General features: G+C 48.6%; 2 protein-coding genes across 2 annotated transcripts; one reads left to right on the top strand and one right to left on the bottom strand.

Annotated features, from left to right (window-relative positions):
- The first annotated feature begins 38,420 nt into the window (after window positions 1-38,420).
- On the top strand, window positions 38,421-139,085 carry LOC124522842 (mucin-16-like). Its single transcript, XM_047094497.1, is given in 64 exon segments — window positions 38,421-40,946; window positions 41,144-41,342; window positions 44,384-44,488; window positions 47,736-47,846; window positions 48,896-66,472; window positions 67,081-67,197; window positions 67,200-67,337; window positions 67,681-68,226; window positions 70,364-70,477; window positions 74,004-74,360; window positions 74,682-75,985; window positions 76,052-77,927; window positions 79,006-79,145; window positions 79,240-79,307; window positions 81,452-81,624; window positions 84,478-84,513; window positions 84,983-85,054; window positions 85,442-85,566; window positions 85,663-85,730; window positions 86,977-87,149; window positions 89,099-89,134; window positions 92,544-92,668; window positions 92,761-92,828; window positions 95,813-95,985; window positions 96,603-96,638; window positions 96,826-96,906; window positions 101,349-101,387; window positions 101,531-101,652; window positions 102,009-102,076; window positions 103,926-104,098; window positions 104,432-104,467; window positions 104,722-104,760; window positions 106,266-106,390; window positions 106,607-106,674; window positions 108,769-108,941; window positions 109,102-109,137; window positions 109,549-109,736; window positions 110,168-110,235; window positions 110,819-110,991; window positions 111,108-111,180; window positions 111,363-111,543; window positions 111,648-111,683; window positions 113,120-113,147; window positions 113,244-113,368; window positions 113,463-113,530; window positions 113,987-114,159; window positions 114,446-114,481; window positions 118,050-118,174; window positions 118,267-118,334; window positions 120,242-120,414; window positions 121,783-121,818; window positions 122,967-123,032; window positions 124,655-124,776; window positions 124,860-124,927; window positions 125,086-125,258; window positions 126,652-126,782; window positions 127,128-127,195; window positions 127,976-128,124; window positions 129,210-129,373; window positions 129,695-129,762; window positions 134,289-134,455; window positions 136,303-136,344; window positions 136,544-136,623; window positions 138,990-139,085. Coding segments are annotated over 64 exon segments (30,168 nt in total).
- Window positions 139,086-141,430: 2,345 nt separating this feature from the next.
- LOC124523294 (methyl-CpG-binding domain protein 3-like 1) lies at window positions 141,431-142,021 on the bottom strand. Its single transcript, XM_047095156.1, has one exon. The coding sequence runs from the start codon at window positions 142,019-142,021 to the stop codon at window positions 141,431-141,433; it is 591 nt and encodes a 196-aa protein (XP_046951112.1).
- Between the last annotated feature and the right edge of the window lie 2,158 nt (window positions 142,022-144,179).

The raw sequence follows: 144,179 nt of genomic DNA, 5'->3' as shown, positions 1-144,179 counted from the left end.
GGGGCACCTGGGTGGCTCAGTTGGTTGAGCATATGGCTGAGGTTGTGATCTCACGGTTCGTGGGTTCAAGCCCCGTGTTGGGCTCTGTGTTGACAGCTCAGAGCCTGGAGCCTGCTTCAGATTCTGTGTCTCCCTCTCTCTTTGCCTCTCCCTGCTTGCTCTCTGTCTCTGTCTCTCAAAAATAAACAAACATTTTTTAAAAAATTTTAAAAAGGAATGTACTTATATGAAGACCCTACAAGGGCAACATTCATAGAGACAGAAAGTAGATGCTGGGAGCCAGGGGCTGGGTCGGGGGGATGGGGAGTCAATACTTAATGGGGGCAGAGTTTCAGTTTGGAATGACAAAAAAGTTCTAGAGATGTGGGTGGTAGTGGTGTTTGTACAACTGTATGAATGTGTTTAACACCATTGGACTGGACACTCCAACGTGGTTAAGGTAACAAATTTGATGTCATGTGTATTCTACCAGGATTGCTTTTAAAAAAGGAATTAGTCCGGTGTCTGCCATATTGGTCAAAACTAAATGTTAGCTTTTGTTGAGAATGTGGACATCATTCCATTGTTATTAATACTGGAGTTTGAAATGGTGCTAACCCAGTAAGCACAAGCAATCCTAAAAGCATGGTGGTATTATGATTAACTAAAACTGTTTGCTTTGTGCTGGGATTTGTGCTAACTAAGCCTTTTGGCCCATTAGTCTTGCCAATGACCCTCAGAAACAGGTGTTACCATACATAACTCTGACTTACCAAAGGGGAAACACGGACACAGAGCAGTTGAATGCCTCGTCCAGACCCGCACAGGATTTGAACACAGCATTGATGTCAGAGCCCACTACGTTGCTATGAAATTATAACAAACTGGGCCATCCTGGCTGGCTGTATAGCTTAGAAAAAAGTAGGAAGTGACATGCAGATTTTGGGGAAATATAATTTTAAAAACCCCATTAAATCATAAGCATTAAACCAGAATGTGGTGCACTTAACAGGCAGTCAGCTCAGAGATTGAATGCATGGCAGAAGGGAACTCTACCTTTCTATAGAGCCAAAACATGCAACTATTACCCATATGGTTTCAAGAAAAACGATAATTAGTCCTCAAGCCAGAAGACTTGAAACACCATTTATTACACTTAGGTCATCTGAGATTCACCCTGGTAATTGGGGTGACCATCTACACTCCCTGACTCTATCCACAAGAAGGCCAAACTTCTATCTTAATGACAGGACGTGATTTTGAAATTTGGAGAAGGGTACCCACTGAAGTTAGTCCCCTACCCTCCCACAAAGACTGGGAGACAGGGAGATTTAAGCCTCTTATTTATTTATTTTCTTAATTTCTTAATGTTTATTATTTTTAAAATTTTTTAATATTTTTATTGTTGAGAGAGAGAGAGAGAGAAAGAGAGAGAGCATAAGTGGGGAAGGGGTAGAGAGAGAGGGAGACAAAGAATCCAAAGCAGGCTTCAGGCTCCTAGCTGTCAACACAGAGCCCGACGCGGGGCTTGAACCTGTGAACTGCGAGATCATGACCTGAGCTGAAGTCAGACACCCAACCGACTGAGCCACCCAGGTGCCCCTAATGTTTGTTTATTTTTGAGAGAAAGAGACAGAGAGAGAGTATGGGAGGGTCAGAGAGAGAGAGGGAGGGAGACACAGAATCTGAAACAGGCTCCAGGCTCTGAGCTGTCAGCACAGAGCCTGACGCAGGGCTCAAACTCACGGACCGTGAGATCATGACCTGAACTGAAGTCAGACACTTAACTGAATGAGCCACCCAGGTGCCCCTTAAGCTGCTTTTTTTTTTTTTTTAATGCTTTGTTTATTTTTGAGAGAGAAACAGAGAGTGAGCAGGGGAGGGGCAGAGAGAGAAGGAGACACAGAACTAGAAGCAGGCTCCAGGCTCTGAGCTGTCAGCACAGTGTCCAATACAGGGCTCAAACTCACGGACCGTGAGATCATGACCTGAGCCAAAGTTGGATGCTTAACAGACTGAACCACCTAACTGCTCCAAGCCTCTTATTTTTAATTTTTATTTGCCCTGACACAGATCAATCCAGGATATAATGTCAAAGGAATGTAACACAGAAGCAGAGAGAGGGGCGCTTTGCCTTGTTTTTGTCATCCAGGGGACGGCGAAAGAATTCACAGGAATTAGGTCTTACAGGAACAAGAGTGAAAAGGGCCTGGGGTGAGGGCAACTGGAGCCTGAAAGGCACCTGGGATGCTTGTAGACCACGTCCCACTCTCATGGTTATGCCCCAGGCTCCTGTCCTCCAGATAAAATGCTAACTTCTCACCATGTGTGTCCTATAATCGGGTCCATTCTGCTCTTCTGCCCCTCAGCTCCTTCCTGCAGCTACATCTGGAGAGGTTTGGGCCACGGGGCCTTTGCACTTGCTGCCCATTCTGAGTGCTCTCTGTCGTTCTCCCCGAGGCTGGTGTAGCTTCTCAGAAAAATAATACAGGAAAATACCCTGTTTTAGAGTCTTCAGAGCATTTAAATATCTGAAATTACCTTGTTTGCTTAATGATTCTGTTTCCTGCACTAGACTCTACCTTCAGTGACAGTGGTGAGCTGCAGGGTGGTAAAGAGTGCTGGTCTGAGGCCACACAGCTGAGGTTCAGATCCTAGCTCTGCTGCGTGACTTGAGGCCTCCCTGAGCCTCCACCAATGGGGAAAACCAAAGAGCTTCAAGAAGGATTAAATAAACAACTGCTAGGACATGTAGGTGACACAGAATAGGGACCATAAAGGGGTTTGCTGTTTTTGTTGTTATGACAGTAATAATAATCGTCTACAGGAGCTTCCCCCTTATCCACGGTTCTGCTTCCCGAGTTCCTGGTGGGCAACCGTGGTGGGGAAGCAGATGATCCCCCTTCTGAGGAATGGTCGGGAGGCTGTTGTGGCCTGCCCCCTGCCCCCGCCCACCCCCCACCTCTGCATCTCATCAGTATGCATTTTATCATCTCCCATCATCACAGGAAGAAGGGTGAATATAGCACAATAAGATACTTTGAGAAAGAGACCACATTCCCATAACTTTCATTACAGTATATTAGAATTGCTCTGTTTTATTAATGTTGTTGTTAATCTCTTCCCGGGCTTCATTGATAAATCAAACTTTATCATCGGTACGTGCGTCCGGGAAAGCACACAACACGTATAGGGTTCGGTTCTATCTGTGATTTTGATGTCAGGCATCCACTGGGGGTTTGGGGACATGTCTTTCCCACCCCCCACACACCCCCCTTCGCCCCCCCCACCAGATAAGGGGGGACTCCTGTCATCTTTAGCTTCTAGCATAGAATTTAGCGCACATTAGACACTTGGGGCACTTTTATTGGATGGGTGGACAGGTGGTGGGCAGGTTTCTGAGCTAAGGACATACTAAGCCCTTTCCACACTCCTGACGTGGTTTCTATCAGGGAGCCTTGGGTGGAGAGGGGATGGGGGTGGGGGGGGCTGCGCTGGGCTGGGCTTCTCATACCCCTAGCTCCCAACCTTCCCACTTCAGAGTTCAAAGGTCAGATCAAACAAATGGAGAGAAACACTGTCAGGAAGGGAAATCTCGTGTGTCTTTGAGGAGGTGAAATCTTGAAAACCAAGTTTGCTCTTCAAGGAGCCCCTGCTGACTCAGCTCTCTGCTGCCTGAGAGAGAGAGAGAGAGAGAGAGAGAGAGAGAGCGCGCGCACACAGCCCTTGGCTCACAGCCAGAAAATTACCATCGTAAAGCTTCTATTTGTTCTAGTCCCTTTATTCTCCATAGATTTTGGAAGGAAGAGAAGGCTCCCTACAGTGCAAAGCGTTGCAGGGAGGAGAGGGGGCCCCCCACTTGTGTCAGTTCTATCGTTTTTTCCCAGGGCTGCTTTAGTTGTCTGGCAGCAGGAAATTATGCAGGAGGTTGCCTGCAGCTCTGCAAGCCTCGTGACGGATCCTGTTTGGTTAGGATTAAAGAGTGTCAGGACTGCTCGGCTCAAGCCTTTGGAAGACGTGCCAAGAAGTCATTTATCTCCTTCAGGCCTCTAGGTGTGTCGGGGCTCACGAGTCAGCAAGAATGAAGAAGGGACGACCACAAATAGGGGCTTGTGGTCTTTCCCTTCGGGTGACAGATAGGAGGCGTGACAGGTATAAAAGGGGAGAGATAGAGACACAGAAAGATACTGAGAGAGAGAGAGAGAGAGAGAGAGAGAGAAGCGAGCTACCTGTTTCCCTGCATTTCTGTCCCATTCATCAAGTGCCCACTAAGTCACAAAATGTGACTAATGGACCAAGGCAGCAAATGGACCAAGATATTTAGATCAGTGGCTCTCAAGCCCGACTGCATATCTGAATGCTCTGGAAGCTTTAAAACACAATCCTGTGTCAGCACGCCGCCCCACGCTGGTATTTTTCTTTAAAAAAAAAAAAAAGCTTCAGCAGATTTTTAACTCACAGAGGGGTCAAGACCCATTGATATACATCAGAGGTTTCCAAATGATGACCTAGGGCTTGACTCAGGCCTAAGGAGGTGTTTGTATTGCTACACAGTGTCTTAAAAATATTTGTATTTATCATCAATATTTTATTTATTTTAATTTTTTTAATGTTTATTTATTTTTGACAGAGAGAGAGAGAGAGAGAGAGAGAGAGAGAGAGAGAGAATGAGTGGGGGAAGGGCAGAGAGTGAAGGAGACATAGAATCTGAACCAGGCTCCAGGCTCTGAGCTGTCAGCACAGAGCTCAACGCGGGGCTGGAACTCACGAACCGCGAGATCATGACCTGAGCCAAAGTTGGATGTTAAACTGACTGAGCCACCCAGGCGCCCCTGGGATCAGAATTTCTATTTGTGTAGTTTTGTAGTTGAAAACAAGGCTCAGAAGGATTTGACAACTTGCCCATGGAAATGCAGCCAGTAGGTGATAGAGGGGAGCTTAGGGGTTTAAGTCTGGGGGGTCCATACCACTCTTCGGTAGGCTGAAGTGTTTTCAAGGAAGGAGAGAGGAGTAGGGGAGAGCATTTGGGCATGGCTAAGGGGAGGCGGACGATCCAGGGTGAAGGGAGAGACAGGACAGGAGACAAAGATTGGAACAGAAGCCCTTTTTCATTCTACAAACATTTATTGAGCACTTACTGTGTGCTAGGCACTGCAATGGGGATGCAGTGTTGAGCAAAATGGACATCACCCTTGCCTTCTTGGAGTTGATGTTCCAGAGGAGAAGGGGCCAAGAAACAAGTGAAGATATGTATCATGTCTGAGGGTACTAAGTGCTATGGAAAGAAGAGAAGAGAGAGAGTGGGTGACGGGGGTGGCATGGGGGTAGGGGTGGTCCTTGAAGAAGTGACATCTGAGCAGATGAATGACTGAGGGGACAGTGGGACCATATAGATATTTAGTGAAAGGATGTTCCAGTCAGTGGGACAGACAGTGCAAGGGCCCTGAGGCAGGTGTGAGTTTGAAACAGCACAGAGATCAGAGTGGCTGACTGAAGTGGAGAGAAGGGATTAGGGGAGGGACATGAGGCGGGGTGGGGGGACATATCAACAGGTCCTCATCAGGACTTTGGCTTTTTCACTGACATAAATGCAGGGCCATACTGCTTTGGCTGATTGTGCTCTGTTCTTATTTTTAGCAACCGCCTTCTGGCTGCTGCTGCGTGACAAACAGACCAGCAAGAGGAAGGGGAGGAAGGCAGGGAGGCCGGTCGGAGGCTACTGCCTCATCCGGGAGAAAGGTGACTGCAGGAGACTAGGTGTGTGGTGAGAAGCCGTCCACTTGTGGGTGGATGTTAAAGACCTTGAAGGGTGTGCTAACAGACTGGCTTTTGGGAAAGGGGGCAAATGCGTCACAATGCAGGGGATTCAGGTGGTTGAGAATGGAAATCAACAGTGCCTCGAATTAGTATTTACAGAAAGGTGTCGGGTGAAAACCCACAGTACAGAAAAGGAACAGCTCATGCTCTGTATCACTTTCACAGAAGTAGGGAAAAGGCTTTGCTCTGGGGAGATGGGAAATGGCCTAAGTCTGTGTCACATGGTCCGACAGCCTTTTGGACAGAGAGAGGGAAAGCTCTGGGGCCAGGTCAGTGTGGTGGGTGAAGAGCTGCGGCATTCTGGACCGTCTAGGGTGTGTGGGGTCGGGTTAAGAACCACAACCCCAGCTGCCCTTCATCAAGCGCTAATTAGGGTTGGGCCATTCATGGAAGGATGTCAGGAAGACATTAGCTCATTTAATGCTACCCCCGAGCAGTATGGGAGCCACATTCATTTCCATCTTCCAGATGAGTAAACTGAGTCAGGGCACGTAGGAAGTGCACCCAAGTTAACAGCCTCTTTCTGGCTCAACAAAACAGATATGAATCTGGAGCGATGGAGGTGGGGGGCCGGGGAACAGAGAGTAAACAAAGATGCAAATAGATAACGTCCGGTGCAAGTCAGGGATTTGGAAGGAAAGAGAAGCGGGTGGTGAGTGATGGAACAGACCCGGAATGAAAGCAGAGGAACCACAGAGTCACGGGATTTCTGACACCTCCTGCCTGAAGGTCTGCGGCCGGCAGGTGCTAGCTCCTGGCAGGAGGTAAGGACAGATCTGGTCCCTAGGGTGAGTGCTGCTTCACACCCAGTAGAGAACAGAGTGGAAACATCCTTTCCTTCTGGCAGTGACCCAGTGCTCTCGGCTTGCTGGGGGCCGGTCCCTCTCTTGCCAGCTCACCTGGTACCCCTCGCTCCCCCCGATGGCCCTCGTGTTCTTTCTGGGCTGCCCCTGAGGTTTGGGTCCACTGGCGAGAGCCGCAGGGTCCGCCCCAGCAGCCTCCAGCTTCCAGTGGCCACTCCGCACTTGCTGGTCCAAACTGAGAGGCGCCAGAAGCATAAAGCAAAGGCTTAGTTAAAAAAAAAAAAATAGAATGAAGGAATGTAAAACTTCTCACTGATATATTTTTTAATGTTGTTTATAAGGCAAAATGATAATGTTCGGGGAGCATTGCATCTGATACAATACAGCATTAGAATTAACATCTTCTAGGGGCGCCTGGGTGGCTCAGTCGGCTAAGGGTCAGAGTTCAGCTGAGGTCATGATCTCACGGTTCATGGGTTCGAGCCCCCTGTTGGGCTCTGTGCTGAGAGCTGGGAGCCTAGAGCTGCTTCGGATTCTGTGTCTCCCTCTCTCTCTGACCCTCTCCCATTCTCTCTCTCTCTCTCTCTTTCTCTCTCAAAAATAAAAAAAAAAAACATCAAAAATTTTTTTAAAAAAGAATTAACATCTTCTGTTTCTTTTTAAAAAACGTAGCCAACAGTGACAAAGACTCTCTCCTTGACCAAATTGTTATCAGACTCTTCTCATCAAGGCCTTGACCTTGGCCTTCTGCCTCCACTCTGTCCTTGATCAAGCCTGCCTACCCCAGTCTGAGCAAGAACACGGCTAAGTCAGCTTATGGAGAATCCCCCCATCCTTCACATCTTATCAGCTTCCTCATCCTTCAATGTGCAAATCCTTGACCTGACTTTAGTGGCAGAGTGGGTCAATTTAGTGAGAATCCCCAGCTCTGATGTCTGTTTTTAGTCACGTTCCATGCACAGACCCCTCACCCTGCCCCTTGGCTGTAAATCCCACTTGCTCTGTTCTATGCTGAGTTGGTCAGTCTCCCTCCCTTGCTGTGATTCCTCTACTGCAATGGTCTTGACTTAAGTCTTCCTCACCATTTCAACAAATGTCAGAATATTTTGTCCTTTAACCATAGAGAATTAAAAAATCATCTACACGGCTTGCATTTGTGGCTCGCGTTATATTCCTAGCGAGCAGCACTGCTCTGGGATTTGGCACAGAATCCTCCCCTCCTACCCCCGGGTGATTTTCCTACACCTCCTGGATCTCCTTTCATTGCTGACTATGAGCTTGTGTTTCTTCCTTCCATCCATCAGTCTACCTCTCCACTCTGCTCAGCATCCCTAGCTAAAGTTACTGGCTGGCACACTGAGTTTTGAAGCATTGCTCATTTATTCATTCATTCTGCCAGTGTTAAAAACAAACAAACAAACATTTAATGACCTGAGAGTATGGAAAGGAAGACGTTATCCAAAGGGGTGGGGGACTATCAAGGTAGGTATAGGGACCATCGTAGTGGGATTTTCCAGTTGGGGAGAGAGATTGGGCTCAACTCTGAAAACTTTACACACAGAGTTGGCATTTACAGAAATCAGTCTCTCAGTCCTTAGGTTTGCATGAAATTTTCTATTTTCTATCCTCAGGTTCCATTTCAGATTGAAATTCTTTCACGACTTCCAAATGGAGAAGTCAAGCGTATAGTTTGGTACAGGAGAATGGAGCTCAGTGGAGACTCGGTAGCAGAGCTTAGGGCTAAAGCCCCTCCCTGGCCCACCAGATGTGTGCACCCTGCCCTGAGCCCCATCTCCCTTCATCTGTCATCCTGGCTTGCTCCAGCCACAGTGTCACCTTTCTGTTTATCACAGAAATGTGATATAATGTCCATAATGGCTTTTTTTTTTTCTGGCTCAGGATCTAGTGAAAGATCATGCATTTCATTCAATTGTCATGCCAATTTATTCTCCTTTAATCTAGAATAGCGTTCAGCCTTTGACTCTCATGATATTGACATTTTTGAGAGATCAGGACACTTGCTTTGTAGAACGGTCCTCAATGTAGGTTGGTCTAATGTTTCTTCATGATGAGATTCAGGGTATGCATTTTGGTGGGTACCATAGAAGCAATGCTGTGTCCTCCTCAGTGCATCATATCAGGAGGCACGGGATATTGGTTTATTCCATTCCTGATGATATTAATTTGGACTTCCTGGTTAAGGTGATATCAGCCTAGTTTCTCCACTGTCAATTTACTATTTTCCTCTTTGTAATTATGAGTAATTTATGGGGAGACTCTCCAAAACCATGTCTTGTACCTCATTAAATCTTTACCTACTGGTTTTAGCACCTGTATTAATCAAAGTTCTCCAGAAAAACAGAATCAACATATCCATATATATCGAGACAGGGAGAGAAATTAATTTTAAGTAATTTGCTTATGTGATTATTGAAGCTGACCAGCCCCAAGATCTGCAGGGTGAGTAGGCAAGCTGGAGACCTAGAAGAATCAGTGGTGTAGATTGCAGTCTGAGCCTGAAAGCATGAGAACCATAAGAACCAGGAGACTCTGGGGTATAGTTCCAGCATGAAAGCCAGCAGGCTTGAGATCCAGGAAGAACCAGTGTTTCAGCTTGAGGCTGAAGGCAGGAATGTCCCAGTCCAAAGGTAGCCAGGCAGGAGGAATTTTGTCTTAGTTGGGGGAGTGTCAGCCTTTTTGTTCTAGTCAGGCCTTTGACTGATTGGATGCAGCACACCCACATTAGGGAAAGCAATCTGCTTTACTCAGTCCACCATTTCAAGTGTTAATCTCATCCAAAACACCCTCACAGGATAATGTTTGACTAAAGGCTTGTGCTCCCTGCAGCCCAGTCAAAGTGACATGTGCACTTAAGCATCACAGCATTCATTGGTGATTCCTGCTGAATCAGTTATTCCCATGATGGTTGCAAAATGTTGATTTTCTAGCTCTGTCATTACTTCTACATTTATTCACTGGCATGCTGCTATAAGGGCAGCTTTCTCCTCCCTCATTGAGGTATTTGTTTATGTAGATGCCCAAATTATCCCAGGCTTGGCCAGTGGGGGGAGCTTTTTTGTCCTATCGTGGTACCCTATTTATCTCTGAGCATCTTCCTTATTTTCTGGTACAAGATATTCCAGACTTTTTATATATTTTCCAAGAGAGAAATCTTTGTTTTCTTCAGTGATGTTTATTTTTCAATTTAATTTGATTTTCTTTAGAGAGAGGGCGCAAGTGAGTGAGGCTGGAGAGAGAGAGAATTCCAATGAGGGGCAGAGGGAGAGAGAGAGAGAGAAGTGGGGCTCACCTGAGGCAGGGCTCATGCTCACCCAAAGCGGGGCTTGTGCTCACCCAATGTGAGACTCGAACTCACGAACCATGAGATCATGACCTGAGCCAAAATCAGATGCTTAACAGACTGAGCCACCCAGGCACCCTTCAGTGATGTTTAAATGTTTAAAACAGGGCCTGGTACACAGTGTGTGTTGGTTGAAAGAATGAATGAATGAATGAATGGTCCCTGGCTAGGGCTTGAGAGGCATCAGGACACCCCCTGCTTGTCTACACTCTTGGTGTATATTTATATATATTTGTTTCTTCACTAAGGTCTAGATGTATCAATGGGTAGCTAAGGGTGTGTGGGGGTGTATCTATGAATTGGTATGTGTCGATATGTACACTTCTGTATGTCTTTGTGGTTAAATCTGTGGGCAGGTCAGTTGGTAACTGGTGCTACTGTCTTTCAATTTGGGGATCAGTTCCTGGTGCTGCATGTTTGTGGGTATATGTTCAGGGAGCTGTGGGTGCTTGTATATAGGATCTGCTGGAAAAATGTTTTGATTAAGGGGACTGAATGTCTGCACATACATTTGAGAGTGAAGACTTGTTTATTTTTTCTTATTTTTTTCTCGGAATTTATGTTTTATTAAAAAAATTTTTAATGTGTATTTATTTTTGAAAGAGTGAGACAGAACGTGAGCGGGGGAGGAGCAGAGAGAGGGAGACATGGAATCCGAAGCAGGCTCCAGGCTCTGAGCTGTCAGCACAGAGCCCAACATGGGGCTCGAACTCACAAAACCTGAGATCATGACCTGAGCTGAAGTCGGATGCTTAACTGACGGAGCCACCCGGGTGCCCCAAAAACTTGTTTATTTTTAAAACTGAGATATAATTGACATACACCATGATTTTAGTTTCACATGTACAACATAATGACTCAATATTTGTATATATTGCAAAATGATCGCCAAGAAGTCTAGGTAACACCCATAATGAAACATAGTCACACGTTTTTCTGTGATGAGAACTTTTAAGATCTAGTCTCAGCACCTTTCAAATATACAATACAGTACTGTTAACTGTAGCCACCATGCTGGAAATTATGTCCCCAGGACTTATTTAGTTAAGGGGAAGTTTGTACCTTTTGACCTGCTTCACCCATTTTGCCCTCCCCCGAACCCCTACCTCTGGCAACCAGCAGGCTGTTTTCTGTACGTATGAGCTTGTTTTCTCTTGTTTTTGGATTCCACGTATAAATGAGATCATACAGTATTTCTCTTTCTTTGTCTGACTTATTTCACTTAGCATTATACCCTCTAGATCCATCCATGTTGTTGCAAATGGCAAGATGCCATTCTTTTTTATGGCTGAGTAATATTCCATTGTATATATATACCACATCTTCCTTATCCATTTACCCACCAGTGGACACTTAGATTGCTTCCGTCTCTTGGCTGTTGTAAATAAGGCTGCAATAAACATGGGGGTGCAGATATCTTTTCGAGTTAGTGTTTTTGTGTCCTTTGGATACATACCCAGAAATGGAATTGTTGGCTCATAGGGTAGTCCGATTTTTTTTTGAGGGACCCCCACATTGTTTTGCATCGTGGCTGCACCAGTTTGCATTCCCAGCAACAGTGCACAAGGAGAACCTGTTTACTTTTGCTTGTTGGCATTATTACTGCTATCTATTGCTATGTTTTTTTAAAAAATGTGGCAGCTTAAAACGACAACCATCTTTGGCTAAAGTGAGAAGTCCATGTGTCCACGTTGTGTTGACTGAATCTGCGGTCGTGTAAAGGCTGGACTGGGCCTTCAGGATGGTTCTCTCTTCTGGGTGAGAGCGTTGCTGTCCCCTTGGTGTGGCTTTCCCCAGCACAGCGGATCGTGGGATCGAGCCCCACGTCAGGTTCTGGGCCACCGAGCATGGAGCCTGCTTGGGATTCTCTTTCTCTCTTCCTCTGCCCAGCTCCCCACTTGCTCTCTCTTTCACTCTCAAACACAAATAAATAAACTTTGAAAAAAAAAGTCGCAGGACCACGCCCAGATTCAAAGGGTGGCGAAATAACCTCCACTTGTTAACGGAAGGAGAGATTTGTGGCCGCCCCACCCACAGCGGTTCTTGACGTGACCACACTTCACCAAAGTGACGATGTTTCCTTGATGTCCTTTTACACCCAGTCCACGCCCAAATGTCCTGGTCATCTCTGATAGGTCCCCCCCCCCGCCCAGTTTCTTTTTAAAATTTTGACTCCTGTAGTAACATACTAGTTTAAATATTAGTTTCAGGTGCACAATTTAGTGATTCAACACTTCCATTCATCACCCAGTGCTCATCACGAGTGCACTCCTTAATCCTCATCCCCTATCTTTTTTTTTTGAAAGAGAGAGAGAGAGAGAGAGAGAGAAGAGGTGCAGAGAGAGAGGGAGACAGAGAATCACAAGCAGGCTCCATGCTGTGAATGCAGAGCCTGATGCAGGGCTCGAACTCACAAACCGCAAAGACATGACGTGAGCTGAAATGAAGAGTTGGACACCTAACTGACTGAGCCACCCAGGTGCCCCAATCTTCATCCTCTATTTAACCCATCCCCCACCCACCTCCCTCTGGTAACCATCAGTTACTCTGTAATTAAGAGTGGGCTTCTTGGTTTGCCTCTTTTTTCCACACCATGATCATTTGTTTGGTTCTTAAATTCTACATATGAGTGAAATCATACGCTATTTGTCCTTCGCTGACTTGTTTCACTTAGCACACTGCTCTGTAGGTCCAGCCATGTTGTTGCAAATGGTAAGATTTCTTTCTTTTTTATGGCTGAGTAAAGAAAAAAACCTTGCCATCTGCAACAATGGGATGGAAGAACACACACACACACACACACACACACACACACACCCCACATCTTCTTTATCCATTCATCAGTCTATAGACACTTGGGTTGCTATTGTAAGTAATGATGCTATAAACATACGTGTGCATGTATCCCCTTGAATTAATGTTTTTGTACTTGTTGGGTAAATACCCAGTAGTGCAATTGCTGGATTGTAGAATAGTTCTATTTTTAACTTTCTGAGGAATCTCCATGTTGTTTTCCACAGTGGCTGCACCAGTTTGCATTCCCACCAACAGTGCAAGAGGGTTCCCATTTCTCCACATCCTCTCCAGCATCTATAGTGTCCTGATTTGTTCATTTTAGCCACTCTGACAGGTGTGAGGTGACATCTCATTATAGTTTTGATTTGCATTTCCCTGATGATGAGTGAGTTGAGCATTTTTTCACGTATCAGTTGGCCATCTGGATGTTGTTTTTGGAAAAGTGTCTCTTTATGTTTCCTGACCATTTTTTTTAATTGGGTTATTTGCTTTTGGGTGTTGAGATTTATAAGTTCTTTATATATTTTGGATACTAGCTCTTTATCAGACATGCCATTTGCAAATGTCTTCTCCCATTCCATAGGCTGCTTTTTAGTTTTGTTGATTGTGTCCTTTGCTGTGCAGATGTTTTTATTTTGATGAGGTCCCAATAGTTCGTGTTTGCTTTTGTTTCCCTTGCCTCCAGAGATATATCTAGAAAAATGTCGTTATGGCCAATGTCAGAGACATTACTGCCTATGCTCTCTTCTAGGATTTTGATGGTTTCTTGTCTTACATTTAGGTCTTTCATCCATTTTGAGTTTATTTTTGTGTATGGTGTAAGAAAGTTGTCTAGTTTCATTCTTCGGCACGTCGCTGTCCAGTTTTCCCAACACCATTTGTTGAAGAGATTGTCTTTTTTCCAGTGGATATTCTTTCCTGCTTTGTTGAAGATTAATTGACTATATAGTTGTGCGTCCATTTCTGGGTTCTCTATTCTGTTCCACTGATCTATGTGTTTGTTTTTGTGCCAATACCATACTGTCATGGTGATTACAGCTTAAAGTCCGGAATTGTGATGCCTCCTGTTTTGCCTTTGTTTTTCAAGATTGCTTTGGCTACATGGGGCCTTTTGTGGTTCCATATACGTTTCGGGGTTGTTTGTTCTAGCTCTGTGAAGAATGCTGGTGTTATTTTGATAGGGATCGCATTAAATGTGTTGATTGCTTTGGGTAGTGTAGACATTTTAACGATATTTGCTTTTCCAATCCATGAGCATGGAATGGTTTTTTTTTTTTCCATTTCTTCATGTTGTCTTGCATTTCTTTCATCAGTGTTTTATAATTTTCAGAATACAGGTGTTTCACCTCCTTGGTTAGGTTCATTCCTAGGTATCTTATTATTTTGGGTGCAACTGTAAATGAGATCATTTTCTTAATTTCTCTTCCTGTTGCTTCATTATTAGTGTGTAGAAATGCAACAGGTTTCTGCACGTTGATTTTGTGCCCCGTGACTTTACAGTTGGTTTCTCTGAATAGAGGAACACAAGGTCCACACATCCGGTGGGCGTTTTTCCTGGGTCTTTAACTGTGTTACAGACCTGGGGTGACTGTGGTCTGTGAGGTAGCCTGAATACTTACGAAGAGTCCTGCGGGTCTGTTTCTGATTGTGTGTTTCCTGGGAGAGGATGCAGTTGTAGAGGCAGATAGCAGTGGCAGTATGTTTCTAGGTGGGTGGGGCAGGGTGGTCAGCGGGTTTGCGTGAAGATCCTGTTGAGGTATGTGAATGAGCTCCCGTGTCCCTGAGGGAGATGCCAGTGAGGGGTGAGGACCCGAGAGTGGCCGAGCCTGGGTGTGTACTGCCAGTTTGGAGTGGGTGAGTCTGGGTGTGGATTGTCTCTAACCGCAGGTCAGTTTGCTTTAGTGACAGGTGAGTGTGGCTTTAAACAGAAGGTATCTAGAGGCAAAGACAGTTGACATTTCTCTTCCAGTTTTTTCCGGGGAGGCTAGTAGTTGAGGTCCCAGGAAAGGTCCTGAGTCTCAGTGACTCTGGCCAGCTGAGGACCCTTCTGCTTGGGACAGGTGTCCCGGGAAGCTGGGTGCTGACCTTGGCTCTATCCCCAGGGCCAGCCACACTCAGAGAGAGACACACACAGAGAGAGAAAGAGAGAGAGAGGGCTTTGTTTGCTTTAAACCCAATCATCCGCAAACGCAATTGTGTTTTGTTCCACACCTCACTGTTTCTCCCACTAGATGCTCACAAATGTTTCCCTCTTGGTGTGTTATGGGGCTCAACATGAGGACGATCGAGATCCGCCCTGGATGGAAATCTGTAGGGGAAAAGACAGACAAGCCCAAACGTGTTGTTCGACTTCAGCCTTTCTCTGTCCAGGGCAGACAGTCTTGGTATCTTGGTGCAAGGGTTCCTTCCTTGAGGCGGAGGGTGGGGGCTGGTCTCTGCCCCTCAAGTACTCCCTTTCCCACAGACTTCACCACTTATATATGAGGGACGTTGGGGCCAGGACAGTAGCTAAGTGCCCTGACTTTGCAGCCACATGCTCCAGATTCAAATCTGACTCAGCTACTCACTAGCTGTGTTACAACAGACATGTTACTTAACCTCTCTGTGCCTTGATTCGCTTCTGTGTAAAATGAGAGTAATTATAGTATGATACTGTCCGATAGAAATATATTGCGGGGCACCTGGGTGGCTCAGTCGGTTAAGCGTCCAACTTCAGCTCAGGTCATGATCTCACAGCTTCGTGAGTTCAACCCCCCACATAGGGCTCTCTGCTGTCAGCAAAGAGCCCACTTCAGATCCTTTGTCCCCTCTCTCTGCCCCTCCCCCACTCACATTCTTTCTCTCTCTTCAAAAATAACCTTAAAAAATATATATATATATATATATTTATATATGTATATGTATATAGTGAGCCCGTGGCCCTTAAGTGTTTGGAGATCAGGGAAGGGGGAGCCTTTTGTAGTGGCAAAGATTGCAGAATCTAGGCCAAGAGGCGAGGTCAGGGTTTCAGCCCCGATTGGACTGATTTTAAAGCCCGAAGCTAATTCTCGGAGCGGCCGGGAGGGAAAAGGCAGATGCACCCCTCCCCCCACAGAAGTGACAGCCCTGCTGAGCTCCCCAAGTAACTGGAAGGGGGTTCTCTATGACACCCGCCCCAGCCTGGGGCCCGCTACCCCGGGGGAGAAAGGCCTGGGCGCCGCGGCTGTTGGTGACTCTGATTTTGCTACGTCTCAGTCACTGTGAGCCTCCCCTTTCTCCCCACACCCTGGAAGCCTTCGGGTTTGTGGTTCTTCCCTTTCCTGGGCTTTACGGCTCTACGGAGCTACAATGGACCTATAACATTGTGTAAGTTTAAGGTGCACATGTGCTGATTTGATACATGATGTGCTGCAAAACCGTAAAGGCCCAGCCTCAGCCAGCACCTCCATCACGCCGCGTGGGGCCGTTTCTCTTCTGCGGTGAGGTCACTTGAGACCTACTCTAGCCAGAAAAAAAACAAAAAAAAAAAACAAAAAAAACCCCAAAAACCAAAAACCAAAAAACAAATGATCTGATTGAAAAGGGGGCAAAGAAGCCGAACGGACATTTTTCCAAAGAGCACATACGGACGGCCAAGGCACGTGAAAAGTTGCTGGACGTAACTCATCGACAGGGAAATGCGAATCACAACCACAATGAGGGGTCACCTCACACCCTACAGCTAAGTGTTGGGAGGATGCATGTGACCCTCAGGGGACATTATCTGTCCCCATTCCTTCTGCTTTCTCAAGAACCTGGACCCTGGAGAGGGGGCATTATCTTGTTCCAGGAACTGTACTTCCAAAGTTAGTTTTTTTGAAGTTCATTTAATTTGAGAGAGAGAGAGAGAGAGAGAGCAAGCGGGGGAAGGGAGAGAGAGAGAGAGCAGAGAGAGAGAATCCCAAGCAGCCTCTGCACTGTCAGCACACAGCCCGACGTGGGGCTCAAACTCACAAGCCACGAGATCATGACCTGAGCCCAAGACGGATGCTTAACCGACTGAGCCACCCAGGCGTCCCCAAAGTTTAATGTTTAAAAAGGCTTCCACTTCAAATTGGGTTTTACAGCTTCTCAGTGTCTGCAGAACCCAGTAACTTCCCAGGCCTGTGTGTGAGTCGCTTATCTCCCGGGGAGGAAAGTGGTGGGACGGTCCCCTGGTAGGAAGGGGCCACGGCGGGGGGGATGGACGCGTTGTTCTAGAATAGGTCCTTTCTTTCTGGGCCCCCACACCTGCGCTTGCTTCCCGCAGGGCTGTGCCAGCCCCGAGCCAGGTGGGTGGCTGTCCTGCCTGGGAAATCCTTTTCCTCTGGTTGCAGGGAAGTAAGTCTCGCTGACTTTGAGACGTGGGCCCCAGATCCGTTCCTCACAAGGCCGCATGTCTCCTGCCTGGAGCACCTCCTGTTTCTGCAACTCTTACGCCTTCCCGGGGATGTGAACATACAAGAAACAGCGTGCTGACACAGTCTTGTGTGACCCTGGCACGTCTTCCCCGAGCTTCGGTTTCCTTCCCTGTGAGGTGTCCCTGGGTAATGCCCATCTACCTCGCTGGGCGGTTGTGACGATTATTATAATTAAGTGATAAGAATGACCTCTGCCCAGCTTCTGCTCTCCAGCAGGTACCGCATTAGAAGGCTGTTTAAAATTTTTATTTATTTTTATTTGCTTATTTTTTTTTATTTTTTTTAACGTTTTTATTTATTTTTGAGACAGAGACAGAGCATGAACGGGGGAGGGGCAGAGAGAGAGGGAGACACAGAATCAGAAACAGGCTCCAGGCTCTGAGCCATCAGCCCAGAGCCCAACGCGGGGCTCGAACTCACGGACCGTGAGATCGTGACACCTGAGCCGAAGTCGGACACTTAACTGACTGAGCCACCCAGGCGTCCCTATTTGCTTATTTTTTAATGTTTGTTTTAGTTTTGAGAGAGGGAGAGACCGAGTGTGAGCTGGGGGAGAGGCAGAGAGAGAGGGAAACACAGAATCGGAAGCAGGCTCGAGGCTATGAGCTGTCAGCACAGAGCCCGACGCGGGGCTCGAACTCGTGAACCGTGAGATCATGACCTGAGCCGAAGTCGGACGCTTAACCGACTGAGCCACCCGGGTGCCCCACAGACTCTGCCTTTTAGGAAGTGATTCCCAAGTGGATTCAAGTTTGAGAAGCACTCCCGTTAGTATTAACCAATACTGACAAGAGTTGTCATAAAGGGTGGGAGCCAGCACCATCAGTGCACGCTGGCGATCCAGTAAATGATAAATGATAGTGCCACCGTGTTCCGTGTGTATGATTGCAGCTTCCAGAACGGGGCTGATCCTGGGCTAGCCGTTTGTTTGCAAGGATCTTTTGCAACCAGGGGCTATTTGTTCCTCGGGGACTGTTCACAGAGGAATGCTAATTCCAAAATACATTTGCGGCTCAGAATGTTCTAAGTTACCAAAGAGGTAACACGGGCTCTCCCCCACCTCTGTGTTCTTTATACATTTCAAGACAGCCAGTGCACCCTGGCTGGGGTTCTCCTGGTCTGGCCGCACCCGAGCCCTTCCTGGCAGTCCTGCCCAGCTGCCTCTGTGGTCACTTGAGATTAGCAGCCTGTCACGGTGTTACCTGAGCCCGCTGACACCCACAGGTGTGGCCAGGAGACCATGAAGAACCGTAGGGCATGATGGTCACTAGACCAAGCGGACGGCGGGAGGGAGTCCTCCTGGCAGGCGGGATGTGCCCCCCAGCCTCCGCGAGGGGTAGAGGAAGTGCAGGCTGACCCCCGCCCGCCCAGCCAGCAAGAGCTGGGCAGGCTTGTGGTGCCGGACGTGATAGATCCCACTGTTACTTTGTTTTCTAACTCAAAGCATCAAGCAGATGCGTCTCCTTTGCAACAACTTCATTCACTCACTCACTCAATTGGCAAGTATTTATTGAGCACCTGCTTTGTGGCCATGCTCGGGCCGAGTGCGAAGGGTACACAGCAGGCAATGCAGTTAAGGTCTCTGCTCTCACGGAGGCAGAACATCTAGAAGGTTACAAAAAAGCGAACAGAGGTCCGGGTGAGCAAGGGGCTGGAGGCAAGTACAGGGAAGGTGGTCACCTAAGAGGTGACATGTGAGCTAAGACTGAAAGGGTGAGAGGGATCCTGCAGGAGGAAGGGCATTTCAGGCAGAAGGAACAGCCTCTGTGAAAGCTGTTCTTGGGAGAGAATATGTGTGGCATGTCCGGGGGCTTTAAGAAGGCTGGGGGGCGCCTGGGTGGCTTGGTCGGTTAAGCGTCGTACTTCGGCTCAGGTCATGATCTCATGGTCCGTGAGTTCAAGCCCCGCGTCAGGCTCTGTGCTGACAGCTCAGAGCCTGGAGCCTGTTTCAGATTCTGTGTCTCCCTCTCTCTCTGCCCCTCCCCTGTTCATGCTCTGTCTCTCTCTGTCTCAAAAATAAATAAACGTTAAAAAAAAATTTTAAGAAGGCTGGAGTGGCTGGGGTGTGCGAACAAGGAGTCAGAAGAGGTCAGCAAGGTAGGCAGCGGCCAGCTTGGGTGGGGCGTTTGTATCAGGCATCTGTTGGTACGTGACAAATTACCCCACCCCCAAACTTAAAGGCTTGAAACATTTGTTACCCCAGTTTCTGTGGGTCAGGGATCGGGGTGCAGCTTAGCTCCTCCATCGGGCTCCCACAGGCTGTAGTCAGGGTATCATCTCAAGGCTCAGCTTGGAAAACATTTGCTTCCAAGCTCACTGTTGGCAAGATTCAGTTCCTTGTAGCTGTTGGATTAGGGACCCTCAGTTTCTTGCTGGCTGTTGGCAGGAGACCACCCTCAGTTCCTCACCCCACGGTCCTCTCCCACATGGCCATTTGCTTCATCAAACATGCAAGCAAGAAAGGCAGCAGAGAGGGTATGACAAGAGAGAAGCCATATCTTGTGTAACCGAATCACCAAAGGGCCTACTGTCACACTGGCCATATCCTGTTCATCAGAACGGACTCGTTAAGTGCAGCCCACATCCAAGGGGCTCCACAGGACGTGAGGGGGGTCATTGAGGGCCACCTTTGATAGTTGCCTACCGCAACTTCCTCAGCCAGTGTGTGGCATTTGGATCTTAATCTGGGTGCAGTGAACTGAATAGACACTCACATGTACTATTTTGCAATCTGCCTCTGGTTGAAGAAAAAGCAAGAGATTGCATGTTGGAAGAGACAAGACTTTGTAGCTCTAGCAGTCAGAAGGAAGTTACCAACAGAGGGAAGTTGTCATGATTGATCATGAGAGTTGGGATTACTCATGCGAGTTGAAGAACGTAGTGAGCTCACCATCACTGGAGGCATGCAAGGAGAGGCTGCAAGTCTCCACGTGGGGAATGTTGCAGTGGGGCCTTATAGGTTAGGAAAACCCAGGCATTTTCACATAATTAAAATCTGTCCCCGTGGCACTATCGAGAAGACCACTCTTGGGAAGTTCCTTCCCGAAAGAAAACAGTATAGTACTGAATCCCTCAGTGATCACCTGAGATTTGTGCCCCTTACCCCCACCCTTGCATATCGGGGCTCAAGGTCCCCTCAAAGATTCCCTCCCAGACGTGTCACTGTGGCCACCTCCTTGGAGGAAGGTCCTTGGAGAAGGACATCTCAACTGCAGGATCGTGGGTGCTTTTCTTGGCCCATTCATCTATGCTAACAAACACGCAGTGAAATACACTGCGGGGAGTGCACGTGTGCAGGCTCTGGGCTTGGACCTGCCCGGGTTCAAATCCCGCGTTGGCCTCTGTTTCACTGAATGAGCAAGTTGAATGATTGCTCTGGGCTGTGGTTTCCACATCTGTGAAAAGGGCAAAATAGCCCGTGACTCTGAGATTTTTGCTGTGAGGTTTAAATAAATAAAACAGGATCCTGCTGGTAAATGCTCAAAAAGGGTGCTGGTGGCGATGGGGACAAGGGCTGCTGGCCTGTTGGTTCATCTACGCACATAGCCCCCCCTCCGCCCCCCAACTGGCGCTGTGAAGTCCCTCCCAACCAGCCCATGATGTACGAGTTTCCTATGGCCACTGTACCAAGTCACCACAAACTTAGTGATGGGCAGAATCAGTTCCTTGCCTCTTCCAGCTTCTAGAAAGTTGTCCACATTCCGCGGCTCACGGGTCCACCCTCTGTCTTCAAACCAACAAGTGGAGCGGCTTCAGATCTGCCTCTGACTCCGTTTCCCTCATCACATCTCCTCCTTGGACTCTGACCCTCCTGTGTCCCTCTTAGAAGGACTCTGTGATGACAGAGGCCACCGGGTCATCCAGGAGCACCTCCCCATCTCAACCTCCTTAAAACTCAAGTACATCTGCAAAGTCCCTTTTGCCACCCAAGGTCACGTTCACGGGTCTGGGAATCAGGATATAGACATCGCGGGGAGGTCATTATTCTGGGTCCACCTGGGTCCATGGCTTCTGGGCCCTACCACCTGTCTCTCCGGATTCTCCCTGGGCCTTTCTCCCCCGGAAGGCAACTTCTGTCCCAGCTCACTCTGGCCTCTGGTCTGGCATACCATGCTGCCTGCCTACCCGCCCCTCTGCCTTCCTTTCGTCCATCACTCACCCTTCAGGTCTCGACCCCCACCCCCGGGTTTCAGCAAGCCCCAGGCTCGATTAAGTCCCCACTTGCAGGTCACCGGACGTCACAGTGGCAAGCGTGCTATTCCTTCTTGCCTGCCTCCTTCAGTCACTCTAAAGTCCCCCTAGCAGTGGAGCTGTGGATCTTGGTCCCTGATACCCACTCCTACCTGGCCCAGTACCTGGGACATGGAGGCTCCTGGTAAAAACCTGTCAGGTGTTTTTTTGTTTGTTTGTTTTTCATTTTATCTTATTTTCATTCCAGTGCAGTTGCCAGCCAGGGTTATATTAGGCTCAGGTGTACAAGATAGTGATTCCACACTTGCACACATCACCCAGCGCTCATCATGACAAGTGCACGCCTTCATCCCCATCACTTATTTCGCCCATCCCCCCACCTCCCTCTGGGAACCATCAGCTTGTTCTCATAGTTAAGAGTCTGTTCCTTGCTTTGTCTCTCTCTCTCTTTTCCCCTTTGCTCATTTGGCTTGTATCTTACGTTCCACATATGAGTGAGATCATATAGCATTTGTCTTTCTCTGACTTATTTCACTTAGCATTGTCCTCTCTAGCTCCGTCCATGCTGGTGCATCTGTAGAGGAATGGATAAAGAAGATGTGGTGTATGTATACAACAGAATGTTATTCAGCGGTAAAGAAAACCTGTCAGTTTGAATTGAATCTTCGCCCCCTGCCCTCTCGCCCTGCTTCCTTGTTGCTATTTACAGGTGTATTCTTCTCGTAGGGCTGACTTGTAACAAAGTGTCACAAACTGAGCGTCTTCAACAAGAGAAATGTATCACGCTTCTGGAAGGTAGAAGTCCCCCGTCAGTATCCATGTGTTGACAGGGTTGATTTCTTCCGAGAGCTTTGGGAGAATCCATTCCCCCCCAAGGGATTGCAGAAGGTGTCTTGTCTCACTCATGCTCCCAGATAAGCACGCTTAGTGTCATCTCTTGGTGTCGCTCGCTTGTTAAGGGGCACAAGACATCACATTTCAGCCTCAATAGCAATGTGGTGAGGTAGGTGCTGTCATTGCCTGTATGAGCTGCACAGGAAGAGAGGTCATTGTCCAAAATGACCTGACAAGTGGTGGAACCGTGATTTGAATCCTGTGTCCGACTCGAGAGCTGGTACCTGTAAACTCACCTCGATAAATCACCACTGCAACTTGATGAGAGAGAAAGCAGGTTCAGAGGGAGAAAAGGCACAGCTAGGCCAGAGGTGAATCTGAACCCACAGCCTTACAGACTCCTATTTTGTCCTTTTTTAAGGAATTAGAACTTAGGCACATCGACAGCACAAATTTAAGCGTACATCCCAAGGCATTGTTTTCCATCATCTTGTTGTGAAAAATGTCAAAAATACAGCAAACTTGAAAGAATGTTGCTGTGGACTCTTTAATACCCAGTGTGTAGATTCTGCATTCACATTTTGCCTTGTTTGCTTTATCTCATATCCATCCATCTTTCTATCCACCTTATCTAACCATCTTATTTTTTATGCATTCCAAGGAAGCTGTATTATCAGTACTCTCCCTCCATAAATAGTTCACCATGCAGAGAACTAACTAAAGTTTAGTATTTGTGTGTAGATCTTTATCTTTAAAAAAATTTTTTTAAAAATGTTTATTAATCTTTGGCAGAGAGCGAGAGAGAGAGAGAGACAGACCATGAGTGGGGGAGGGGCAGAGAGAAAGGGAGACAGATTCTGAAGCAGGCTCCAGGCTCTAAGCCGTCAGCACAGAGTCCAACGCGGGGCTCGAACTCACGGACCGTGAGATCATGACCTGAGCCGAAGTCGGACTCTCAACCGACTGAGCCCCCCAGGCACCCCTAGATCTTTATCTTTTGATACAAAATTTACATCAGTGAAATGTACAGATTTCAGGTATTTTTTTAAGTTTTTATTTTCATTTCATTATAGTTAACATACAGTGTTAATTTCAGGTATACAGTATAGTGATTCAGCATTTCCACATAGTGCCCCATGCTCATTACAACAAGTGTTCTCCTTAATCCCCATCACTTATTTAACGCATCCCTCCCACCCCCCTCCCCTCCAGTAATCGTCAGTTCCCTATAATTAAGAGTCTGCTTCTTGATTTGCCTCTTCCCTCCCAGCCCCCTTTAATCGTTTGTTTTGTTTCTTAAATTCCACATATGGGTGAAATCATGGTGTTTGTCTTTCTCTGATTTATTTCACTTAGCATAGTACTCTCTAGCTCCACCCATGTCATTGCAGATGGCAAGATTTCATTCTTTTTATGGCTCTGATTAATATTCCATTGTATATATATATACCACCTCACCTCTTCCTTATCCATTCGTCAGTCAACGGACAGACACTTGGGCTATTTCCATATCTTGGCTACTGTAAATAATGCTGCTATATAAACCTGGGAGTGCATGTATCCCTTTGAACCGGTATTTTTGTATTCTTTGGGCAAATACCCAGGAGTGTAATTGCTGGGTCCTAGGGTAGTTCTATTTCTAATTTTTTGAGGAACTTCCATATCGTTTTCCTCAGTGGCTGCACCAGTTTGCGTTCCCACCAACAGTGCATGAGGGTTTCTTTTTCTCCACGTCCTAACACTTGTTGTTTCTTGTGTTGTTGACTTTCGCCATTCCGACAGGTATGAGGTGGTATCTCATGGTAGTTTTGGTTTGTATTTGCCTGATAATGAGTGATGTTGAGCATCTTTTCATGTGTTTGTTGGCCATCTGGATGTCTTCTTTGAAGAAATGTCCATTTAGGGGCGCCTGGGTGGCTCCGTCGGTTGAGCGTCTGACTTCGGCTCAGGTCCTGATCTCCCGGTCTGTGAGTTCGAGCCCCTCGTGGGGCTCTGTGCTGACAGCTCAGGGCCTAGAGTCTGCTTCGGATTCTGGGTCTCTCTCTCTGTCTGCCCCTCCCTGACTCTGGCTCTGTCTCTTCCTCTCTGTCAACAGTAAATAAACATTTTTTTAAAAAAATTAAAAAAAAAAGAAATGTCTATTTGTATCTTCTGCCCATTTATTTTTAATGTTTATTTTAGGGAGAGAGAGAGAGAGAGACAGACAGACAGAGTGTGAGTGGGGGAGGGGCAGAGAGAGAGGGAGACACAGAATCCAAAGCAGGCTCCAGGCTCTGAGCTCTCAGCACACAGCCCCATGCGGGGCTTCAACTCATGAACCACGAGATCATGACCTGAGCTGAAGTCAGACGCTTAACCGACTGAGCCACCCAGGTGTCCCTCTTCTGCCCATTTTTTAATTGGGTTATTTGTTTTTGGGTATTGAGTTGTATAAGTTCTTTATGTATTTTAGATACTAATCCTTTATTGGATATGCCATTTGCAACTATATTTTCCCATTATGTGATTGTCTTTTAGTATTGTTGATTGTTTCCTTCACTGTGCAGAAGTTTTTATTTTGCTGTAGTCCCAATAGTTTATTTTTGCTTTTATTTCCCTTGCCTCAGGAGTCCTATCTAGAATCAAGGATAATGTGCTAAGTTTGGACAAATGCAACCCAAACTGCTATCGAGATATAGAACATCAGCATCACCTTAAAAAGATACAGAATATTACCTTCCCTTTTCCTTTTCTATGGAGGTACAATTTATACCCAATAAAGCCCAAGAATCTTAAGTGGATAACTCAATGAATTTTTATGTGAACCGTAAGCTTTTAACCACTGAGCTGTAGAAGTCGTGACTACGTCTCTTCTTGATTTTGTCTTTGGGCCGGATTCTTTGGTATTGATATAAATCTGTGGTTCTCAATTAGGAGCAATTTTGCCCCCACAGGAAAGTTGGCAGTATCTGGAGATATTTCACTTGGCACCACTGTGGGGGGAGGGAGAGGGGAGAGGGTTGCTACTGGCATCTGTGGGAGGAGGTCAGGAATGTAGCATTTCCTACAGTCCATAAGACAGTCTTCCACGGCTGAGGATTATCCATCCCCAAATGTCAGTAATGCCAAAGTGGAGAAACCCTGATAATAATAGACCTCACATCCATCTATCTGTCCTCCACAATCACCCAGATCTGTTTTAGATTTGAGATGGAATCAGCTTAGACTCCATCACGGGGGTCCTATGAACCATATACAAAGAACTACCCACTGAAGTCAGAAGGAGGATGAAGCACCAAAGGGGTATAGAAAACACAGGGCAAACTGAAGGTTGATGGGAGTGGAGGGTGGGGGGGGGGCGGAGAAAATGAGCGATGGGCACTGAGGGGGGCACTTGTTGGGATGAGTCACAGGACTCTACTCCTGAAGCCAAGAGTACACTGTGTATGTTGTATATTTGCCAACTTGACAATAAATTATTAAAAAGAAAAACACAGAGCAGGTGCAGTGGATAGGTAGAAATTTATTTGCTTTTCCAGCCACGTCTGTCTCATTCATCTCTTTATCCCCAGTGCTTAGTGTCTGGTGAGTGGTCAAAAAAATGAATGAATCAGTCAGCAAACTTTTGTTTGTTTGTCTGTTTTTGTTTTGCAAATCTCCTGCGTGTATCTGGTACCCTATATGGTATTCATGAATCTAGGAGCTGTAAGAGATAGAAACACAGATAGAAGATCATGTGGTCAGTCTCTCTCCCAGAGGAAGTTACAGAGTGGTGGGGGTGGGGAGTAAGCATTCCGTCTGTGGGAAGCAGGGGTGCTTCATGGATCACCGTCATGTAAGCAAAGCCTCTGAAGGAATGTGTCAGGTGAAGACTGGGAGGCCATCCTGGCAGAGGGAACAGCCATGGAGAGAAGCCATGTCAGACATGGTGGGGAAGGATGGGTTTTTGGCAAGGCAGAAGCGCTGGTGTATGGGGAGATCGAATAGGGCCAGGTCTTAGAGCAAGGTGGGCCCGGGAGCCAGGTTGCAGAGTTTGGACTTGATCCTGAGGGCGATGAGAAGCCTCCAAAGAATTTAGACCAGAGGCGGGGCATGGCCAGTTTGCATTTTTGAAAGGTCACTGTGTAGTTGGGAGGAGGGAAACGCAGGGACGGGGGCATAGGATGAGTAAAGAGGTTATTTCGAAAAGTCAGAGAAGACAAGGGGTTGAACTAAGGTGGGGTGGCTGGCAGAGAGTCAAGAATTACGTAGAAGTTTCCGCAGCAGGAAGGGAGGGGTCCGGGACAGCGTTTCACAGAGTGTGCCCCCAGAAGGCTGGTTCCAAGGCTGCCGTGACCTCGCATAGCTGAACTAAATGGAACAGGATTCCCTGCTCAGCCCCAGTGAGGAAATCTTAGCACTTTAATTCCTTTTTTTAATTCAACAAATGTTTGAGGGCCTGTTGTGTGCCACTCATGGGGATACAGCCATGACCAAGGCAGACCCAGCCCCTGCCCGCCAGGGGAAATAGAGGCAAGTGAACGCATGAATGATAAAATAGAGGCTCAGAAAGCTGGCATGTGCTAAGGAGTAAATAAGGAGGATGGCCAGGTGGTAAGCGACAGGGCAGCGGCAGGTGGAGAGGGCAGGGCAGTTTGGGGTGGTGAGGGCAGACTTCTCTGAGTGGAGGCTTGAGGAATGAGATGGAGCCAGTTGTGCAGGAAGCCAGGCAGAGGGAAGAAAGAGCATGTGCAAAGGCCCTGAGGTGGGCAAAGCTATCACGTGTGCAAGTTCCAGCACCGAGGCCGGTGTGGTAGAGCGGAGCAGAGACGGGAACATCCAGAGGTGGCTGGAGCCAGACCCCAGAGCTTGGAGGTCACAGTGAGAAATTCAGACTTTGCTCCAACTGCAGTGTGAGGGCCTCGGAGGGCTCTGAACACGTGAGCTGTAGAGAAGGCTTTGGAGGGAACAGGAAGGCAGGCAACCGGCCCAGTGAGCAGGGCGCTGTCACTGTCCATGTGAGAAAAATAGTATGCAGACAGGCCTCAATTCAGCACCGCACTCTGCCGATCGTGGTTTTGAAATTGTAAGTTAATTTTTTTTATTTAAAAAAATTGTTTTTAATGTTTATTTTTTAGAGAGAGAGAGACAGAGACAGAGACAGCGTGAGCAGGGGAGGGTCAGAGAGAGAGGGAGACACAGAATATGAAGCAGGCTCCAGGCTCTGAGCTGTCAGCACAGAGCCCGGTGCGAAGCTCGAACTCACAAACCGTGAGATCATGACCTGAGCCGAAGTCAGACGCTCAACCTACTGAGCCACCCAGGCGCCCCCACGTCTTCTTTATCCATTCATCTGTGGATAGACTGTGTTGTTTGGCTATTGTCAATACAGCTGCTACAAACATAGGGGTGCATGCATCCCTCTTTTTACTGTCCTGACCGCCATACTGTTTTCCAAAATGGCTGCACCAAAGTACGTTCCCACCAACAGAGCACAAGGGTTCCCCTTTCTCTCCATCCTCACCAATAGCTGTTATCTTCTTTTTGATAGCAGCCATCCTAGCAGGTGTGAGGAGATAGCTCATTGTGGTTTTGATTTGCGTTTCCCTGATGATTAGTGATGTTGAACACCCTTTCACGTACCTGTTGGCCATTTGGGTGTCCTCTTTGAGATTATCTCTCACTTTTGATGCCAAATGTCCCCTGGGTGGGAGGCATAACTGGCCCCGACTGAGAACTGCTGCTCTAGAAGTTTCCCTTGTGCCCCTTTTCCAGGCACTATTCCCATCCCCAGAAAATTATTTTGATTTCTATCCCCATCCATTAACTTTACTGTTCTTGAACATGTCGTGAATGGAAATGTATAGTGCCTCACTGCACGGTCTTGTACGAGTTATATGGTGTCTTTGTGCCTCAGTTTCTTCCTGTGTGCAATGGGTCAATGACCACATCACCTCATGGAGACACCATGAGAACCAAATGAACCATTGGGGTCCATGAAAGGCAGGGCTCAGAGAAAACATTGCACAAATGCTACTTGTTAAATGCTGTGATTTAATGTTAGCACCTTTAGTTCCTGGCACCCTTCTTCCTGGTTCCCTGATGCCTGGCATACAGTAGGCGGCTAGTAAACATTATTAATATCATTGTCATTGCCTTCTAAGCTGGATAATCTGGCATTCTTCTTCACGGAAACTCCCTTCTCAAACATCCCTGATACCTTCTTCTGAGCTTCCTTTTTTAATGATATTTGTCTGGGGAAGTTCTCCCTTGTCCTAGAAACCCACTCTTCCCTCTGGTTCAGTGGTGACACTGTGGGTTTCTTTGCTCACTTCTCTGACTGACGACCCTGTCTCTGCCACTAGCTTCCTTCCCTCTTTCCCCGGCCAGTCCAGCTACAGCAGGAGACAGAGGCCGATTTGCTTCGTCTCTCATACTGCCGTTCTCTCCATGCACCCATGGAAAGGTGGGCAGAACTCTGGGAGAGGAGAGCACCCAGAGGCCGGCCCTGTCCATCCCTAATCTCCGAGCGGTCCTGCTGACATATCTACACACCCTCAGGGGCAGAGAAGGGCACATAAGTTCCACCCCATCCCTGTCATTGGTGCAGGAACCACCCAGCTGGGCAAGACAGAAAAAAGAGAGGTGAAGTCATTTATAGTAAAGATGATTAAGATTCAGCAATTCAGGGGCACCTGGGTGGCTCCGTGGGTTAAGCGTCCGACTTCGGCTCAGGTCATGATCTCGCGGTTTGTGAGTTCAAGCCCCGCATCGGGCTCTGTGCTGACGGCTCAGAGCCTAGAGCCTGCTTCGGATTCTGTGTCTCCCTCTCTCTCTGACCTTCCCCCGCTCATGTTCTGTCTCTCTCTCTCAAAAATAAGTGAAAATATTTTAAAATTAAAAAAAAAAAAGTACACGCACAAGCCTGAGCTGTTCCAAGCCTACACACAAATTTTCCATTAACGGAACTGAGGATTGGGCTTTTAAATTAAGATGAAATGAAATGAAAGGTCAGTTCCTCATTTGAACTGGCCACCTTTCAGGTGCTCAAGAACCCCCTGTGGCTCACCGTGGGTGGCCCTATCCGGCAGCACAGGCGTAGCACCTGAACATTATCCCAGAAGCTTCTGCTGGATGACAGAGCAGCCTTAGACCAGGGTTTCTTATCGGTGGCGCTATTGAGATTTGGGACCAGATAATTCATTGTTGAGGGGGCTGTCCTGGGCACCATACGGTATCAGCCAGCATCCCTGTCCTCTCCCCGCTGGAGAGGACTCCCCTCTCTAGTGTCATGACAGCCAGAAATGCCAAATGTCCTCTGGGGGAGAAAAAATCACCCCTGGATAAGAAGCACTGCTCTAGATCAAAGCTGAGTTCAAATCCTAGCTCTGCTATGTGCTGTAGCTCAGTGACTTCGGGTAAACCCCCAAGACTTGGTGTTTTCATGGAGCCCTGGAACCATAAATAGCAACCCCTTTACAGAATGGCTGTGAGGGTGAAACCCAGCCTCAGTGTCCTGCTGGTGACTGGAAGCCATGCCGAGCGTATAGCTGGGGGTTCAGCAAACAGTGACGCCATCACCCGCTGCAAATCTGGACGCATTAACCCCCGTGTGCCCCCCCGGAGAGCAGGGCAGCTCCTGGACCTTGATGGTGCTTGGGAATGCTCGTTGTCACATCCTAGAGAAAGAAAATTTGAATTGCTTAAATGAGAAGAGTTTGGGGGAATCCAGGGGTCTGGGGTGTGGTCCCAGCTCTGTCACAAATCTGGTGCTTTGGGGTGCCGTTTTCCCCTCCTTGAGGTGGGGGGGGGTTATACAGTGATCCCCTTCCAACAGGACCCACTGGCTTGGCCTCTGTTTCTCTGTGATTGTTTTCTTAAAGAAGGTGCTTGAGTAGAGAACCCGGGTGGTTTCCTGCTTCCCCCTTCCTGCTGCCTCCAGTCTTTGCTAACACTGTGTCTTTTCTCTGGAACACTCCCGTCCCCTCTCCCTACCCTGTCTGGCCCAGCTGACTCCAGCTTATTCTTCAGGTCTTGGTGTAGTGTAGGCGGCACTTCCTCCAGGAAGACTTCCCTGATTTCTTGCCCCTTCTGAGACGGGTGTCTCTTGCCAACCTCCATTCCAGCTTGATCACCTGCACTTGTGTGTGTCCATCTTGGCCAGGCTGCGTGCCCAGAGTGGAGTTGGGGCTCAGGGTGCACCTGTCCTAGAAGCACGTGAATGGGAGCTGGACGAGAAGACAGGAGAGTAAGGTTAGCAGGAAGTCACATGGAGCACGGAAGGATCTGGGGGTTTCTGATGAGTCTGTCCCGGCCACAGGTCCGTGGAATTCGGTGCCGGATACAAGATGCAGGAGAGATGTGAGGCCCCGTAGGGCGTCCACTGCTCACAGGTTCATGGAGTTTGGCTCTGGATAAAAGAATCAGGGGAGATGTGAGGCCCCGTCGGGGGTCCACTGCTCACCACCTTCACACCAGGCACCGGCATGTGCCTTCCCCTAGGCAGAATTCCAAATCCCCCACCTGCCTCCCACGCCAGCTCCTCAGGCCCCCGGCAGGGACAGCTGCAGGGCTCGGCTCCGGGGTGCGGGACTGCAGACCCCGCGATGGCCACGTGGGGCAGAGCTGGGGGGGGTGGGGCAGGGGTGGTATGGATGGAAGAGGCCCAGCCCTCGGCCCCCCTGGCCGCCGGGGAGTTCCCGCGTGGGAACGCAGTCTCTCCTCTCGACTCCCACACATTCCAAAATGCTCCGAGCCAGCCGTGCCTCCCCCGGGGAGGGTCCACCCAGCTCCAGTCTGCTGGTACCAGGTCCTGAGCAGGAAGGTGTCCCGTAGACGCCCGGGGCTTCAGAGAATGCAACAGGTCCATGCCTCGGTCCCTGCCCTCCTTAAGCCACGTGGACCCACGGACAGCAGACTCGGGAGCCAGGCTTGGCTGGGGGGGCGGGGGTCCCCTCCTGCCCCTCCTCACAGAGGGTGTCGGTCTGCAGGTGTTAGTCACTACGCGGGCACCGGATAATGCCAGCCGACCTTTGCCAGCAGCGAACCACTCTTCCCCCAGGGCAGGCCCTGCCCCTCTCGGGCAGCTCAGCAAGGCGTGTCCTCAGCACCCTCCCAGGAGCCGGGCCCAGCCGGCTCAGTCACCGGGACCCGTTCAGGGGGTGAGGAGCACAGCCCGGGGCGGCCAGGCAGGAGCATGGGCTGGGAGGGCCCGGCACCCCGGGGGTGCCAGCGTAGGCACCTGCTGGTTCTGGCCGTCAGCCTCCTCCTCACCTGCGGGCCAGGTAAGCCGGGCTGGGCTGGGGCCAGTAGAGGACAGAGCAGACGTGACACGTGCCTGAGGCTTCCAAGCCCCTCGCGGTCGGCAGAGGTCTTCTGCTTTCTGGCAAAGGCCCAAGTCACAGCTGGCCAGATGAGGCTGCGTGTTCCGAACTGACAGGCAAGTTCACCGAATCCCTGTGCCACGAATTCGATATCTGCCAGGCTCCGTGTGGAGACGGCCAGCCGTCCATTCCTTCATCCACGGGCTCGCTCACACCCTCACTGGCTGGGGGGCTGGTTCTGTAGACACCCGTGCCTGGCCCTCAGGTGGGAGATGACCCAGTCACAGCTTTGGGCTTCCAGAAGCTCCGGGCTGCTGGGCAAGGCGGGCGGCTGCCCAGTCATTAGGGGTGCACGGTTGAGCAGGAGCACTGAGGGCAGGGAGTTTCCCTAAACTGCAGGGTGGCATTGGGGTCGCCAGGGATTTCTACGGGCACGATCAGTGGGAGAGAGGGAAGGGCAGGGAGAACTGTGTGTGCACAGGCCAGGAGGCAGGAAGCTGCCAGGTGTGTCTGGGATAGTTCGGTGTGATGTGAGTGTATTTGGGCTGCATGATAGGGGGATGTGCAGGGGAGGGGTGGAAGCCGGAAGGCAGCCTGTGAGGTTTCGGGGAGCTGTGTTCTTCGATCCCAAGGGGTCTTTGCAGGCCTGTTGGTCATTTTGGAGGATTAGCTTGGGCCCTTGCTGCCTCGAGGAAGCCCACCGGCCTCGGGGAAAGGCAGGGGTCCAGCTTGGTGTGTTTGCATGCTGTGGGGGGAGGCCAGACTCTCTCCTCTACAGAGAGAAGCTCCAAGGTTCTCCACATGTGGCCCCTGGGGTGTCCAGACCCCCGGACTGTTTTACACCAGCCGCTTCCTTGGGCAGGCATCCTGGGCTTTCTAGCCAAACCTCTGGTGTGCAAGACATCCAGAGGCTGGTAGAAGGGGGCATCTGCCCTCTGCCAGGTGCCTAAGTAGCTGTTCCTTTACTCGTCCCAGGAGAAAGGACCGTCCTCAACATTTAGCTTGGAAACAGAGGCCACCAGGGCCAAAGGGCAGTCGAGAGGGCCTTCCCCATCCTAGAAGGGCGTGAGACCCTGGACACTGGCAGCCTGGGAGCCGGCTCGCCCTTCCCTCACCCAGGCCAGGCTGCAGCTCCCTGAACAGGTGGGGAAGGCTCCCCAGCCCCCCAGCCCTGAGTCACTGAGGCCCGGCTCTGGCCCCAGGGAAGAGCTTTGTGGTTAGACGTCATTGTGAGGCATCCACACAATGACCTGAATGGTGGGCGGGTTTGTACAGGACAATCCCACCACCTCCGATGGGGCGTGTCCCCCTGAGCTGTCCCCAAAGCACTAGCCACAAACAGAGGCTGTTTAACAGCTTTTGTCCCCAAGGTTCACTCTGGGTCTGATGCAGGGGGCTGTTGGAGCTGTGTGACTCCTGCTCCTGTCCCAGGGAGTACTGGTCACCCGGACTATGGGTTGACATCCCTCCCCACTGCCCCATCACTTCCATAGTACCTGGGACACATCTCATGGCAGGGATTCCCCTGGAACCAATCCGGACACCCTCCAGGACTTCTGACTTAAATGTCGGAAAGGACTCCCTTAATCCCTGGGCAGAGGTGAAAAGAAATCTAAATCTAGCACTGACCCGCTTTGTGTTCTTGGGCCAGACACTTACCCTCTCTGAGTTTCCAACTCCTCAAGAGTGATTTTTTTTTTTTTTTTTTTTTTTTTTTACAAATTCCAGAGCTGGAGGAAAAGCATTCCTCACTCACCTCTCCCTCTACGTTGGACCCCGTCCATGTTCTTCCTGCGCTCTCTCCCACCTTGCCCCTGGGGCTGAGACACCCCAAGATCCCACAGGACCTTGGTGACCATCATCTTGTATTGTGCACATCCTGTGTGCCAGGGTTTTACCTGCATTATCTTGATTGAGCCTGCGTGGGTGAGAACAGGGCCACTGCTACCTCCCGTTTGATGGAAGAGGAGACAGGCTCAGAGAGGTCAAGCCTTTTGTTTAAAGCCACACAGCAAGGGTCCAGATCTCAGTGTCTGGATGATTCCTAAGCCCCGACTTCACCCTCTGCCTGGGAAGAGGGTTGACAAAGACCACTCGTGTCCTGGGAGTTTCCCGGCACATGGGTACCTCCCCCAGGGGAGATGAGCGGTTCTCCTCTGCTGACCCCTCCCAGCAGGGCTCCCCAAGGGCCAGCACAGCATAGAACGTACAACGCTCTCACCATGCTCTGCTGAGTGCCTTTCCTGGGTCCCTGGACAGTGGCCAGAGGGTATTTGGAACTCAGATGTGGGCCCCTGAGTCTAACCCGCTCTGGCCAGAATTTCAGCTCATTTTTCACCACTTATGACTCATCTCCCAGAAAAAAGGAAAGATTTGTTCATGTTTCCCCATGGGTCCAGGCAGGTGGGGCAGCCCCGGGCTTCTTCATGTCCAGCTTGTCACTGGATGTTCCTGGGGCTTCTCCCAGGTGGCCAGTCTGAGCAGGTGAATGAGCCCCTCCCACCTTCTGGGAGAGTCAAGGCCAGACATAGTGGCTTACACAGGGCCCCACCCACTCTTGACGGTAGATTCAGTGGTCCAGGTTACCCTCCCCATTTCACAGATGAGGGGACAGAAGCTCAGAAGAAGGTCCCCCATGTGGCTGGGGGGGGGGTGGGGACAGCTGTGCCTGGAAGCCAGGGTGTCTGACTCTAAGCACCACACTCTGCATCACCTGCCACTATTTAGATCTGGCTTCTGGATGTGGGTACCAGCCTGGGTACCGGCCTCATCTTCTGGCTCCCTGCTCAGACCTCAGAGCTGTCCCCAGAGGCCTTAGTGCATCACAGGCCAAGGGTTGCAGGGCCATGAATGCTGGGTCAGGAGGACACATCCCAGGAGGGCGACCAGCCAGCCATCCTGGTTTGCCAAGACTGAGGGTGTTCCTGGGATGTGAATCTTTAAGCGCTAAAATTGAGAAAGTCCAGGGCAAACCCCGACAGGTTGGTCACTGTCCGTCCTGGCCCCTCTCCTGTACTCACTCTGTTCCTGGCACATCTCCTCTGCCTCACTCATGAATATTGGCTTCCCTGAGGACAGGCAGGAGGGAGAAAGCCTGGCCCTTATCCCTCTCCCTCTGACCCTCCTGACTGCCAGTCTACCTTCTCTGTCCACATCTGCACTCGGTCCTGGAGGCAGGGGTGCAAGTGGGTCTCAGCCTGGACCTGGCCATCAGCTCTGGCACACACAGAGGCAAGTTCCCTGCTGCTGGGGCATCTGGTGGGATGTCCCCTTGGTGGGAACCAGTGTAGACAAGAAGAGGGAGTTTGAGGCTGGAACTCTATCTGGGTTCTTCATGCCGCCCGCCGCTCCTTGACCCTGGGCGATGGGTCTTCCCCATCCCAGAGTCTAATTTGTTCCCTATATTTGAATGGCAAAGATGCCACATAGCAGGGCAGTTAGCAGTACAGACACTGGTGCCAGACGGCCTGGGTTCAAATCCTGCCTCTGCCACTTCCTGGACAAGTGAGGTAACCTCTCGGAGCCCCCAGACTTGCATCTAGAATGTGAGAATAAATGTGTGATTGAGTAGATGTGAAATCTAGATTAAGTTAGATGATGCCTCCAAAATAGTGGTTCTCACCACGGTGTGATGTTGATTCTCTGGGGACATTGGCAATGTCCGGAGATATTTTTGGGTGGACAACCAAGGGGGCAGGGGCTACTGACATCCGGTGAGTAAAGGCCAGGGATGCGGCTAAACATCCTGTTCTAGCTCCTTCCAGTCCATTCTTTTTGCAGGAAGACTGCTCAGTGCCTACTGTCCTCTGTGCTGGGCTTCTCGTGCTGGGGGCTGTGCCTCCTTGGGAATACTGGTCCCATCCACTTCTGTCAAGTCCTCTGGGATCATTTGTACCAGTTTCTGGCTTCTGAGACCTGCCACTGAGACCTCTCTGTGCTCCAGTCCCCCAACCTGCCTCCATCTCTTTAATTGCTTATAAGATGGTAACCTTACCTACTCGGTCCTAAGGGTTCCTTGCCTTCTAGGTCCAGCAAGCTTTCACAGTCCTGATCTTTACTCTGTTTTGAGACTTCATTCCTTACCAATTGGAGGACAGAAAGCCTGTGTAGTCTCAGCTTTTGGACTTTATACCAGAACCTTCTCAAAAAGAACTCTCTGGAGAAAGAGTGAGCTGATGAATGTACCTTTGATCCTTATACCTTCTGTTGCCTCATGTAGAGAGCATAATGCAAAGCTCATTTGAAGGAGGGAGTGGAGGGGTAGCTGGTGACACTCAGGTATTGGAGAGAGCTGTGTGTACCGCGGACTATGAGAAAAAATGATCTTGGGGCGCCTGGGTGACTCAGTCGGTTAAGCGTCCGACTTCGGCTCGGATCGTGATCTCACGGTCCGTGAGTTCGAGCCCCGTGTCAGGCTCTGTGCTGACAGCTCGGAGCCTGGAGCCTGCTTCGGATTCTGCATCTCCCTCTCTCTCTGCCCCTCTCCTGCTCATGCTCTGTCTCTCTTTCTCTCTCAAAAATAAAACATTAAAAAAATTTTTTAAAAAGTTTCTTCAGGTTGAGGGCTTAGTCCTATCAGACTGCCCCCCTGCCTGCTCCCCCACACCAGATGCCAATTGCAAAGTCCAGGCTGTTAGCTGTCCTTCTGACCAACCTGCTACAAATCAGAGGCTCCAGTGACCCCCCTCCAACTCAGGATGCCAAATGCAAGACCAGGTGGCTGCTTGTACTTCTGACCAACTGACTGTAAATGAGAAGTTCCCACAACCCCCTCCTTGGGTTCCATTAATTGGCTAGTGCTGCTCACAGAGCTCAGAGAAACCATTTACTTACTAGGTTACTGGTTTCTGATATAATTCAGGAACAACCAGATGGAGGAGACACAGAGGGCAAGGTGTGGGGAAGGCTCAGACCTTCCATGCCTTCTGCAGGGGACCACTCTCCCATCCCCATGTGCTCATCAACCCAGAGGCTCTCCCAGCCTGCCCTTTGGAGGCTTTATGACACAGAAATGATTAAATCACTGGCCATTGGTGGTTGAACTCAACCTCTAAACCCTCTCTCTCACCCTTTGAAAGTTCCAACCCCCTAATCACCTGGTTGGTGCTCTTCTCTAGCCCTCATCTGCCGCCATCATTAGGTGTGGTCCCAAACTCACCTCATTAGCACAACAAAAGACACCTTTATAGCTCCCTTCACTTGGGCAATTCCAAGGGTTTTAGGAGCTCTTTCCCAGAAACAAGAACAAAGATCAAATATATACATTTCTTATTACAAATCACAATATCCCAGCTTCAAAGAAGACCTTCCAGAGGGGGAGATGATTAAACTGTTTTTTAAAAGTCACTTTATAGAAGAAAAAATAAATGAGCAGTGATATTTATTCTCCTTCTCAGACTTTCCTGAAAATTCCAGTGGAAGTAATGTGGTCTCATTGTAGAACACTTAGAAATTTCAGTAAAGAGAAAACACAAGGTTGAACTGAATCTTTTTTTTTTTTTTTTTAGCTTTTTATTTGAGAAAGAGAGTGTGAGTGGGGGAGAGGGACAGAGAGAGGAGAGAGAGAGAAATCCCAAGCAGGCTCCACACTGTCAGCATAGAACCCAACATGAACTCAATCCCACAAACTGTGAGATCATGACTTGAGCTGAGATCAAGAGTCGGACGCTTAACCAATGGAGCCACCCAGGCGCCCCTGGACCCCAGCCTCTTGACCATTGGCGTCCAGTATTCTTTGCAGTGGGGGCTGGCCTGTCTTATGGGGCTGGTAGCCGCATCCCTAGCCTCTGTCCACTAGGTGGCACCAGAGCACCACTCATCGTAACAAACCAAACCTGTGGTCCCTTTCTGGAATATTCCCCGGGGGGGGGGGGGGGGGAGGGACATCAGACCCGGTTGAGAACCAGCGTCAGAGGGAGAGACAAGGTGGATCGTTAAGGACACGACAGGCAAACGAATAAGATTCGAAGGAGGGGACTGATACGGTCAGATTTTTATTTTAGGGAAATTCCTGTGGTTGCCACATCCTTTCAGAAAGGCTGCCCGATTTCCCCCAAGCTCCCACGTGCACAGGGGTCATCTGGACCTAAGTGTGTCCGGGACAAGTGCAGAGATCCCAGTTACATCGCCCGCCAGAAAAAACTGCAGGGAGCCCAGTGGAGGATGCCAGCAGCCGGCTTGGCTCTCCGAGGGCACATCTTAGACCCGCGTCTGAAAGGCAAATGCTGACGCATCCCTGCTTGGCCCCATGGGCCTCCTTGGGTCCAGTGCTCCTACCCTGTCCTGTAACACAGCAGGCAGTAGTGCTGAAACCACCCAGGACACGCACGTTACCAGTTTATCACGTGAGGTTTCCGCAGCTGTGGCCACCGTGGACAAAAGTGCCCTGTCTTTTACTTTCCCAGCTGAGACCGCGACCAGTGTCTCTGCTCCTGGAAGAGAGAACAGTGTGACTATCACCACAGCCTCCAGCCCTGACAGCAGGGTGACAGGTGGGGCTCCGGGGTCCTCATCTGACCCAGAGGGGGAGCTCAGAAGCACGGCTGCCGGTGGGAACCCTGAGCCCTCCAGGGCACCCCTCTCCAGCACCCCAACAGCCGCGTCACAGACCCAGGCAGGCTCCGTTCAGGACGCGAGTGAATCCCAGCGCACGCGCTGGACAGAGACAGATCCTGGGGGGTCCTCAAGCATTCTGGTAACCTCTGTCAGCCCTTCCCCCACTCCGGAAGTCACTGCAAAGAGCAGCCCCTCCAAAGGAACTTCACCCCAAGAAACCTCGACAGACACACTCTTCACAGAAGCCACAGGCGGCCCGGCCACCGATCAGCTGACTGTCCCCAGTGGGGTGGGAAACAGCAGCACCAGGAGGAGTTGGACCACAGCCCACCTCCCCACAGAACATACGGCTTCATCTGAGACACTCACGGGTTTGACTCAGACCATGAGAAGTGCCCCAGTCACTCCAGCCGAGGTGGGGGCGGCTGGTAATCCAAGTACTCCGGGAGCCACACGCTTGCCCTCCAAGACGGTCTCTTCTACTTACCCCGAGACGTCATCTAGAGAGACTCCAGATTCCGGGGAGCAAAGGAGCCCAGGACTGCCTCGGTCCAACACGGAACATCACTTTACCTCCCCTGAGCTTGGTTCTGAGGGAGACACCACGCTAACCCCCAGTGTTTCCCTGCTGTCACCTGCTTCAGATCTGGGTGATAAAGTGCCAGGCTCCAGCACATCCTCAGTGCAGACAGTTACCTCTTCCACGACCACGGGGATCCCGGGGAGCCCAGAGAGGACGGAGCCAAACACAGCTGTCACGTTTCCCATAACGGCAAGTAATCCAGTGGCAAGTGCTGGGAGGGTCAGAAGTGCCACCTCTACCCTGGCCCGTCCATCTACCCCAGGGGAAGAGACAGCAGGGAGCATGCTCCCCCTCAGCACCTCCCCCGAGACCCCAGACCCGCCCAGCCTCCCCGCAGCCGGGACTTCGGCTTCGGAACCGTCGGGTGGCCCTGGAACCCTCAGCATCACCAGTGTGTCTGGAATGAAGACTTCATTTTCTCCATCCCCCTCCTCTGCCTCAGAAGAGACAAACACCCTTTTATTTACTACTGGAGAGGATTCAAAGAAACCTTTAAATCCATCTGTGTCTCCACCTGAGACCTCTGTTTCCAGAGACAAGACCACCTTGGCCTTCACCTCTGTGCCCATGCAAGCCCTCTCAGCCGTGGACTCCTGGGCTACACGCTCAGGTGAGTACCGCTCATCCCATATAGCGAATGCCTTCAGGGCCACAAACAGCACCTCCATTGCACAGTCAGCCAACGCCACTCTTCCTAAAACTTCTCAGTTGACGAGGACCCCTGCTTTTATTTCTGCAGCCGCCATGTCACAGACCAACACTGTACTTCACAGCAATGCTTGGCCGGAGACGAGTCCCAAATTTGCAACAAGGTCGCCTCTGGCACGAAGCACTGTGTCAGCGACTGCCCCTCTTCTTTCTGCGGCCGGCGTGGTTCCTGGATTCAGTTCCCTAAAAACCAGCTCCACGGAAGGAGTGTCTGTGTGGGAGCCTTCAACAGACAACCCAAGAGGTCCAGCCACCGTTCCTTCCCGACCTTCCACCAGGATGCAGCCCACAGAGGGAAATGGTGGGGAAAGGAAGTCGGGAACAACCCACCCGCCCATTGGAACCGCATCTCCACCTGAGACATCCACACATGCCTCCCTGGCCAAGGAAAGCCGTTGGGTCTCAATGAGTGCATCTCAGTCCACTGGTGCTTCCAGCTCAAGGACTGTACGAAGGACAAGCCACTTGGCTGGCCTCTTGTCTGGGGCCCCCTATGATTTGTCCTCTGGGGGGCTTACAGTTTCTGGGGACGAAACCAGCCCACCTCTGGCTCCAGAAACAACTGCAGTTCACTCGCCTGATATCTTGTCTTCATCTGCTGCTTCTGTTGCCCCAGTCCCAGTGGCCACCACATTTTTAGCCCAGGAGGTCACCGCAAGCACTGTAGCCGGCACAGCTGAGGCTAGTAAATGGGACATGCCCATATCTTCTAGGACTTCCTCATCACTTAGCAACTCCCCAGCCAGTGCGGACACATGGAGGGGCGTCTCTGTTCCCCTGGCTACTCCATCGTCAGCCCCGTCAGTGGAGCCATCAGAAGAGAGCGTTGCTACCTCTGGCACCCGCCCAGAACCAACAGACTCATCCGGCGTCCTCCTCAGAGAGGTGCAAACCAGTCCAGAGAGTCACACGCCCCTTGTCTCACCCTCGGTGAAGGCCACCGCGGCTGTATCAATAGCAAAAATGGAGACTGATGAAATCTCTTACTCTTCTGGGTCGCCACCTGTGATGTCACTTCCCGGAAAGATCGGCACCAGTGGACTGGGGGCCTCCGCCACATACGTCCCCCCTCCGGATCCCATGGTGACACGTTCAGCTCAGGTCTCTTCATCCCATTTGGTGAAGGAGCTCAGAACCACAGACACTTATGCAAGAACAGAGTCCGCCAGTCCAGCTGCTCATGCTGGAAGTCCTCAAATCCCAAGGACACCCAGTCCCACTAGCCCGGACACGATGGCAGGGGCCAGCACAGACACAGCTGAACGCTTCACTGGATCCCAGGGCACAGATCCGGCAGAAAAATCCCCTGGATTCGGGACACGGTCAACCCTAGGACCAGTGTCTGTCGTGGCCTCTGCCTCCCCTCCCTCTGGAAGCAGCACACTGGAACTGACCTCTGATGCCTCAGGTGAGTCCTTGACCCTGAGCACCAGTAACGAGAGCACAATCACTTCTTGGCTCCGGGCTCTCAGTACGTCTCTCCCCATGGTAACGTGGCTGAGTACCAGCTCAACAGAGGAAAGGGCCTTAAATGCTCCCGATGCTTCAAGTCCAAGTTCATCCAAGACATTTGCTACATTTACACCTTCTGTACCTTCCCATGAACTTGCAGATCCAGGGGTAGACACCACTGTTCTCCAAAATACAGATTTGAGCACCGTGGGCACGGGTGGGGACTTAACTCCCCTCACAGCCACAGCCTCCCACCAGCTGAGCATGAGTCCGTCCGCCGCGTTGATTCATTCACCCTCAGATCCTACAACCGTAGCTATCACAGCCTCAGGGACGAGGGACAGCACCGATGTGTCTGCTTCCAGATTTCCAGGCCTCTCCAGCACAGAAGCCGGGCAGAGCTCCTCTCGGCCCCTCCCCATTACCTCTCCATCGACAGAGCCCACATCCCCAGCGGCACTGACCACCTCAACACCCAAGAGAAGACTCACATCAGAGGCAACAAGACCAGCCGGCTCCGTGTCTCGAGACGAGACGAGCTCGCCCCCAAGGCGGACTGCAGAGGTCCAGAGTCTTGCTGCCGTGGGTAGCTCTGTGGAAACCAGCAGGGGGGTCGCTCAGACGTCTGACCGTGGAAAAACCACAGTCAATCTGAGAACAAGTTTAGTTGCCCAGTGGAATTCATCTCTGCCTTTAACACACAGCACTGTGGGGGTCCCGGCTTCCTCTGAGGCCACCACTCCTGGAAGGCAACGTGGCCCCTGGTCAGAATCATCAGTGACCACAGAGAGAGTTGGGCCAGAACCCTCTTCTTCAGTCTCCTCTGCGTCCCCTGAGGTGACCACTGCCTTCGGCTCTGCCCCCGCAATGCCGGAAACTGTGGGCTCCACCTCATCCATCCCTAAGTTTAGGGAAATACCGACTGAGAAGGCATCAGCTCCCTCCCTGGCCTCTGTACTGCTGGGTGGAAGCTCTCCCCCGTCTCCCCCAGAGGCCACATCTTCCGTGGGCACCGGGGAGGGCGCAGGGACAAGTCCACTCATGTCAGAGGCCAGCTCATCTTCCGGAAGGGAAATTGACCCCTCTGCTTACTCATCCTCCAGCATCAGCCACAGTGCTGATTCTTTTGGTCCGTCCGCCAGGGGAGTGACCGGGGCCTCTCCCCTAGACCCCACGGCCTCGAGCTGGGTCTCCTCATCAGCACTTACTGACTTTCAGGCACAGACAAGCCAAACCTCTCCCAAGACTCCTTCCTCCTCAGGGCCAGAGCACACCAGCCTGGGAGAGGAGAGTGGCCTGGCCAGGACCTCATCAGGAACATTTACCTCTTCTGAAGCCAAGGGAGAGCCCTCCTGGACGTCTGTCTCTGTACCGTCAGAGGCTCCACCTGACAGAGGTGAGACTTCTGGGTCAGACCATCTGTTCCTGATCTGGATAGCTTGCCCCCATCCATAAGTAAGGACCTGCTCTTTCTGCCCCCTTGGAAATGGCTTTGTTCTCCTTGGTTTGGCCACTGAAGATGGTAAGAAATCTCCTCGCCTTTTTTTTTTTTTTAATTTTTTTTTCAACGTTTATTTATTTTTGGGACAGAGAGAGACAGAGCATGAACGGGGGAGGGGCAGAGAGAGAGGGAGACACAGAATCGGAAACAGGCTCCAGGCTCTGAGCCGTCAGCCCAGAGCCTGACGCGGGGCTCGAACTCACGGACCGCGAGATCGTGACCTGGCTGAAGTCGGACGCTTAACCGACTGCGCCACCCAGGCGCCCCATCTCCTCGCCTTTTTTTAACAGGATATATGACTTGTCTTGCATCAGGATTCCGGTTTCAGGGAAATGTCCAATTGGCTAGGGGGCCACTAGAGCCCCTGGGTCTGGTTTTCTACCGGTAGTATGGGGTTGCCCTTCTATAGTGTGCAGTGTAGACTTCCTGATGAATCTCACATTTTTTAAAACCTTTTTTTTAATTGAGGTAATATACAGTTCAGTGGCATTAAGCACATTCACACTGTTGTGTAACCATCCCCATCATCCATCTCCAGAACTTTATCTTCCCCAACAGACACTTTATTCCCATTAAACACTAAGTCCTCTTTTTCCCCTTCTCCTAGCATCTGAAATCACCATTCTACTTCTGTCTCTGTGAATCTGACTATTCTAGGTACCTTATATAAGTGGAATCATGTAATATTTGTCCTTTTGTGTCTGGCTTATTTCACTTAGCATAATGTTTTCAAGGGTCATCCATGTTGTAGCTTGTATCACAATTTCTTTCCTTTTTTTAATGTTTATTATTATTTTTTTTTAAGGGAGAGAGAGACAGAGCATGAGCAGGGGAGGGGCAGAGAGAGAAGGAGACACAGAATCTGAAGCAGACTCCAGGCTCTGAACTGTCAGCCCAGAGCCCAGTGTGGGCCCTAAACTCATGAACTGTGAGATCATGACCTGAGCCGAAGTTGGCCGCTTAACCAACGGAGCCACCCAGGCGCCCCTCTTTCCTTTTTAAGGCTGAAAAATAGTTCATTGTAGATATATAGCGCCTTTTGCTTATTCATACATAGATGGACATTTGGGCTGTCTCCATGTTTTGCCCATTGTGAATCAGGCTGCTGTGAACATTAGCGTACAAATATCTATTTGAGTCCTTTTGATTCTTTGGGGAAAAATACCTAGTAATGGAATTGCTACATAATATGGTAGAATAGTAAATTCTTATGTTTAGATTTTGAAACTTCTTCTTGAGGTCACCTGTTCTCACCCAGATAAGAATCGGCCCATCATGACTAAGCTTCCCTAGGTATCTCCGATTGGTGGTCTGTCTCAATAAGACTAGTGGGAGGGCGCCTGGGTGGCTCAGTCGGTTAAGCGTCTGACTTCGGCTCAGGTCATGATCTCACAGTCTGTGAGTTTGAGCCCCGCATCAGGCTCTGTGCTGACAGCTTGGAGCCTGGAGCCTACTTCAGATTCTGTGTCTCCCTCTCTCTCTGACCCTCCCCCGTTCATGCTCTGTCTCTCTCTGTCTCAAAAGTAAATAAACATTAAAAAAAATTTAAAAAAAAAAGACTAGTGGGAATAGAAGTATGTGGCTTCTGTGTCTGTCTTGTCTCCCTGAGAGGACTGATCACATCACCTTGGTCATCACTGGTTATAAAACAAGCAGGTTCCTATCAGGAATCTGACAGCCTTTCCTGACACTATCTGGCATATGCCCTCCTCTATGTCCTATTAGGATATCTGACTTGAAGTCACCTGGACAGATCTGCCTCACTCTTTGACAATCCCATTTTTTATGGACTAGACCAGCACTTTGATGTGATATCCGTGATCCCAGACTTTATGTGGATTCTGTTGATTCTGGGACTAGAGAGAGAAGAGGCTCAATTATTGCCCATTAATATCTTATTTCATCGTGCTTGTTCACGGCACAATTCTCACGCAGAGCTGGTGTTCCAGTCCCCCAAATCTGTGTTCTCCTGTCTCTAGCCTTTGAATAACATTTTCTTATAAATAAATGTCTTTGTTTCCAAACTGGGCACATATTAGTTTTTCTCAGGTGCCTTCCCTCTAAACTGACCAGTATCCATCCAACCCACCTGTCTCTCCTACAGGCACTGATGGGACTGTGGTGTCCGTTACTCACTTCCCCACATATGAAAGTTCCTCATGGCTGAATAGTGACCCTTCAACACCTGTGACCGTGGTTGATTCTGCAGGTATGACAGCTGCTGCTAAACTTTGTCTCTCTAGGAACCATGTTTTCTATTCTCTGGCAAGTTGTGTTTCTGCTAGAACTAGCCTGAGATGTTGGTACCACCTGCATTTCTCCTAAAAAATGTAGATCTCTGGGCCCTATTTCTCCAATATGGGACTTAAATATCTCCAAGGACACAAGAGACCATTCAATGTTCAGGATGTTTTCATTAGTATATGGGTCTTATCGAAAGAGGTCCAGAGCTAGCATGATAAGGATTGGTCAGGGGTGGTTGATAGTTCCTGGAATGAGCCCTACATGAGAAAAAGTCACTATCTTGGAGGATGTGATACCATGAGCAAGTCAACTCTGTGTCCTGGAGGTTTTCCTAAAAAGGAAATGGTTCTCTCTTGTCAGGTAGAAGCGATAGAGGTTTAGAGACTGACCTATCATTTTATAATCTAATCTTCCCTGCCCTTAGATTCTCTTTAAAGGCCAAATAGGAGTTTCCAAAATAAGAAATAATAAGATAATATACAAATTAAATTATGCCCTAAATCTTTAGAGATAATATCCAGTAATCCAGGGCTTCAGGTGGGGAAGCAGGGACCACAGGCACTTGGTAAATAAGGGTCAGATATGGGGAAGGAGCAGTAGATATAGAAAAGGAAGGACAGACTCTCCCCCATTGGTCAGAAACAGGATTTGTTAAATGTTCTCTCCAAGCAAACTCACAGAGATCAATCTAATAATCATAGAAACCTTACCATAATCACTAATACTTCCTAAAATCATGAGTACACGTTTTAGCAATGGAGGGCTTGGGGGGACAACTACACTGTATCATGTCACAGCTTCTCCTGGTGGCCAGCAGATGACCACTATGTTTGCTGAGACTTTAGAATGAGTCAGACTGCTGAAAGCCCTGAACTGACAACTCTATACATTTCCATTGCTTCTTCTGAGAAGCCAAGCACACAGCCTGATGTAAATGGTCCCTTTCTCTGCCTGGCCCTGTATATACCTTGATCTTGACAACTAGTACATATCCATCATCTGCAACTATTACCAGGTCAACTTCTCATAGAGACACAAGTTCTCAGGAACTCATTCTGGAGCCCAAAACCAGCCCATCCATCTCAGTATAAGCCTTCTCTTCAGGGTCCAGGACGGGTAAGGTCAAGCATCTTTGGGTGGTCAGCAGCACAGGAGTGGCCATCATGTCCTTACCAGCACCAGTCCTTACCAGCATGGAAGGCAAGCAGAGCCCTCCCTCAACTCTTCCTACAGCATTCACAATGTCAGGGCATAAGTACCCAGTAGCAGTGACCCCTCCTGAAGGAAATCTGACTCTGAGTACAAGTTCCAAGGGACAGAACTTGAAGTCTCCTACACTAGAGATGACAGTGTAAACCATTTTCTGAAGTGAGACACCACTGAGATGATGGGGTCACTCACCGGGTCTAGTGAAAACCAGATCGCCGGTGGGTGTGAGCACAGAAATTGGGAGGAGTTCTCCAAGTTGGATCAGTACCTCAGTGGAGACACTGGCTGCTTCTGAGACCACTACAGACACAGAGGGAATTCATCCTTTTACAGTTTTACTGGTAGACTCTGTCTGGGCAACCAGTTCTGGGGCTGGTCATGTTCTCCTGTTCCTACCCACTCAGAATCACACAATGTCACGCCACCAATGGTTACACCCTTCATTCCAGAGGCAACCAACCTTTACACTTCAGCCTCCATTCTTCCTAAAACTGCAAGGACTGGGGAAGAAACTGGTTCCTCACAGACTCTTGGACTGAGGGACACTGGTATTTCTCAGGATTCTAGCACAGCCACAGACACAAAAGCATGATCTTTTCCCAAATGTTCAGGGATGCTACTACTGAAATCACTGGGACTTGAGTTTGCTTCCCAGTAAACTGTACCTATCCCAGGCTTTACTCAGTCAGTAGGTGACACTGGCATCCCCAGAAGAACCAACATCAACCGTTGTCTTGCCTCACATGGCTGATTCTTTACACATGACCTTCAACACACCAACAAGCCCGTCTAGGACTGCAGCAAAGAGCACTCTTACTCTGGACACCACGACCACAGCCTCCTGGGAAGGAACCCCTCTGCTGAGACTCAGTTTTTCACTCTCAGAGATAACTACTCCTATGAGCAGAGGGCTAGAGGCGCCATCATAGACAAGACCTTCTTTTTTGGAGGTCTTGGAGGATTCGGAGAAAAGACCAAATCCCTGTCCCCTCTGGTACTTATTCTAAGCTCAACTTCAGCTTCTTATGTTTCTTCCAAGGCAGAGAAATCCAGAACCCCTAATTCTCCTTCACTTGCCTCTGGACTGACACTGTCTACATTATTCACCAACATTCAATTCCAGAAAACCACAGTTTTCCCAGGCACTGGCTCCCCAGAATATCCTTGGTGCGTGAGCATTACTGTGGGAGAATACAGGACCCTTAAGGTGATCTCTGTGGCCAGGCCACCAAAGGCCACCACATATGGTGTAGTTGTGACTCTAGCCACTGAGGAGAGCTCCTCTGATGTAGAGCCCAGCTCAGCTCCATGTGTTAATACCTGTATCCTATTTACAAGTAAGAACCTAGTTCCTGACTTCTCTTGCACTGGCCATTCTGAGATTTGGTGGATACTATTCAAAAAGGTAAAGAGAGGATTCCTGCTGAGAATGTCCATCTGGTTACACATATCTAGTAGGATAATTCTACTTTCTCTATGTAACTAGTGACACTTTTAGCATCCTTGAGTCCAAATTCAGCTCCTTCCAGTCTGAGCCTACCTTTACCCTCCCCAGATGTGAAGTCTGCATGAAGATAGTTATAAAAGAATGATAAAGGGAAATAAGAAAGTGCATAACCAAGACATATTGTTTGCATATGTTTGCTAATCTGATATAATAATTCATGATATAATCCTTATTTTACTTATGGAGAGTCTAAAACATGGGAGAGAAAAATCAACCAATGGTGAATTCACATTAGGTGCTAGAGACAGACTACTGCCAAATGCTTTTGCTTGAGGCCAATCAATTCAGCAGTCCCACCATCAACAGGAAACTCTTCTATAATTATGATGTAAGACACCTTATCAGTTTGATTCCGTGCCAAGAGAGTCAGTCCTCACCATGTGCCTTCTCAGAGACAGATGAGGACATGCTGAGTCAGTGCCTAGTGAGAGCATTTCTTGTGTGTTCCCATCTTGAAGGAAAGCTAGACTGACGCGTCAATCCTCTTTTCCTTCAGGTCCTCAGGAGCCTGTGACAACCACCACTGGGGAGCTGAGTGAGGGGGCGTATGGAGGCACCACATGGTCAACGGGTGACCCCATGTCTCTGGTGACTGTAGGCAGACTGGGTATGTATGATCCTCTGTGTACATTACGCTTAAGATTGGTCTCTGGACTAAAATAGTTGATTTCCTCAGTCCCAGGTTCTGGTACATAATCAAAACTTTCTGCTGTTGTACCCAGAGGCTATTGGTAACATTTTAAGTGGAGATTTATTGACTTCTAATATGACTTGCTTCTCCTTAGTAATTTATATGTTCAAGAGCCAGTCATTTCAGCTTTAGGAACAGATATAATGTCTCTACAAAACAGCTGACCAATTGTGAAGGGCCTTCCTAATTCAGATACCATCACTAAGGTCAGGGATTGCCAAGAACAGGGAAAGATAGGCCTGAGATGCCATTGGTTTATTCTACGGGACAATTCATAATTACAAAATGATTATAACGCTGTCCACTGTTACAATGTTCTGCAGGTGAGAGGAGGTGTCCATTTAAGGTGCTAGGTGGATGAATACAGCTGTCCTGATTCCTGAAAGCAATACTTTGACGTGTCTTTCTACGCTAGAAGGCGGAAAGGTTCTTCATTTCACCTAATTAGAGGTGAAAGAATAAGAAAATATATAGGAAGTAAGGTGCCTTAATCTACCTCTTCCCTTACCCTGTTAAAAACCAAGCCCCAGAAATTTTCATTAGAATCACAGTTTTGAGGTCTAGGGGATAAAGACAGATATTAGACTAAAAGAGATTGATTGAGAAGGCTGGACCAAGGTGGAAAAATGGAGAGGGAGAGTTTTTCTCCACCAAAAGTTGGGAGAGTTTTTCTCTATTCCTGTGTAGAATCTTTACCCTCCACTAAGACATGAGATGTGGTATATAGGTCTGCGTGGAGGCCACACTGATATAAAAACCTAAGATGCCAGAGGGAGCTCTGAGAGCCAGTAGACCAAGCTCATGTACCCAACATTGGGCACAGGGTTGGACAATATGATTCCTGCCATCTAGAGGAACATATTATGTGCAGATTTGTAAGGAGAGAGGAAGGAGAATCAAAATCAGAAGAGCCCCATTTTTACCTCCTTGCAAACTTCCTAACTGAAGAGCTGTTTCAGTCACAGGCCTGCCCACAAGAAGCCCAGGAACATCTGAAGATATCCTAAATCCAAGCTCCAAGGAACCCAGCAGCACCAGCCACAAGGCCAGGATCACTGTGGGGACTTCTCTTAGGAAGACTCCAAAAGAGACTGCCCCTGTGGATACCACAGTGGGACTGGCCACCCTTCAGTCCCCGAACACAGGGAGTGTCAGCACCAAACTCCTTCCCTTGCCCACAGGAAACACGATGACAGCCGAATCATCCACAGAAATGGCAGTAGTTACAAATAACATCTCACACTCCACACATCCAGCTGAGGCCTGGGCTAGTACTTATTCTGGGACACCAGAAGGGACAAGCCAGTCAAGAGGAACAATGTCCTCTTTCCACCCAGAATCAACTTCTGTAGGTGCCACAGGGAAGGTTCAGCAAGTCAGCTCAGGCTTGACTTCAAAGACAACTGAAATGGACTTGTCCACACGGTTTGGCTCCACTGAGGGGACCGCAGTGGACACTCATTTCCCCTTGAGCACATCTTCCACTGGTCTTCAAGACTCTGCAACAAGTTTAGTTATCTCCAAGGTAGCCACAGGCTCAGTGGCAGATAAATCCGAACTTAAAACCACGCCGTGGGTCAGCACTGTGGTCATTCCTTCCACGGCCTTCAGTACAAAGGCAATGGCAGTTGAACGACAGACAGGTGGATCTGTGGGGAAGGCTTATTCATCTGGCCCATGGCCAAAGCAGATACCTCGGAGTGACCCAATGTCGAGTGCCTCCCCTGTGAAGCCAGACACAGCTACCACCACCCTCACAACCCACATTCCTCCAACAGGACCTTGGACTTCTGACAGGTCAGAAGGCTCAGCCACTATCAGCCTCACCAGTATGGCAAAAGAGACAACTGGTTCCTCTATAGCTGCTACTTCCCCTTTGGTGGGGCCCAATTCTGAGTCCATCACTGGACTGGAGACCACTGAAATGGCATCTCCACCTGGGGTCCCTTCTGTGACATCATATCCGACAGAACTAACAAGCAAGGGTGGGGCTCTCACCTTGGTGATCATCACCTCCAGCCCCAGGGGAGCAAGGTCAGTTTCAACTATAATGACTAGCCCGGAGAGGAAGTCCAGGGCCACAGGCAGCACGCAAGCACCAGGGACCTCTCCATGGACTGTCACAGACACAGCTGTCCAGTCACATGTCACTGGTTTGCCCAAAGTCAGTTCTACAGGGAGGACACTTTCCTCCTCAGCAGTGGCTACTGGAACAGCTGAACAACAAACAAGTGTATCTGTGGGTGCGGCTTATTCATCTGCTATCACACGGTCAGACAAGACAACTGGGAGTGATCTGATTCATGGTGCATCTCTAGAAGCCACAGACACATTGCATCTTACCTCCAGAGAACAAACCACATCGGCAACTCTGACCTTTAAAAGCCAAGCCATCACCAGCCCTACCAATGATGCTTCAGGAGGAAAAATGAACTCTTCACCATCTGGTGTATTTCCTTCAATGGAGTCTAAGACGCTGGTGGCCGTCACAAGTGTAACGACTAGTAAGGCTGCCTCTATGACTGAGCAACTGTCACAGGCCTCATTTCCTGCAGAAGCGAGCATGATGAGTGCGACCACAGCCCCCCCTCCACGTGTCATCACCACTATCACCACTATGGGAACCAACTCAGTCCTGACTACCATGTCCAACCCAGAGAGGAGAGAGAGCACCATGGACAGCACCCTGGCTACAGAGACCAGCACATCTGCCATGGAGCATCCTTCCACCTGGTCATCCACAACTGCTTCTGCCCCAACATCAGGCTCCTCGGCTATGAAAGACATAACTTCAATTTTGAAAGTCACAGGTTCTCCCAAAACAACTTCTGCAATGGGCACAACTTCATCCTTAGCATCAAGCACAGAATCAGGCTCTTTATCTACTCCCCATGGCATTATGACTGTTACTGGAACCAGCCCAGCCAGTCCATCTTCTCATGCTTCAGCTGAAGATATGAGGTCCACAAATATGAGAACATTGACTCCTTCAGACACAACTGCATCTATGCCCATTTCAACTTCTGGTATCGAGAAGATGAACACCTTACTTCCTGACATTTTAGACACAAGTTGGACTACCAGTAAAAGAAATATGGAAGTTCTGCCTGGTTCAATGGCTTTCACTGACCATCCAAATACAAAGACTGACCCCAATATCCTCCTATCCGTTTCACTGCCTGATTCTCTGCCCACACATGACTGGACTACTGGGAAACCTGTGTCACCAGCCACAACCACTACCTCCACTCCTCAAGGGGACACAACTCAAAAATTCAATGTAATGAACACTATCAGACCAACTACCTCATACATACCATTCTTTACAACAGAAACAGGTATAGCTCCTTCGCTAAGTTACACTCCTACAAATGAAGAGAGAAGAACAGAGAAATACACCAATGACAAAATATCTACCCCAACACTTCCTCAGTCCATGAGGTCATCAGATACCACCAGGGGCCGTATAATGAAAGTTGTGACAAATGGTGAAAAACTAACCATGAGTGAACAGAATGGTACTACTAGGACTACATCTGAGGGCACTCTAGCCTTGGGTACCTCAGCCATAGCATCAAGGGCAGAGATGCACTCGGCTGCGACTCAGGGTTCTAGACACTCAGAGACGACCACTAGCATGGACAGACATTCAGAGGATGTGTCACACCCAAGCCCTTCCTCTGAGCAGGACATCAGCTCTCCATCTTCCCTGGTGCCTTTATCTTCCATGACCTCATCCTCTACAGTGTCCCCCACACTGCCAACCAGTAATCCTCCTTCTCTTGTACCTGTCACGTCACCTCTCACCCATGGCCTGCTGAGGACCGACAGCACTTGGAACACAAGCTTGGAAGGTGTGATCAGTTCACCCTCAGGTCTGAGTAAAACCTCAGTAGAGATTCAGGCCTCGTCTGAAGACTCTACTGATACAGAGGCCACTCACATTCCCCAAAACACAGCAGTGACCTACGTAGCGACCCTCAGTTCTGCATGGGAATCTAACCCCGTGGCCCCAGCAGGCTTACAGCCAGACACGGGCACATCTCATGTCAAGACCTCCTCCATTGGTGGGGATGCCATGGCTTCCACAAAATGGTCGGGCCTCTCTGGAACCACGGAGACTGAGACACCATCAAAGATGTCCCTGGCCCCAGACCCATGGGAAACCAACACGTTCCGGCACACCAGCTCAGCCACAGAGGAAATGACTGTCCCTTCCAGGGTGTCCACAGGTACTAATACTGAGGCCACCAGGACAGACGTCATGTTCTTTAGCAGGGCATCCACCCTGGGCCCTGTTCAGCTCACGATGTCACCAGACTTCCCCACAGAAATCAACACCAGGCTCTCTCTTTCCCCCGTCATGACAGAATCTGAACCTATAACCATGGACACTATAAACATTCCCTTAGAGGCTACACCCCAAGGCACAAGAGTCTGGGATACATCAGCCACAGCATCAGGGGCACAGACACACTCAGCCATGACTCAGGGTTCTCCACGCCCAGAGATGACCGCTAGCGGGGACAGAGGTTCTGAAGATGAGTCACCCGCCAGCCCTTCCTCTGAGCAGGAAAAAAGCTCTCCATCTTCCCTGGTGCCATCTTTTCAAGTTATGTCCTTGACTTCTGCAGTGTCCCCCACACCTCCAGCCAGTAGTTCTTATCCTTCTGACTCTGTCACCTCACCTCTCACCACTAGCCTGCCGAGGACCCACATCACATGGGGTATGAGCTCGGAAGGTGTGAACAGTTCACCCTCAGGTCTGAGTCAGACCTCAGTCGATGTATGGGCCCCCTCTGAAGTCTCTACGACTACAGAAGCTATTCACCCTCCCAAAACCACAGCAGTGACCTACATGGGGACCCTCAGTACTGCATGGGAAGCCCACTCCTCAGCCCCAGCTGTCTCAGAGACAGCCACTGGCACAACTCCGATTGAGACCTCCCCCACTGGTGGGACCACAATGGCTGTCACACCAATGCCTGGCTTCTCTGGAACCACGGAGACTGAGACACAGTCAAAGTCCTCCCTGGCCCCGCAACCACAGGAAACCATCACATCCCAGCACACCACCTCAGCTACAGAGGAAATTACCGTCCCTTCCGAAGTGTCCACTGGTACTAAGTCTGAGGTCTCCAGGACAGTGTTCATCTCCTGGAGTGGAACTTCCATCCCTGTCCCTACTCAGGCCACAGTGTCACCAGGCATCCCTATGGGAATCAACACCAGGCTCTCTGCCTCACCAGTCATGGCAGAATCTTCACCTATAGCCAAGGCCACTGAAACCATTCCCCCGGAAGCTATATCCCAGGGCATGCTAGCCTGGGGCACATTAGCGACAGCCTTGGAGCCTCATACGCTCTCGGCTGTGACTCAGGGTTCTCCACCTTCAGACGTGACCACTAGCATGGACAGGCGATCTGAGGGTGTGTCACTCTCAAGCCCTTCTTCTGAGCAGGACGTCAGCTCTCCATCTTCCTTGGTGCCTTTACATGCCATGACCTCGTCCTCTGCAGTGTCCTCCACTCTCCCAGCCAGTAGTCCTTTTCCTTCTGACTCTGTCACCTCACCTCTCACCGCTGGCCTGCCGAGGACCCACATCACATGGGGTACGAGCTCAGAAGGTGTAACTAGTTCACCCTCAGGTCTCAGTCAAACCTCAGTCGACGTATGGACCCCATCTGAAGTCTCTACCACTACGGAAGCTATTCACCCTTCTGAAAACACAGCAGTGACCCACAAGGGGACCCTCAGTTCCACATGGGAATCCCGCTCCTCGGCCCCAGCTGGCTCAGAGATAGCCACAAGCATGTCTCCGATCAAGACCTCCTCCCTCGATGGGGATGCCACAGCTTCCACGCCAACGCCTGGCCTCTCTGGAACCACGGAGCCTGAGACACAGTCACAGTCGTCCATGGCCCCGGAACCACAGGAAACTGGCACATTCCCCCATACTATCTCAGCCACAGAGGACATGAGCATCTCTTCCAAGGTCTCCACTGAGTCTAGTGCCGGGGCCTCCAGGACAGACGCCATGTTCTCTAGCAGGACATCCACCCCTGGCCCTGTTCAGCTCACATTGTCACCGGACATCCTCACAGAAATCAACACCAGGCTCTCTACCTCCCCTGTCAAGGCAGAATCTGAACCTATAACCATGGCCACTGAAACTGGTCCCCCAGGGACTACATCCCAAGGCACACTAGCCTGGGACACATCAGACACAGCATCGGGGGAACAGACACACTCAGCCGTGACTCAAGGTTCTCCACACTCAGAGATGACCGCTAGCGGGGACAGAGTTTCTGAAGATGAGTCACCTGCCAGCCCTTCCACTGAGCAGGACATCAGCTCTCCATCTTCCCTGGTGCCTTCTTTACAAGTTATGTCCTTGACTTCCTCAGTGTCCCCCACACTGCCAGCCAGTAGTCCTTTTCCTTCTGACTCTGTCACCTCACCTCTCACCACTGGCCTGCCGAGGACCCACATCACATGGGGTACGAGCTCGGAAGGTGTGAACAGTTCACCCTCAGGCCTGAGTCAGACCTCCGTGGAGATATGGGCCACGCCTGAAGCCTCTACCACTACAAATGCAATGCCCCCTTCTGAAAACACAGCAGTGTCCCAGGTGGGGACCCTCGGTACCTCAAGGGAATCCCACTCCTCGGCCCCAGCTGGCTCAGAATCAGCCACAGCCACATCTCTAGTCAAGACCTCCTCCCTCGATGGAGACACCATGGTTTCCACTCCAATGCCTGACCTCTCTGCAACCACGGAGACAAAGGCACAGTCAATGTCGTCCCAGGCCCCAGAACCACGGGAAACTGGAACATCCCGCCATACCAGCTCAGCCCCAGAGGAAATCACCGTCCTTTCTGAGCTGTCCACTGGTAATAGTGCTGAGGCCTCTAGGACAGCTGTCATCTCCCCTAGCAGGACATCCATCCCTGGACCTGGTGGGCCAACGTTGTCACCAGACATCCCCACGGGTATCAACAACAGGCTCTCTATCTCACCTGTCATCTCAGAATCCTCACCCATATCCAACACCACCAAAACAGGTCCCCAACCGACTACATCCCAAGGCAGTATAGCCTGGGACTCATCAGCCACAGCTTCGTGGACAGAGATGCACTCAGCTGTGACTCAGAGTTCTCCACACTCAGATGGGACTACTAGCGTGGACAGGGTTTCTGATGATATGTCACACAGAAGCCCTTCCACTGAGCAGGACATCAGGTCTCCATCTTCCCCGGAGCCTTTCCATGCCATGACCTCGGCCTCTGCAGTGTCCCCCACATTACCACCCACTAGCCCTTCTCCTCCTGCTTCTGTCACCTCACCTCTCACCCTCAGCCTCTTGAGGACATGGGGCATGAGCTCAGAAAGCGTGACCAGTTCAAACTCAGGACCGAGCAGCATCTCAGTGGAGACCCAGGCCACATCTGAAGCCTCCTCCACTACAGAGGCCATTCACCCTCCCGAAACCACAGCAGTGACCCACATGGGGACCCTCAGTACTGCATGGGAAGCCCACTCCTCAGCCCCTGCTGTCTCAGAGACAGCCACTGGCACAACTCCGATTGAGACCTCCCCCACTGGTGGGACCACAATGGCTGTCACACCAATGCCTGGCTTCTCTGGAACCACGGAGACTGAGACACAGTCAAAGTCCTCCCTGGCCCCGCAACCACAGGAAACCATCACATCCCAGCACACCACCTCAGCTACAGAGGAAATTACCGTCCCTTCCAAAGTGTCCACTGGTACTAAGTCTGAGGTCTCCAGGACAGTGTTCATCTCCCGGAGTGGAACTTCCATCCCTGTCCCTACTCGGGCCACAGTGTCACCAGGCATCCCCATGGGAATCAACACCAGGCTCTCTGCCTCACCAGTCATGGCAGAATCTTCACCTATAGCCAAGGCCACTGAAACCATTCCCCCGGAAGCTATATCCCAGGGCATGCTAGCCTGGGGCACATTAGCGACAGCCTTGGAGCCTCATACGCTCTCGGCTGTGACTCAGGGTTCTCCACCTTCAGACGTGACCACTAGCATGGACAGGCGATCTGAGGGTGTGTCACTCTCAAGCCCTTCTACTGAGCAGGACGTCAGCTCTCCATCTTCCTTGGTGCCTTTACATGCCATGACCTCGTCCTCTGCAGTGTCCTCCACTCTCCCAGCCAGTAGTCCTTTTCCTTCTGACTCTGTCACCTCACCTCTCACCGCTGGCCTGCCGAGGACCCACATCACATGGGGTACGAGCTCAGAAGGTGTAACTAGTTCACCCTCAGGTCTCAGTCAAACCTCAGTCGACGTATGGACCCCATCTGAAGTCTCTACCACTACGGAAGCTATTCACCCTTCTGAAAACACAGCAGTGACCCACAAGGGGACCCTCAGTTCCACATGGGAATCCCGCTCCTCGGCCCCAGCTGGCTCAGAGATAGCCACAAGCATGTCTCCGATCAAGACCTCCTCCCTCGATGGGGATGCCACAGCTTCCACACCAACGCCTGGCCTCTCTGGAACCACGGAGCCTGAGACACAGTCACAGTCGTCCATGGCCCCGGAACCACAGGAAACTGGCACATTCCCCCATACTATCTCAGCCACAGAGGACATGAGCATCTCTTCCAAGGTCTCCACTGAGTCTAGTGCCGGGGCCTCCAGGACAGACGCCATGTTCTCTAGCAGGACATCCACCCCTGGCCCTGTTCAGCTCACAATGTCACCGGACATCCTCACAGAAATCAACACCAGGCTCTCTACCTCCCCTGTCAAGGCAGAATCTGAACCTATAACCATGGCCACTGAAACTGGTCCCCCAGGGACTACATCCCAAGGCACACTAGCCTGGGACACATCAGACACAGCATCGGGGGCACAGACACACTCAGCCGTGACTCAAGGTTCTCCACACTCAGAGATGACCGCTAGCGGGGACAGAGTTTCTGAAGATGAGTCACCTGCCAGCCCTTCCTCTGAGCAGGACATCAGCTCTCCATCTTCCCTGGTGCCTTCTTTACAAGTTATGTCCTTGACTTCTGCAGTGTCCCCCACACTGCCAGCCAGTAGTCCTTTTCCTTCTGACTCTGCCACCTCACCTCTCACCACTGGCCTGCCGAGGACCCACATGACATGGGGTACGAGCTCGGAAGGTGTGAACAGTTCACCCTCAGGCCTGAGTCAGACCTCCGTGGAGATATGGGCCACGCCTGAAGCCTCTACCACTACAAATGCAATGCCCCCTTCTGAAAACACAGCAGTGTCCCAGGTGGGGACCCTCGGTACCTCAAGGGAATCCCACTCCTCGGCCCCAGCTGGCTCAGAATCAGCCACAGCCACATCTCTAGTCAAGACCTCCTCCCTCGATGGAGACACCATGGTTTCCACTCCAATGCCTGACCTCTCTGCAACCACGGAGACAAAGGCACAGTCAATGTCGTCCCAGGCCCCAGAACCACGGGAAACTGGAACATCCCGCCATACCAGCTCAGCCCCAGAGGAAATCACCGTCCTTTCTGAGCTGTCCACTGGTAATAGTGCTGAGGCCTCTAGGACAGCTGTCATCTCCCCTAGCAGGACATCCATCCCTGGACCTGGTGGGCCAACGTTGTCACCAGACATCCCCACGGGTATCAACAACAGGCTCTCTATCTCACCTGTCATCTCAGAATCCTCACCCATATCCAACACCACCAAAACAGTTCCCCGACCGACTACATCCCAAGGCAGTATAGCCTGGGACTCATCAGCCACAGCTTCGTGGACAGAGATGCACTCAGCTGTGACTCAGAGTTCTCCACACTCAGATGGGACTACTAGCGTGGACAGGGTTTCTGATGATATGTCACACAGAAGCCCTTCCACTGAGCAGGACATCAGGTCTCCATCTTCCCCGGAGCCTTTCCATGCCATGACCTCGGCCTCTGCAGTGTCCCCCACATTACCACCCACTAGCCCTTCTCCTCCTGCTTCTGTCACCTCACCTCTCACCCTCAGCCTCTTGAGGACATGGGGCATGAGCTCAGAAAGCGTGACCAGTTCAAACTCAGGACCGAGCAGCATCTCAGTGGAGACCCAGGCCACATCTGAAGCCTCCTCCACTACAGAGGCCATTCACCCTCCCGAAACCACAGCAGTGACCCACATGGGGACCCTCAGTACTGCATGGGAAGCCCACTCCTCAGCCCCAGCTGTCTCAGAGACAGCCACTGGCACAACTCCGATTGAGACCTCCCCCACTGGTGGGACCACAATGGCTGTCACACCAATGCCTGGCTTCTCTGGAACCACGGAGACTGAGACACAGTCAAAGTCCTCCCTGGCCCCGCAACCACAGGAAACCATCACATCCCAGCACACCACCTCAGCTACAGAGGAAATTACCGTCCCTTCCAAAGTGTCCACTGGTACTAAGTCTGAGGTCTCCAGGACAGTGTTCATCTCCCGGAGTGGAACTTCCATCCCTGTCCCTACTCGGGCCACAGTGTCACCAGGCATCCCCATGGGAATCAACACCAGGCTCTCTGCCTCACCAGTCATGGCAGAATCTTCACCTATAGCCAAGGCCACTGAAACCATTCCCCCGGAAGCTATATCCCAGGGCATGCTAGCCTGGGGCACATTAGCGACAGCCTTGGAGCCTCATACGCTCTCGGCTGTGACTCAGGGTTCTCCACCTTCAGACGTGACCACTAGCATGGACAGGCGATCTGAGGGTGTGTCACTCTCAAGCCCTTCTACTGAGCAGGACGTCAGCTCTCCATCTTCCTTGGTGCCTTTACATGCCATGACCTCGTCCTCTGCAGTGTCCTCCACTCTCCCAGCCAGTAGTCCTTTTCCTTCTGACTCTGTCACCTCACCTCTCACCGCTGGCCTGCCGAGGACCCACATCACATGGGGTACGAGCTCAGAAGGTGTAACTAGTTCACCCTCAGGTCTCAGTCAAACCTCAGTCGACGTATGGACCCCATCTGAAGTCTCTACCACTACGGAAGCTATTCACCCTTCTGAAAACACAGCAGTGACCCACAAGGGGACCCTCAGTTCCACATGGGAATCCCGCTCCTCGGCCCCAGCTGGCTCAGAGATAGCCACAAGCATGTCTCCGATCAAGACCTCCTCCCTCGATGGGGATGCCACAGCTTCCACACCAACGCCTGGCCTCTCTGGAACCACGGAGCCTGAGACACAGTCACAGTCGTCCATGGCCCCGGAACCACAGGAAACTGGCACATTCCCCCATACTATCTCAGCCACAGAGGACATGAGCATCTCTTCCAAGGTCTCCACTGAGTCTAGTGCCGGGGCCTCCAGGACAGACGCCATGTTCTCTAGCAGGACATCCACCCCTGGCCCTGTTCAGCTCACAATGTCACCGGACATCCTCACAGAAATCAACACCAGGCTCTCTACCTCCCCTGTCAAGGCAGAATCTGAACCTATAACCATGGCCACTGAAACTGGTCCCCCAGGGACTACATCCCAAGGCACACTAGCCTGGGACACATCAGACACAGCATCGGGGGCACAGACACACTCAGCCGTGACTCAAGGTTCTCCACACTCAGAGATGACCGCTAGCGGGGACAGAGTTTCTGAAGATGAGTCACCTGCCAGCCCTTCCTCTGAGCAGGACATCAGCTCTCCATCTTCCCTGGTGCCTTCTTTACAAGTTATGTCCTTGACTTCTGCAGTGTCCCCCACACTGCCAGCCAGTAGTCCTTTTCCTTCTGACTCTGTCACCTCACCTCTCACCACTGGCCTGCCGAGGACCCACATCACATGGGGTACGAGCTCGGAAGGTGTGAACAGTTCACCCTCAGGCCTGAGTCAGACCTCCGTGGAGATATGGGCCACGCCTGAAGCCTCTACCACTACAAATGCAATGCCCCCTTCTGAAAACACAGCAGTGTCCCAGGTGGGGACCCTCGGTACCTCAAGGGAATCCCACTCCTCGGCCCCAGCTGGCTCAGAATCAGCCACAGCCACATCTCTAGTCAAGACCTCCTCCCTCGATGGGGACACCATGGTTTCCACTCCAATGCCTGACCTCTCTGCAACCACGGAGACAAAGGCACAGTCAATGTCGTCCCAGGCCCCAGAACCACGGGAAACTGGAACATCCCGCCATACCAGCTCAGCCCCAGAGGAAATCACCGTCCTTTCTGAGCTGTCCACTGGTAATAGTGCTGAGGCCTCTAGGACAGCTGTCATCTCCCCTAGCAGGACATCCATCCCTGGACCTGGTGGGCCAACGTTGTCACCAGACATCCCCACGGGTATCAACAACAGGCTCTCTATCTCACCTGTCATCTCAGAATCCTCACCCATATCCAACACCACCAAAACAGTTCCCCGACCGACTACATCCCAAGGCAGTATAGCCTGGGACTCATCAGCCACAGCTTCGTGGACAGAGATGCACTCAGCTGTGACTCAGAGTTCTCCACACTCAGATGGGACTACTAGCGTGGACAGGGTTTCTGATGATATGTCACACAGAAGCCCTTCCACTGAGCAGGACATCAGGTCTCCATCTTCCCCGGAGCCTTTCCATGCCATGACCTCGGCCTCTGCAGTGTCCCCCACATTACCACCCACTAGCCCTTCTCCTCCTGCTTCTGTCACCTCACCTCTCACCCTCAGCCTCTTGAGGACATGGGGCATGAGCTCAGAAAGCGTGACCAGTTCAAACTCAGGACCGAGCAGCATCTCAGTGGAGACCCAGGCCACATCTGAAGCCTCCTCCACTACAGAGGCCATTCACCCTCCCGAAACCACAGCAGTGACCCACATGGGGACCCTCAGTACTGCATGGGAAGCCCACTCCTCAGCCCCAGCTGTCTCAGAGACAGCCACTGGCACAACTCCGATTGAGACCTCCCCCACTGGTGGGACCACAATGGCTGTCACACCAATGCCTGGCTTCTCTGGAACCACGGAGACTGAGACACAGTCAAAGTCGTCCAACGTTCCAGAACCATGGGAAACTGGCACATCCCCCTATACCAGCTCAGCCTCAGGGGACATCAGCATTGCTTCTGAGGTCTCCACTGGGACTAGTGCTGAGGCCTCCAGGACAGACATCATGTTCCCCAGCAGGACATCCACTCCTGGCCTTGTTCAACTCACGATGTCATCAGACTTCCCCACAGAAATCAACACAAGGCTCTCTACCTCCCCTGTCATGGTGGAATCTGAACCTATAACCATGGCCACTGAAACTGTTCCCCCAGGGGCTATATCCCAGGATACAGTAGCTTGGGACACATCAGCCACAGCATCCGCGGCACAGACACACTCAGCTGTGACTCAAGGTTCTCCCCTGTCAGAGATGACTACTAGTGTGGACAGAGGTTCTGAAGATGAATCACCCACCAGCCTGTCTTCTGAGCAGGACATCAGCTCTCCATCTTCCCTGGTGCCTTTCCCTGCCATGACCTGGTCTTCTGCAGTGTCCTCCACACTGCCAACCATTAATCCTTCTCCTGTTCCTGTCACCTCACCTCTCGCCCCTGGCCTGCTGACCCACAGCATATGGGGCATGAGTTCAAAAGGTGTGACCAGTTCATCTTCAGTTCTGACCAGCACACTAGTGGATATCCAGACCACGTCTGAAGCCTCTACCACTACAGAGGCCAGTCGCCTTCCTGAAAACACAGCAGTGACCCACGTGGGGACCCTAACTTCTGCATGGGAATCATACTCCTTGGCCTCAGCTGGGTCAGGGACAGCCATAGGGACATCTCCAGTTGAGACCTCCTCCTTTGATGTGGATGTCACAGCTTCCACAACAATGCCTGACCTGTTGGGAACCACAGAGACTGAGATACAGTCAATATCATCCCTGGCCCCAGAACCACGGGCAACCATCATGGCCCAGCACACCAGCTCAACACCAGAGGAAATCACTGTCCCTTCCAAGGTGTCCACTGGTCCTAATGCTGACGCGCCCAGGATACCCATCATGTCCCCAAGCAAAACATCCATCCCTGGCCTTGTTCAGCCCACGATGTCACCACACTTCTCTACAGGAATCACCACCAGGCTCTCTACCTCATCCATCATGGCAGAATCTGCACCTATAAACTTAGCCACTGAAACTGTTCCCCTGGGGGCTACATCCCAGGGCACAGTAGCCTGGGACACTTCAGCCACAGCATTAGGGGCACAGACACACTCGGCTGTGACTCAGGGTTCTCCACATTCAGCGGTGACCTCTAGTGTGGACAGAGGTTCTGAGGGTGAGTCACGAGTAAGCCCTTCCTCTGAGAGAGACATCAGCTCTCCATCTTCCCTAGTGTCTTTACCTGCCATGACCTCATCCTCTGGAGTGTCCCCCACGCTGCCACCTAGGAGTTTTTCTCCTGTTCCTGTCACCTCACCTCTCACCCCTGGCCTGCTAAAGATCCCCAGCACATGGAGCACAAGCTCGGAAGGTGTGATCAGTTCACCTTCAGGTCTGAGTCAGACCTCAGTGGAGATATGGGCCACGCCTGAAGCCTCTACCACTACAAGGTCTATCCACCTTCCCGAAAACACAGCAGTAACCCATGTGGGGACCCTCAGTTATGCACTGGAATTGCATTCCTCAGCCCCAGCTGGCTCAGAGCCAGGCACAGGGACGTCTCCAATTGAGACCTCCTCCCTCCCTGAGGATGCCACAGCTTCCACACCAATGCCTGGCCTCTCTGGGACCACAGAGACTGAGACACAGTCAATGTCACCCCTGGCCCCAGAAACATGGGAAACGGTCATGTCCTGGCATACTAGTTCAGCTCCAGAGGCTATCAGCATCCTCTCTGAGGTGTCCACTGGGACTACCACTGAGGCATTCAAGACAGATGTCATTTCTTCTAGGAGGATATCCATCCCTTTCCCTGTTCAGACAACAATGTCACCAGACATCCCCACGGAAGTCAACACCAGGCTCTCTACCTCCCCTGTCATGGCGGAATCTGAACCTATAACCATGGCCACTGAAACCGTTCCCCCAGGGGCTACATCCCAGGACACAGTAGCCTGGGACACAACAGCCACAACATTAGGGGCACCGACACACTTGGCTGTGACTCAGGGTTTTCCACATTCAGTGGTGACCTCTAGTGTGGACAGAGATTATGAGGGTGAGTCACCCACCAGCCCTTCCTCTGAGCAGGACATCAGCTCTCCATCTTCCCTGGTGCCTTTACATGCTATGACCTCAGCCTCTGCAGTGTCTCCCACACTGCCAGCCAGTAGGCCTTCTCCTCTTGCTCCTGTCACCTCACCACCTCTCACCACTGGCCTGCCAACAATCCACAGAACGTGGGGCATGAGCACAGAAGGTGTGATCAGTTCACCCTCAGTTCTGACCAGCACGTTAGTGGACACTTGGGCCACATCTGAAGCCTCTACCCCTACAGAGGCCATTCACCCTCCTGAATACACAGCAGTCACCCATGCGGCAACCCTCCGTTCTGCCCAGGAATCCCACTCCTCGTCCCCAGCCTCATCAGAACCAGCCACAGGAACATCTCCAATAGAGACCTCCTCCATCGGTCAGGACACCACGGCTTCCACACCAGTGCCTGGCCTCTTGGGAACCACAGAGAAGGAAACAGTGTCATCGTCATCCCTGGCCCCGGAACTGTGGGAATTGGACTCCTTTCGGCACACCAGCTCAGCCACGGAGGAAATCACCATCCCCCCTGAGGTGTCCACAGGTTCTAGTGCTGAGGCCTCCAGGACAGACGTCATCTCCCACAGCAGGACATCCATCCCTGTCCCTTCTCAGCCCACAATGTCCCCTGACATCCCCATGGGAATCAACACCAGGCTCTCTACCTCCCTCATTGAGGCAGAATCTGCACATATAATCATGGCCACCAGAACAGTTCCCCCAGGAGCTACCTCCCAGGGCACACTAGCCTGGTCCACATCAGCCTCAGCCGGGCGGTCTCATATACACTCAGCAATAACTCAGGGTTCTCCACGCTCAGAGGTGACCACTAGCATGGAAAGAGTTTCTGAGAATGAGACACACACAAGCCCTTCCTCTGAGCAAGACATCAATTCTCCATCTTCCCTGGTGCCTTTTCATGCCATGACCTCAACTTCTGCAGTGCCCACCACGCTGCCAGCCACTGGTCCTTCTCTGGTTCCTGTCACCTCACCTCTCACCCCTGGCCTGATGAGGACCCCCAGCACGTGGGGCATGAGCTCAGAAGGGGTGACCAGTTCACCCTCAGGTCTGACCAGCATCTCAGTGGTGGAGACTCGGGCCACGTCTGAATACTCTACTGCTACAGAGGCCATTTCCCATGCCGAAAACACAGCGATGACTCACACGGGATCCCTCAGTTCCACATGGGAATCCCACTCCTCGGCCCCAAATGGCTCAGAGCCAGCCACAGGAATGTCTCCAGTCGAGACCTCCTCCCTCAGTGGGGACACCCTGGCTTCCACACAAATGCCTGGCCTCTCTGGGACCACGGAGACTGAGATACAGTCAGAGTCGTCCCTGGCCCTGGAACCACGGGAAACCAGCACATCCTGGCACATCAGCTCAGCCACAGAGGAAATCACTGTCCCTCCTGAGGTGTCCACTGGTACTAGTCCTGAGGCCACCAGGACAGCCGTGATGTCCCCCAGCAGGACATCCATCCCTGGCCCTGGTCAGGCCACAGTGTCACCAGACATCCCCACAGAAATCAAAACCAGGCTCTCTACCTCCCCTGTCAAGGCAGAATCTGAACCTATAACAATGACCACTGAAACTGTCCCCCTGGGTGCTACACCCCAGGGCACACTAGCCTGGGACACATCAGCCACAGCATCAGGGGCACAGACACACTTGGTTGTGACTCAGGTTTCTCCACGCTCAGAGATGACCGCTAGCGTGGACACAGGTTCTGAGGATGCGTCACCCACCAGCCCTTCCTCTGAGCAAGACATCAGCTCTCCATCTTCCTTGATGCCTTTACCTGCCATGTCCTCGATTTCTGCAGTGTCTCCCACACTGCCAGCCACTAGCCCTTCTCCACCTGATCATGTCACCTCATCTCTCACCCCTGACCTGCTGACGATCCCTGGTACATGGGACATGAGCTTGGAAGGTGTGACCAGTTCACCCTCAGGTCTAAGCAGCACATTAGTGGACATCCGGACCTCACCTGAAGCCTCTTCCACTATAGAGGCCATTTACCTTCCTGAAAACACAGCAGTGACCCACGTGGGGACCCTCAGTTCTGTAGGGGATTCCCACTCCTCTGCCCCAGCTGGCTCAGAGACAGCCACAGGCACGTCTCCAGTTGAGACTTCTTCCCTCCGTGGGGATGCCACAGCCTCCGTGCCGATGCCTGGCTTCTCTGGAACCACACAGACTGTGACATTGTCAGTGTCATCTCTGGCCCTGGAACCATGGGAAAGTGGCATGTATCCCCACACCAGCTCAGCTCCGGAGGAAAGCACTGTCCCTTCCAAGGTGTCCACTGGTATTAGTCCTGAGGCCTCCAGGACAGCCGTCATCTCCCCTAAGGGAACATCCATCCCTGTCCCTATTTGGCCCACAATTTCAAAAGACTTCACCTCGAGAATCAACACCAAGCTCTCTACCTCCCCCGTCGTGGCAGAAGCTGCACCTAAAACCATGGCGACTGAAACTGTTCCCCTGGAGGCTACATCCCAGGGCACATTTCCTTGGAACACATCAGCCACAGCCTCAGGGGCTCATATGCACTCGGGTATGACTCAGGATTCTACAGGAGCAGAGATGACCACTAGTGCGGACAGAGGTTCTGAGGATGAGTCACGTACCAGCCCATCCTCTGAGCAGGACATCAGCTCTCCATTTCCCCTGGTGCCTTCCCATGCCATGACCTCAGCTTCTTCAGTGTCCAACACACTGCCAGCCAGTAGTCCTTTTCCTTCTGACTCTGTCACCTTACCTGTCACCACTGGCCTGCTGAGGTCCCACAGCCCATGGGGTATGAGCTCAGAAAGTGTGACCAGTTCACCTTCAGGTCTGAGTCAGACCTCAGTGGAAATACAGGACACGTCTGAAGCCTCTACAACTGCCAAGTCCATTCACCCTCCCGAAAACACAGCAGTGACCCACGTGGGGACCCTCAGTACTGCATGGGAAGTCCACTCCTCAGCCCCAGCTGGCTCAACAACAGCCCCACGCATGTCTCCAATTGAGACCTTCTCCGTTGATGGAGACACCATGGCTCCCACACCAATGCCTGGCCTCTCTGGAACCATGGAGACTGACACACAGTCAACGTCGCCTCTCGCCCTGGAAATGAGGGAAACCATCATGTCCCAGCCCACCAGCTCAGCCCCAGAGGACATCAGCATCCCTTCTGAGGTCTTCACTGGGACCAGTGCTGAGGCCTCCAGGACAGACATCATGTCCCCCAGAAGGACATCTGTGCCTGGCCCTGTTCTGCCCACAATGTCACCAGACATCCCTATGGAATTCAACACTGAGCTTTCTACCTCTTCCCCTAGTGTTGATATTGGAAAAGTCACCATCATCACCAAGAAAGGTACTCTATGGCTGTATCATAGGATACCCTTACCTTGGACACATTAACTACAGTTGGTGGCTGAGTGACTCACATTTTAGTGGGTGAGAGAGGATCCATAGCACGCAGATTGTTGCAAGGATACATTAAGCAAGAGTTTTCTTTTCTTTCCTTTTTTCTTTTCTTTTCTTTTCTTTTCTTTTCCTTTCTCTTTTCTTTTCTCTCTTTTCTTTCCTTTTCTTTTCTCTCTTTTCTTTCCTTTTCTTTCTTTTCTTTCCTTTTCTTTCTTTCTTTCTTTCTTTCTTTCTTTCTTTCTTTCTTTCTTTCTTCTTTCTTTCTTATAAACCCTGCTTTTGCTTTTTTGGTAGTGTTCCATGCTTCACCCTTCCTTTCTTTAGATTCTTTCACAATAACTGATATTAGAAAATTATTTCCTATTCCTCTCACCTCACCTCACATTTCTAGCTCTGACAGAGTTTTATTATTCATAGTCTTGGGATCTTTAATCATTTTATCTCCATTATGGAAGAGCACCTCCTTTGAAACAATGGCCACCCATGACATTACTGTAAATTAAAAGAATATAAGTTTCTTTACACAACTATAGTTGTAATTAACATGTAGACTAGCTTTTCTGCAGTGTGGCACCTTTCTCTGTCCTAATGAGCCTTGCAGAGCCTCTTATCCAATGGGCATTATCTGTTCCATGGAGGAGACTAATATTTCCACTCCAATACTGATCTTCTTTGGCCCCAGAACGTTGAGGCAGGGCCACTTTCCCATCTCTCTCCTGGACTGCAGGAGACATTCATAGCCCTAGACTCTAGTTTATAGTCACCTTTAAACACACCTTTATCTCCTCTGTCCACTAATGTTTTTCTGTTTTGTTTTATTTTGGAGACAGAGAGGGAGAGAGAGAAAGAGAGAGTATGCACAAGATCAGGGGCTAGGGGCAGAGGAAGAGAGAGAGAATCTCAAGAAGACTCCACCCTTGTCACAGAGCCTGACATGGGGCTCGATCCCACAGCCCTGGGATCGTGACCTGGGCTGAAATCACAAGTCAGACACTCAACTGACTGACCCACCCAGGTGCCCCTCTCCACTCATACTTTCAAGGGTTCCAAGCCTGAAGTCACTGGGAAAATATGAGTTTTGGACCAGCCTTCATCTTGGCAGTGTGATGGAATTCAAGTGGATCTCTCTCTCTTACGCATCTCTCTCTTTCGCAGGGCCTGCCAGTGTAACCTCCTTCCCAGAACCCAAGCTTTCTGTGTCTGTATCAGAAAGGACTCATCACCTGAGCACAGTAATGCTGTCTTCAGCTGAGACTCTTTCAGCTGACACATTGGCACCTTCTCCGTCAGCAGCTACATCTGGAGTCCCAGGTGCCAGCTCAGCCGCCTTCTCAGCCAGTCCATTATTTTGGACGCAACCAGGCCCTAGAGATGCTCTGTCCACTGTGGCAGACAGTCTACCTTCATCAGTTTCAATGCCTTTCCCCTCTTCGGCCTCCACTACCACAGATGTTTCAACCAGCCCAGCCCCCCAGGGGAGCACTTCCTCAACGGCTACCCTGCACACAGTGGCCACCAACACTGGGACAGAGGGCAGCACTGCTGAAGGACCCTTGGTTGTGGCCAGTACTTTGGAGACATGGACCAAGCCAGTCAGGACATCTTTATCATCCAGTGTGGATACCAGAATGACAGAGCAGATTCACTTAGGAACAGAGACGAGGGCTTCTCAACTTCCTCCACACTCAACACAGCTGACAAGTAAGGACCCACCGATCCCGTACTCCCATTATTAGGGTCTCATAGGAAATGACTCTTTTTTTTTTTTAATTTTTTTTTCAACATTTATTTATTTTTGGGACAGAGAGAGACAGAGCATGAATGGGGGAGGGGCAGAGAGAGAGGGAGACACAGAATCGGAAACAGGCTCCAGGCTCTGAGCCATCAGCCCAGAGCCCGACGCGGGGCTCGAACTCACGGACCGCGAGATCGTGACCTGGCTGAAGTCGGACGCTTAACCGACTGCGCCACCCAGGCGCCCCAGGAAATGACTCTTTTCCTGAGAGGTATAAAGGAGTTATTTAGGAGTTTATTACTGCACAGAAATTCTTTCAGCAAACATTTGTTGATCTATCCTCAGTTCTAGGCACTGGAGAAGCAAATATAAATAAGCAAGTCATTGGATGACTCCAGTACCATGATAGATGTTTTAACATTACTATGATTATGACAACGATAATGTTAATAACAATAGATTTTTATTTCTTTAATGCTTATTTATTTTTGAGAGAGAGACACACACACAAGCAGGGGCAAGCAGGGGAGAGGCAGAGAGAGGGGGAGACACAGAATCTGAAACAAGCTCCAGGCTCTAAGCCGTCAGCACAGAGCCCAATGCAAGCCTTGAACCCACGAACTGTGAGATCATGACTTGAGCCGAAGTCAGACACTCAACCAACTGAGCCACCCAGGCACTCCAGTAACAATAGATTTTCCTAGGGCACTTATTCTATGTCAAGGCACTGTTCTATTAAGTTACATAATCCTCAGGCGCCTGGGTGGGTTCAGTTGGTTAAGCATCCGACTTTGGCTCAGGTCATGATCTTGCAGTTCGTGGGTTCCAGCCCATGTCAGGGTCTGTGCTGACAGCTCAGAGCCTGGAGCCTGCTTTAGATTCTGTGTCTCCTTCTCTTTCTGCCCCTCCCCCACTCTCTCTCTCTCTCTCTCTCAAATAAATATAAACTTAAAAAAATTTTAAGTTATTTAATCCTCATTCCAACACACCTTTTTTAAAGAAAAGATGATTATAAGCTCATTTTACAGATGAGTAAACCAAGGCACAGAAGGTTAAGTGATTTGCTCAAGATCACAAAGCTAATAAGTAGTAAGAACTCAGACTATATGGCACTAGGAATCTATGCTTTTAATTATTAGGCTAAGCAGCAGTGGTCAGGAGGGAGTAGGAAAAGAAAGAGATTCTGGCATCACAGAAGCTATAGGAGGGGAGAGTTTTAGGAAGGAAAATTGTCAGTCCCATCAGATGCTTGGCAGTCAAGTTGAAATGAGGTGAGTCCTTTGACAATGTGTGGGCCCTCAGGGACTCTAATGAAGGGAGTATGAGCGAGTTGAATAGAACTAGCAAAACAGCTAAATTACACATAGATATAGGCTCAATATCCCCCTTTGAAATGATTATGTTTTTATATTAAGGACAGAGTCAAACACAAGGGAAAAGTGAAGAAATTGGTGAGCAAATAAAAGATGATGGAACAAAGTATGTATGGGATGTGGGAAGGACTTGGGGCCTAGGAAGAGGTACACCCCCTCCAAGAGATCTGAAGATGAGGAAAGGAACCTCTTGGGGATTCCATTCCTCTGAAAAGTTGAATTTGGCCCCAACTTTTGTTTGGGAGACAGGTGTGCTAACCACTTTAGCACCTGCTTTGATGGACAACATCTATAGGAGGATGACTTGGTTACCTCTCAATTCACAATAAAATTGATTGGTACATTGACAGGTCTTGATCCGGGTCTTAAAACATGGCTCAGTAGTTGAGTCATGGGTGTTCAGGAAGCAAGGGATAAACAGGATGGTAAGAAGGTAGAAGGGTGGTTGGGGGAATAGAAGGATCAAAGGAAGAATGGAAAAATGGATAAATGAAAGAAGGAAGGATGGATGGGTACATATAGCAATGGTAGAAGGGGAAGATGGACAAATCTATGGGTGGATGAATGGGCGAATGGACAGGGCTGGTCACTCGTGGCATATAGCCCTGGCTCAAGTCCTGGACTTGAGAAGAATTGAGTTGTATAGTCAATGAAGTGGATTCATTTGAACAGTGCTCTCTCTCTGGATGAGATTAATTAACCCAGGTTTCTTCTCCACCCTCACCCACAGGGACTGATGGCGTCGTGGAGCGTATTACAAAGATACCCAATGAAGCAGCCCACGGAGGTGTCACAGGACCAGTCCATGTACATGTGGCACCCACATCATCTGCCAGTCCTACAGGTAGGTTCACCTTTGCTTACTTCCCTGTAATCCCACTTGTGACCTTATTTCCTCTTCCAGAGAGATGAAATGTTTCTTAAGAGAAAGAATAATGTGGGGTGGTCATGGGCTTCCCTGTCTTAGCTGGATCTTTGTCTAATTGTTACCAGGTGGATGTTATCACTTTTCTTTTCCTCATAACATGCATAGTGAGTTTAGTTCAAGGGTGGATATGCCAATCCCACAAATATGACCCAGTTTAACTTAATTCTGAAAATGCGTATTGACCACTCTCTCTGTGTTAGAGACTGTGCTATAAGCTGAGGATGTGCAGATGAGAATCCTTGGGCACGGTATCCTCAGAGCTCTCAGACCCGCGGGAAACAACAAAGGAACAAAATTCCTGTGATGCAAATGTAAATGTATGCAATGAAGATGTATTTGAACTATAGAAGGAAGGCTTCATGGGGGGGGGGGATAATATTTGAACTGGGTTTGAAGGGATGACTAGGGATTTACCAGAAAGACAAAGGGAGTTGATGAAGACATTCTGGATAGAGGGAAGAGCCAGCCACATGCAAAAGCACAGAGAGGGGTAAAACTGGAAATATCTTGGAGGAACAAATAATTCACCTTTGCTAAAGTGTGAGGTAGAAGGATGGAGTGATGGGAAATGATCCTGGAGACAGCAACAGAAAACAATATTCAGGAAACCTTCTAAGGCTTGGTAATGCTTGGATACCCCTAACAAAAAGACAAAGAATTTTGTGGCAAAAAAAAAAAAAAAAGTTTGGCGAATATATTGCTCCTTCCTAAAGAACGATAGCATGCATAAATATATTAAAGGCTCTGAGAATTCTACTGTAAAGAAATTCGTTTGGCTTTATTCAACCTAGGGTTTTACACCATTATTGACTGTGGAATCTTTCCCTCTAAAAGGCACCTGTTAACATTTCTCAGTATTATTGTTCTGTCTGAGAGTTTAAGAGGTACAGATGTATATGGCAAGGGGTCCTCCTCATTGTGTGGTTAAAAGGTAAAGCTCCCCATACGCATTAAGCTGTTCCCAAGATTTTTGGAGACCAGTCTATTTTACCAGTACATTTTGGAGTCTTTTTCCAAGATGCAGGCTTTGGAGAGAGTCACTCCTACCCCCCAGTCAGGTTATTAGTCTTATCCTGTGACCAGGCATCTTTGATTCGGTTCCCCCAGAAGCAAACTTGAGTTAAGAATATGGGACAGGTGGTTTGTCACAGGTGGGGGATGGTCCCAGGAAGCACTGGAGAAGACCAGGAAGGGAAGTCAACGCAAGGTGCATTCATGATCAGGCCACAGCTACGGGCCACAGTGTCAGTCCCACTGGGGAGCTCTGGGAGACAGCCTAGAACATCTCAGTGTTGTCTAATCTGAGGAATGAAGCAGCTGGGGCTTTTGTCAGCCAACTTCCTTCTGTCATTGGCTGTGGGATGCTTGACCCTGCGGTTATAACCCTCAGCACTTCCAGCCTGCCCTGCACCCCAACACACCCAGGCTGAGTGAACGCCCTTAGGTGTGGAGTCACAGAGTCTGCATCAGGACCCCATCGGGGTCACTGTATAGGGTATAAGTGGGGCGTTGACAGGATTGACTATGTCGGGTCACCAAGAAATGAATCACTGGGTTTCATTCAGGTGGTGACCAGTATTTAGATGGCAAAGCTTCTGAGGAATAGCTAACCATATTCACTGACTGCTTTCAAAATAGAGCGGGGTTTCTCAGCCTCAGTCCCATCGGGCAAATAATTACTTGCAGGCTGTCCTGTGCACTGTGGGATGTTTAGCAGCATCCTTGGCCTCTACTCACCACATGCCAGTAGCACCCTCCACATATACACAGTAGCGATGACCACAAAGGTCTCCTGACATTGCCAAGTATCCCCTGGGAGCAAAATCACCCCAGGTTTGAGAACCACTGAACCAGAGAACTCTTGTTTAACCTCTCCGGATGGACATTTTCTCCTTACGTCCTTCTCTTTTCATCCTGGCTCCCACAGGATCTTGAACTTCAGTTAGGGAATCGTAGATTTAAGTGCTGAAGAGTGCTGGTTTAGCACTCAGGCAGAACGATGTTCAAATTTCCACACCAGTGGCCAGCAGCTGTGTGACCTTGGTAGATGATGAGCTCTGAGTTTCTGTCTTTCTCTTCTATGAAACTGCAAGAACAATATAATGTATATTAAGTGCTCTGATGAGGATCAAAGAGATAAAGCACGCTAGGTGCTTGGCAGTTGTCCCTCCCCACCCCCCTCCTCATCAACACCAAATACGTATAAAGCATTTTAGTATATCCACTCCCAGAAATATGGGGGTTTTTTTAGATGATCTTAGTAAAAGAGGGACATGGCTCCCCATCAGAGTCCAAATCCCTTTTATTTTGTTCCTGGACCAAGTCAATGGGCTTTGTGGTCTTTCTGGAGAAGCCTCCCGATGGTCCTCCATCCTTCCCTCGGACCATTTTTTGAGGCCCCAGTCAGTAGCTGCTGTCTCGGCCAATGCAACTTTACTCGTCATCAGAATCTGAATTCCAGTCACCTTGGCCAGCTTTGGTTTAGCATGGTTCCTGGCAAAATTCCGGCTCAGCAAACATTTATTTTGTAGTGGAAACACAAAAAGTAGTAAAAATAGCAGTAATAACCCCAGTGATAGGAGGTAATAGTAGCCGAAGTAATGGTAATAATAACCATGGTAATAGGTGGTAATAGGAGTTAACAGCAGTGATAGCAGGTAGTAGCAGTATTTGAGCCAGGCACCGTGCTTGGTGAATTTTTATCAGCATTCTGAGATGGCCACTGTACTTATACCTACTTTACAGATGAGAATATGGAAGTCCAGCAAGGTTTGGTAATACATCCATTTAGTGGGGGAGTCAGAATCTGAGTGCAGGACCACCTTCTAACGGAGCCCAAGCTCTTGAGCACAATGATACCTGATCTCTCTCAAGCCAGAGAAGACATCTCTCTTTGCATACCTCCATCTATGTATCCATTCATTCACTCGCTCATTTATTCAGCAAATATTTGTGGGCACCTACTGTATGCCAAGCAGTCTTCTGGCTACGAATAGCTCTTACCAAGCCGACCGTGACGCGTGCCACTGTGCCGATTCAGACATTAGGATAAGGAAATATCGAGAAGGGAAAGATGAATTCTGACATGGATTTGTAAAGGTAGGTTCATGCTAGGGTTTGAAGAAGGGCAGAACGTAAGGAATCTGATGAACGATGGATGAGTCAGACAAGAGAAACAGCCTTAAGAAAAGGCTCGGGGGCCGGAGAATACAGAAAATGTTTGGGAACAAGGAGTGGTTAAGAATTCATGGAGTTACAGTGCCACACGAGAAAGGGAAGGTGCGGGGATGCCTCTGACAATTCCTTCTCCCGTTCCAGAAGCATATACCCCAGGCAGAGACATTTCTCTCCGTTTCCTCATGTGGAGAAAAAAGTAGCTAGTGCCAGTCCAGTAAGCAGCAATTATTTTGTGCAAACTATGTGTCCATCCCCCAATTCACAGGACTACCAACAGACTGGATGGAGAGAGCAGAGACCACAGCTCTGAAGACCACCTCTACAGCAACTCTGACCACTACTGTCTCTACCCCCGCTTCGGGAACGTGGACTCTCCTCAGGACATCAGGCAAGGTGACCAGCACAAGCACAAGAGGAGCGATCATTTCAACCTCAGATATTTCCTCTGATGTTCTACAGATGACCGCCTCATTGGCCACCATACCTGGAGCAGAGACCAGCACAGAAGTTCCCAGGACAACCCCATCTGTTTTCAATAGAGGCTCACAGACTACACCCTCACTGGTCCCTAGTTCTGATGCAGAGAACGGTCCAGCTTCTCCAACTCTGGCTGTTTCCCTTGGTGAGCCAGAGACCACAACCTCACGAGCCTTTCATTCTGCAGAGACCAGCTTGACTGGTTCCAGGGCAACCTTGAGTGTTTCCCGCATCGAATCAGACAGCACACCCCCAACAGCTACTGGTTCTGGGGAAAAAGTCAGTTTAGTAGTTCCAACTCTGACTGTCTTTCCTGGTGTACCAGAAATGGTGACCTCACTGGTAACTAGTCCTGGGGCAGAGATGAGCACAGTTATTTCAACTCTGACTGACTCCCAAGATGAACCAGAGACCAACACCTCATGGGTCACCCAACCTGGGGCACTGAGCGGTTCATCTATTCTAGTTCCAAGTGTCCTTCCTGGTGAGCCAGGGCTGGTGACCTCAATGGATACTAGTTCTGGAGCAGAGACCAGCCCAACTGATCAAACTGCGACTACTTCCCCTGATGAGCCAAATGCAGCAGCCTCATTGGTTACCCATCCTGAGGCACAGGCCAGTTCAGCCATTCCAACTCCAGCCATTTCCCCTGGTGTATCAGGGGTGGGAATCTCACCAGTTACCAGTTCTGGAGCAGAGACCAATACAACTTTCACAACTCTGACTGATTCTCCACATGAACCAGAGACAACAGCCTCATGGGTCACCCCTCCTGGGACAGAAGCCATTTCCACTGTTGCAACTTCAACTGTTTTCCCTGGTGAGCCAGATGCAACAGCCTTGTGGGTTCATTCCACAGAGAATAGCACACCTGTTTCCAGAATAACTCCAAATTTTTCCCAAAGTGAATTAGACACCATACTCTCAATGGCCACCACTCCTAGGGTAGAAGCCAGTTCAGCCATTCCAACAGTGACTGTCTCATCTGGTGTGCCAGCTACAGTGACCTCCCAGACCACTAGTTCTGGGACAGACACCAGTACAACCTCTTCTACTCTGACTGAATCCCTGTATGGATCAGACACAACAGTCTCCTTGGTCACCCATCCTGCAGTGTCCAACCCAACGGTTCCCAGGACAACCCCCAGTGTTTCCCATAGTGAATCATATAGCAAACCCTCAACAGCCACCAGCCTTGAGACAGAAGCCAGTTCAGCTGTTCCAACTACACCTATCTCCCCTGACGTACCAGATATGGTGACCTCACAGGCCACTAGCTCTGGGACAGATGCCAGTATGGTTATTTCAACTCTGACTCTTTCTCCTGGAGAACCAGCGAACACAGTCTCATGGGTTAATCATCCTGGAGCACACACCAGTTCTTCCATCCCAACTCTGACCGTCTCCCCTGGTGTATCAGGAGTGGGGACCTCACTGGTCACTAATTCTGAGGCAGAGACCAGTACGATTTTTCCAACTCTGACTGATTACCCACATGAATCAGAGACAGCCTTACGGGTTACCCATTCCTCAGAGACCAGCACACCTGTTTCCAGAATAACTCCAAATTTCTCCCATAGTGAATCAGGTACCACACTCTCAACAGCCACCACTCCCGGGGCAGAAGTCAGTTCATTTTCAGCTACAACTATCTCACCAGGCATACCAGAGTTGGTGACCTTAGTGGTTACCAGTTCTGGGGTAGAGACGAGTACAACTTTTTCAACTCTGGCTGATTCTCTGCATGAACTGGAGGCCACAGCCTCATGGGTCACCTTTTCAGAGAAAGAAGCCAGTTCAGCTATTCCAATTCTGCCTACTTCTTACCCTGAGGAGCCAGATACAGCAGTCTCATTGGTCACCCATCCTGCAGAGACCAGCTCAACTATTCCCAAGGCAACACCCAATTTTTCTTACAGTGAATCAGATACCATACATTCAATAGCTACCAGTTCTGGGGCACAGACAAGTTCAGCCATTCCAACTCTGACCATCTCCCCTGGTGTACCAGAGGTAGAAATCTCACTGGCCACAAGTTCTGGGCCAGAGACAAGTACAACTTTTACAACTCTGACTCTTTCTCCAGGTCAAATGGAGACCACAGGCTCATGGGTCACCCATTCTGAGACAGAGTTCAGTTCAGCTGTTCCAACTCTGCCTGCTTCCCCTGGGGAGCCAGATACAGTAGTCTCATTGGTCACCCATCCTGCAGAGACCAGCCCAACAGTTTCCAGGACAACTCCCAGTGTTTCCCATAGTGAATTGTATACCACATACACAATGGCCACCAGCCATGGGGCAGAAGCCAGTTCGGCTGTTCCAACTCCAACTGTCCCCCCTGGTGTACCAGATATGGTGACCTCACAGGTCACTAGTTCTGAGAAAGATGCCAGTACAGTCATTCCCACTCTGAATCTTTCTCCTGATGAGCCAGGGACCACAGCCTCAACAATCATTTATTCTGAAATCCAGACCAGCTCAGCCATTCCAGCTCCACCTGTCTCCTCTACTGTGCCAGAGCTGGTGACCTCACTGGTCACCAGTTCTGGGGTGGAAGCCAGTACAATGTTTACAACTCTGACCGATTCCCCACAAAAGGCAGAGATGACAGCCTCGTGGGTCACCCATTCTGGGACAGAAACCAGTTCAGCTGTTCCAACTCTGACTATTTCTCCTAAGGAGACAAATACAACAGTCTCATCAGTCACTCATTCTGAAGAAACTAGCCCAACTGTCCCCAAAGCAACTACAGTTTTTTCCAAAGGTGAACCAGACACCACACAGTCAATAGCCACCAGCCGTGGGGAAGAAACCAGTTCAGTGGTTCCAACTCCAACTGTCTCCCTTGGTGCACCAGATATGGTGACCTCTCACGTTCCTACTTCTGAGACAGATGCCAATATGACTATTCCAAGTCTGACTCTTTCTCCTGGTGAACCAGCAACCACAGACTTATTGGTCACCCACCCCAGTGCAAAGACAAGTACACATTTTCCTGGTTCAACTGCTTTTCCTCATTTACCAGAGACCATAGCCTCACTCTCCGTCCAACCTGAGCTGGAGATGAGTACAGCTCCTCCAGTTCGGACTGTTTCCCTCGGTCTACCAGAGACAACATCCTTCACCACATCCATGACGGAGACCAGCAGAGTTGATCTGGGTCCAACAGTCTCACCTGGTGTTCCTGTAGAAACAGCCTCACTCTCCACCCATCTTGGCACAGACATCACAACTATTTCAACGTCAACTCTTTCCCCTGTGTTATTGAAGACCACAGGCTTATTGGCCACCAGCCCTGCATCAGAGGCCAGCACAGGTGGCCCAACTTTGACTGCTGGTGTTCTTGGGCCTGTCAGTACCCCTGAAACCACTGGTGAGTCTCATACCTTAACTTCCTGGAGCACAGAACCCTCACCACCTGTGACCTCAGTTGAACTCCTGGAATTGTCCAAGAGTGTGACAGAGGACACTGTGACCTTGATAGCATCAGAGACCCCAACACCACCTAAAACCAGTCACAGAGACGGATTGAGTCCAACTGCTATCCTGAAAACCACCACTCCTGAGACCACTAATTTAGCTGCCACAGGCTCAGGCCCCATCATGGCGGAGACCGCAGCCACCTTCAATACATCTGTGGCAAGTCCCTTTGTCCCTGAGACCTCACCTGGGATGTCCACCTTGACCTCTCTGAGTGTGACTTCAGAAACAAGTAAGAATGACTTTTTTTTTTACGGTGGTAAAAATGTGTATATAATATAGAATTGGCTATTTTAACCATTTTAGATGCGTAATTCAGTGGCATTAATTTCATTCGCAGTATTATATGAATATTGTCCTTTTTCCAAAACCTTTAATCACTCCCAATGGGATCTGTGTCCCCATTAGCATTAGCTTTCTTTCCCCACTCCCTTCAGCCTCTGGTAACTCTAATCCACTTCTGTCTTCTTGAATTAGCCTACTTTAGATATCTCATGTATGTGGAATCACACAGTGTATTTGATTTTTTGTGTCTGACTTATTTCACTGAGCACAGTGTCTTCATGGTTCATCCATGTTGCAGTGTGCATCAGAACCTCATTCCTGTTTATGGATGGATGACATTTTATCTGTCCATTCGTGTATTGATGGACACTCATGCTGTTTCTACCTTTTGGCTACCGTGGATAGTGCAACTATGCACGTGGGTATGCACAGATCTGTTTGAGTCCGTTTCCAGTTCTTTGGAGTATAGTCGTGTGGTGTGCTAGTTCCTTAGAGCAATAGCAGTGAGGTATCACACACCAGCTGCCTCGAATGGTAGAAATTTATCAGGTCTGGAGGCTGGAGGGGAACCCCAGGAGAATGCATAGAATGTGAACTTTGGAGTCCTCCTCTCTGGGGAGCGGGTTAGGGAGCTGGGATATGTATCTGCCAACCCCCATCAATCATTGCTAGCAGGATGCTCCCTGGGGCCTGTTCATTCCCCTGCAACAAAGAGATACAGGTGCTATTGCATGCTGAAACGGTAAGAGCCAAGGGGAAGTGGAAGGAGGGTGACCAGCTTGGTTTTCCCAAGTCTATATCACTTTTCCAGCTGGAAGTCAGCATCCCAGCAACCCAGATGGTCCTGGAAAAACTGGGATGGTTGGTCACCCAATGTGGGAGGGTCTTAAATGGTGACATGATGTGTTCTCAAAAAGGACAGCTTAGGCCAAGCCCCGGCTAGGTGCTGGAGTTAAAGTGTGTCCTCAGAGCCTCACCTCCCACCCCCAGCCCAGGCCTGACTCGGGACTGACCTCATTTTACTCTCTCCACCACCACAGCTGCAGCCCCTTTCTTGATGCCTTTTACTGTCAACTTCACCATCACCAGCCTGCACTACACCGAGGACATGGGGAACTCGGGCTCTGAGATATTCAATGCCACTGAGAGACACCTGCAGCACCTGGTGAGAGCCCCTCACCAATGCTCATCTCATCCCAAGCCCTCCACACCCTGCCATCTTGGCCGCTCCAGCTCATCACTCTCTCATTTGTTCCCAGCTCAGGACTCTGTTCGAAAACAGCAGTATTGGTTCCCTCTATGATGGCTGCAGGCTGACCTTGTTCAGGTGAGTCTTCTTCCAAAGCACCTACAGATACCCCGATTCTCTCCCTTCTTGGTCCTTCATGTCTCAGTCAACCACAGCCTTGGGCCTTTGCCAAGAGACAGTATATCATAGTGAATCCAAAGTTTCTAGGTTTGAACCTTGATCTCTCACTTGTTAACTGTGTGACCTTGGGCAAGTTGCATAACCTCTCTGTGCTCCTACAACCAAGTGTTATAGACTAAAGCCATCCTAAATGAGCTCCACCCACCACACCTGCCCCCATCTCCCCATGAGATGGGGGCATCAAGAAGATGATATTGCCCATACAACATGCCACCGAGAATCTACGTGAGGTACATGTTTTCGTTCATCTCATCTTTCAACGTTTTTTTTTTTTTTTTTTATTTTTGGGACAGAGCGAGACAGAGCATGAACGGGGGAGGGGCAGAGAGAGAGGGAGACACAGAATCGGAAACAGGCTCCAGGCTCTGAGCCATCAGCCCAGAGCCCGACGCGGGGCTCGAACTCAGGGACCGCGAGATCGTGACCTGGCTGAAGTCGGACGCTTAACCGACTGCGCCACCCAGGCGCCCCTCATCTCATCTTTACAACACGATTATTATCCCACGTTGCAGAAGAGAACACTGAGGCTCAGAGTAGTCAAGTACTTGAGAGGAGCCAGGATTTGAACCCAGAGGTTCCAGGTCTTGAGTCCCTCCCTTTAACCACGATACAGCAGTGTTCAAGGTCATTGGGCTCAACAACCTACATCCTTAAAAGTACTCAGAACTCCAAAGAGCCTTTGGGCTTGGGGGTTGTATCTGCCCGTATTTACTGGATCCAAAATTAAGACAAACACTATATTAATACATTCATTTATTTAAAATAACAAACCTATTATGTGTTAACACAAATAACATTATTTTTATGAATAATAGCCATGTTTCCCCTCTCCCCTTGCCCCCCAAAAAAGCATAACAAGGAGAGGACCATTGTTTACATTTTTGTAGATATTTTTGATGCTTGTTTTAGTAAAAGACAGTAGGCTGTCTGCTTCTGCATTTTTTAAAGTTTATTTATTTATTTTAGTAATTGGTACACCCAACACAGGGCTTGAATCCATGACCCCGAGATCAAGACTCATATACTCTTCTGACAAAGCCAGCCAGGCCCTCCTCTGCTTCTGCATTTAATCTTTTACGATATTTCATCTCATAGCCTCTGGGAAAAAAATTTCACTGTGTACTCCTAAGAGAATAAAAGTGAAAATAACGTCTTGGTATGAATACGAAAATATTTTTACTTGGTGGGCTCCCTGTAAGAGTTTGGGAAGCCCAGGAGTCCCTGAGCCACACTTTGAGAACCACTGTCCTACCCTAAATGAGCATCAAATGGGAATGCTTTGACTAGCGTGGGCAATAGCGAGAACTCCCAGACAAGGAAGAGAGGGGATCTCTCTTCTTGTAAAGCCCCCAGTCTAGATGAATCACTATAGATTCAGCTTAAATTCAGGACAAAAGTATTTTTGAACCACATTGCCCCTTATTACCTCTTATGTCATTTTCTCTGTTTTTGTTTTCCTCAAAATTTGGTTGTCTGCTCCAAAGGTGTTCCCAAGGGGTTGGCCTCAGCCTTGGGGTTCACCAACTTGAAACAAAGTCTTCCCTTCAGGCTCCATGATGGCTGTTAAGACAGAGTCACAGCCAGACACAGAGGTGACTCACTCACCTCCTCCAAGGTCTTCAGTCATGCTGCCTGGGTTCAGGATTCTCATTTCCTCCCTGGGAGCTCCACACCCCCAATCCCATGGCCCAAGCAGGACTCAGCTCTTACTGGAGGGGATGTCACCTGTACTTACCTTCTTGAGTGGACAGGGACTGTACTGGCTGCTGGTAGTTGAAACAATGAGCATGAACCAGTAAAGAAAAGATTGGGGAGCAAAAGCAGAAGACTAGGTATGGAGCGGCCCTGGAGAACAGTACATTTCAGAAGGTGAGGTGGTCCCCATATGAGACAGAAAAAGATGTGTTTGAGAAAGTAGATGAAACCCAGAGAAGAGTGCTAACATAAACATCAAGGGGTACAATTGAAGGAAGGAGCTGTCAAGAGTAGCCAACTCTCAAGTGTCTTTGCATGTCCCTATTCCTGTGCCCTTCCTTCCACAGGGCTGAGAAGGATGGGACAAGCACCAGGATAGATGCAGTCTGTACCTACCGCCCAGATCCCACCGGCTTCAGGCTGGACAGAGAGCGGCTCTACCAGGAGCTAAGCCAGCAGACCCATGGCATCACTCAGCTGGGCCCCTACACCCTGGACAGGAACAGTCTCTGTGTCAACGGTGAGAACCTCTACTGCTGTTGGGGTCTCCTCCCGAGTCCCAGATGGGTTCTCCTTGCAGTGCAATTTCTCAGTACCCAGGTTCATAGTTCTGGGCCAACCTAGAATTTCCATGGGGGAATTCTCTTTCCTCAGAACACCTACAGAGCTTTCTTCCCTCCCTCCCTCCCTTCCTTATTTCCTTCTTTCCTTTCCTCCTTTCTTCTTCTTCTTTTTTTTTTTTTGTAAAACTAATATTTAATAACCTGTCATTTTAAATATTAGAAACTTTGGGGCGCCAGGGTGGCTCAGTCGGTTGGGCATCTGACTTCGGCTCAGGTCATGATTTCACGGTTCATGAGTTTGAGCCCCGTGTCAGGCTTTGTGCTGACAGGTCAGAGCCTGGAGCCTCCTTTGGATCTGTGTCTCCCTCTCTCTCTGCCCCTCCCGCCCCCCTCTCTCTCAAAAGCAAATAAACATTAAAAAATTTTTTTAACATGAGAAACTTTGAGAACAAAACGTTTTTTTTTTTCTTTTGGAAAATTCTTAGGACCCGCACTTGCCTTTTTCTCATCACATTATTTATAATACAGAGCGCATCTTTTTCTGTACCAGGGTGAACTGTCATATCGCTTTCTAAGTTTCCATCAGATTCCAGCATTTTGCCCTGTGTGCTTTCAGTGTGGTAATTTATCTCTGAAAATTTCATTAATGTGAACTTTTGTCTGTGGATGCTACCTCCTTTAGATATTCTCACCTTTTCTGTCACAGCTTTTCTTGTGAATGCTGATAAATCTGTCACCACTACAGTCTTCTGGTTGCATAAACGGAGCCTCTCCAATATCAGCAGCGTGAACATCCATGTTCGTTTAATTCTTCTCTAAGTCCTACTATTATTTGTTTTTATGTTTTTAATTTAAGTTTTTATTAAAAAAATTTTTTTAAGTTTATTTATTTTTGAGAGGGAGAGACCGAGTATGATCAGGGGAGGGATGGAGAGAGAGGGAGACACAGAATCCGAAGCCGGCTCCAGGCTCTGAGCTGTCAGCACAGAGCCTGATGCGGGGCTCGAACCCAGGAACCACGAGATCATGACCTGAGCCAAAGTCGGACGCTTAGCCAACTGAGCCAGCCAGGTGCTCCTAATTTAAGTTTTTATTTTAATTCTAGTTAGTTAACATTACAGTGTTACATTCATTTCAGATGTACAGTATAGTGATTCAAACTTACAACACCTTATGCTCACAGAACAACTTCCAAGGTCTGGAAATAAAGCCTCTCTCCATAGTCTCTCATTGCAGTGACCTTTCACAGAAACCCAACGTCAGAGAAGGAAGAGGACAAAGCAAGCCCGCAGTGGCTGTTGACGTTAACTCCTCCCCAACAGGCAACGAGTTCCCAAAGTGGGGACTGATCCACTTTTTTCTCTTTGTTATAACAGCTTGTGGCCCTTTACTCATCCTCCAGGGGCCAGGCAGAACTACGACCCACCTGAGAAGCAAACAATAAAGCTGTTAGCAATGTTTTTAGCAATAAATCCCTCTGCATCAACGTTCTTAGCAACAAAACCCACAGTACTGCCTGCACTAAAGGCTAATATTTATTGAGGGATGCCTGTGATCTGGAACATTGTGTATATTGTGTGTTACTAATCCTGTCCAGCACTCTGTGAGGCATTATGTACATTTTACAGAGGAGCAAACAAGGATCAAGAAAGGACATCTATTTATCCCAAGATCAGAAACCTTATATAAATGGTAACATCATGATGCAAACCCTAAATTGGCTCTAAGGCCCCCAGAAGGGACCCCAACTACAAGGCTACACTGCAGACTAACCCAGCTAGAACAAGCCTCAAATCTCAGGATGGGAAGGCATATCAAGGAGCCTCTAACACAACAATTTAAACTAAAGCTCAATCATGTCCCCTGTGGATTGCCTTTGACATTTTCTTTCTATCTGGATTAAAATCTGTATTGTATTTCAATAGTCTTTGAGAGTTACTTAAAGCTGTAGTTGACAGTGTGGGTTTGGGTGATTTACAGGTCTTTCTTTAAGTGCTGGTCCTGTTTTTTTGCTCCCCCTATGGCCCTGAAGTGTCTGTTTTTAGCATGGAATTTTTAAAACCCTCACCTAAGCTTATTGTAAAGGTCAACTGGGATAAAACCTGAGTAATGTAAGTAAAGCACAGGGCTCCCTCTACTGGGTCCAGTCTCAGAGAAGAGTTTCATTTCAAGAAACCTAGTCAGACCATCAGATATAAAATAAGTCTAAGTTTTACTTGCATTGCTTACCAAGCCTCAGAGAGGATCCACTCTATGACCCAGAACCATACTTATTCAAACCCTCTTTTCCCCACTCCCTCTTATTCTCCAACTTGATGCTTTCTGGTTGACTCCCCAGTCTGTCTGTCTATCTCACTCTCTCCCTCATTCAACATTACAGAAATCCAGGAACTGTGTCAAAAATCAAGCTGTTTCTGAAAACCGGAGAAGTAGGAAAAACTCAGAGATCAAGGACAAAGTTATATTTAATTGGTGGAGAAAACACACATAAGGCTGGAAACACATAAAGCTGTTGTTCCTATGACTCATCTGATGAGGTTGCTGTTGCTTCCGGCACCTCATGAACCCCCAACAAGGTGGGGGGGTATTTTGATTATTGTGGTCTTTGTGGTTAATGATACAGAGGATGAAACAGTCCTGAGCATTGGAGTACCAGGCAGTTAACTCATAAAGAGCAGCCATCATTATCTTTGATGAGTCTCAGAGAAAGCACTGGAGAAGGGTCTGTGTCCATGTTTCAAGTCCTACCCCTCACCCTTTTCTCCACCTCCTCCCATTGACTTCCTCTTCCTCTCTGGCTCTCTCTGCAGGTTATAACCATCAGTACTGGACCCCCACCACCAGCAGTAAGTCACAAGGGCCCAGATGTCCCTGCGTCCCTGGGACACTTCTTCCCTGCACCCATTCCCAAGGGAGAGTACCCACGTATCCCACTCCCAGATTCTCAGCCCCAGAGCAGCTCCAGACCACCAATTAGAGACACAAGTTCCCATCAACAGCCCTGTCCTCTTACTGCTTCATGATTTATGTTGATGTTGTGTTTTCTTTCAGCTCTGGTGACCTCCACATTTTCTCCAGGACCGTCGATATCTCTGCCCCCCACCCCCAGCTCTCCAGGTAGGAGTCTGATCTCTGAGTCCCATGAAACTTCAACTCCCATTCTGGCTGACCTCCAGCCTGTCTCCTGTGCTCCCCCATCTCTGGCCATACCAGCCTTGTTTCTGTTTCAGGGACCGAACATCCTCCCATCCTCAGCGCCTTTGCTCTTATGTAATGGGAACTCAGCTCTGTTCCTGATTTCCCGTTGTCCTCCAGATTCAGCTCAGCTGGCTTTTGCTCGGACTTCCTCCTATAAAGTAGCATCATGTCCCCCTATCCCACACACAGGTGGGATCTAATCTCTATCTCTATGATCGTTTCCTTCATGGAAATTACTACCGTTTGGCTTTCTTGACTTCTCAAGAAATTTGTGGCCCATGATCTGAGCACAAAAGGTCTTGGTGCCTCCTCTTGCCACCAAAATGTCCGTGACAGGTCAGCCTTTGGGGACACTCTGGGATGAGAAGATTGAGGTTTCCTTTTGAGCTGACAGGACACATCTAACATGGAAGTCCTCCCTTGGCTGGCCGAGGAGGGAGGTATCCCAGATGGGATATCTCAGGCCTCACCTACGGGATACTATGGACAGAGATGGCTCTAGTCCCTTCCCCCTAATGTATAGCTCAGGCCTATAACTGTGATGGGTCTCCTCTCTCTCCTTCCCTCCGGCTGCAGTTGTGGGCCCAGCCCTGGTGCCATTCACCCTCAACTTCACCATCACCAACCTGCTCTGCACCCCAGACATGAGGCACCCAGGCTCCATGAAGTTCAACTCCACTGAGAGGGCCCTGAATCGCCTGGTAAGAGCCCCACAATGGCTCCCCTGGCCTGCCTTGTCCTTACCCCACCCAGTGACCTCAGCCCCTCATGCTCACCTCTCTCTCCTTCCTCCCCAGCTTGGTCCCTTGTTCAAGAACACCAGTATTGGCCCACGGTACTCTGGCTGCAGACTGACCTTGCTCAGGTGAGACTCCCCTCCCTCACAACGGTTACAGGCAAGTTCACCTGGCGGTGAGGACCTAAACATGGCAACTAGAAGATACATAAATGGCTTCGAATGGAACTCCAAGAATTCAGATGGAAGGCATCCCCTCTGGCTGAGTGTATCGGAGAGGGCTTCCTGAAAGAGGTGGCTGTCCAATAAAGGTCTTAAGTTACTTGGATAAGAAGAGCCATGGAGCATTCACACTGACTGGTCAGAAATGAAATGAGGTACCTCAGGCCATGCCCTGTGACAGGTGCTAAGGGCACCTAGAGATTGAGTCATGGACTCTTCCCTCAAGGTACCCACAGTATGGAGAGGAGGGCAGCCATATGAACTTAAACATAATAGTAACAGGATTAGTACAATGATAAAGCACTACATAGGAGCCTGGAGGATGGACTTTTAGCTGAATGTGGGGGAGTTGAGTGGAAGCAGTCTGGAGAAGGTGATGCCTGAGCTGAATGAGCATTAGCCAAAAGAATTGCCAGAAGACATTTTGGCAGAAGTATTTCAAGGGTTGGCATATCTCAGATCAGGCGGGGATTCATGGGGTTTTAAGCAGAACCTTGATGTAATGTCATTTATTTTAAGTAGTACACAGGTAGATATGGGTATGGGAAAATTTGATGTGATAATGGGACAGGAGGTGGGGAAATCAGTGAGATGTTGGGCTCACCTAGATGTTGCTTGGATGGGGGGGGCCAAGGACAGGGGAGGTCCAGGATGCCTCCCACATGTTTGGTTCTGGCCCCAATATGGGAACATGGCAGAAGGAGGAGACTCTGTGTTTTTAGGGGGAATTAATAAACTTAATCTGGGACAAATGGAATATAATAAGTCTGAAGGACATCCTTGGGGCTGTTGGTGACATGGCACAGAGCTCAGGAGAGGGGTCTTGGCCAGAGAGTAAGATTGGATCTCATGAGAATAAAGCTGATAGCTGAACCAATGAGTATGAACCATATGGCTCAAGAAGAATGAGGCCAAAAGAATAGAAGTTGGCTGAGGATGAAGCCTTGGACATTAACCACTTTAAGGAGTAGGAAGATACCTGGATGAGAAGGTCCCAGAAAAGAATGTGCGTGAGAAACCAGACAAGACCCAGTAAGAGAAATGTCATAAGGCCAAGGCTGGGGGTGGGGCAGGCTGAAGGCAAGAGGTGAACAAAGTATGTAACTCTCCCACATCTCAGGATGTCCCTATTCCTACGTCCCTACCGCCCTAGGACTGAGAAGGGTGGAAGAGCAACAGGAGTGGACGTGATCTGCACTTATCATCCTGACCCCATGGGCCCTGGGCTGAACAGAGAAGAATTGTACCAGGAGCTGAGTCAGCTGACCCGCGGTGTCACCTGGCTGGGCACCTACACCCTGGACAGAGACAGTCTCTATGTCAATGGTGAGTGTCTGTGCTGTAGTTGGGATCTCCCAGCCCCATGTTTCTCTCTACCCGTGCTCCTCAACTGGGGCGATTCTGCTCTCCATGGGACATTTGGCATGTCTGGAGATATTTCACATCATACCTGGAGCGGTACTAATGACATCTAGTAGGTAGAGGCCAGGATGCTGCTAAACATCCTACAGTGCACAGAGCAGCCCTCCACCATGAAGAATTATCTAGACCAAAATGTCAATAATGATGAGTTTGAGAAATTGCTGTATACAAATTGATCGTTCCAATGCAAACCTAGCATTTCCTTGGAGACTCATTTTTGAATGCCTAACGCATCATGGGAAGCTGATTTCCTTTCCCTTTTCACCTCCTGGAATAACATTTTTCTTCCTCATTTTCACTGCTTCCCATAAGAGACCAACATGCAGACTCTAGGAAAAGAAGTGGGTGATAAAGAACTCTGTGGTTAAATTTTCCAAATGGGCAGCAGGTGACCATTTCAGCCTTCACCCCATTTCATTCTCTCACAATGATGACCAATTTACTAAGTGCCCACAGACCAGTCAGTATGACACAGTCTTCATGAGATAACATCACAGTTAGCAAATAGTCCATGAATAATATCTACTGACACACACCATTAGCAACAATGCCCCTAACAGCAATGCTAATGCTGAGAAAATAAGTACCATTGCGGCTAACTCTTATCAAAAGGTTCTTATGTGCCAGGAATTGTGATAAAGTCTTTTATAGGTCTTATCTCACATTGATCTTACTCAAAACCCTGTGAGTTGTTACAGTCATTTTTATGGAGACAGCCATCATGCTTTCAGACAGGAAGTCATTTCCCCAAGATAATCCAGCCATCATGCCTGACAGGGTCAAGACTCAAAACAAACTGGAGATTGAATCTAAACTCCAAGTTCCTAACTACAAGACAACACCACAGACCATCCAGATAGAGAAAGCCTCAAATCTCAGGATAGGAAGGGGCATAACTGATCTCTAGCCTAACAATCTAACCTAATGCTTGGTTAGTTATGTCCCCTCTATATCAACTTGGATATTTCCTTAAAACAGTGGTTGACAGTGATTGGCAAGGGACAGATCTCTGTTTTATGTGATGCTGGGCAAGCCATGCAACCCGTCTGGGCTTTAATGTCCCATTTACAGAATGGAATAAACATATATACCACGCAGGATTTTCCTGATGGTCAAATGAGATAGTTCACAGGAATAACCCAAGTAAATCATGGGGCTCCTCTGGGTCCAAAATGACTCCCACCCCTCACAGAACATCCAAGGAGATGATCATGACCCAGAGAAACACTGATGAAAAATTCTCTTCTCCCCAATTCCTTTCAGACTCCAATTTTTATGCCATCCATCTGACCTCCAAGTCTCTTCTCACGTTCATTATCCTAGCCCATTCCCAAAGTTTCTCTAATATTCCAAACCACATGTACATTCCCTCTCCTCCATCTTGCTTGCTTCCACAGACCGCTCTCTCTAACGGCCACAATTTTGTCACTTAAACACCACCCCCCCCTCAGAAACTAAGCTAGAAAGATAAAGTCGTACTATCATAAAATTTTGTGAAGGGAGAGAAGCTGAGAGAGCAAGGATAAAGTTGTGGATAAACCTTGGAACACTCTTGTTTGTAATTACATTACCTTGTAATGTACTGTTTAGTATTATTTCTGGTGCATAGTATATTCCCAATAAACAGGGGCAGTTATTATTATTGTATTTTTATTTTGGCAATAATAATGGGAACGATGTTCATCACTATTTTCAAGGGATAAGCCACATGAGGGCACTGAATGAAATGTAGGAGCCATTATTGTTCATTTGTAAATCACAGCAAGTTTGCTAATGAATTTCATCTCTGGGTCTACTGTCTACCCCTTCCTTAGCTCTTACCCATTATAACAGTCCTTTACTCCTTTCTGCAGGTTATAACCACCGGTACTGGAACCCTACCACCAGCAGTAAGTATTCAAGACCGAAATTTCAATGCCCACTGGACCCTTATTCCCCAAAACACATTCTTCTGGAGAGAAGCTGCCAATTCTCCTTCCCTATGTGTCTAGCTACAGACTCAGAAGAGCCCCTAACCCACCCAGGGTCTTGCTCTGAGTCAAGACAGAAGACCAAATTCTAATGAATAGCTTTAGTCCCCCATTCATTCAGGATGGGACTTTATAATTTTTCCCCTGTTCTTTTTTTTCTCAGCTCCAGTGACTTCTACATTCTCTCCAGAATCGTCCACATCTCAGCCCCCCATCCTCAGCTCTACAGGTAGGAGCCTATTCTCTGGGACCCATAAAACTTCAACTCCACACAGTCTCGTTCCTGTAGACCACCCACCCTCAGAATGTCCTACTCACTCCCTCCCTCACTCTCCAAACTTTGGCCACATCAGACACTGTCTGTTCTCTAGTGTCCTAACCTCTGGACTTTATATCAGCTCTTCCTGGAGATCCACTACACCTGGCACCTCATTGCTTTTCAGATCCCAGGTCAATCTCACCTTCTTTGAAAGACCTTCCTAGACCCTCTTATAGGAAGTAGCACATCTGAATACACACCTGGACCACAGGTTTTCACTATCCACAACCATGAGTATTTTCTGATGGAATTTACTGCTATTTGCTTTATTCAGTATTGATGTATTTGTCACCTTGGAGCTGAGCACCTAGTCTGCACTCACTTTATACTGATTGACTGGTTGGATGAATGAATGTAGCAATCTTGCGTATGTCCACATTTGTGGATTTTATTTGAACGTCCAGAAAATCATTCAGGATCTTAGTCCTGGACTCGATTCTTGCTCTGTCTCCTCATCTGACCCAGATGTGGGTCTAAGGGCTCTTGAGTCTCCAGGAACCTGAAACAAGGGCTTGATTTATGTCGGGAAACTTGTCTTACTCAACCCTTAAGATTTAGTTTAAAATTTGAGTCTAAAGGTAGTTTTCACACTTATTTCATGACAAAGACAGGGCATCCCCGACCTTTAATCCTGCCGTGTGCATCTAGAGTTATGGGATACAAGCCGGTGAGCTATAATTTGAATTCTGCCTTCTGGAATTCTGGGTTTTATGAGTCAAGACACTGCAAACTTTTCTCAAGCTTTAGACAGAATGCGCATTCTCCAGTCCCTACTGTTCACCCTGATCAACTCAACCATTTCTGTAACAGGCTTAGCTCCTACAAGCTTGGCATGTGCTACAGACCAAGTCATTCCATGACTGATGACGTCATTTTTTCTGTAGATGCATTCAAGATTTCTTCTTCATCTTTGGTATTCAGAAGTTTGATAATGATGTATCGGAACATGGTTTTTCTTTGAGTTTCTACTATTGGGGATTTTTGAAGCATCCTGAATCTGAAAATGTATGTTTTCAAGAAATTGGGGCAAGTTTTAGCTCCGATTGCTTTTTTTCCCCAGTTATGCCAGTACCATTTATTTAAAAAATTTCCTTTCTCCATTAAATTATACAGGCGCCCTGGTTGAAAATCAATTCACCATAAATGTGAGGCTTTGCTTCTAGACTTTCAATGACATCCCATTGATCTACCTGTCCGTCCTAATGCAGTACCTCACTGTCTTGATTACTGTAACTTCGTCTACTGCAGGTTTTCTTTTCTTTTTGTTGTTTATTTGGATTCCAGTTAACATACAGTGTGGGAGTACTTTCAGGTGTACAATTTAGTGATTCGGCACTTCGTACAACACCCGGAGCTCATCTCAGCAAGTGCCCTCCCTAATCCCCATCACCCATTTAACCCATCTCCCCGCCCACCTCCCCTCTGCCAGCCATCAGTCTGTTCTCTATAGTTAAGAGTCTGTTCCTGCCTGGTCTCTCTCTCTCTCTCTCTCTCTCTCTCTCTCTCTCTCTCTCTTTTTCCCTTTTGCTCATTTGTGTTGTTTCTTAAATGGTACATATGAGTGAAATCATATGGTATTTGTCTTTCTCTGACTTATTTTGCTTAGCATGATATACTCTAGCTCCATCCATGTTGTTGCAAATGGCAAGATTTCATTTTTTTTCATTTTTTTAAACATTTTTACTTATTTTTGAGAGAGAGAGACAGAGCGTGAGTGGGGGAGGAGCAGAGAGAGAAGGAGACACAGAATCTGAAGCAGGCTGCAGGCTCTGAGCTGTCAGCATAGAATTCTAATATTCTGTGAATAATATTCACCTATTGTGAATAATGCTGCTATAAGCATGGCTGTACAAACAGAAAGATATCTACTTTTGAGTTAAAAAGGTATTGTAGGGGCGCCTGGGTGGCTCAGTCGGTTGGGCAGCCGACTACAGCTCAGGTCATGATCTCGCAGTCTGTGAATTCGAGCCCCGCGTCGGGCTCTGTGCTGACAGCTCAGAGCCTGGAGCCTGCTTCGGATATTGTGTCTCCTTCTCTCTGCCCCTTCCCTGTTTGCTCTCTGTCTCTGTCTCTCTCAAAAATAATAAACATTGGGAGGGTGGGTGATGGGTATTGAGGAGGGCACCTTTTGGGATGAGCACTGGGTGTTGTATGGAAACCAATTTGTCAATAAATTTCATATATATATATAAAAAAATAATAAACATTAAAAAAATTTTTTTAATTAAAAAAAGGTATTGTAGCTGTGCTGTTCATTTGTGGGACTTGGGCAAAATTTACTTTCTCTGAGCCTCAGTTTCCCAGACTGTAAAATGGAACTGGTAATACTTGACTCTGAGGATTGTGGTTACGGTAAGCTGAGATGCCAGAAATGAAATGCCCAGTACAAAGGCTGGCCCCCAGTTGGTGCTCCTCAGATGAAATCTGTAAAGGGTACTGTCACCCAGTTCAGACCTCTGGCATTCGATTCTTCACACCCTAACCCCAGGATGACCATACAGTGTTTTTGTGTTTGCGTTTGTGTTTGTCTTATGGGACACTTTTGACAAAGAGAGGGAGGGTTCTAATTAATATTTACATGCAAGCCACATGACTGTTCAGGGAAAACTAGGAGATGTGGTCAGTCCATGTAAAATCCACTCTTCAAAGACAGTTTAGTGAAACTGAGACAGGAGTCACTCTCAGGGGGAATAGACAGGCCCACTCAGCGGTTGCAAGTTCTCTCATGGTGATGTCAGAAGACAATGGGAGACCTCCACCCCAGGGGGCAACAGAGTGATTTTGCTTCTTTTCCTCCTACCCAACTGTCCACCAACTGTTTTTCTTTAGACACACTGGGCTGAAGAGTTGAGGTTCTTTTTCCAGCTAAAATAATCCGTCCAGGTTGGAGGCCAAGTGTGGCTGGATGCAAGGGTGACACAGATACAGTGGCCACCCTTGTATCTGCCACCTACAGCCATCCCCACCAGAGAATCATAATGGAGCCCCTCTCGCCCTTTCTGGCTGCAGGTGTGAGCCTGTCTCTGGTGCCCTTCACCCTCAACTTCACCATCACCAACCTGCGCTACACAGAGGGCATGGGGCCCCCGGGATCTGAGCTATTCAACTCTGTGGAGAGGATCTTGAATCGTCTGGTGAGAGCCCCTCCAATGCGTGCCCTCCAGTGCCTACTTTGTCCTTCCCAGCCCCTCAGCCATCCTCTTACTTCCATGTCTTTCATCCCCAGCTCAAACCCTTGTTCCAGAACAGCAGCATTGGGCCCCTCTATTATGGCTGCAGATTGACCTTGCTCAGGTGAGAACTCCAGAGTTCACATGCAGGCCATGTGCAGGGGGCAGAGGGACCACGAGCTGGACCATCATCCCAGAACAGCTGACCACCAACTGTCGGTCTGTCTCACATTGCATTCCTAACCAGAAAATGCAGAATCCTCTTGGACTTCCCTTCCCAGGTGACAAGGTTGAACTTTTCCGAAAGATCTTTCTTCTGGAACTCATCAAGAAAACAACTGGTCAGTCGTGCTGGCTTTATCACAATGGAGCCATAGTTTTCAACCAAGAATGATTTCCCTCCCAGGGGATATTTGGCAATGTCTGGAGACATTTTTTGTTGTCAAAACTCAAGGGTGGGAGTTGCTACTGACATCTAGTGAGTGAGGCCAGGGATGCTGCTAAATATCCTACAATGCAGAGGATGGTCTCTCAGGGCCACGAACGATCTGACTCGAAATGTGCACAGTGCCAAGGTTGAGAAACCTTGCTCTAGGGGATGCATAATTCTCTCTCTTGCTTATGTCACATTTTTGATAATGATTGGCCTGCCTGTAACACCTAGCCAGCAGTGACCAAATCCTGCTTTCTGACCTCTCAGAGGTGGACTTGGGATCACTGAGTAGTAAAGTACAGTGGTTATATAGTGGTTTTTTTTTTAAGTTTATTTATTTATTTTGAGAGAGGCAGAGACAGAGACAGCATGAGAAGAAAAGGTGGGGTGGGGGGAGACAGAGAGAGAGAGATAGGAAATCCCAAGTGGGCTCCACACTATGACCACAGAGCTCAACACAAGGCTCAAACTCCTGAAACCATGAGATCATGACCTGAGCTGAAACCAAGAGTCGGGACGCTTAACCAACTTAGCCACCCAGGTGCCCCTATGCAGTTTTATTTAGAGTCTGACAGGCCTACCTCTCCTACTTCAAGGCTGTGTGACCTGAACAAGTTACTTAACATCTCTGTGCCTCTACCTTCTCACCTGTCAGCTGAAGTATCTCAATTTGCTTTCTTGTACAACAAAGTTAGCCCATGATTCTGCTGGAAGATTCTTCTGCCTGGGTTGGCTCAGCTGATGTCAGATGAGGCTCATTCCTGTGTCTGCAGTCAGCTGCTGTCTGGGATACCTTGGTTCTCCTCCACATTGTCTCATCCTCCAGAAGGCTAGCTTGGGCTCATTCACACGCTCAGAGTTCCAAGAGCAGCAAGAAATGGCAAGCCCTATTGCACACGTGCCTTCCAAGCCATTGCTTGTATCACATTTGTGAACGTGCATTGGCCAGTTCCAGTTCTATGGCCAAGCCCAGATTCAAGAGATGGAATCTCTTTGCTTCTTTTTTTTTTCTTAATGTTTATTTATTTTTGACAGAGACAGAGATAGAGTGTGATCAGGGAAGGGGCAGAGAGAGAGGGAGACACAGAATCTGAAGCAGCAGGCTCCAGGGTCTGAGCTGTCAGCACAGAGCCCAATGCGGGGCTTGAACTCCATGAGATCAAACTGCAAGATCATGACCTGAGCTGAAGTCAGACACTTAACTGACTGAGCCACCCAGGCACCCCGAAACAGACTCCACTTCTGACTGAAGGAAAGAATTTGTGGTCATTTGTGTGAGCATAGTGAGGTTTAAAATGAAAGGTGCTTAGTTAGCAAAGGAACTAACATATAAAGAACACACAGTAAATTATTCGTGACCTTGCCTAGACCTAGGTACTGAGAATAACTCTAGCATGTGGGAGCCCCCACATGTGCACTTGGCTCACCTTACTCTTTGTGTGAGATCTCCCAATCACTGACCTTTTGTCTGAGGATGGAATGCCCTCAGCTCCAAAGACACCTCTGTCCTCCAGCCACAATGCTATGTCTTCCCCTTTCCACTGGCCTTAAGATTTCTCTGGCTCTCAGATACCACACAGCCTCATGCCCCTCTCCACCCAAGGCTGCCTGCTGACCTCACTGTTTCTTTGAAAAGGCTCAGTCTCTCTCACTGCAAGGTCCATTCACACCAAGAACTTTGGCCCTATTAATGCCTAATAAAAATGGCTGTCTTCTACTGAGCATTTACTAGTGCTAAGTGCTTTAGGGTCTGTCCTATTACCTCATTTGATGGATGAAAAAAACAATGAGCTACAGACAGGTTGAGAGACTTACTCAGAGTCAGCCAGCAACTGAGCAGCAGAGCTGGGGTTTAAGCAATTTGACATTGCCTTTTCTTACCTTGTCTAAGTCCTCTCCATCATGCATCTGTTGTTAGCATCTGTTTCAAGAATAAAACCCAGTGATTCATCACTTACATACAACACCCAGTGCTCATCCCAACAAGCGCCCTCCTTAATGCCCATCACCCATTTAGCCTATCCCCCACCCACTTCCCTCCAGCAGCCCTCAGTTTGTTCTCTGTATTTAAGAGTCTCTGGAGGTGCCTGGGTGGCTCAGTTGGTTAAGCGACTGACTTCAGCTCAGGTCGTGATCTCATAGTCCGTGAGTTCAAGCCCCATGTGAGGCTCTGTGCTGACAGCTCAGAGCCTGGAGTCTGCTTCAGATTCTGTGTCTCCCTCTCTCTCTGCCCCTCCCCTGCTCATGCTCTCTCTGTGTCTCAAAAATAAATAAAAACATTTTTTAAAAAGTCTCTTATGGTTTGCCTCCCTCCCTGTTTTTATCTTATTTTTGCTCTCTTTCCCCTATGTTCATCTATTTTGTTACTTAACTTCCACATATGAGTGAAATCATATGATATTTGTTTTTCTCTGACTGACTTGTTTCACTTAGAATAATATACTCTAGCTCCATTTTAAAGCTCAGCACAAGGCATCAGTATTTGGAGATGCTGCATATCCTCTGTGCTCAAGGACCTTGGTTGTCCTAATCATTTCCAACCCTCTCCCAGCACCAAGGCTGTTCTAGGTTGTCCACCAGCCCTTCTGCTTTCTCTGTCCCCTCCTTCAGTAGGGCTTTCCCGGGCTCCTACCTGGAGTCCCCACCTCCCCTTTCCCGTGTCTTTCCCTGCCCAGGCCTGAGAAAAAGGGAACAGCCACTGGAGTTGATGCTGTCTGTACTCACCATCCTGACCCCATGGGTCCTAAGCTAGACAGAGAGAAGCTGTACTGGGAGCTGAGCCATCAGACCCATGGTGTCACCCAGCTGGGCTCCTTCACCCTGGACAAGAACAGCCTCTATGTCAATGGTGAGCAACCTTTTTTGTAACCACAAGTTAAAGCTAAGAATCTGCCCCCCACCGCCCGCCCGCAAGGGATGTGAACTCTCCAGTTCATCATAGAACCCACCCTATGTGTTATTCTCCACCTGCGTGATATCCCTTAATGAGTCAAGGACCCCCATAGGCCCTCCAGTTTGCAAATCCTTTTTTTCTCTTTGCAGCCCTGCATTTCAGGGCTGTGATTTATATACTTGTCTGGGCCACAAAGTCTTTATCCAGACTGATAAAAGAGGATATCTCTCTGGCTGAAGTCAATGGCTATTCAAAGATCTGGCCATCTCTGTCCCTGTCAATGTCTATCTCAAAATCCCCTCTGGAGCCTGAAAAGCACAGTTGACAACCCCATTTCTAGAAATGTTGGTGTATTTGTCTTCCCAAATAAATTGCAAGCTCATGAAGACAGGGGACTGGGTCTCTGATTTCTCAGTCTTTTAGAAACAAGGTAAAGTTACCCCTGAATCACAGTTGTTGAACTGCATAGACTTGAAGTCTTAGTTGGGGGTAGGGACTGGTGGGCTTTGGGCTATATCATGGACCTCCCTTTCCTGCTTGCATCCCAGTTCTGTCTCCTTTTCTCATTTCAGGTTACACCCACTGGACCTCAGCCCCCACACCCAGTGGTGAGTACCCACAGCCCTGATGACTACATGCTGTGGACCCCTGGTGGACAGCCACTGATCCCCTGACCCAGGGCCTGGGGAAGAGAAGTGGCTAGGAGACCTGACAGTCTTACCCAGTTCCTCCTACATTCAGTGGCTCTAGCTGGACAGGAAAGACGCCCTACTCTGAGTCCCCTTCTTACTCCAGACTATTCATCCTTAGCTCCTGTGACCCCTGTGCACTTCCCAGGGACCTCGATGGTGCCAGCCCACTTCTCCAGCTCCACAGGTAGGTGACTTCTCTCTCCAGCTCCTTGTGAGGGGTCTCAAATCTATATCTGGAAGTTATCAAGAAAAACCCTGGAGCTACCACGGGCTCCCCTGCTCTGCTCTGACCTCCTCAAGAGCAGAGAACGTGTCCTCATCTGTCCAGCTGCATTGGCCTTAGACAATTGACCAGCCCTCTCAGTGCCTCAGTGCCCTCATCAGCCAAGTAAGAATAATCATGCCTCATAAGGTCATTGTGAAGGTTGAATGAAAATGTATGGAAGCACACAGCACAGGGACTACCAGGGAATTTAATACGATGGACATCACTGGGCACATGACCTGTGCCAGGCAGAGGGGAGAAGATGCTGAGTCAGGTGTGGTCCCTCCCCTCACCAAGTTGACAGTGTACTAAGACTGGAATTGAGTGTGCAGTTACAATTGATAATAATTGTAAAAGATAACCGTGGGGCCCCTGGGTGACTGTCAGTGAAGCATCCAACTCTTTTTTTTTTTTTTAAGTTTATTCATTTTGAGAGAGAGAAAGAGTGTGTGAATAAGCATGAGCTGGGGAGGGGCAGAGAGAGAGAATCCCAAGCAGTCTCTACGGTGTCAGCACAGAGCTCTTGGGCCACCTGGGTGGCTTAGTCAGTTGAGTGTCCAACTCTTGGTTTCAGCTCAGGTCATGATTTCACAACTCATGAGTTCAAGCCCCACGTTGGGCTCTGTGCCGACAGTGCAGAGCCTGCTTGGGATACTCTCTCTCCCTCTCTCTCTGCCCCTCCCCTGCTCACGCTCACTCTCTCTCTGTCCCAAAATAAATAAATAAACATGAAAAAAAATTTAAGATAACCATGTTATTCAGCACATAAACATGCCACACTCTGTACTTCTGCTTTTTAGTTTTTTCATTTTTTTCATAGGAAAAATATTTTCATTTATTTATTTATTTTTAATTATTTATTTATTTTAATATAATTTATCGACAAATTGGTTTCCATACGACACCCAGTACTCATCCCAACAGGTGCCCTCCTCAATGCCCATCACCCACTTTCCCCTCTCCCCCACCCCCCATCAACCCTCAGTTTGTTCTCAGTATCCAAGTGTCTCTTACAGTTTGCCTCCCTCCCTCTCTGTAACTATGTTTTTTTCCCCCTTCCCCTCCCCCATAGTCTTCTGTTAAGTTTCTCAAGATCCACATATGAGTGAAAACTTATGGTATCTGTCTTTCTCTGACTGACTTATTTCACTTAGCATAATACCTTCCAGTTCCATATTCACGGAAAATTGCAAAATGTAGTACAGAGTTCCCTGTATGCTTCACTCAATTTCTCCTCAGTGGTTACACCTTCTGTAACTACAGTATAATATCAAAACCAAGAAATTAATTATGAAAATCCATAGACCTCAGATTTTACTAGTTTTACATGGATTTCTGTGTGTGTGTGTGTGTGTGTGTGTGTGTGTGTGTGGTTTTATGCCATTCTATTACATAGGCAGATTTTCGTAAACACTGCTACAATCAAGGCTCAGAACAGTTCTATCACTGCAAAGGTGTTTTACAGGCATACCCACACAGCATCACTCTGGCAACCACTAATCTGTTTCTCATCTCTTTAATGTTATTATTTTGGGAATGTATTAATAGCATCATACAGCATGCAATCATTGGGGATTGGCTTTTTTTTAATCTTTTAAAATTTTGTTTATTTTTGAGAGAGAAAGAGACAGAGCATGAGTGGGGAAGGGGCAGAGAGAGAGAGGGAGACACAGAATCCAAAGCAGGCTCCAGGCTTTCAGCCGTCACCACAGAGCCCAACACAGGGCTCGAACCCACAAACTATGAGATCATGACCTGAGCTGAATGAGGCACCCAGGTGCCCCTCAATGACATTGAGTTTTAATGACAACAGAACAGGGGTGCCTGGGTGCCTCAGTCAGTTAAGCGCCCAACTTCAGCTCAGGTCATGATCTCACGGTTGGTGGGTTCAAGGCCCGCATCAGGCTCTGTGCTGACAGTTCATAGCCTCGAGCCTGCTTCAGATTCTGTGTCTCCCTCTCTCTGCCCCTCCCCTGCTCATTCTGTCTCTCTCTCTCTCTCTGAAAAATAAATAAACATTAAAAAAATTGTTTTTATTTTTTATTTTTTTTCACTGCAATCAATTTTATTTTTTTTTCAATATATGAGATTTATTGTCAAATTGGTTTCCCTACAGCACCCAGTGCTCATCCCAAAAGGTGCCCTCCTCAATACCCATTACCCACTCTCTCCTCCCTCCCACCCCCCATCAACCCTCAGTTTGTTCTCAGTTTTTAAGGGTCTCTTATGCTTTGGCTCTCTCCCACTCTAACCTCTTTTTTTTTTTTTCCTTCCCCTCCTCCATGGGTTTCTGTTAAGTTTCTCAGGATCCACATAAGAGTGAAAACATATGGTATCTGTCTTTCTCTGTATGGCTTATTTCACTTAGCATCACACTCTCCAGTTCCATCCACGTTGCTACAAAGGGCCAGATTTCGTTCTTTCTCATTGCCCTGTAGTACTCCATTGTGTATATAAACCACAGTTTCTTTATCCATTCATCAGTTGATGGACATTTAGGCTCTTTCCGTAATTTGGCTATTGTTGAGAGTGCTGCTATAAACATTGGGGTACAAGTGCCCCTATGCATCAGTACTCCTGTATCCCTTGGGTAAATTCCTAGCAGTGCTATTGCTGGGTCATAGGGTAGGTCTATTTTTAATTTTCTGAGGAACCTCCACACTGTTTTCTAGAGTGGCTGCACCAGTTTGCATTCCCACCAACAGTGCAAGAGGGTTCCCATTTCTCCACATCCTCCCCAGCATCTATAGTCTCCTGATTTGTTCATTTTGGCCACTCTGACTGGCATGAGGTGATATCTGAGTGTGGTTTTGATTTGTATTTCCCTGATAAGGAGCGACGTTGAGCATCTTTTCATGTGCCTGTTGGCCATCCGGATGTCTTCTTTAGAGAAGTGTCTCTTCATGTTTTCTGCCCATTTCTTCACTGGGTTATTTGTTTTTCGGGTGTGGAGTTTGGTGAGCTCTTTATAGATTTTGGATACTAGCCCTTTGTCTGATATGTCATTTGCAAATATCTTTTCCCATTCCGTTGGTTGCCTTTTAGTTTTGTTGGTTGTTTCCTTTGCTGTGCAGAAGCTTTTTATCTTCATAAGGTCCCAGTAATTCATTTAAAAAAATTGTTTTTAAAGACAACCGAAAGAAGCTGGTTTTGCGTGCTTGCTTTAAATATACTTTTGAATGAGGATATACTTGAGAGGACTTATTTATAAAATAAGTCTTATTAAATGAGTTAATTGGGGGAAAAATCGTTAGCTGACAAATTGTTCCTCAGGCAAATTTTCAAACGTGGCATTGAAGGCCGAACCTGCCTGGGAGGTTCTTCAAAGGTGCCCTGGTAGGAGAAAGAAGCTGGCTGGAGCCAAGACAGTCTTAGGGTCCTTAGTTCTTGGTTCATCACCTGGTCTCAGGTTCGTTCAACCCAGCCTAGGGGTTTTGAGGGATTTGGGCGTTGAGCAAAGAAAAAGATATGACCACTAGATGGCAGTAGCGCACACAAACGTGGGTGGGCAGCACGGGTTTGCCTGCCGGGGAGGAACCTCCCAGCGGACATCTTTAAGAGGTTAGGGCATGAGGGTCCCTCCTCAAAAGGGGAGCAGGGCAAGGGAACTCCCAGGGGAGGAGAGTGGTCAGAGAAGATGTTCTCAGTCTACCTCACGTCACTCAGCAGCCTGGTGGGGAGTCTCTGGGTTAGATAGCTCTGATGGGCAGCTAGTGGCTAGGCCCTTTGTAGCCACAGGGTTGGTCTTTTTACAGCTCTAAGTTGTTGGGTGCGGTTTCATGGGGGTGTGTGAAGCAGGCAGGCTCAAAGTGGCTGAAATCTGCCTGTTTGGGCTATGTTTAAAACAATTGGATATGAAAAATCTTGAGTTTGGTCCTAGCAGGCTTTTGCACTCATGGGTTCCCAGCCTGCTGTGAAGAAGTAAATACCCTAGGAGCTAATGGGGGAAGGGAAGAGGGGAAAAAAAGTAGTTACAAACAGAGAGGGAGGGAGGCAAACCATAAGAGACTCTTAAATACAGAGAACAAACTGAGGGTTGAGGAGGGGTGGGGGAGAGGGGAAAGTGGGTGATGGGCATCAAGGAGGGCACTTGTTGGGATGAGCACTGGGTGTTGTATGGAAGCCAATTTGACAATAAATTATATTTTTAAAAAAAGGTCTACAGAGCAGCAAATAAGTGACTGTGGTCAATAAAAGGGGAAAGAACAAATACCCTAGTTGCTGACAGGCAGGCACCAGCTCTGGCTCATTAGGAAATGCCCAGACACCACCATCTTCAGTTTCCATAGGTGGCCAAAGCCGGGACCACATGAAATAGAACATACCATTGCCTCCGCTCCCTACCCCCACCCCATCCCCAGCCTCAGATGAACAGAGAACGATACCCAAAAACATCCCAGGTGAGGGTAGTCTCTCCCTGGCATCTCCAAGACGATAGAGTCCTCTGAGCAGGCTAGGGTTGTGTGTCCCAGTGGCCCATTGCCTTACAGCTGGTCCAGACCCGACTCAGTGCATAGCCTCTTCTCCTCCTTCCCCACTGCAGCTGCTGGTCCTGCCCCAGTGCCCTTCACCCTGAATTTTACCATCATCAACCTGCACTACACGAAGGACATGCAGCCGAGCTCGGCAAAGTTTAACTCCACAGAGTCAGCTCTACAATGCCTGGTGAGAACCCCCTGAAACCCATCCCTCTCTTCCAACGTCCTCCCCACCCTCTTTGAGTCTCCTTCCTATACTTCTGGAGGATACGGACGGCTGGAGGGGAAGAAAATTTCTAGGTTCAAAACTTGGATCTGCCATGGAGAAGTGATGTGCCTTAGGAGTAGTGATCTTGCCTTCTGGTACCATTTCCTCCTCTGTAAAACTAAGATCATAAAAGCATTGATCCCAAAGGGTTCTTCTGAGAATTAAGTGTTGTATTGAGATGACTGGGGAGCTGCTGTTTTATTTTTGAATATGGTGTTTTAAAATGACAGTTGCTTTTACATCTATTTTTCATTCACCCTCTTCCTCCTTCCCAGCTCAAGCCCTTGTTTGCCAACAGCAGCATTGGTCCGCTCTACATTGGCTGCAGAGTGACCACACTAAGGTGAGACCTCTTCTTTTTTTTTTTTAATTTTTAAAAACATTGTTTTAATGTTTATTGTTGAGAGGAACAGGGACAGAATGCGAGTGGGTTAGGGGCAGAGAGAGGGAGACACAGTATCCGAAGCAGGCTCCAGGCTCCGAGCTGTCAGCACAGAGCCCCATGTGGGGCTCGAACCCACAAACTGTGAGATCATGACCTGAGCCGAAGTCAGACTGAGCCACCCAGGCGCCCCTGAGACCGCTTCTTTGTCTTGCCTTAGGAGGCATAGTAAGGGATGGGCTGGTTGGGCTGGCCAGGGCCTGGCCTGGGGAGGGAAGTAGCTGCCAAGGGCACAAAATTTAAGGAGGCACTCCCCCTCAGGTGCTCACCCTGTGTCTGCACAGCCCCTGAGAGCAAGCACTCCCTTAAATGTTGCATCCAGGCACCTTGCGTGTCTCACACAGTTCCCAGCTCTGGTGCCAGCTCTCTCTAGGTCATCTTAAATCCAATCCAATCATCAAACTTGCAAGATCCGAACAGGTCACACTCAGACAAGAAATGGCATGCCAGCACGGCAAGTATCGGACCTTTCTTTTTTGTAAGAACCTTCTTGGAAGTCCAAGGACTATTCTTTTGGAATCCAGGTGACGGTTAATGTGCAAAGAAACGTAACTTCAGTGGATAGGAGATGGGGCCACTCTGGCTTACATGTTCCATGTCCCAAAAGGTAACCAGTGTCTCTTGTAACAGTCCTGACACGTTAAGAGGTTTACCACGCCTAAGGAAGCCCAAAGCGATAGCTTCCCGTCAGGTATTGTTGTGCATTTTCGGCCATCCCAGAAAAGATGCAGGCCGTCAACAAGGGGTCATTTTCACCATAAGCAGCATCACCGGGAAACACGAGTGACATTGCACCTTATCAAGTTTCTAGGAGACCAGAGCTAGAAGCAGCTTGGCTCCAGGTCATTTCCATCCTGTTGAGGTGCAAGGGATACTCTGTCCCTCCCCAGTAATCTGGCAGTGCTACCTGCCCTTCAGGGTTAATTTTTCCTGCTTCCTTTGCCGGGGAGCTGGGAATACAAGAGGCAGGTGGACGGTGGGTAGGGGGTCTTTGCTAGGCAGCATCTCATGCTCAGATGCTCAGGTCTAAAAGTTGGGTTGGATCAACTGCTCAGAGCAGAATCCAGTGCTCAGAGCTGCTATCCAGTGCTAGGGACTGTAAATGCTTGGTTCTATGAATATTTGTTAAACAATTAAACAATTAATTAAAGAGTATCTGGCACCAAAGCTAGATATTAGTATCATTTCCAAACCCCATGACATTCTGAAATGATATTTTTAAATGTTTTTATTTATTTTTGAGAGAGAGAGAGAGAGAGAGAGAGAGAGAGCCCAAGTGGAGGGGCAGAGAGAGAGGGAGACCCAGAATTTGAAGCAGGCTCCAGGCTCCAAGCTGTGAGCACAGAGCCCGATGTGGGACTTGAACTCATGAACCATGAGATCATGATCTGAGCGGAAGTTGAGTGCTTAACCAACTGAGTCTCCCAGGTACCCCCCAAACACCATGACATTCTAACAAAAGGGTTAGAGCATTATCCACACTGCAAAGATGGGAGAACCGAGTTAGACCCACTTATGTGGATTATTCAACAAGTGATGGAGCCAAGGTTTGAACCGATGGTCATCTGACTCTAAAACACCCACTCTGGTCCTTTGTTGTGTAAAGATGCCCCTTCTCTTATGAGCAGCTCCTGTCTGGACAACAAAAAACAGGGAAGCAAGCATTCACATACAAGCGGGCTGACAGAATGATGTCCTGCCCGGGATGCCGCTCTGTCCCATACCCATGCCCAGGTCCTTCTCTCCCCAGGCCTGAAAGGGGTGGAACAGCCACTGGAGTTGACGCTGTCTGCACCTACCGACCTGGCCCTTCGGGTCTCCAGCTGGACAGGGAGCGCCTCTACTGGGAACTGAGCCGCCAGACCCACGGTGTCACCCAGCTCGGTTCCTACATCCTGGACAGGGACCGTCTCTATGTCAACGGTGAGCATCTGGTGGTGACAGGGGTCTCCTCCTGTACCCCAGATGGATTATTCTGTTGGTGCCCTGAGCTCTGGATAGAGGATACATCCCTGTCTGCCTCTAGACGCTTTTGTCCTCATTCTTCTTTTCCTTGTGAGATCCTCCTTCCCCACCAAGGGCTACATCACACACAGGGAGGTGGAGAGTCAGAGAAAGGTTATAGGAGGCACTACCTACTGTTTGGAAGGGACAAGACCTCCTGATGGAATCTGTCCTTCCAGCAGTGGCCCAGCCCCTTCATCCTTTGCTTAAACTTTTCAAACATCCCACCTCTCTCTTATCTACTCTCTGCAGGTTACACCAGATCACCACTGACCCCCATCCCCAGTGGTAAGTGCTCAAACCCTACATGGCTCTATGCCCCCACACCTTGTGGGAACAGCTGCTCCCTCTACCCTAGCCCAGTGCCTCGTGGAGGAAGGAAGCCTTGAGGGGCCTGGTCACCCCCATACCCCTACCTCTACCTTCTGTGACTCGGGCTGGGTATCAAGGGCCCCTGTCTTCGGCATCTCCAAGGTTATAAGGCTGCATCTTTCTTATTTATGCTGTTTGCTTCTCAGTTCCTGTGATTTCTACACCCTCAGGAACCTCAGTAGCTCCAATCTCCTTCTCCAGCTCTACAGGTAAGAGCCTTTTCTCCATGTCTCCTTCCTTCCCACCCACGTGCCTCTGTGCTTAGCAATGAGAAGGGCAAAAGGTATGTGCAGGCAGGTCACAACAAGGGGACAGTGTGGGGAGGATGATTTTTGGGGACCATGCCTTTGTAACAGACCAGTCCAACTCCATCCCTAGGTTTGGATAGCTCTGTAACTCTGGGTTTTCAATCCCAGGCTAAAGCAGTGACGCCTTTTAATCCACTCTGCTTTCTGTGAAGGTGTTGTATCAGCTAGGTTTTACTGCATAACAAATGACCCTCAAATTTACTGGATTAAAACAATCACATACTGCTCTGCTCTCTAGTATATAGGTCAGCTGGACAGTTCCTTGGGTCTGAACCAGGCTCCCTTATGTGTCTGTAGTCACCTGCCCGTAAGCTAGGTGACTCTGCTTCTGGAAGATAACTGACGGATGGCTGGGGTGCCTCAGTTCCCTTCATGTGGCCTCTCATCATCCCATAGACTAGCTGTGGCTTCCTCATATGGTGATCACAGACTTCCTAGAAGCAAGAGAGGCCATCCCATTGGCCAAAGCAAGTCACGGCCAAAAGTCAAGAAATAGGCTCTTGGCAGAGGGGCTGCCACACCACACTGCAAGGGTGTAGAATCTGTGGTCACTTTTACAGTCTATCTCAGGTGACCTGCCAGGGACCAACCTGTGACTGTGTTGGCCTTAGGGGACCCATGGAGTGTGGGTTAGTGAGATTAGATGCAGTGGTACATTTTGGAACAACTCTCAAAGCTTTACCTCCTGCTAGAGTAGAATGGAAATAGTCATGGGCAAATCCAGGACTAATTCCCAAAGGGCAGAGACTAAAGCAGAGAAAGCAGATGTAAGTAGCAACAGCAACAATGTCTACAAAGCAGTGACAGCACTATTCACAGCTTGTTTGTCACATCATGCAGACTCTGCTTTACGTGTGTGATCTTCGACCCCAGCGGATGGACGCTGCTCTTTCTCTGTTTGAGAGAGGCACAGACTGGTTCTTGCGGGGCTGAGTGTTTTTCTGAGGTCACACAGCCAGCAGATGGGCAGGACTCATGTTTAAGTCATTCAAGCTCTAGAATTTGGGCTTCTGTCCTAAAATAGCTGTGTGGCTTTGGGGAAGTGACTTAACTTCTCTGAAACTTGTTTTCATCCTCTGTCAACTGGGACTAAGTGAAAGGATTCACTTCCAGGGTTTGTTTGAGGACTACACGAGATACTGGATGGAAAGTTCTGAGCATAGAGGAAGCTCTTACCAAACATCAGCTCTCATGATTGCTGTTATTTTTGTTGTGATTATTAACATCATTACTATTAGTAGAATAACAAAATAAAGTCTCCCATTTGGGGAGGAGATGTTCTGAGCTCTTGAACTAGATGTGAATATACTGGGCACCAGGGATGTGGATCAGACTCTACCCCACCATCCCTAAACCCAGCTTAGACGGTGGCTCAGGGCATGACTTTTCTCCCAACCTCACTGCAGTCTCCGGCCCTGACCTGGTTCCATTCACCCTCAACTTCACCATCACCAACCTGCGCTACACAGAGAGCATGCAGCTTATGGGTTCAGCCAAGTTCAACGAAATAGAGAAGGTCTTGACGAGCCTGGTGAGAGCCCCGCCCACCTCATTCCTGTACCACTTGCTGATGCCCGCCTACCCACTGACCCCAGCCCCACCTACCTCTCCCATGTCCCGCCTACCTCCCCCGTGCCCCACCCACCTCTCCCTGTCCCCCAACGGCTGCTGCCGTCCCCACCCAGCTTGCCCCAACCCTGCCCTCGTCAAGCTCAGAACTTCCGCTCACCTCCCTCTCCTTCAACAGCTCAGACCCTTATTCAAGAACACCAGTGTCGGCCCCCTCTACTCTGGCTGCAGACTGACCTCGCTCAGGTGGGACCCCCAGAGAAGATGGCCCAGTGAGGCACAGTGGAGATTCTTACCATGGTCCTCCAGGGCTCACTCCTCACTTTGGCCTCAGCCCTTTCCAGCTCCCAACCTGGGGTAACCACTGTCCCTTGGGCTGCTGGCCCCCAGGCCCTGCTCCAGACCTTTCCATCCTCCTGAGTCTCAAATCTCCTGTGCGATATTTAATGGGAACAAAATGACAAATCATAGCAGCTGGAAAGTATGCACCGAATTCCTTCATAAAGGACCCATCCCTGATCCTTCACAAAGGCTATGATCCCCAGTCTACCACGTCCACACTACATGCAAATATTTCTGAAGGCTGACACCCAGCAAATACTTAGTCAGACATTGGAGTTCTTGGTGTATGGTCACTACTGACATTCTGGGCCAGAGAGTCCTTGTCATGGCTGGCTGTCCTCTGCACTTAGTAGGCTAGTTAGCAGCATCTTGACTACTCGATAGATGCCTATAGTATCCCCACCCCAAAGTAGTGACGACCAAATCTGTCACCGGGCATTGCCAAATGGCTCCTGATCGAGAGCGCCCCAGGTTAGAGTCACTGGGCGAGATGCTTCCTGTCCGTCATCTCCCTGGACTCTCTGAATGTCACTACGATTACCCCTATTTTATAGACGGGAAATCATCAAGGCACAAAAAAGCTAAGGAGCCTTCTCAGAGCCAGTGGCTGTCAAGTGGTGGGGCCAGGACTCAAGCCCGGCCTCCTCAGAGTCCATACCTGTTCCCACTAAGCTTGCTTTGCTTCTTTTCTTTGGGAAGAACCATGGGTTCCCTTCCCTTCCCCATAATCCCAGCCTTCAATTCCCTGCTCCCTCCCAGTGCAGACATGTGCACCTCAGCCCCCTTTCACCGAGTGATGGGGCTTCTGAGCCTGAGGGGGCCCTCTCCATTCCGAGGTCCCCTGGAGGGTTCAGCCTTGGTGGGCATCTCCCCAGGATATCTCCATGGCTCGAAAAGTAGAATTTGAGAAAGGATTCCCTCCCTGCAGTGCTAAGATAGAGCAGGATGGAATGAGGCCCTCTTTCTTGGGGTCTAGCCCAGGATACTGATGCACCCACAGCAGAAGTGCCCTCCCACCACTGCCCTGGCGTTCTACAAATTTTCTTTGCATTCACAAGCATTGCTCGAGCACCTACTGTGTCCAAGCTCCATGCTGAGCTCTGAAATCTCCATGGAGGCCAAAGCATTGACTCTGCCATCAAGAAGAGGGTACCACGTTAATTATACGCAAACACATGCAAGCGTATGCACACAAATTAATTATATGTAATTATTATATGTGAATTATATGATTAATGACATAAAAACACATAACTTAATGGTGAATAAAACAAGAGTGGCAGATACTCCCCTAGCACTTAGGGATGTACCAGATACCGTTGTAAGCATTATACTTACATCAACAGACTTAATCCTCACGAAACATACCTGGGTACCATGATTACACCCATTTTATAGATGAGAAACTGAGGCCCGGAGAGACTGTTGCAGTGCCGAGAGATGGGAAGTGTAGTGGGTCCAGGAGGAACTGAAGTGGCAGCTCGTACCTGGAGAGGAGGACTCGGTGGCCAGGAGACATGGCTCCGGGCCAGGAGGAGTGGTTCAGGGAGAGGGAGCCACAGCTGAGAGCCTAAGGTAGCCAGCGTGCAGAGCAGACATTCTCACCCACGAGGGGGGAGGTGCGGGGTGGCCGTGAATGCCATGATGTGCATGTTGGGACAGCACAGTGGGGCTTCATCCACAGGCAGTAGGGAGCCGGAAGGATTTCAGCAGATTCCCAACAAAGGCAGATTCCCATTTTAAGTGAGACTCGGCAGTGTGACGATGGTGCATCATAAAACACAGAGGGGCCCGGTCTCAGGAGGCGGCCCCGGAAGGAACCATTTTCAGCATGTGGAGCAAATTCCCTCAGTGGTGGATGACGAGCATCTCGGGGCCTGTCGACAGGAACCGCACCGCTTCCTGGCTTTCCCCCTGGTGCCCCCATAATGGTAGCCCTCAGGGGCCCTCTGCAGATGGATCTTAACCTTCTGCACTGCTGTGTCCTGCCCTCCCCAGGCCCGAGAAGGCTGGAGCAGCCACCAGGGTGAACACAATCTGCTCCTACCGCCCCGACCCTGCGGGCCGCGGGCTGGATAGAGAGAAGCTGTACTGGGAGCTGAGCCGGCTGACCCGTGGTATCACCTGGCTGGGCCCCTACACCCTGGAGCAGGACAGTCTCTGTGTCAGTGGTGAGTATTGGCCACCTGCCCTTGGCTGAGCTGTCAAGCTCACGTTCCCCCCCCCCCACCCCAACCCCCGGGGCTTCTTTCGTCCTGCTCCACCTCAACACCTCCTCTCTCTCTCTCTCTCTCTCTCTCTCTCTCTCTCTCTCTCGCCCTCTCTCCGCAGGCTACACCCACCAGACACCAGTAACCGCCCCCAGTGGTGAGTACTCAGGGCACTTCAGGAGCTCTCCCCCCCACCCCCCCGCCACCACCCGGGAAAGAGGCTGCGGGCCCCGGCTCACACCTCCAGCTGTCAGGGAGGGAAGAAAGAGATCAGGGACACAGCCTGGGAAGTCATTGCAGTAAGACTCAGCTGTGCGTCACCTCTGTGCTGTTGGCTGGACACAGAGAAATGGCCACCACGTGGGGGTGGTCGGGCGGACGGAAGGAAGTACCTGAACGTGGGCTTGAGTAAATAAGAATGTCAGGTGGTAAACTGTCTCCTGCAAATCACGCCCACCTTCGCCTGCATCATGTGATGGTCTCGTGTCCACACCGGTGGTTCTGAGATTAGGTCCCCAAGGACCCTCGCCCTTGCTACAGTCCCCAGTGAGACGGCTGCTATTCCCAGGCCCTGCCGCGTATCCATCCCGGGCCTGACAGCCTGGCCTCTCCTCTCCCTCCCCTGCTGCAGCCACGGGACATCCCCTTGTGCCTTTCACCCTCAACTTCACTATCACCAACCTACACTACGCTGAGGACATGCAGCCTCCTGGATCCTTGAAATTTAACACCACGGAGAGGTCCCTGCAGCGCCAGGTGACAGCCGCGCCCACCTCACCCTGCCAGCCCCCGCCCACCCAGTCTCCATCCCGTATTCTGGTGCCAGCCCCGCCCACTCCTGCCCTGTCCTCTGGGAGTTAGCCCCTCCCACCTCACTCTTGCCCCACCCACCGATACCCATCCTGCCCCTGCATCACAGATCAAATATGTTTTTTTAATTTTTTTTTTACATTTATCTATTTTTGAGAGACAGAGAGACGGAGCACAAGTGGGGGAGGGGCAGAGAGAGAGGGAGACCCAGAATCCGAAGCAGGCTCCAGGCTCTGAGCTGTCAGCACAGAGCCTGACGCAGGGCTGGAACTCACGGACCGCGAGATCATGACCTGAGCCGAAGTCGGACGCTCAACTGACTGAGCCACCCAGGTGCCCCAAGGTCATCTATTAAGTTTCCTTGCCCTCACCCACAGCTCGGACCCTTGTTCCAGAACACCAGTGTGGGCCCCCTGTACTCAGGCTGCAGACTGACCTTGCTCAGGTGAGACCTTACAATCCCTGGCCAGGGCTGCCTTAAGCGCCTTCAGACCCTAGGAGTTCCCTCTGCTTCCTTCCTGCCCTCTCTGTCCTCAGCAGAGGTGGAATTCAGGAGGCACTGGCTCCAGGATCAAGGCCTCTTCTGATTGTAACCGCCTCCCCCCCCCCAAACTGTTCCCAGATTCTGCAGAGCCCCTCAGTAGGATGGGGACCCTAGTCTGGTCATCCTTCTGAATTTCCTCCTGCCTCCATTTGACCAAAGAGGGTACTTCCTTGAGGTTTTCAGTTCTATCCCCAGGATTCCTCTCAAGACAAGCATGCCTTTTCCACTTGCTTTAATCCCCAATTCCAGCTCTCCGCCTGTCTCAAGTAGAAGCCCTCCCGTCCCCATGCCGTGAGGCTGCAGGTTTCAGACTTGCAATTTAATAAAAATCCTCCCACCCATTGACAGTGTGCATGGTCCCAGGCTGGCCAGAGGTGGGTTCCAGCCTCCTCGCTTCCCCTGGCCCCTTCCTGGCCCGCCCCAGGGGTCCCAGGAGCCCTGCCTGGGGACTGCATCAATTGTTACCTCTGCCCACCCTCCCCAGGCCCGAGAAGGATGGGGCAGCCACTGGAGTGGACGCCGTCTGCACCCACCGCCCTGACCCCACGGGCCCTGGGCTGGACAGAGAGAGGTTGTACCAGGAGCTGAGCCAGCTGACCCATGGTGTCACCAGGCTGGGTCCCTACACCCTGGATCCCAACAGTCTCTACATCAATGGTGAGGGGCTGCCACCCGTGTCTGCACTTCTCCAGGCCCCACATCCTCCTCTCCATCCATTCCTCCCTTTCCCTCACTCCTCCCCCTCCTCACCCTTTCTCCCTCCACCTGTGCAGGTTTCACCCACCAGACGCGGGCCACCACCCCCAGCAGTGAGTATTCAGAGGCTTCAGAAGTCCCTGCAAGCACGTGAGGCCCTGCCCTTAGAACAGAAGAGGCCAGGAGCCCACCGCCTGCCCTCCGCACCCCTGCTCCACCCCAGCCTCGGGTGAATGGGGATCCATGCCCATTAGAGCCCCAGACACAGGCCCCCGGTCGCTGGCATCTGCAGGATGATGAGGTCCCCACCCCGAGCACCTGTCTCCTCCCAGCTTCCGGGATGACAGACTCTCCATCCGTGGTGCGGGCTGTGCGGGCTGTGGGTCTCCTGCTCGCTGTGGGTTCCGCAGCAGCAGGCGCTGCATGAATTCAGACTTCCCCTGGGGCTCACATTTCCTGTGCTTTGGGCCAGGTTTTGGTCTCTCCGGAGATGTCTTCCGGATTGTCTTCCTTGTGAGGAATCATGGCTGGGATGGTCCAGCTGCCTCACAGCCAAGTTGCCCCTTCACGCAGGACCTCTCCGTTCCCCTCCTCCTCATCTCGCCTTCTCTTTGCAGGTCACACCCAACCGGCTTCAGCCACCACCCCCAACAGTGAGTATTTCCGACCGCGTGTGCCTGTGACCACCACCCTTCCCCTAAAGATGGGGGCTGCTCAGTCAGCCAGGCCTTCCCTCCTGTTCCCCCCCTTCTGGATGGGAAGTCCAGAGGACATGTATGGAAATGTGGGCCGAGCTGGAGGTGACAGGAGCCGGCCCTCCCCCCAACACAACTGAGGACGATGCCCTGACTGCAGGCTAAATGGGCAGAGAGACAAGGACACAATTTATCACAGGAGCCACCACTGTTACCACCATTCCCACACCGATGGAGCACACCTCTGACAGCATCCCTTGTGGTTTTCTCCCTCCGCTGCTGTCACCTCCACGTCCTTCTCTAGCTCCAACCCTCAAGCCCTCAAGTAGGAAGGTTCTACTGGTACCAAAATCATTTCTACGAAATCCTTCATTCAAGATCACTTCTTCTCTCATTGCTTATTCAGCTTCCCCAAGGAAACTCATCCATTCCCATGGGTTTCAGGGAGCATCTAGCTTCTGTGGGTCCAGCTGCTCAGAATCCAAATCTCGAGTCTAGCCCACTCCATGAAGCAGCTTCTGGTGCTTGGTCCACCCACCCACCTCCTGGACATCACCGGGGCCCTTGGTCTCTGACTCCGAAGTCACAGTCTCCTCCCAAACTTGCTCCCTTTCCTTATTACCGAAGGCAGGGACATGGGTGTCAACCTTGGCCCTCCCTCTCATTCACCTCCCACATCCATCCATCCATCACCAAATCATCTCTTCTCCCTTTGTAATATCTTGCAAGTCCTTTCTCTGTATCTGTGTCACTCAGCCTTGATTCAGGCCATGGGCATTTTTTTTTTTGCCAGGACTAATGCAGTAGCCTCTTCTCTGGCCTCCTGCAGTCCTCTGCACAGCAGCTGCAGCGTCCCTCCCTCTGTCCACATAATTGCTGTCTTGTTGACGATCTTTGAATGACTCCACCTTATCTACATGTCCAAACCCCTGAGCTGCATAGTCACTGCCCCCCCCCCTTTCTGGGCTCCCAGGACCCGTCCAGTCTCACATCTATACTTCCTCATGGCCACAATGAAAGCACTCAAGTCCCTTGAGTACAACTGCCCTGTCCTCCTGCTGGGCTTGTGTCCAGAGGCTGATTCTTCCGCTTGAGTGCTCTTCCTCTTGCTCAGCTGACTCTTACTCATGCTCTTGGTCACATCTGAAGTGATGCTTCCTCCTGGAAGCTGTCCTCAGTCACTTGTTGGATACCCCTCTGGAAATGCACAGCCTCCGGGCTCCCCTGAGCATGATGGTCTGGCCACTCTCCTGGCCTCAATATTAGCAGCCTGTGCCCCACCTTGGACCCGCAGAGCCCAGCACAGAGCCTCACACACATGAGACACCTGGTACGTGCTCACTGAACGAAATGAGTGCAGAATTCCATAATGTTCTCTCCTTCCGCTTCTGCAGTCCATGGCTGTACTTAGGTCCTCTGCCAGTACTCTACCGTTAGAGCTCCAGGTAACCTCCAGGTAACCTCCAGGCCCTTACCGTGGTCCAAGCTGGACATGTTTCTCTTCCTCCCTCACTGCAGCCACTGGCCCCGCTCTGGTGTCCTTCACCCTGAACTTCACCATCACCAACCTGCACTACACTGAGGACATGGGGCACCCCAGTTCCTTGAAGTTCAACTTCACCAAGAGGATCCTCCAGCACCAGGTGAGAGCCGCTCGATGACCACCGTCAGCGCCACCAATGCCCGCCCGCCTAGCCCTTCAGCCCTTCTGCTCACCCTCCTCTCTCTCCCCACCAGCTCAAGCTCCTGCTCAGTAAGACCAGTGTCGGCCCCCTCTACGCTGGCTGCAGACTTGCCTCGCTCAGGTGAGACCCCCGGGTGGAGGGATGTGTTGGGTCCAGTGGATCCTCACGCTCTGGCCAGCAGGGCTCAGTTCCTGGGCATGCCTTTGGCACAGCTGGCCTCCAGCACCCATCACAACACTTGCATGCCTTCTTCATGCCCCCGGAGCGGGAACGCTCAAGACCTAGAAGTGAGGCATCGTGCTTATACTTACAAAATCCAGACGATCATCTGTTTAAGATGAAAGCTTTCCTCTTGGAAGAACCACTAGATCTTGTCTGCCAATTCCAATTAAGGTGTTTTCTGTTCTTAGTTGTGAGGGAGTCATCTCCAACAAGAGACACTTAGGAGAGCCCCTCTGGCCTTCAGAGCCAGCCCTTTTATACCCTCTCCGCCTCCGGCCTTCTACCTTCTTGCTGTCCCCATCCAGAAGGACCCCTCCAACAGTATTCAACATCCCCATGTCCTTCTTTCCCCAGGCTTGAGAAGGGTGGTGCAGCCACTGGAGTGGACATCGTCTGCACCGTCCACTCTGACCCTGCGGGCCCCGGGCTGGACAGAGAGCGGCTATACTGGGAGCTGAGCCGTGAGACCCATGGCATCACCCGGCTGGGGCCCTTCACCCTGGACAGGGACAGCCTCTGTGTCAATGGTGAGGGGCTGTGCTCCCGCAAGGGTCTCTTTCCCAGCCAGAGTTTGTGTTTCTCTAAAGGAAGCTGTGGCCCATCTCCTTCTCCTCTGCTCTGGGTTCATTCCGATGATGGTACCATGGGCTCCAGCCACCTCCGATCCCACTATTTGGACACTTCCTCCCTAAGCATCCCTCTTCTGCCTCTCCCTCTCTGCTTTTCCCACAAAGGCCCCTAAATCCTACCTTTCCCTTACTCCTTTATGCTCACCCCAACTCCCGCTCAGCTCCTCTGGCCTTCTCTCTGCAGGTTACACCTATGGAGCCACAGCCCCAACTACCACTGGTGAGTATTCCTTGCCCTGGCTTCCTGGGTCTCGTCCCCACTTTGGGATTGGGGAGCAGCTGTTGTCCTTTACCACCTGTCCTTGATGAGGAAAACAACTGGAAAGGACCCTCATTCATCCCTTCTCCCCTGGGATCTGGTGGAGAGTCCCAGCCCAGGGCTAGAGCATCTTACACACAAGTCTGTCCCCCCACTATTCTGACCCTCACATGTTTTTCACTCAGATTCTCTTAAAGCTGCCCTGGTACTCTTTCTTTCTTTCTTTCTTTCTTTCTTTCTTTCTTTCTTTCTTTCTCTTAATATTTATTTATTTTGAGAGAGAATGCACAAGCAGAGGAGGGGCAGAGAGAGAGGAGAGAGAATCCCAAGCAGGCTCCTTGCTGTCAGTGCAGAGCCTGACTCGAGACTTGATCCCACAACCTTGAGTCGTGACCTGAGCCAAAATCAAGAGCCAGATGCTTAGCCGACCGAGCCACACAGGCACTCCCCTGGTTCTCTTCTCTTATCCTTTTACTCACCTCTCTGCCTATTGTTCTGAGTGTCTTGACATCAGAGTTGTGCAGTTGTTGGATTTTCAGTGAACACGTACGGAGGCTGGCTGCCTTGCAGGCACCGTGCTAAATTGCATAGTGAATTAGTCAGCTCTGGCTGCCAAAGCTAAGTACCACAGGCTGGGTGGCTCAGAGCACAGAAGTGTATTTTCTCGCAGCTAGAACCTGGGGGGTGCCAGCAGGGCTGGGTTCTCTGGGGCCTCTCTCCTTGGCATGTGGGTGGTGACCTCTTACTGCCTCTTGGCATGGTCACTCCTTTGCACACACGTTCCCCATGTCCCTCTGTGTCCCAATCTCCTCTTCTTATACAGATAGCAGCCAGATTGGATTAGGGCCCACCCCAACAGCCTCCTTTTAACTTAATTGCCTCTCTAAATACCCTGTCTCCAAATACAATGATGTACTGAGGTCCTAGGGATTGGAGCTTCTCAAATTTCGGTGGTTGGGGGGAGACACAATTCATCCCAAAGCACATGCACCTTATCCTTTCATTCTTGCTACAAGCATGTGACTTAGCTCCAATTTACAGATGAGTAAACCCAAGCCCAGAGAGGCTGCCAAGTCGCACAGCAAATAAATAATAGAACCAGGAGTTCCTTGACTCCAAAAACTCACAGTCTCATTCATCTCTCAGTTAATTTTTTTTACCAAGACACACTGATTTTTGGTGCACACTTGTCTTGTTCAAGTTCATGGGCCAAACTCCCATTGCATCCCCAGCAAACCCTGGAATGAGGACCTTGTAGCTTTTTCAAGAGTTAAATGCCCTTGCATCCGAGGTGTGTTTTTACAACCCTCGCAAATTCTTCATGGGTCCATCTCTGGTCTTTTACACCACAGTATCCTCATTTGCTCCTTCCAACATCAGCAGGGTTCTGGGCTCCTCAGGTCCAATGAGAACCATATTTCCCCAAATGATAGGAGGAAAAATAAGTTAAATTCATTCAATTGGCTGTGGTTTGTTTATCAGTATCCAGTCCTTGGAATAGATTCAGAAGCATTATAGTCTTAATTCAATGTACATGGAGGGAAGGCAAGATGGATGGGTGGAGGAATGGATGGAAGGAAGAAGTGATGAACAGAAGGAGGGAAGGAGAGAAGATGGATGAGCAGATGGAAGGAAGAAAAGATGAGTGGAAGGGGAAAAGGAGGGTGGAACCATGTCTAAATAGATGGAAAAAATAGATGTGGAAGGAAGCAAATATGGATGGATAGAAGGAAGAAAAAGGGTGGAGGAAGGAAGCAAGGAAAGGTAGATAGGTGGAAGAAAGTGAGGATACAAGGAAAGACAGACAGAAGGATGCATAATGCATAGAAGGTATGAATGGGAAGAAGGAAAGACTAAGAGTGATGGAGGAAGGAATGATGTATGCAAGGATGGTGGCTGGCTGGCTGGATGGGTGGATGTCATGGGTGCACAGATGGATGAGTGAGTTAATGGATGGATAGAGAGACGGATGGATGGATGGATGAGTGAATTGATAGATGAATATGGAGGATGGATGGATGGAGACATGGATAGATAAATTCATGGATGGATGTCATGGGTGCATAGATGGATGGATGGATGTCATGGGTGCATGGATGGAGGGAGGAAAGGAGGGAGGGATGGGTGGATGAATGGATGATGGAGAATGTATGAGTGGAGAGATAGATGGATGGATGTCATGGATGCATGGATAGATGCATGAGTGGGTGGATGAAGAGATGGAAGAAGGATGAATGGGTGGAGAGATGGATGGGTGCATAGACAGATGGTAGATGAAAGGAAAGAATGGATAGAGGGAGGAAGAACGAAATATGGATAGAAGGAAGGAAGGAAGGAAGGAAGGAAGGAAGGAAGGAAGGAAGGAAGGAAGGATGAATGCATGGATGAATAGAAAGTTGGAAGGAAAGAAGAAAGGAAGGATGGAAGGAAGGATAGACAGAAGGAAGCTTGGAAGGAGTGATGAACAGAAGAGAAGGAGGAAAGAAGGGAGGTCAGCTTTTCTTGCAGAGGTTTGTCCTAAACAGTTGACCCTGTGCTGCTCCCTGCTTATCTAGTCTGGAGTCAAACCACCAGGCCTCTGTTCTTACTTGCATCATATATTTATTTATTATACTTCTCCTGGGGTCTATGCAGGTCACCCCCACTATTGGACACTGGGCCAGCTGCATGCGTCTAGGCAAGAGCATGTGTGTTAGCAGGGGAGTTCATGAGCAAGGACTCTGGGGTCGGAGAACCTGGGTCCAAACCCTGACTTTCCCTCCCTCCAGTCATGTAACCCTAAGCAGGAGATCATTTCTGTGCTGTGGTTCTCCTTTGTTTAGTGTGGAGAAGTCTAGTGCCCAGCTCATATTCATCTGGCTAAAAACTCCATTTGCAGTGAGTGATCAGGAAGTATTTGCTTATTTGTCTTCTATAATAAACACTCAAATAGGTGTTTACTCTGTGCCCAGCACTGTGCTTAAGCACTTTACAAAATTCGACTTGTTCAAACCTCGTAACAACTTTTGAAGTAGGAATCATTATTATCTTACAGATGAGTAAACTGAGGTGCAGAGAGATTGGTTACAGCTGCTAGTTGTTTGTTTTTTTTTTTCACAATGCCTAGAAGATTGGCATACCTGGGTGTTATAGAGAGACAGAGAGAGACAGACAGAGAGAGAGGAAAAGAGAGACAGAGGCACAGAGAGATAAAGAGATAGAGATGGGGGAACAGAAAGAAAGTGAAGGAACATGTCCGGGGTTATCCTTGGTCCCACATCAGCATGGTAAGCTGGAGCCTTTCCTTCTGGGAAAGAACAAAGCCACCAGCATTTCCACAGAACCCTCCCCTCCTGCACCTGGGTGGAAACACCATCTCCAGCCCCCAGATCATTAAGCCTGTCCTTCCTTGCTGCTGGAGTTGTCTCCATTAACACGTGGCCCTCGGGTTTCCTGGGAGGAGGACAAGAGGCCCTTGGAAGGCCCACTGTGGGTGGATGTTGGGCACCCGACCTCCCACAAGCCTTGGCTCTCTCTGCACTTACCACAGCTGGGGAGGCCCGTGAGGAGCTGTTCACACTGAACTTCACCATCGACAACCTGCGCTACTCAGCGGACATGGGCCGCCCCGGCTCCCTCAAGTTCAACATCACAGATACCCTCATGCAGCACCTGGTGAGAGCACGACTTCTGCCTCTGTGCCTCCATGACCCCCTCTAGGGGCTGTCGCCACCTCTGACCACACTGGCTCTCTCCTTCCTCTCCAGCTGGGCCCATTGTTCCAGAAGAGCAGTCTGGGTACCCGATATACAGGCTGCAAGGTCACCTCACTAAGGTGAGAATCCCCCACCCACCATGGCCCACCGCCAAAGGACAAGGACTGTGGGGGACACTCCTGGTTGTGGTGGACTGTCTTGAAGGGTCCTTTTTGGCATCGTTTTTTTTTTTTTTAAATATAATTATTGTCAAATTGGCTAACATACAGTATGTAAGGTGTGCTCTTGGTTTTGGGGGTAGATTCCTGTGGTTCATTGCTTCCATGCAACACCCAGTGCTCATCCCATCAAGTGCCCTCCTCAATGCCCACCGCCCATTTTCCCCTCTCCCCCACCCCCATCCACTTTCAGTTTATTCTCTGTATTTAAGAGTCTCTTATGGTTTGACATCCATTTTCTGATATTACGTTGTTGTTGTAATTGTCATAAAATATCTATAGGCATAAAACCAGCCATTCTAACCATTTTCAGGCATACATTTCAGTGGCATCTGTTACATGCATGATGTTGTCACCCTTCCCCACCATCTAGTTCTGAAACTCTTCATCACTCTGTACCCATTGGGCAATTACTCGCACTTTTCTGGGTCAGTGTGTGTTCTCTTGGCGTTTATGAAGCCCTTCTCCATCTGTATTTTCATTCCACTGCCATTGGTGGTGTGGCTCCTCTGAGGCAAGTGGTGGGTCCCACAGTGATGGGCAGACACTGCCCCTGTGCTCATCTAGTGGATAAAGCAGAAAATAAGTAGAAGGAGAGATATCTAAAGTGGTTTCAAGTGCAGTAAGGTGATGAGCATAATACATAAGCGATGGGAAAACAGCTTTACCTGGGATACTCCAGCTCTTTGTGGTGGTGATTTCTCAGCTGGGTCCCAACTGGAAACAAGGATTTGGCTGTGAAAACTGTTCCAGGCAGAGCAAACAGCATGGGCAAAGGTCCTCAGGTAGGAATGAGCTTGGCATGCTCGGTGAACAGCAAGGAGGCCAATGTGGCTGGAGCAGAGAGAGAGCAAGGGGCAGAGAGAAAGGAGGCGAATTTCCAGACATTTGGATTAGACTTTCCAGAGTCTTGTCAGGAATTGGTTTTTTTTAATTGTGGTAAAGTACACATACCATAAAATTTACCATCCGAACCATTTTTAAGTGTCCAACTCAGTAGTGTTAAGTGTACTCATATTGTGCAACCAATCTCCAGAACTTGTAAAACTGAAACTCTACACCCATTAAACAGCAGCTCTCAGCTTCCCTCTACCCCCAGGTGTTAACAATTACCATTCTACTTTCTGTCTCTATGAATTTGACTACTCTGGGTACGTCATACAAGTGGAATCATATGATATCTGTCCTTTCATGTGTGGTTTATTTCACTGACCACAAAGTCCTCAAGGTCCATCCATGTTGTAACAGGTGTCAGAATTTCCTTCCCTTTTAAAGCTGAATAATATTCCACTGTATGGATATGTCATATTTTGTTTATCCATTCATCAGGACGCTGGTTTTTACATGGAACAGGCAATGTGAGAGGTACTAGGGGTTCAGTACAACAATGAGCTAGACTGTCGTCCTATTTCCTGACCTCATGGAGGCCACTGTCTGGAGGGAACAGGAACAAATAATAGATGCTCACACTGAGGGCAACCAGGCCTGTGATGGGGGAAGCATGAGGTACTGTGGCAGCCAGAACCCTCTCCCGACCCAGCCTGGGAGGGTTTTTGGAGAAGGAGGAGGTATCTAAGTTGGGACCTGAAAGATGACCGGAAGTTACCCAGGTAAGGAGAGACAGGGAGAAACCTCCAGACAGAAGTCACAGCATGTGCAAAGATCCTGGGGTGAGAGAATGTGGCCAGGTGGAGAAAGTGTGAATGGTTCAACAAGGCTGGAACACAGGATATGAGGTGTGCGGTGACCTCGGGTAGAGAGATGCCATGTGGGCTACAGTCCCCAAGCATCAACCTCTCCTTCCTCAGGTCTGTGAAGAATGGTGCCAAGACGAGGGTGAACATCCTCTGCACCTACCGGCAGCACCCCAGCAGCCCGGGTCTACTTGCAAAACAGGTATTCCATGAACTGAGCAGGCAGACCCGTGGCATCACCCGGCTGGGCCCCTATTCACTGGACAAGGACAGCCTCTACCTCAATGGTGAGTTGTTCTCCACGCACCTCACTACTTCTGCTTCCCCATCTCTGGAAACGTTTCTATTAACCACAGGTCAGTTATCTAGCGGAAACCTTGGGACAGACTCAGGCGTGAACCCCAACTCCACACTGACCCCCATCCTCCCACAGTCATTCTGCAAGGCTGTCCTTGATCACACCTATTTTACAGATGTAGAAATGGAGGCTCCGAAAGATTAAGTAATTTGTCCAAGTGGGTGTAGCTGGAGAGGGGTGAAGCTGGGCATGAGCCCCAGCAGTCAGCGTCCAGTGCCTTTAACTCCTAGAAGAGTCTTTTGGGAGAGACATGGGGAAAGAAAATCCCACATCTGTCTCCCCTACCACCTTCTCACCCTTGACCATGGATGGTCTACTCTTCTGGGTGGGACCCCAATGCTGGAACTAAGGTGGGCGCTCTGAACATCTGTGGGGCCTGAGCTTGGGACACACTGGACATCAGCCTAGCATCCAGGAAGGGACAGTGTTTAAGAGGGTGAGCCTTCTCTGGGGTTCTAAGAGGCAGAGCATGGCTGTAGTGAAGTTCATTGGAGTAACTCAGCTTCTCTCCTCTCTGTTTCCAACTTGGGAATGGAGTTTGGCAACTCACACTTTCTTGTCACCATTGCCACCTCAGGTGAGCGGAGGGACATCCTGGTCCTTTATGACGCCCATTTTAGCAAAGAGGGAGCTGGTACAGAGAAAGGAAGGGACCTGCCCATGCCCGCAGTAGGTTTGTGGGCAGTCTGGGTCTTGGTGTTCTGAGTTCATATCTCTTCCCTTCGCCTTGGCCATTGCAGAGGCCAGGGTAGGATGTTTCCTCCTGAAACTGCACAAGTTATGTGCTTCTTCTTGCTCACTTGGTCAGTATTCGCCAGCATCTGCTAGAAGCTAGGCACTGTGCCTGGCACCAGGGACACAGACAGGCGGCATGTGCAACCTGTCCTAATGTAAGCTCCAGAGGTGCAGAGACATTTTGTTCAGTGCTGTATTCCCCAAATGTAATGGAACTTGGTACATAGTAGGTTCTCAATAAATATTTGTTGGATGGAGGGATAGATTGGAGGGAGGATGGAAGGTCAGAGGGTGGGATGAATGGGTATGTGGGGGAATGAATGTGGTGAGAGTCTCGTGGGGGCATGCTGGAGAGGTGGACAGGGAAGGGTTGTTTCTAACCGGAAGATCAGGAAATCCTTAATGGTAGAGATGACATTGGAGTCTGGTCTTAGAAGATGCATAGATGGTCACCTGGTACATAGAAAGAGAGGCATCCAGCTGGAGCACCACATGGACAAAGGCATGGAATGTCTGGGATTGTTCTGTCCCCTCCCCTTATGTGTGACATTTCTGTTTCCAGGTTATAACGAGCGTGGTCCAGATGAGCCTCCCACAAGTATGTATCTTTGCACCCCATACCCATCTTGAGCCAAGCTTTTCTCCTCACTAACAAAGGGAGCTTGCCCAGTATTGGCTTTCTAAACTTTCCACACCCATCTGGGTTGGAGAAAGAAATTTGAGCAAGCATTTCCTATAGGGATGGGGGTTGAGGTCAGATAATGACCTTGTAGTTCGTGCCTCCTGGAAACAAAATCTACAAGGGCCACAAAAGGGGCCTCAATATCAAGCTGCAAAATTATGGTGGCCACTTAGTGGCTTGGCCAAATTTTCCCATTCACTTAGCCAATGGTCCCTTCATCTATCTTTTAACCCATCCATTCTTCCATTCTCCCAGTTATCCTTCTCTTAGACTTTTCCTTCCCTCCTTCCTTCCCTCCTTCTTTTCTTCCTTCCTTCAATCTTTCTTTCCTTCCTTCTTTCCCTTTGTCCATCAATCCATTAATCCATCATTCTTCCTTTCCTTCTTCCTTCTATTCTCTCATCCATCCATCCTCCATCTCTCCTTCCCCCTTTCATCCATCCTTTATTCGTTCTGTCCTTCATTCATTCTTCCATCTATACATCTTTCATTCTTTCCTTCCTTTCATCCATTCATCCATCCATTCATCCTTTCTTCCTTTTCCCTGCTTCTCCCATCCCTCATTCATTCTATCCTTCATGTATTCTTCTACCCTTCCTCCATTCTTTCCTTCCTTCCTTTCTTCTTTCCTTCCATCCATCCATCCATCCATCCATCCATCCTCTGCCTGTTCACTTTTTGTCCTTTCTGCCTTCTGTCCTTCCATCCATCTCTCTTACTTTCCTTCCTTGTGTTTATTCTTGCTTTCCCTTTTACCCCTCATTTGTTCATTCTTCCTCTGTCCATCCAGGTATCCCATCTGTCCACCTTTCTTCCCATTCATCTCTCTGCCTTCTTTGCTTAGTCTCTCTCTTGTTCACCTACCCTTACTCTCTTGGGTTCATTTCATTCATGGGCTCGCTCACCCCTCTGCTCACACAGTTCTTCCTTCCCTTGCTCTCATTTATGGCACACCTGTGAACTCTTGTCTTGGGACCACCACTGCTGGAGTCCAGACAAATGTGGGGAGTTTCTCCCACTCTGTGGGGAGCTCTGTCCCCTCCTGATAACTGCCCTTTCCACAGCTCCTGAGGCAGCCACCACATTCCTGCCTAGTTCATCATCACCTGTGCAACCAGAAGCCACCACAGGTATTTAGGGAATCCTTTTTCTTCCCGAGGAACTTTACAGCCCTCCACCTCTACCAGCCAGTTGTAACACAGGGGCTGAGAAGCCAGAGTGTAAAATTCTGGTTTAGGACAGTCATGCCGATCCAAAGATTCTACTGACAATTCAATCTAATGCATACCTTCATGGAGCCCCAAGTATTGTGAGATCAACAGACCATTATAAAACAGTGTGAAATGTTTTGGGGAGAGGGATCTAACATAATTTGGAAGGTAAGGAATTTCTGGAGAAATTTGCACCCAAACTGATTCTTTTTTTTTTTAATGTTTATTTATTTTTTGAGACAGAGAGAGACAGAACATGAATGGGAGAGGGTCAGAGAGAGAGAGGGAGACACAGAATCTGAAACAGGCTCCAGGCTCTGAGCTGTCAGCACAGAGCCCGACGCGGGGCTTGAACTCATGAACCACAAGATCATGACCTGAGCCGAAGTCAGATGCTCAATCGACTGAGCCACCCAGGCTCCCCAAAACTGATTCTTTAAGAATGAGTAGGAGTCATCCAGGCAAATAGGGGATGAAGAGTTTTCCTGGTGTAGGGAATCTGATGAGCAAAGGCTCAGTGGCCGGAAACAGCATAGTATATGGAGAGAATTGAGAAGGATTTAGTTTGCATGAACCATGAACCTTAACCTGGAATAGATGGAGAAGTGAAGCTGAAACACTGGCAAAAACCAGTTTGGGAGGGACATTGAGTGCCAGGTCAAGAAGCTTGAACTTAACACTGAAGGCCAAAGGAAGCCATGGGAAGTGGTGACTATACTGAGATTTTCACTTAAGAAAATTCTTCTAGGGTCTAGTCAGTTAAGTGTCCAACTCTTGATTTGAGCTCAGGATATTATCTCACGGTTCATTAGATCAAACCCTTCATCAGGCTCTGTGCTGATAGCACAGAGTCTGCTTAGGATTCTCTCTCCCTCTCTCTCTGCCCCTCCCCCATGCTTTCTCTCTCTCTCTCTCTCTCTCTCTCTCTCTCTCCCTCTCTCAAAATAAACAAGCAGCTTAAAAAAATTTCTGGGACACCTGCATGGCTCAGTCCATTAAACATCCAACTTTGGCTCAGGTCATGATCTTGTGGTTCATGAGTTCAGGCCCCGTGTCAGGGTCTGTGCTGACAGCTCAGAGCCTGGAGCCCGCTTCAGATTCTGTGTCTCCCTCTCTTTCTCTGCTCCTCCCCTGCTCATGATCTGTCTCTCTGTCTGTCTCTCTAAAAAATAAACATTAGAAAAATAAATTAAAAATTAAAAAATTAAAAAATTTTTCTGCTAGACTTCAGTGCAGAGAACATTCTTTAGACGGGGCATCCAGCAAGTCTGCTGGGATGTTGGTCCAGGTGAGAGAGGATGAGACTTGATCTGGGACAGGATAGAGAAAGGGTGTGTGAGGACCGTTCTGTAAGTAGAAATGGTGTTACTTGGAAGGGAGAGAGAGGGAGCTAAGCAACGTGCTGGTTTTGGCTTGGGTGACCACATGGTGGGTGGTGGTGACAATGGAAGAGAAGATGACAGAGTAGGATGAATGCAGAATTTTGATTTGGTCTCAGGCCAGCTGTCAGTAGTCACCATCTCTCCCTCTCCTTCTAGTAGCTATGGGACACAACCTGAAGACCTTCACACTGAACTTGACCATCTCCAACCTCCAGTATTCAGCAGACATGAGCCACAGCTCAGCTACATTCAACTCCACCAAGAGGACCCTGCAGCACCTGGTGAGACCCTGGTCCTAGCAGCTCCTAGTGGGATAAATCCCACCCAGCCCCTCCTGCTCATCCGCCTCCTCCTTCCTCCCCAGCTTGGATCCTTGTTCCAGAAGAGCAGCCTGGGCCCCTTCTATTCAGGTTGCAGATTAATCTCCCTCAGGTAGGACTTCCTCCTGAGCATTTGCCAGTAGTGACCATTTTGGTGACCAACCCTTTCAGTCTTCCCACTGACCTCCCATTTGCCCTTCCCTCCTTTTGGCCCCCATACTGAGGTTTCAGAACCTCTCTTTAAGAGTCCCCACATCCCTCTCTCCCCAGGCCTGAGAAGGATGGGGTAGCCACTCATGTTAACGCCATCTGCACCTATCACCATGACCCCATGGGCTACAGGCTGGACCGAGAACAGCTTTACTGGGAGCTAAGCCAGCTGACCCATGGTGTCACCCAGATGGGCATCTATACCCTGGTCAGGGACAGCCTCTTCGTCAATGGTGAGTGATTTATAGCAATCATTATTTGTCTCTGTTCTATTTTATTTCTTCCTTAACAAGTCAGCCCAAGCTCTGATTGAAGGACACCCTCCCCAAACTCTCCATGGAGAGAGTCTTTCCTGTTATTTCAGGTAAAAAGAGTGAAATTCTTTGACCAAATTAATATAAATAATTTTAATTTGCACTCCAAATGTCTGACTTGTAGATCTCTTGGGACAGGATTTCTTCTATACAAGGTTCCTCCATGCCAGTGGTCCTCACCTGGGGGCAATTCTGCCCCTCAGGAGACACTTGGCAATGTCCGGAGACATTTTGATCGCCACAACTGGGGGAGAGTGGTACTGGCACCTAGTGGCTCGAGGCTAGGGGTGTTACTAATGTCCTCCAATGATCAGGGATCCTCACTGCCAAGAGTTACATAGCTCCGAATATCAGTAGTTCTGAGAATGAGAAACCCTGCTCTACATGGGCCTCTGGTCCCTCCCTAGATGGGCACCAACTTATCACATATTATCACAATTATTTAATTGTGTAAGAGTTATTTAAATGTAAGAGTTACATAGCTCCGAATATCAGTAGTTCTGAGAATGAGAAACCCTGCTCTACATGGGCCTCTGGTCCCTAGATGGGCACCAACTTATCACACATTATCACAATTATTTAATTATCCAACTCTACGAAATTAAGGTCTCGTAGTCTGGCGATACACCCTCAGTTCTTTATGTGTCGGTACATTGTCATCCCCAATGAGTGAGTAAATGAGTGAACAAATGGGAGATGAGTATCTCAGCCCCCATATTGAGGGATCCGCTGTAGTTCACATTCATGCATTCAACAGATGCATATACAATACTATTCTGTCCCAAGCCATGTGCTGGATACAGAGATGGAACTCGCAGTTCTCTCCCTGAAAACTAATAATCAAGAGAATGAATGTTATCTAGGGACACACAAACAAGGCAGGGACACTGTTATTAACAGGGTGCTGTGGATGCACACAGGAGGAGCAAGTCAAGGAGGGCTTCTTGGAAGAGGATATTATGTACCCAGCACTGTAGTAGGTATGGGGATATGGCAAGAACAAGACAGATGGGTCCCTGCTCTCCTGTAGTCTCGTCTCATCAAGGTCCTGAAACATGAGTAGGAGATTTCCAGAAAAAGAGGATTGAAAATATTCCAGGAAGCCGGAACTACCTAAGCACAAGCAGAAAAGCTCAGCTCAGGAGAATCACTGGGAAATTCCAGTTTTCCCCCTCTTTGGGGTGACTTTCCACTAGGAACCCCCCAGCATGTGGGCCTGAATTTGGCTGATTCTGACAGCAGTCATCAGGCCTCTCTCTGTGTGAAAGGGTAAGAGTCTCCACCTCTCTTCTCTTCCTATCATTGGCTCCAGGCTACGCACCCCAGAATTTATCTATTCAGAATGAGTATCAGCTGAATTTCCGCATCCTCAACTGGAACCTCAGCAACTCAGACCCTGCATCCTTGGAGTACACAACCCTGCTGAGAGACATCCAGGACAAGGTGACATCTCTCTCATCTTTCCTGTCCCTCCTTGCCCTGCTCCCCACCCCCCCACCATTCCTCTGTCTGACTCACATCTATTAAGTTTTTCAACTCCTCACTTTACCTAATGTGTTCTGGGTTCTCTCAGTTTCCAAAGGTGGTGCTCTGATTGCCTTCCCCACTTCCCAGATGGGCACACTAAGGCTCAGAAAGGGGAGTGGTGTGCCCAAGATCACACAGTGAGTTAAGGGGCAGAGCCAGGATTTGAACTCACGTCTCCTTTGTCCCAAAGCCTGTGTTCCTTCCATGACTCCAGGAGCTCCTGCCAGCCCCAGGTGATCTCCATCTTACCCTTTATTCTAGGTCACCAAACTCTACAGAGGCAGCCAGCTACAAGACATTTTCCGCTCCTGCCTGGTCACCAGCTTGACGTAAGTTGAGGAGGTTGGCAGCACTGGCTGAGTTGGCAGCTTGTGGCTCTGAGCTACCATCCTGGCATACTCCTTGAGCTGGAAGTCACTGGCATGGTGCCCATGCTCTCCCACGTCCCTGTCAGTTAATCCTACCATCTCCTTTCATAGGTCTTCGGTTGGGGGGGTGGGAGGCAGGAAAAGGATTAACTTCCCGAGGCCACCAACTCCATTAACCACCACCTTCTCCTTTCTGGATGCTTTCAATAAATATCAGCCCAATAATAACATTTCCTATGGTCACACACCATCTATGACCACCTCCATTGTTCAGAAGGGAAGCTGAGGCTCAGAGAAGCAAAGTGAACAGCCCAAGAATTGCCCAACTTGGATTTTAACCCAAGTCTCCAAGGGATGGGTAGAGGAACTGAGACATCTACACTGGGGAGCAGGACAATCATGGGACACAGTGCCAACATCGAGTGTTTCCAAACTTCAGTTCCTTTGGCTTTAAGATGGGAATAGTTATAATAATACCTTCCACCAGGGTGATGGTGAGGGAATGTGTATTGACTTCCTAGAGGTGCTCAATAGATGTTCGTTAATTTTATAGTTATTTGTTCTATTCCCAACTCCTAGAAACCTTGTATTTTTGGTCAGGGTCTCTTCTCTAGCCTGAGGGAAGAGGAAGCCAGGTAATTTCTTACTTCTTGCCTGTAGGTCTTTGGCTCTATAAAACGGGAACTCAGGAGACACTGCTGGTGTTGGGCGCTGGCTAAGTTCCATGGTCTCTGTCCCTAGGTTGGACTCCATGTTGGTCACCATCAAGGCTCTGTTCTCTTCCAATGTGGACCCCAGTATGGTGAAGCAAGTCTTTCTAGACAAGACCCTGAATGTCTCATCCCACTGGCTTGGTGCCACCTATCAGCTGGCAGATTTGCATGTGACAGGTGTGAGATTGTGGGGTTGGTTTCATGGCTTGAAGAAATGGGGCTTTGAGGAGGAATGGGGCTTCTCTGTAGTAGTGGAATGGATGGAGGCTCTGGAGGGGAAAGGGGGTCTTTCTGGAGGCCCATGTTGATGGACCATGGCAACGGGTCATCCCAACAGGAGGAGGAAAGAAAACATGCAGCAACTGCACCAAGGGGACAGTCATTTTTACATGTAGATATTTCTAACCCAAAGTGTGGAGTATCCTGCGTGTCCTTCTTAGGCCCTCCAGTTATGAGTCATGTACTGGTTGATTGAAGGACTCATTCATGCATTCATTCAACAAATATGTCATGAAAGTAAATAGGTGCCGATGACTCACTGTGATAACTGCTGTAATCAGGTAATTTAAAGAGCCTTTGGGAACTCACAAGGAGAGACACATGGCCCATCTTGAAAAGTTTTCTGGAGGAAGTTATTAAAAAACTGAGATATGATGGCGAACATAGCCTAGCCAATGGGAAGAGGTGGGGAGTTGAGCTAGCTGTGTTTATAACCTAGAAGATAAAATATTTGGGGATACTGTAAGGAGTTTGGTGTCACTAGAGCAAACACTTTGGCCTGAGAGAAGTGATAGGTAAGGCTATAGATGCAGGCAGGGACTTTCTTGGGTATTGGGATGGTTTGCAGAAGAACACAACACAGAGTTCTGCTTTAGAAAGCTCATCTTCTGAGTTCTGTGTAGAGAGTGGATTGGGAGGGGGAGAAGACCAGAGGCAGCAAGACACATTAGGAACCTAGGTCAACAGAGGGGTATGACAGATGTCCCCTGAGGTGATCGGCACCTACACTTGCCATCTGTGCACCAGAGAAGCCCAGTCTCATCTTCCCCACATGCTAGTGAGCTCTCATAATGCTTGAGGAAGAGTTGGATGGATAGACAGATCAATGGATTCAAAGTGGCCAGGTAGATGGAGATCTTATGTATCCCACCTTTCAGAATCCAACTCAGGTCACATTGCCAAGAATAATTAGACTAGCTGGAATGACTTCTTTGCTTAAATCTTCACCTGTTGGGGACTTCTATACCTTCTTTTTATTATAGAAGTGGAGTCAACAGCTCATCTACCAACAGACAGACCAACAAGCAGTCCCACCTCTCAGCACTTCCAGCTGAATTTCACTGTCACCAACCTACTCTATTCCCAAGACTTATCCCAGCCCAACACCACCAAACACCAGCGGAACAAGAGAAGTATCGAGAATGCGGTGAGAATGGGTTTGTGTCCCATGTAGAGACAGACCGATGGACGCTGGGTAGTCAGAGGGTGATTTTTTGTGACAATTCATCCATACACGTTCTTTTCCCCATTTACAAATAAAGAAACAGGCACAGAGAGGTTCAGTAGCTAATCTAGGATCATATAGCTAAGTCACACCCTGGAATGGGATGTCCTTTGGTGCACATACCTGGGCTAGTATTTGTTGAGATAATAAAAAGTAGATGGGGAAGTATGCTCGGTGGCTAAAAATTCTCTGATGCCACTAGGCCTGGAATTCTGATCAAGGGAACATCACCCTGTTTTTCAGCTCAACCAGCTCTTCCGAAACAGCAGCATGAAGAGTTATTTCTCTGACTGTCAAGTTTTAGCATTCAGGTGAGTTCCAACTCAGTAGCTAATCACTCTGGAGACTCCTGCGGTCCTTTAAGTAAAAGTATCCCCATGTCATGGTCTCAGTTTCTAGTTCTTATGGAAGATAGCCCTACGAGTATAAAACTGTTACCTAAAAACCGGCTTGTTCCTAAACCAATGACACCAACTGACTTAGAAACTCAAGAGAGCCAGTGTAGACCTCAGTAGACATGGAGGTGCCTGGTGCTGGGAGCCATGGAATATGGAGTGTAGCATCAATGAATGCCTTAAGAAATCAGCTGTTGGAGGGGCACCTGGGTGGCTCAGTTAAGCATCCGACTTCAGCTCAGGTCATGATCTCACAGTTTGTGAGCTCAAGCCCCATATCAGGCTCTGTACTGACAGCTCAGAGCCTGGAGCCTGCTTCGAATTCTGTGTCTCCCTCTCTCTCTGCTCTTCCCCTGCTCAGGCTCTGTCTCTCTCTCCTTCAAAAATAATTAAAACATTAAAAAGAATTTTTTTTAAGAAATCAGCCATTGGAGTCAGGATCCATAGAAGATGGGGGTGGGTAGAACCAGATGACTTAGAATCCAGCAGTCTAACCGTGTTACTCAGTAGTATAGCCACTAATCACATGAGGCAACCGAAATTGTTTATACATCTCTTGAGATATGATTCACCTATAAAATGCACCCTTTTGAAGTATACAATTTAGTGGTATATTTATAGAGCGGTACAACCATCCCACTCTCTAATGGTAGGATGTTTAAAAAAAAAAAAAAGTCCTGTCCCCATTAGCAGCTGCTACCTATTCTTCCCTCAGCCCCATCCCCTCGCAAACAATAATCTACTTTCTGTCTCTCTGGATTTGCCTATTCTGAACATTCCATTTAAATGGATCAATACACTATGTGGTCTTTTGTGACTGACTTCCTTCACTGAGCATCCTGTTTTCAGGGTTGATCCATGTTGTAGCATGGATAGGTACTCTATTCCTTCCTCTGTGACTGAACAATGTTCTGTTGTATGGCTATGCCACTTTTCGTTTATCCATCCATTCACTGATGGACATTGGGTTGTCTCCCCCTTTGCCTATTATGAATAATGACCCTGGACCCTATTACGAATAATGAAAAACTTGTGTAAGTCTTTGCATCAGTTTGAGTTTGAAGTTCTTTTGGGCATATACATAGGACTGGTCTTGTAGGGTCATGTGTTAATTTCATGTTAACTTTTGAGGAACTACTGAACTGTTTGCCTAAGAGGCTCTACCATTTGCCATCCCCACAAGCAACGTATGAGGGTTCCAAATTATCCAGGTCTTCACCAACAATTGTTATTATCCTTTTTTTACTCTAATCATCCTAGTGGATGTGAAGTGGTACCTCACTGTGGCTTTGATTTGCATTTTCCTGGTGATTAGTGATGTGGAGCAATTTTTCATGTACTATGGATCATTTCTGTACCTTCTTTGCAGAAATGTCTATTCAGGTCCTTTACCCAGTTTTGCATTGATTTTTCTTTCTAATTGTTGAGTTATAATTGTTATTTGTGTGTTCTGGATACTACACCCTTATCAGACATATGATTTGCAAATATGTTCTTCCATTCTAGTAGGTTGCCTTTTCACCTTCTAAGTACTACCCTTTGAAACACAATCATTCTTAATTTTGATGACTCTCAATTTATCAATGTTTTCTTTGGTTGTTTGTGATTTTAGTCCCATATCTAAAAAACCATTGCCTAATCCAAATTCACAAAGATTTATTTACACCTAGGTTTTCTTCTAAGGATTGTATCATTATCTCTTACATTTAGGCATTTGATTTATTTTGAATTAATTTTTGTATATGTTGTGAGGTACGGGTCCAATTTCATTCTTTTGTATGTGGGTATCTAGTTGTCTTAGTACCATTTGTTAAAATTTTTTTTAACATTTATTCATTTTTGAGAACAGAGAGAGACAGAGTGCGAGTGGGGGAGGGGCAGAGAGAGGGAGACACAGAATCCAAAGCAGGCTCCAGGCTCTGAGCTGTCAGCACAGAGCCCGAGGTGGGGCTCGAACTCACAAACCATTAGATCATGACCTGAGCCGATATCAGATGCTTAACCAACTGAGCCACCCAGGCGCCCCTGTCAATTCACTTCTTCTTCTTCTTTTTTTTTAAATGTTTTTTTATTTTTGAAAGAGAGAGGAGAGAGAGACACAGAATCTGAAGCAGGCTCCAGGCTCTGAGCTGTCAGCACAGAGCCCGAGGTGGGGCTCGAACCCACAAACCTTGAGATTATGACCTGAGCCGAAGTTAGGCACTCAACCGACTGAGCCACCCAGGTGCCCCATCAGTACCATTTGTTAAATAGACTATTCTTTCCCTATTATCTTGGCAACCTTGTTGAAAATCAGTGTCCATGATTGCATGAGTTTTTTATCGATTCTAAATTCTATCCCACTGATCTATATGTCTATCCTTATACTAGTGGCAACTGTTTTTATTACTGTAGCTTGGTATAAGTTTTGAAATTGGGAAATCGAGTTCTCCAACTTTGTACTTTCTCCATATTGATTTACCTATTTGAGGTCCCTTGCAACCCCATATGGGTTTTAGAATCAGCTTATTAATTTCTGTAAAAGAGTCAGCTGGGATTCTGATAGGGATTGCATTTTATCTGTAGATCAGTTTGGCGAGTATTGACATTTCAACAATAATAAATCCCCAGTCTATGAACATGGGATGCGTTTCCATGTATTTAGGTATTTTAAAATTTCTTTCAACATGTTTTATAGTTTTCAATGTACAAATCTCACAATGTTTTTGTTAAATTTATTGCTACATGTTTTGTATTTTTTTCTTTGATGCTGTTATAAATGGAATTGTTTTATTTCATTTTTAAGAATGTTAATTGCTAGGGGCGCCTGAGTGGCTCAGTTGATTGAGCATCTGACTTCGGCTTGGGTCATGATCTCACAGCTCATGGGTTGTGCTGATGGCTTGGAGCCTGGGGCCTGCTTTGGATTCTATGTCTCCCTCTCTCTGTGCCCTCCCCCACTCACTCTGTCACTCTCTCTCTCAAAAAGAAATAAACATTAAAAAAAATTTTTTTAAAGAATGTTAATTGCTAGTGTATATAAATACAATGATTTTTGTACATTGGTCTTATATCCTACATTCATGCTGAACTAATAGTTTTCAGCTATGTGTGTCTGTGTCTGTGTGTGTGTATTAGGATTTTCTATATTTAACAACATGTCATCTGCAAATAGAGATAATTCTACATCTTTCCTTCCCATCTGAATTTTTATCATTTCTTTTTCTTGCCTGATTATTTTATTAGAATTACATCTATTAAAATGTAAATAGGACATGAAATGAAGGAAGACAACACTGTCTTGTCCCCAGTCTTAGGGGAAAACTTTCAGTCTTTCACCATTGAGTATGATTTTATCTGTGAGTTTTTCACAGATGCTATTTTTCAGGTTGAGCAACTTTATTCCTAGTTTGTTGTTGTTTTTTTTTTTTAATCATAAAGGATGTTGTATTTTCTCATATTCTCCTTTTGGATGTGTTGAGATTGGGTGGCATTTGTCCTTTATTAATATGCTCTATTCCACTGACAATTTTTTAAGATATTAACCTAGCCTTTTAGCTAGAGGTGAGAGATTAAGGCCTACTCAAATATTTCCTAGGTATTCACACAACCCTACACACTTGTGACTTTCTAGATCCCCACAAACACATTGGAGCTTTTCAAAACCCCTCAGGGACATCTCATTCCCTACTTTTTAAAAAGTTTTTGGCTCACCTCTTGCCTGCCTCAACTGTTACTGCTTCCTCAGGCAGCTGCCATGTTAAACAATAATCACTGATTGTTTTGGGCAAGTGCCCTGGGAATAGGCTTCCCTGACCGAAAAAGTTCGGAATCAAATAAAGTCAAATCTTGAAAATGGGGCTTTCTAAAAGGAATCTCCAGACAGGTCAGATATTGAAAAGTCAGTGGGAATGGGTTGTTTTGGGGAATTCCAAACACATTATGGCTACTAGTCTGCTGGTTTTCACAGCTACCATGGTTCTCATACTGCTGGTTTTCAAAGTGTCTAGGGATATTGTGAGAGCAGCCTGGAAATAATGCAAGTTCTAATGCCATACAGCTTGCTCCTATTACCAAGATTCAGCCATCTTTTCCCTCAACTAAATGATCCTCAGGTTATTGCAAACATTTGGTTAATGAAAAGGTTGATTTTGGCCATTCTTGCCAGTGTTCTCAATGATTTTATGCATTTTTGGAAGTCCTTAGTCCAAATGTTTCAAATGTGTTCTCCCCATGGCTATTTATTTATTAATTCATTAAATTAAATTAAATGAGATATTCAGTTACTCACCCATAGTACCATACTTTAAGTGTTCAACAACAACCTGAGTCTAATAATGACTGTATTTTGATATTTAGGCACAAATGTTTGTATCATTGCAGAAAGTCCTTTTGGACATGACTTCCTTCTAGAAGCAGGGTAGAATTCAAGATACCCTTGTTCATCCCTTTTGCCCTTCCAGGTCTGTCCCCGACAGCAACCACACTGGGGTGGACTCCATCTGTAACTTTTCACCATTGGCTCGGAGACTGGACAGAATTGCCATCTATGAGGAGTTCTTGAGGCTGACCCAAAATGGTACCCAGCTGCAGAATTTTACCCTGGACAGAAACAGTGTCCTTGTGGATGGTAAGGCATCCTGGTCATTGGGGCAGGAGTGGAGGGTTCCAACTTCCACACATGGGGCTCTTCCTGGGAATCTGGAGACCTGGGGTTAAATCAGCATTGAACTTTTTTTAGGCTGGCAGGAAATGGCATAGTCTCCCAGGCTTTATCCACCATCGAAGGAGAGGAAAGGATACCCAGTGGGATATTGGAGATACTTGCTCTCTCGGAGATAGCTCTGTGACTTCAGACTGGTCACTTTCCTTCTCTGGAATTCTGTCTCTCATCTCTGTACTGAAGTCACTTGGTGAGACAGTCAGTAAGGGCCTCTGGCTCCAAGCTGTGTGTGAGCCAGCCTTGACGGACATAGGGGATGGACCTCTTTTCTTCCTGACAGGCTGTATAAAAACAGGCAATGGACGTGACATGGCCCACGGGGTGTCATTTGCCAAGTTTTGCTCTAGATCAGCACCATGCAGAACTTTCTGCAATGATGGATTGTTCTATATGTGTGCTGTCTAGTACAGCAGACATATGTGACCATTGAGTACTTGAAGTCTGGCTAATGTAACTGGCTTTTACAGTTACCGAGTTTTAATGTTACCAAGATACCATATTTTTTATTTTATTTAATTAAAATTATTTTTTTATTTTAGTTAACATACAGTGCGGTATTGGTTTCAGAAGTATAATTCAGTGATTCATCACTTACATACAATATCCGGTCCTCATTACAAGTGCCCTTCTTAATAGCCATTACCCATCTAGCTTATCTCCCAGCCACCTCCCTCCTTCAACCCTCAGTTTGTTCTCTCTCATTAAAAGTCTCTTGTGGTTTGTTGGAAAAAAGAAAAATTAAAATTATTTTTAAGAAGCCACTTGTAGCTGCTCCATATTGGACAGCACATCTATAAGAAATTGGCTAGGGAGAGGGCGTATACTAGGGGGCCTGAAACCTGCCCCCATGCCCAGTGGGTAGTATGTGTCCCTACCCTCATGGGGTTTATGTTGCAGTTGGCAATAACAAGAATAGGCAATTGAAAATTATAAATTATTTAATGTGAAATAATTCATACTTGGGAGTGGTAATCAGAGAAGCCTTCCTGGAGGAAATTACACTGCAGGTGAATCCTGGAAAGTGGGTATAAAGCAACTTGGTAAAGGAGAAGGGGGTGAATGTGTTTGTAGGCAGAGAAGAGACATTTGGGAATTTACAAATTTAGAGAGATCTCTTGGGCTTACCAACTAGGATGACCCATTCTCCCCCAAACTATTATAAGATGGCTCAGCCCAATTTCGGTCCTCCTTGTCCACTGGTATGAATTTGATTTAATTAATTACACCCCTGTAGTGTGATTATAGCCTTGGATTAGGTAGCCTTTTTAGAGAAAAATGGGTCAACATCATAATTCCTACTGCAACATTTCAGTGAAAATATGAAGCAAAGGTGGTGAGTGCTGATAATCTATACATTGGATGAAATAATGTTTTAATCGGGTGAAATATACATTGTTAAACCTAGGTGATGTATGTTTATGATATTCTATGTTTCTGTGCATTTGAAAAGTTTTATTTAAAAAGCATAAAACAGGGGCGCCTGGGTGGCGCAGTCGGTTAAGCGTCCGACTTCAGCCAGGTCACGATCTCGCGGTCCGTGAGTTCGAGCCCCGCGTCGGGCTCTGGGCTGATGGCTCAGAGCCTGGAGCCTGTTTCCGATTCTGTGTCTCCCTCTCTCTCTGCCCCTCCCCCGTTCATGCTCTGTCTCTCTCTGTCCCAAAAATAAATAAACGTTGAAAAAAAAAATAAAAAATAAAATAAAATAAAAAGCATAAAACAAACTCACGTGCATTCTCCATTTCATTCACTTCCAGGGTATTCTCCCAACAGAAATGATGTCTTGACTGAGAATTCAGGTAAGCCTCAGAGAAGCTCCAACCCAGATTGGGGCGGGAATGTCTTGATGCTGTACCTGGTCAAAGAGACCCATGTACCCAGAGTCATAGATGATGAAAGGTGGCCAAGGCAGGTCAGGGACTGTTAGGCACAATGCAGGGACAGCAGGAGCCCTGGAAAATGACAGGAGGAGGCTAACACCAGCCCTTGTCTCCCCAGACCTCCCTTTCTGGGCCATCATCCTCATTTGCTTGGCGGGACTCCTGGTACTCATCACATGCCTGATCTGCTGTTTCCTGGTAAGGAAGGAAGGGTTGCTTGTCTTTTTATCATTGGGTTGTAAGAATTCTTTATATTTTATAAATACATGTCATTTGCTGGGAATATGTTTTGTGATTTTTTTCTCCCAGTCTGTGTGTGGCTTGCTTTTTCCTTTTTTTTTTTTTAATGTTTTTTTTTATTTATTCTTGAGAGAGTTAGAGCACAAGTGGAGGAGGAGCAGAGAGAGGGAGACACAGAATCTGAAGCAGGCTCCAGAGTCTGAGCTGCCAGCACAGGGCCTGATGTGGGGCTCAAAGTCATGAACCACAGGACCTGACCTGAACCAAAGTTGGACACTTAACCAAATGAGCCACCCAGGCACCCCAACTTTTTCCTTCTTTAAAACAACATTAGTCATTAGGGAAATGTAAATGAAAGTCATAATGAGGTATTGTGACACACAAGGGTGGATAAAATTAAAAAGACTGACTATAATAATTGTTGGTGAAGATGAGGAACAACCAGAACTCTCAAATAGTGAGAAATAGCTTGGATGCATCTTTAAAGGTCACGTACACCTACCCAGCCTTTCCACTCCTAGGAATTCATGCAAGAGAAATAATAAAATATCCTTTGGATAAATACCTAGTAGTACAATTGCTGGGTTATAGGGTAGTTCTATTTTTTTTTTTAGTAACCTCCATACTGTTTTCCAGAGTGGCTGTACCAGTTTGCATTCCCACCAGTCATGCAAAAGTGTTCCCCTTTCTCCACATCCTTCCCAACATCTGTTGTTTTCTGAATTGTTAATTTTGGCCACTCTGACAGGTGTGAGATGGTATCTCATTGTGGTTTTGATTTGTATTTCCCTGATGATGAGTAACGTTCAACATCTTTTCATGTGTCGTGTCTGTTCATGTCTTTTGCCCATTTCTTCAATGGGTTATTTGTTTTTTGGGGTGTTGTGTTGGTAAGTTCTTTATAGATTTTGGTTACTAATACTTTATCCAATATGTCATTTGCAAATATCTTCTTCTATTCCATTGGTTGCCTTTTAGTTTTGTTGATTATTTCCTTTACTGTGCAGAAAATAATAAAATAAAATAAAATAAAATAAAATAAAATAAAATAAAATAAAATAAAATCTATACCAAGTCATGTGCACAAATGTTCATAGTAACTTTTATTTTACTAGCCAAAAACTGAAAACAACCCAGAAGTCTATCAACAGGTGAATAGACAAACCATGATCTATCACCTGATGGAATATTACTCAGCAATAAAAAGGAATGAATTATAAATACATGCACTGACATGCATAAATCTTAAAATAATAATGTGGAGGGAAAGAAGCCAGATAACAATGAATACATAGTTTATGATCCTGTTTATAAGCAAATTGTTGAATGTAAGCTAATCTATAGGGATATCAATCAGATCAGGGGTTGCCTGGGAATGAGAATGTGCTTGCAAATGGCAAGGAAGGAGTGATTACAGAGGGGCTCGAAGACACTTTTGGGGATGAGGAGCACTCCTTGTCTTGATTGTGGTGATGGTTCAAATTATAATCAAAACTTATCAAATCATTTGCTCTACATGTATGCGGTTCATTGTACATCAGTTATACCTCAATTAAGCTAGAGGGGGTGTGTGTGGAAGGAGAGGAAGGGAGAGGGGGTGAATGAGTGAGATGGAGAGAGGGAGGGAGAGGGTATGAATGGGATATCAGAGAAAATGGTAGAAAAACAAAGTTAAAGGGAAGAGAGAAGATGAGAAAGAGATAAAAGAGAGACAAAATGGGGCACGTGGGTGGCTCAGTCGGTTAAGCGTCTGACTTCAGCTCAGGTCATGATCTTGCGGTCCGTGAGTTCGAGCCCCGTGTCGGGCTCTGTGCTGACCGCTCAGAGCCCGGAGCCTGCTTCTGATTCTGTGTCTCCCTCTCTTTCTGCCCCTCCCCCGTTCATGCTCTGTCTCTCTCTGTCTCAAAAATAAATAAACGTTAAAAAAAAAACATTTAAAAAAAGAGAGACAAAGCAGTGGCACCTGGGTGGCTCAGTTGGTTAAGTGTCCAACTCTTGATTTCGGCTCTGGTCTTGATCTCATGCTTCATGGGTTCCAGCCGCACATCGGGCTCTGTACTGACAGTGAGAACCTACTTGGGATTCTCTCTCTCCCTCTCTCTCTGCTCCTCCCACTCATTCTCTCTGTCTCTCTCTCAAAAATAAATAAATGAACTTAAAATTTTTTTTAAAAAAGAGGGACAAGGGAAAGGAAAAGAAGGAGTAAGAGAAAATTATGTTGAGAGAGATATAGGAGGCAAGCCTCTGTGGCTTTGGCCATCTCTGTCCCCGGAGTCCCATGTAGTGGATCAGACCATTCTCATGCCCTCTCCTTGCCCTTGCAGGTCACCATCCGCCTGCGGAAGAAGGAGGGAGACTACGAGGTTCAGCAACACAGCCTGGGCTATTACCTGCCACACCTAGACCTGAAGTTGCAGTGAGCTCTGCCTGCGGCTCCAAGGGAGCTTGGCTGGAATAGAATAAACCACATTGGTCGGACACAGCCTCTGAGCCCTTCTTGACTTGGCCCCTAACTAGTTCCCAGGGGACCAAGATGAAAAGTTTCCCCTTTCACTAAGTCCTCAAAGGGCAACTGCAACCCTGTCTTTTGGTTTTATGCCATTTCGTCCCTCAAGGGCACTAGAACTGGCAAAAAAAAAAAAAAAAAGTCACAGACATTGTCATTGTATAAAATCAATATCCCACCTCAGTGTGAGGTTTCTCTTCCTAAAAACCTGGGAGCACACCTCCCCTTGCCTCTGTGCCAGCCATCACTGCCATCTCTGTTCCTCCATCTTGCCCCACCCCCAAAGTTCCCCTTACACCGCCTCATTCCCTGAAGCTCAGGTGCACCAGGACTTCCATACCGGTCTACCTCAGGGGCTCCTCTCCCATCATGGGTCCCCCACGATGGGAAATGGTCCAAGAAGGAGACAAGCAAGTCATAAATGACTCCATGATCAACTTTGGGACTTGGAGCTGGGATCACTAGGTATCCAGAAAGCCTCAGTCCCCAGAGTAATACCAAGACTGGAGAGAGATACAGGGTCTGCTTTGGATCTAAAGACAAATAAAGCTCATTGCGGAAAAAAATCTAAAGACAAAGCCAGACAGTCTTTCTTCATCCAACAAGAGAGAGCAGGGGTTCCCCAGGAAGCAGCCTAGAGTGACCCAGGGTCAGGGAGCTATACTGTCCTGCCTTGGGTTCATGGGAACAGATGGCCCAATCTCTACGCAGTTTGCAGACGATCACGGCTGAAGACACAAGGGCTGAGAAGTAACAGTGATACCACCATTCGTACTTACTTGGTGTGAGGTTCACATCCTCAGTCCCAAGCAGTCTCTGAGAATGTCTTCTCTGGAGATTATAATAATAATAACAAGAGTATCGTTACTGACTACTTAATATCTACTAAGCAACATGACTGGCAAGCTCTGCATGCACGATCTCACTTAAACTCACCATCCTTGACAGCTGCACTCCCATTTTATAGCTAATGATATGGACACTTGGAAAGACTAAGCAGCGAGGAAGGAAAAAATTACTAAGAATCTAAACACGTCACCACACTATCTTTCAAAGAAAAAGATAAAAGCACTTTCTGAAATACAGAAAGACTCAACGTTGACCTGCCACAGGCCTTCAGTGATAGAACCAGTAGAGAATGTTCATCAGGAAGCAGAAATGTGACCCCAGAAAAATGTAACAAGAGTCATGAGGAAAGGAGAGAAAATCAGTGTATCTAAGTTAGTTAGTTTTTAATTTTTTAATGTTTATTTTTGAGAGAGAGAGAGAGAGAGAGAGAGAGAGAGACATAGCATGAGTGGGGGAGGGGCAGAGAGTGAGGGAGACATAGAATCTGAAGCAGGCTCCAGGCTCTAAGCTGTCGGCACAGAGCCCGACACAGGTCTCGAACTCACAAGCAGCAAGATCATGACCTGGGCCGAAGTCAGATGCTCAACTGACTGAGCCCCCCTCCAGGTCCCTCAAGATTCAATCTTAAAATAACTCCTTTTTAGGGAAGATAGAAATACTACAAATATTCTGTTATTTTCTATCAATTCATTCTCAGAAATTGATGAATCCATGAGACAAAAGAAGTAATGATGGAAGGGATTTGAAGATTGCCACAGGTTAGTTGGGCAAACAGACAATTAAATCCCCACAAGCAGTGGCTTACTGATAAAGATGCTGAGAACAGTCCCTCTTGACATCATGATCCCCAAAATGGCACATCAATTTTCATGGATCAAATTTTCAACACATACAGGTATTTAAAAAATGGGAAGTCTCTTATTTCTTCTTTCTGTTGACCTCTGAGTTCACATGCAACAAAGAACAGAAAAATAGAGACCTACAAACATATCTTCTTTGAGAGCATAGATATAACAGCTTTAATGAAATATTATGTTGGAATCTGTTGGAATATTACACAAAATTAACTAGGCAGGTTTTACTCTGTGAGGCCAGAACACTAAATAATCCCGTGACTTTGATAACTCGGTTGACTTGAAAATACAAATAAATGACACAGTAAAGAAAGTAAAGGAAGACAAGAGTACAATACAGAAAGGAAAGATCTCCTTTCTCCCCTCACCGGAAACCCAATCTCGCAGCTTAAAAAAAAACCACTGTCTCCATTGTGTCACACAATACAGTTTAATACAAGGAAAGTATTGGTACATACTTAAGTTTCAGGGGCTCAGAGCACGAAGACACAATGGACACTGCAAAGAGACATTAATAAAGTGCTGTGCTGCATTCCATCTGCACAGGGCTCTCCTTTTATTCGTGGTGTTTTTCGAGATGTCCTTCTTGGCCCCTCACTTTTTCTGCCTCGCTAGCGAGTCTGTCTATAGCCAGTGCTGTAGCCAGCCTTTCTCTTGCCGTCTTCACTTTCTTTTCTTGTTTCTTGATATCCTCCTCAGTCACCAGAAATTGTTTGCACGTGAGGTGCGGGATACCCAGACCGGCTTCTGGAATCATCTTGGCCAAATCCGAAGAGCTGGCAGGGATGGGCATGGGGCTCGAGTTCGGGCCACCTGCAAGAACACCTGGCAGATAGCCACCTGTGCACTGAGGTGCGAGTTTTTGCAAGGCTTTGGCAAGGTCCAAAGTGCTTAATGGTTCCCCTGTGCTGCTGCAGGCCTGGAGACCTTGCAGTCTCTTTTGCCAGCACACCTGTTGGGGCTTGTCCAAGGTTCCCTCCCAGTGATGGCATCTGACCTCGTTGCCAGGATGGGCTGTGATTCTGGTAACTGGCGCCTTAAATACATAGCTGGACATCCTCAAAGGGATTGAGACACTTAAGCGAGATTTCAGTTTGGATTGGTTTCCACAATCATGTTGCTTCCTCTGTGAAGTCTTGACCATCATACTTCTTTTCCTTTTGCTCTATAAAAATAAGTCATGATATTGGATTAAAATTATAAAGGAGGCCTGCCTTCTTAGGAGCATTCTATTTGGTATCTTGTACGTCCACCTTCCTTCTCTACCTTTGGGGATAGGTCTGACCTGTGTCCTGGGACATCATCAAATAGATTTGTGTCAGAACCAGAAAGTTCAAGGTTAAAACTCAGGATCTACTCCAGATCGTTTCTCCTCCACGGTTTTGTAAGATGCTCTCTGTTACAATTTATTCTCACTTGTGCTTGTCACTCTCAACCACACAATTCCTGGTCCTCCCTCTCTGGACACACGGTTGCTTAGTCTTTCTCTAAGTCTCCAGCCCCACCATCCTTCTGTGTTATGTGACTATTCATTTGGTCGCCCATGGACCTCTTTGTTTTCATAGCTCCTTCAGAGCTTAAACGAATAATGAAATTATCATCTGCCCCATTCTTAGCAACTCGCTCCTATATCCCAGACATTTACGTCAACTGAAATGGTCATGACCAAAAATAAATAATTCAGAAAACATATTCACCCACCATAAATTCCTCATTTTCAGTTTTCACTCAAACACTCATACAATAGTTACCTGTCCCTCAAGATCGGAAGTGATGCCAGATCACCGTATCTTCACCTTACTTTCTCCCCTATCCCTATCACTCCTGGATTCCATGGTCTATGATCTCAATAATTCCCTTGGAATAATCCAGAATTCTTTAACACTTGTCGTATCTGCCTTATAAAACTTCAAATCTGAAAGACCCTGTTCATCTGCTACGCTAGATACTGCTGGTCTTATGATAACTACGGAGAAGAGCACACATATTTTGGTACCACTATAAATCCAAAATCACCTGCCTCCCCTGCGAAGCATCCATAATGTCTGGAAATTTTACTTTATTTTCATGTGTTGGCATTTTTATTCCCTGTTTTTTCACAAGGCTTGTTTCAAACATTCCCTACTTTTCTTTCTGCTTCGTACCTATTCAAGATCCCCTAACTTGCCTGATATTTCGATAAGGCTCTTTCTATTCCTTCCCCTTTGTTGTGAGCTGCTGAGAAAAGGCCCTCTACATCATGTGCCTCTGGAGCCTCATCTTCAAGAACCTTCTCAGACTACCCCCACCCTTGTGTGTGCCCTCACCATTCTGTGGGTTTTGCCTTGGTAAGGTCACAATGACTCCTTTGTTACTAGGCCCAGTAGGAACTTTTCAATGTTCATATGACATGATCTTTAAGTGGAAAACTTTTAAGTATGTTTGCAGCAACTTACATACGGGACTCCTAGTTCACAGCTGTGAGTCATTTACAATGTAAATATAGAGCAGGTACATCCGATAAAACTCAATTTACAAACCGAGGTTGTGTTGTGAGTGGAAAGTGCAAACTGGATTTCTGATAGCACACAAAAATACGTCAACTATCTCTATTAATTTCTACACTGATTGCGTGCACAGATGAAAATATCTTGGCGATAATGTTTTAAAATATGCTATTAAGATTAGTTTCACGTGTTTATTTTTAGCTTTTTAAAGGTGGCTGCTAAATAAAAATTTCAAGTCCATAGTAAAGAGCGCTTAGTGGTCCTACTGACAGCACTTATTAAGTCATGTGTAAAAATAAAGCCCAGAGCAAAATGTCTGGGAAAAATTTTCCCAAGGAGAGGGGTCTACCTTGACCCCACAGCAAGATACAGAACACACACACACACACACACACACACTCCGAAGCAGACATCGGCCCCAGAATACCACCACTATTTCTCAAATGCCATGAGGTTTCCCTCCCACACAGTCCAAACTGGACTTGATCTCAAGAGAGACGTTGGAAGTTTACATAATTTACCAGTTAGGAAGAGCCAAACCAGAGACTTAGCGTCAAGACTTTTTGTGACTTGTCCATCCTTGGCTTCTCTTGTAAATTCAATAGGTTTGGAAATATTTTTCAGGGAGGGTCATTTTTAAAAACACACAGTAAATGTAAATAATAATTACTCTAGCCAATACTTGAAAATAAGAGGCTAGAATGAGAATATCATTAATATCAAATCACCACTGGGTTTGTGAGTCAGGGAACAGATGAGATTGGATTGACTTGGGCTCATTAGGCTGATGCTAATTGCGTTTGTTGACACAGAGAAGAA

Source organism: Lynx rufus, unplaced genomic scaffold (genome assembly GCF_022079265.1).
Source record: "Lynx rufus isolate CCGP_SWC_20201006 ecotype Redwood Valley unplaced genomic scaffold, mLynRuf1.p SCAF_4, whole genome shotgun sequence".
NCBI lineage: Eukaryota > Metazoa > Chordata > Mammalia > Carnivora > Felidae > Lynx > Lynx rufus.
This window is presented reverse-complemented; position numbering and strand designations above follow the sequence as displayed.

What these genes read in the sequence shown, in the direction of transcription:
- LOC124523294 (XM_047095156.1), bottom strand. Translation starts at nt 142,021, where the DNA reads ATGATGGTCAAGACTTCACAGAGGAAGCAACATGATTGTGGAAACCAA.